Raw genomic sequence first — 144,179 nt, forward strand, 5'->3', positions numbered from 1 at the left:
GATTTGTCTTCTCTCAACTACGTCTTCGCTAAAAGCAAATACATGCCGAAAGGATGACGATTTGATGGTGTAAAGGACATTAAAAGAAATGTGAAAAAGTAATCCGTGGCGTTCCGTTGAAATGCATTTAATTCAATAGTGCTATTAGGCGAGCTCACGAGTAGTACTTGAGGTTACTTTATAAATAATATTTTACAAAGTAATAAAAATGGAAAATAATATTTTGCAAATAAAAATTTTATATATTTTTTTATCCATCATCCGGTTTCCATTAAATTGTCTGTTCTGGAACTACTGAGACTTCAAGCCACCTTTAAAGCTGGCTGTATCTCAATATAAAAAGAATGTGTAAATCTCAAATCATTTAGGTACTTTTGTTCCTGCTGGGGCGCTGTAGTACTGCTCCAGGTTGTGGTTGATGATGAGGGGTGTTGTTTTTCGCCGTTGACTGATGTATCTCCGGTATAAATATCCTTTTAATTTATGATAATGTATAGTTCTTCTGAAATGTGTAAAGGCGGTGTATTTAAATAGCAATTTTAAAATTATGTTTATTGTACAACAGCCGACTTATTTACTACTATGAGTTATACATTTAACCGTACTTCACACGTGTGAAGACCATTTCACAACAATCTTTCAAATACATATTGCTTCTAACTGAAAGGTTGCATCGTTCCCTTCATGAGTATGGTTGAGCAAAGATACGTGAATTAATCATTGATAGTGGTTATATTAAGTTAAATTTCGGATGAATTCCTCAACTGTTAAGAGTGCGGCGTCGAATCTTAACTTCACTTAGCCAATTTAGTTATTACAAAAATTTATTATTTTTTTATACTTGGGAATTGCTCGTGTCGGTGATTTCTGTTCATATTTTTGAAACTTTACGATGTTTGTGCCCAGTACCTTAGAAAAAATTCGTAAATTTGATGCATATCCCAAAACATTAGAGGACTTCCGTATTAAAACTTTCGGTGGTGCTGCAGGTAAGTATTCAGTTTACTTTTATACACATAAGGTTATATTAAAACTCATAGGAGTAACTGTAATTATATAAAATTCTAAATCCTTCAGCTCATATATATATATATATAGCAATTGTGTTTATTGATCTGGCCATTCAGTTCATAATGAGTCATGTGAGACATTGAGTAATTTTATGACATCTCTGATTGCCTTCAGAGATATTTACTCTGATTTTATGGTAGCAAAATGTTTTCCCATAATCTAGGTCTTCAGCCCAAACATGTTAAATGGCTTTGTTTGTCTGGAATGTAGAAACAACTAGAGATATAGATCCTGGTGTAAGATTCTTCTGACATTTGTTTTTGCTGAAAAAAATTTCATGTTAATTTCATGGAGTTTGTACTGCAACACTTGTCACAATTATTTAAAGTTTTCAGTTTTATAGGATATTGTTGCACTGCAACACTTCCTGCTACAGTTATTTCCAGTGTTCTAATTGGAGGCTGATGAAATTAACTCTTTCTTTGTATGGCGGGGGTTAAAAGTTTCTTGCTCATAGATGGAATGCTAGAAAGTTGAGAAACCTATTTATTTTTCAACATAGTCATAGTCCCCCTCCCCCCTCCCCCTTAAGTCAACACACCTGGCATGATCTTCTACTAGCTTTTGTAACTTGCTCAAATAAAATTGAGAAGATTTTGACTCAAACCAGTTGTTGACTGCATTCATCACAGCATTGTCACTATAATAGAAATAAAATATAGTCTGGAGCAAAATCTGGTGAGTATGGTGGATGCTGTAATAGCTTGAATCCACAGTTATGTAGTGTTGCCTGAGTCACAAATGCTTGTGCGGTGCATTGTCTTGATGCAAGATGACTCCTTTGGCCAATTATCTGCACCTCTTGAGTTTCATTTCCTCACGGAACATCTCAGTAAGTTCATTCAATTTCTCACCGAAACATCTCAGTAGGTTCATTCAATTTCTCACCGAAACATCTCAGTAGGTTCATTCAATTTCTCACGGAAACATCTCATTAGGTTAGAATAATACTTGGTATCAATAGTGGCACTTCGTTCCAGGAAATCAACCATGATCACTTCTTCTGTACCCAGAAGACTGATACCATAACTTTCCCAGCCAACTTTTCACTCAAAGCTTTTTAAGAGGGGGAGAAGAGTGGATGCTTCCACCATTTTGATTGTTCTTTTGTTCAGGGTCAAAGTGGTGTATCCATTTTTTGTCTATAGTGATATGCCATCCCCAAAACTGAGCTTCGAAATGTTGCACAATCTCACGACAGCACCTCACTCTTTCCCACTTGTGATCTGCATTCAGTGCTTGAGGGACCCTACTCGAAGAAACCATTTCTAAAACATTCATCACAATGTTATGAGCTTGCTCATGAGAGATGTTGAATGTTGTCTCAATGTGCTTCAATGTTATCCGGTCATGAATGGCATCCACATTTACAGGTGTTGACATGGTAACAGGCCTACCACTGCAGAGTTCATCTTTAGCGGTCTCGTCCTTGCTTAAATTCTGCAATCCAGTTTTTGACCATGACATATGAAGGACAAGATTTCCCTAATGTTAGCTTATGTCTTCATGAATTTATTTTGGTGACATTCCCTTTAAATGACAGTGCTCAATAACTGCATGTTGCTTGATTCTCTGAACTATTGCTATCTTCATTCACCTTTCACATTTCAATTCTCTCTCTGTAAAGGAGAAGGATGCAGTTATAAACCTGTAATTTTCTGTGAACACACAAGAATAATCACAGGACAAATTGGCAATGTTCTTTCACGAAAACCTATGCAATCTATATTGGTCTAAAAACTTTTTACCTCCCCCCCCCTTATGCTTCCTTAGCATGCTGGTGTGTGCTTTGTGCATCTCATGTGAAGTGCTTTTACAGCCTGTGTGGACTTAAGTTAGAGTAATATTTGGTTAGTTTTCAAGTTGTTAAACATTGATTTGTACACACAACGTATCTTGAATGGAGATATTCAGGAAATAATTAACTGAGTCATTGAATTTTCTCTTCAGAATTATTAAAATATGATTATTGTAATTGTAATAATATAATTGATTGTTCAAATCATGTTCCGGCATTTTTTAAAATGGTGATCCTAATAACTTGGTCAGTAATAATGTACTTCTGCCACATGGAAAGGTCTAGGTTTGAATTTTTGAATTCTGAGAAAAAGATGATAGGATTTCCAAGTGGAAACCTGGTTTGTCATAATGACATTGAGAATGCATGTGGTTTGCAGATACCATGCATTTAAATATGTTAGAAATTACTGTTATGTTATATCTAACATGTAGATATAATATATAATGGAATGAAATGATAACATATATTAGATATGTTAGAAATGGGGAGGAGACCTGAAATTGGAGTCTAGGCACCCTATGGGGAAAGGCTTTCTGGCCCATTGAGGCATTTCCTCAAAGCCTGTGCTCTCTTGGCAACTCCCCTTCCCTCCACCAGTGTACATATGGGCTACATGGCCCTCCAGACTATCTGGCATAGCACATGAGTGGAGGAAGGAATGAAATGATAAAAGGAAGTTTAAAGCAGTGATGAGCAACCCCTGCAACTCCCAGGCCCTTTATGTGAGATATTTTTCAAAATATAAAATTTTCAGATGTTAGGGACCCAATTAAATGGAAGAAATCTTAATGAAACCATATAGCCTATATAGTGAAAAGTATAACAAAAAACATAATTTTAAATAGATTTTACTTTAAGTACAGCTTCTACATTTCAACTTTATGGGCTTTCTAGAAGAGAGATTTGCCTTTGTGTGCAGCCTGCATAACCCAGTGAAAATATAATTTGGCCTGCAAGATATCTATTGATATTATAGCCTTGCCAGAAAAAAAAGTTTGTGCACCACAGGTATAAACTATATTAGTTACTGAAAATTATATACTATACCAATAATCTATTTTGATAGCCTTTCTTCACTAAGAAAATTTTGCATATTGGATTGAATTCTTTGATACAGACTGATAATTATAATGGAGTGTGTTGAAGTGGGCCTCTTTGGGAGGTTCAAATCTAGCAGGCTACTACAATTATATATAGAGTCGCTAGCTAAAATGAATGGAAATTGGTTAAAAATGAAATAAACATCTTGCATACACTCAGTTTACCAGTTTAGAAAAGAGTGGGTGACATATAAACATCATAAATAGGTTCATTTTGTAAAAATGCTTTAATATTTTATTATAATTGAATGAATAGAGCTGCTTTAATAGGTAATTTAATAGCACTGCTTCAATATTTTAAACTTCACCATACTTGATCTAACGTATTAATGTATGTATAAACATCAAATGGAAATTCAGATTATTGAGTATGTTTGTTCTAATTTCAGAATTTTTGTACCCTTCTAGTGACAGTCATCAGTGGAGTTATCATGATTGCACTATTTATATCAGAGTTGCAGTATTTTATGTCTACTGAAGTGACAGAGGAATTATTTGTAGATATGTCTCATAGTGAAAAGCTTCGGATTAATGTTGACATTGTTTTTCCGCACATCTCATGTACTTGTAAGTATATTTAATATATATTTTGATAATAAGAAATGTTGATAAGTTTGCATAAAATGTCATCATTTCCAAACAAAAATGAAAGTTAATTGCACATCATAAATATGTGCATTTTGTAAAGCATATAATATAACAGTATTTTTCAAAATGTGGTCTGTGGGTTTGATTGCAGTTTTCATTTACAAAGCCCATAAATCTAGGAGCTTTGTAAATCCTCCTTTGCTTGTAAAGTTAGCATTAGTAGAGGCACATGATGCAAGAAAGCAAGGTTATACAGCATCAGAAAAAAAAAAACCTTCCCATTTCACTGACCCATTCATTCCAAATGTTTGTCTAGTTCTGCCTTGAATTTATTTAAGCTATCAAATTCCACAGATGGAAGTTTGTTCCAGCAATCAACTACCCACTGGCTAAAGGCAAACTTCTGCACATCTGTTCTATAACTGTCTTTCCTCAGTTTGAATCTATGCCCCCTCAAGTTTGTAATCTGAGCAAGAGGAAGAATCCCATCAGCATTGAGCCTGCTCAATCCATTCAAGGCCTTGTACACCTCAATCAGATCTCCTTGCAGGTGCCTAGTCTCCAGAAGCTGCAATTTGCAGAACCTAAGCCTTTCTTCATAAGAGCACCCCTTTGTTCCCTTCACCAGTCTTGTTGCCCTTCTCTGTACTCATTTTAGCAACTCTACATCCTTCTTAAAATGAAGCTTCCAGACCTGTTCGCAGTACTCAAGTTGTGGCCTGACCGTATACAAGGGGATAATCACCTCCTTTTCCCTGCTCGCAAAATTCCTGTATATCATTGACAAGACAACATGACTTACTCTGCCAGCCTGTCTGCTCTGCTCAGAAAACTTCATATCTGACTGCACAATTACCCCCAGGTCTGTTTCATTTTCCACTACCCTGAGTGTAACACCACATAGTTGGTACATTTCTCTGGGGTTACTGCTAACCATATGCAGTACTTTACATTTGTCAATGTTAAACTTCAGTTGCCATTTCTCAGCCCATCTACCCAACTTTTCCAGATCCTGTTGCAGCAGTATACTGTCATTACTGTTATTAATAACCCTGCCAATCATTGTATAATCTGCAAACTTGGACATTAAACTTGATATACTTTCATCAATATCATTGATAAATATACAAAACAGCAATGGGCCCAACACCGAACCCTGAGGAACACCACTAATAACATGTAGAGCAGTGTCCATTGATTACCACTCTGTCTTCTCTCACTCAACCATCCTTTTATCCCTTGTAGCAACTTGCCCTTAATGCCATACTGCTCTAGTTTGTACAGTAGTCTTCCATGTGCAACAGTATCAAAAGCTTAACTGAAATCCAAGTATATGATATCAAAATTATTTTTTGCATCCATTTCCTTTGTGACTACATCATAGTACCCAATCAAATTGGTCAGACAAGACTTCCCCTTGACAAATCCATGCTGTATCTGAATTATTACTGCGGTTTTGTCTAGATAATAATTCTTTAACCAGCGACTCCATTATTTTCCCTGGAACAGAAGTCAAACTAACAGGTCGGTAATTACTCGTATCACCCTTTGTTCCCCCTTTGTGAATTGGAGGTACATTTGCACATTTCCAGTCCGTGGGGACTCCCCCCCCCCTCGAGCCAAAGGATGCTCTCATAATTATGGTTAAGGGGGGTTCCTACTTCCTTTGCCACCTCCTTTAATATAACTGAATAGATCCCATCTACCCCAGGTGCCTTTCTTATGTTTAATTTCAACAATTTCTCATCTACTTTGCTCTCAGTTATTACAAAATCATTTAACTCTCTGTTAGTTTGATAAACATCTGTCCCTCTCCTCCTTGAATAATTCCTTATGTGTGAATGTAGATGCAAAATACTCATTTAGTTCGTCAGCTATCTGAGAATGATCATCTACAATCGAACCATTGATATCAAGTGGACCAATCTGATTCATCCCCTTCCTTTTAGAGTTTATATAAGTAAAGAAGTCTTTGCATTCTTTGCCAAAAAATTTTTCATAATCTGCCTTCACTTGCCTAACCTCCTTTGTGACTTGATTACAGACTAACTTGTATCTTCCATGGGCTTCTGTATCTCCTGACAATTTACGTGCATCCCATGCATTTTTTCTTTTCTGCCAAGAGTCTCATTAGTTCATCTGACATCCATTTCAACCTTCTGATTACCACTCTGTCTTATCCCCCTCAACCACCCCTTTATCCATAGCAGCAATTTGCCTCCACACTGCTCCCATTTGGGCCTAAACCTAGAGCAGTATTTCTTAGTTGGAACAAAAAGCCTAGTAGCTTCCAAGATTACTGCCTCGAATGCTCCCCATTTAGAATTTGCTGTTGGTAACATCTACAGTTGGAGGGACTCCACTAATAACAATAGTCAACGATGAGCAGTGTCCATTGATTACCACTCTCTGTCTTCTCCCCTTCAACCACCCCTTTATCCATAGCAGCAACTTGCCTCCAATGCCACACTGCTCCAATTTGTGCAGCAGTCTTCCATATGCAACAGTATCAAAAGCCTTTCTAAGATCCAAATACAGTATATAATATCAAAGTTATTCCCTGCATCCAGTTCTTTGGTGACTGCATCATAGTGTCCAATCAAATTGGTCAGGCAAGACTTTCCCTTAACAGAAGCATGCTGTGTCCGAGCTATAACTGAAGTCTTGTCTAGATGATCCTGCAGTGTTTCTTTAACCAGAGTCTCCATTAATTTTCCTGGAACAGAAGTTAAACTAACAGGTCTATAATTACTTGTGTCGCCCTTTGATCCTCCTTTGTTAATTGGGGTCACATTTGCACTTCTCCAGTCCATGGGTACCTCCCCTGAGTCCAAAGAAGCTCTCATAATTATTGCTAAAGGTTTGCTTACTTCCTTTGCTACCCCCTTTAATATAACTTAAAGGGGGTAGTTATATGAAAGGCACCATCTTTTTTTCTAAAAGCTTGATTAGCACAGTAATGAAAGAACTGTAAAAAGGTATTCTGTGGTAATGGAGTGTTTTTATCATTTCTGTTATCAGGAGGCAAGCATGCTTTTATTTTCTACATGTGTGCATCAGTTGTTATGCTGAAGGATCTTAATTTTTGAAGGAAAAAAAAAAAAAAGGTTCAACTTCTAAAATTGCCCAGCTTAATTAACCAGTATCAGAAGCATCATTCTCAACTAGAAACTTCACGAAGTGTATCATTTGAAGTATTTTAATGAATAATTGTTTTCCTTTTAACTTTTTATATGATTTGTCCAAAATGATTAAGGTTTATGTGAATAACATTTTGCTTTAACAATTTATTCAAGCTTGGCGAATAGTAAAGAATTGATTTAAGGATTAGAACTTCTCTCTTTTGAAACAAATAATAATACGTAAGGTTTTTGAAGTGAAAACTTGTAAAGATTGTAAATGTAATATGTTTTTTCCTGTTTTTAAATATATTCAGAATTTATTTTTCTACCAGAAGTTGTCTTGTGGTTTTATATCCTTTTGGGACAGAAAGAATTTTGTTGATAAAAACCAAGAATTTTTACGTCTGTGGTGCTAGGAAACCGAGAATTAATAACCGTTTTGGATCTTAGACAGCTGTAAACTGTGGAAATTTTTGTTATTTAAATTTAAGTAAGTGGCAGATTTCACTGCATTTAACTTTGCCAAACAATTCATATTCAGACATTTCTTCATTTCTAATGTTTTATTTTTAAGATTATTTTAGGAGATTAGGTGTTATGTTAACATTTTGTAGGTGGTAAAGTCTTATTTGATATGTTAAAGTCAATTGAATTTACAAACAGTGATAGAGGAGAAAATCCTTGCCACACATCTTGCATAAACCCAGTTATACATACCAGTTAAGAAAAAGAGTAGGCAGCATATACAGACTGCACATCATAAATTGATGCATTTTGGAAACATAACAGAATAGTATTTTTTAAAGTTTGGTCTGCAGGTTGATCATGGTAACCATCCTACTGGCATGGGTTTAAATGAGCGAAAACATTTTTATAACATTCTCAACATTTTGTATGTTATGTTGTATTAAAATTTTTAATGTGTATAAGAGAAAATCATAATGTGTAAGGATGAAATGAAAAGAATGAATTGTTAGGATAGTGAAGCTCTAAATGTTAACAATTGTGTGTTCTTAAGGAAAATACTTGCAAGGATAACCATAATTGTATATAATATTAAATATGGGGAAAAAGTGTCTGGGGTTGGTGTGAAATTGTCTTTTCCTAATGTATTGATATATTTGCACACTCAGAACTCTGCTGAAGGACACTAAGAGTTTTCATAATTTCTGTGGAAAACTATTTTTGGAATCACTGAAAGGGAGATTACTGAACATAGTTCAGACTGCTACTAGCTGTTGAGTGGGAGTGTGGAGCACAACAGATTTTTGGTTTGATACAAATAAAAAAAAAAAATTCAATTTGAGAATTACATACTTAAGTATGTTTAATTGCTTAATGTGCGCCTGAAAAATGAAAGTACCATTTCTTTAAACTTTTAAATAACATGTATCATTTGCCTGAATGATACTTTCTATGATTTGCCTGTACTTTCTAGGTTAAAAAAAAAAAAAAAAATGTCGGATTTTAAAGTTCTAATTTTACTCTTGGTCCCTGAAAGAAAATCAATTTATTATGAGAATTTGTCCAGTGATGTTAGCTAAGGCTATTATTTAGAAGTCAGATGCCAGTGGAGCCAATATTCAAGTTCTGCTTGAGTCACCCATGGCTTGTTCTGAATCTTGGTGAAGTTTGTGACAGTCATTCTTTGCATTCACCTTCATGTTAGTGAGACTGTTAGTAACACTGAGTAATTCTCCATGGCAAGGGCTAAAAATTCTATCAGTGCCAAGTACACAAGGGATGACCACTCATGTGATTAGAAGTTGAGGTGTAGCATCTACACTATAATGACTAAGCCTCTGTAATACTAGACAGTACTAGGAGTCTTGTTGTTATCACTACTCCCATTTTTCTTAATTATACCCCCCCCCCCCATCATACAGTATACTGTAAATTTTAGACTTATGTTGGGAATCATGGCAGAATACAACTTTACTTACATTTCATGAGTGTAGCTTGAAAATGTTTTTTTTTTTTTTTTCAGTCCACTTGCTAGTTAGTCTACTAGATTTAATCTGTTGGTAGCATATTATGAGACATCAAAATTAGATTATTGTATAATATTGCTGCCTCTGCTCTGACAGTTGGGAGTATAGATAGTGCAAGTAGTGTTTGACTATCGTATGATCATGACTTGTGTTGAAAAAGCTCGTCATCCTTGAAATCTCCGACACCTTGTTTTCCATGTTGCTGCATGTTCCAACAGAGGGAGTACAAGAATCAGTTGCACCTCTACTGTTAGTCAATTAGTCTGTGTATCCCTGTAGCTAGCTAGCAGTTTTCCGACTCATCTAATACTGCCTTGATAGCATCAGCAAATTATCCTGCACCATCCCTTCTATTAAAATGTATTCTGTCCCTGTAAAAAGAGTCTGTCCTGTTAATAAGCACAGACCGTGGTGAGAAAAATTCTACCCTTGAGCCTTGCACGGTCTCTTCAAGTCCAAACTGATTGAAAGGGCTTTTATCATGTATTCCCTCTTCTTGTGTAGGCAGAACTGTAGACACTTTAAATTTCAATCAATAACTTGCAACTAACTCAATTTTTTTCTCACCATTGCTATGTACTTGTTAATTAAATCCTCAGAGCTCCTACTATTAATATAATTAGTATCAATGTGTACAACAGTATCACCTTTTGTGCCCTTAAAAGGTGACAGCTATGCACTATCAACTTTAGCCCCTGGAAGACAACCTGGTCTATTCCACCTGTCCTTTTTTGCACAGTATATTTTCCATTTTCCTGATAATCAAATCTATAGTTATTTCCTGTGGGATCAAGGAACTCTGCTGTGGAGGATGTTTTGTTGAGTAATGCTGATGCATGGGCTCAGGCCTTGAGCTGAGTGCTGTTTGATGGTTCCTCTCCTGTAATCCTTCAAGGGCATCAGCCATATTCTTTAAGTCCACATATATATAAACTTATCAGAATGCTGAATTTGTGGTTAACCTCCTCATGCTCTTTGTGATGAACATATACAAAGACATCCCTCATGGCTGTATTGTTCTGTTAAAAGTAGCTTCTCAAAAAGGGAACATAACACACATAATATAGTCTGATTCACAGGAGAACTTCCCTTGAAGTTCTCTTCTGAACCAAAGCATTCCTGTTACCTTGAACCCATTGCTTTGTTGCCCTAGTCTGAGGTGAGTGTGATTTTAGTCTAAATTTAAAAACAATACCGTTTCAAATGTTTTTAACTACAAAATATGAAAATATTCATTGTTTTTAAATATGAAAATAATAACACTACACTGTCCCACTCTTTTGACGGTGACAGTATTAGTAGTAGCAAATATTGCAAGAAAGCAGCTTATAAAGCACCAGCAAAAAAAATTAAAAAATAACCACCTCATCCATCCATCCCTTCCAAGAATTTGTTTAGTTCTTCCTTGAATTTATTCAAGCTGTCTACTTCCATAACAACAGATGGAAATTTGTTCTATAAACATTGTGCTTACTCAATCAATTAAACATCTAATCAGATTTTGCAGGTGCCTAGTCTCCAGATGCTGCAGTTTGCAGAACTGAAACCTTTCTTGGTAAGAGCACCCTTTTGTTCCCTTTACTGATCTCATTGTCCTTCTCTTCATACATTCCAGAATAGCAGATATAGAATCACCTTTATATGTTTTTATAACAATAATATAACAAGGCCTGATGTAGCCGAGTGGTCAGGTCAGCAGAGAGAGAGAGAGAGAGAGAGAGAGAGAGAGAGAGAGAGAGAGAGAGAGAGAGAGAGTGCATAGCACGAGTTCCTTGAGTGGACCGGGATTCAAACCTGTGACTACTAAATACAGTCTGTCCTCGTATAGCACGATAGTTGCGTTCCTAGAAACCCTCGTGCAATGCAAAATCGTGCAATATAAACAACAGGCCCTATGGGAAAAGTAGGGTTAGGTGCCGACCACCCAAAATTGAACACACATTTGGAACCAAAACATTACCAAACACAATAAATAATCGGGTAATTTTAATCGTTATAAAATACTTACGTATTTTATAACGATTAAAATATGTAATAAAAATAATATTATATTATAATAAAGTATTTTTAGTATTTTTTAATACTAAAAAAGTATTTTTTACGGATAAAATACGTATTTTATTCGTAAAAAATTTATTATATTAAATAAAATAGTCGTAATAAAATACTTATGTATTTTATAATAAGTAAATATAAATTATAATACGTAAGTCGTAATAAAATATTGCTAATGCTTTTGCATCTATCGTAAGCAAACTTGCTTTTTGTTTGATTTTCTATCCAAAGAGATGACAGCCGTTCCATCTCTTCCAATTCTTTGTGTCTTAATCTAATGGATTTTAATTACACTTTGAGTTGTTCCCGCTATGAAAGTTGTTTTTATTTTCTCTGCATTCTTTGTAATTCTCTGCGTTGCCTCAATTAGGTCTGTAGCACGTGCAATATCACATGGTCTTTCATTTCGCTCAAAGCGTTTCACAATTTCATATTTTTTCTCTATCGACAGAAGTGGACTGACCATAAGCCTTACGGGGGAAACCACGGTGGGCTGGAGGCTGGTGTGATTTTGGCCATAAACAGTAGTATGAGGCCACTACAAATTTTCCCAGGTACGAATTTTTGACCCAGTCCGCCTCTGTTTATCGATATTGCTTCTTTTTTTTCTCTCTGAATCTGCAGTGTCTTAGCCAGGACGCTTCCTTTTCACACCTTTTAAGTATTTTACTAATTTTTAGGGAATAAAGCACAATTACAAACGAGGTGGCACACTTGATACACAGAAACAAAGCTGCGCGCCTGTAGCAACTGAATAAACAACACCGTAAAGGCCGCGATACACTATTAACACCCCACATTTTACTAAAGCACATTTCTGGGGGTTACTACCATAAAACAATAAAAACAATTTCCAGTTGCGTTTCTGCTAGTGGAATCTGTTATAAACTGGTAGTAAACTACATCTAATTGCATTTGCGATTATATCGATAGCTGGAATTGTGTTGGTTTTTACGTTATTATGGTGAAATGTGTTTTCCCCTTCACTGATATAAAACACATAAATACATTTTCAGAATCTTCTTCGTTCCTATCGTGTTGCGTTTAGTTGGGGTGATTCCGCATTCGACTGCCATTTCTTGTAAACACAAAGGCGAATCGTGTATAAGCGAATTCGGTTCGTGTCATATAAGATAACGTTCCCCTATTTATAAATCGTGTATGATCGAATTCGTGTAATGCAAACACATGTTATACGAGGACCGACTGTACGATAAATATTTGTATTGATGAGTTATTGTAAACTCAACTGACTTGGTTGTCGTGCCGGAGTATAAACAGAAAATTAAATTTAAAATTTAATAATTGATACTATGCTTATATCACTCTGATATTGATGCTATAACAATGGTGGTTATATTTTTGTTATATCTATACAGTACAGTCGCAGCTGACTACAACTTTCATTTCTCAAACAATTTTGAAAACCAAGTAAACAACAAATTAGCTAATTCTATCAGATAAACAAGTAATTAGTGCTTTGTTAAATTATCCAAAAATATAAAAAAAAATCAGTAGTTCAATAAACTCAAATTCGACATTAAGGATAATCTTAAAATAAATTTAATTACAGTTAAAGAATGGGAGACACACTATTAAAAACTTTGGAACAAATGTTCATAGAAATAAGTAATATTCAATTAGAGAAAACATCAATAATACACTCACCAAAGAACACAGAACCATACATGGAATCAATTTCAGAAGAAGAATTTGAATCAGAATTAACAAAAGCCAAAAATAGGAAAAGTCCAAGTATAGATGGAATTAGTATTGAGTTAATTAAATATGGAGGTGAAAAGTTAGAGGACAGTACTGAAATTTCTGAATACGATATGGAGAAAAAAGCAAACTACCATATGAATAGAAAATAGGAGTGGTAATAAATTTTACATAAGAAGGGATCTAAAGAACTTTGTGAAAACTATAGAGGTATTGCACTTCTATATAGTACATACAAAATTTATGCAAATATCTTAAAAAACAAACTTCTAAAGTGTGTGGAAAATGTTTTAATTGAAGAACAATAAAGTTTTCAGAAAGGCCGAAGCTACACCGATCCCATCTTTATTTTACAAAAAATAATTTAAAAGGAGAAAAGAATTTAACAAGCCAACGTTCCTACTGTTTGTTGATTATAAGCAAGCATATGATATAATCCACCGACCAACTTTCTGAGAAATTTTAAAATTTTATGCTGTAAATTCAATTATTATCAGCAATTAAAGTTTTATATGAGGATACAGATGTAATAGTAAATTTAAAATTTTTAAACAGAATTAAAACAACTAGAGGATTATGACAGGGCTTGGGCTCTCTCTCCTTTAATGTTTAATCTATATATCAATAAGGTAACAGAAGACTGGACAAAATTATGCTCTAATGGGATCCCAATTTCAGCACAAACAAAAGTCTCAACTGTACTATGTGCTGATGACCAAGTTATTTCAGTTAAATCTGAGATAGAATTACAAAAAGCAGCTCACAATCTTTTTGAAATTAGTTCATTGTTTGGTATGGAAATATCAATCCAAAAAACCAAAACTATGGCCATGCAAGGAAAGGAATTATTAAGAGCAAAAACAGTAATTAATGGCCATATAATAGAACAAGTAAAAACATTTTAAATACATTGGCAATATGATTTCAGATTTAGGAAATGCAGATATGAAAAGTGAAATAATAAATTTCAACAAAATGAATGGTATTATTAGAAGACATTTTGGTAAATATAGGTCAAGAGATTTATAACTTCATAAAATAATCTCAAAGCCAGCCTTAATGTTTGGCTCCAAAACTTGGATCTTGAAGAAAAAAGATGAAAGAAGGTTGGAGGCACTACAAATGATATTTCTTAGACTGCCTGCAGGGTATTTGCTGAGAGACTATATCCCAGACCATGCCATTAGAGAACATTTTTGGCTGGCATAAGTAATATAGTGGAAGATATTACAAGATATAGAACACAGTGGAGGGAACATGTAATGAGGATGACTGATGACAGACTACCTAAGAGGGCTCTGTTTTACAGGCCACATGGATGGAGGAGTGTCGGAAGACCCAAGAAAAGATGGACAGACCAATTTGAGTCTCAGAATGGACCTTAACGGCCCAATCTCTGCTCATAGAGAAGAAGAAGAATTTTTAAGTAATTAAAAATTGTCCACCTAGCAGATCTCAAAAAGCAGTCTGTTCTCCCCAGGACATTTAGGACATCTAGTTAGCCCTCAGCATTCTTGTTTTTGTTCAAAAGAGCTAATAGTCCTGGGCCTAACCATGATAAACAGACCTTCATGATGCCTCTGCTAAATTTCATTGTTAGGATGATGCAGCAGATGTAGCTTTCTATGGGTATCTGCCATGTCCAGGCACAACCATCAGATTGGTAGACCATGTACTATGACACTTCACTCCAAGCAGAGCTTTCCATTGGTCTGTGGTTCAAGAATGCAGTGCTGACTTGGGCTGCACAACCAAAGTAACCTGTCCTATGCAATGCTGCTGACATGCCTCCCAATCATCTCACTGAGTGTGACGACATTGACCTGTATTCCCAACAGACAATTCTTTGCAGGGCTCTCCTATCACATCAGCTTTAAAGGTTTTCCCCAGGTCATTTTGGGACAGTTTCATTATTAGTCCCCTTCCATTTTCAAATGACATCACCATTCACCAACCTAGTTGTTTTGTTATTTGGATTTTAGGAGCATTAGCAACTAAGGCCATATTGCTCCATGGATATGCAATGGTCATTCCCTGACCTTTCTGCATCCTCCGTATTTGGTGGTCATGGGCTTGAACCCTGGTCTAATCAAGAAGCATGTGCTATGCACTGCTGCTCCTGCTCACCTGGCTATGGAGGCATCTCCAACCTAGTGCCAACCTTCAGTGCCATTGAAATGTCACATGCAAACCAATTGTTTGTGGCACCCTATTATCATTCCACACTAGAAATTATTAGCTATTAGAAATCTATTAGCTCTCTCAATCACAGCACCTTGTATTAACAATAATGCTACTGTCTCCTTGAAGGCCCACAAGCATATTTATAGTCTTCTGACACGTAGTGCTTGGGTAGGATGTGACCAACTATCCACAGAAAGGTGACCTGATATTAATGGTATAGCAGTATGTCTTGCTATGTATATAGCATACCTAAAAAAATTTTGCCACTTCATACCATGCCCCCTCCCCCAATTTTATCTTATCTATATCTGTGCATTATGAATAGCCAGACTAATAAAATAGAATAAACTTACTCATGAAAGGAACTACTCCTAAAATATTCATAATTTATTTCACAAAATATACTGGTCTTAATTATAATCTGAAGTTGATTACTTATTATAATCTTCTAAACACCATTTATTAAAGGAATGGGGATTTTATTTCAATGCAGGCATTCGAATAATTAGATAATATATGCTTCTTTGCATTTTGTTTCTCTACCTTGTCACTCTGTTCCCCTCCAGTGATATATGCCTGGCTTTGTCTCATACTCACTTTAGAAACAATATTCTTCACAAGTCAAACAAAATATAATTTTTTGACTAATATTAATGTATAATAATCTATTATACATTATCAGAACCATTCTTGAATGTATGTTTTTTTCACAGTATTGGCCTCAAGTTTTGGACTATAAAGGTAAATCATATATCATCAGAAAAGTCTCAACTAGGAAAATAAGTTTATTATATTAACCAGAATTTAATGAGTTAATTTATAATGTGAAACTAAATGATTGATGCAAATGGCTTACTGACATTGTAATTGCTTTATTTCTAGGAGAGCCTTAGATAAATTGCTTAGAATATTTTTAAACGTTATCCTTAAAATTTGAGCTTCTCCAGTTCTCGCTTTCTGGCAATGCAATCATCCTTGACTACCTCAATGCTTGTGAATGTTTGTTGGTTATGGAACTGTGTTTCAAACTGTGAAATTCTTTATTTTTCATAATTTACAATTACTACAGTTGCAATTATAAATTCCAAAATATATAATTTAGCCTTTATTTTGTATTCCCAATGCTAGATTTAGGTAGTCTGGGGACCCCTCTGTGATTTCGGGTCTCTAGAGCTCAGTAAATCCAGCCTTGCTCATTCTACTCTGAATTGCCACCCTTTATCTAAACTTGTTTTCCAACAAGCGTGCTAAGCCTGGTCAGACAAAGAAGAAAGCTTATAACAGTTGGTTTAGAGACAAATCTCTATAGGAGACCACTGCACTTATTTCCCATAGATGCAATTTTAGAAGGGATAATTCCATTCCTAGAAACCCATTTCATTAGCTCAAAATTTATTACAAAATTGGAGGAAAACTAAATATAACATCTAATATATGCCTTTAAAAACATTTAACGAAAAACAAATGAATATGAAAATATAAAGCACAAATAATATAAATTCTTAAGCATGGTATTACTTGTGAGGAGAATATTATTAGAGGAAAGCAGAAGGGGAGGGGAAATGGGTCTTCATTTGGTTCATCTGGTTTTTTCATAATCTAATCTTGCAAGAGATTTTGATTTTATTGGCCCAAAAGAGACTAAGGCTATGGTGCTCTTGCAAGAGAAGGGCTAAATGGGAGGAGCTTGGTTGAGATGAAATTGGTTTCAGCTGGAGAGCTTTTCTCAGCGGAGCGGATAAAGTTTCTTAAAATAAGAATCCAGTATAAGTTGAATTGACAATTCTGCCTTCTTTCAAAGAAAATAGGTATCAAGCACAGGCATCATTTATTGTTGAAATGACCTTCAAACTGTGTTTGAAATTGGGAGTGAAAAAAAGACTTACTTCCTGTGCTTATTTTCAGCAACACTGCTGTTTCTTGACAGGAGCACATCCCTCTATTTGGATTGGCTCTTAATTCCAACTGTTCTTATCATAAGCATTACAAATATAGCTTTCTCTGTGTCAAAAAAAAAAAAAAAAACAAATTAGAATTCTCTTTGACTCTTGGTGAAGCTTAATGGATTTTAGCCAATTTGCTGTACTCTGTTATTGTGAATTGGGTTGTGAATAACCTTGTGTTTGGAGTCGGTGTAAAAATGTTTTCCTGCTGCCAGCAGTAACATTTTAATATTAAAAATATCAAATACACACTACTGAAATTTGCCATCCAAGCCATTAGAAAACTGTGCTTGCATGTAATCTCTTTGGTTATAATATCATCCCACTTGATCTGAAAAAAAAAAAAAAAAAAATCTAAATGTATTTTTTTATAGTTCCCCTTTTACCCTAAGTAATATCTTAAAGTAACCAGCAGCTCAGCTTGTAAGAATTACAGTATGAATGTAATGATATAAGTGGTATTTGTTCATTTTGTATGGCATTTACTACAAAAAATAAATATGCGTAATTCACTAAGTTTAAAATTATATGGAAACTGTATATTTTTCAGTTCTTAGTATTGATGCTATGGATGTTTCTGGTGAACAGCATCTCAATGTGGAGCATAATATTTATAAACGCCGACTAGACCTTGAGGGACGACCACTGGAAAAACCAGAGAGAGGAAGTAGGTGGATTTAATATATATGTTGATTTCTTATTTTAGGGAAGACAGGATTTGAATAATCTTATTTTAATATTTATTGATTTATTTATTAATCACACCAAACAGACAAACAGAGATGCATTTTATTTGTTTTGTTTTTTTTTAGGAGCATTAGCAACTAAGGCCATATTGCTCCGGGGATATGGTTGGTCTATTCCCTGACCTTTCCGCATCCTCCATATTTGGTGGACAGAGATGCATATCACCAAAACTGGCAGGGCACACAAGTGATCATTACATAATGATAATGAGGTACATAAAAATCCATTTAAAGTATTCAACTCCTGTGTAATACCCAAAGGCATTTATTAAAAAGAAAATAATAGAATGTGTACTCACTGAAATATTTTAATTTTTGCAACCAATTGAAAGATATAATGGGTCTATTCCTCTCAGAAGGTGTAAAGCTGATCAATGTGTGAAAGCCTTTATGGAGTGAAAATGCAGTGGAGCATAAAAGAATTGATGAGCAGTGGGGCTTTTTTCCTAGTAAAAAAAATCTTGTTTGAAGTCAGATATCTAACAGTAACCAAAATTGTGAAAGCCAGTTTTGACTCTCCTGTGGCAGTGCATATATAGACTGTTTGTTTGTTTGTTTGTTTCTCTTTCTATCAGAGTTATTACTGATAAAGTAGCAGTGACAGTAAATATTTTAAATACAAAATTAATAGTTAGTGATGCTTTCAAGAAATATGGTAATAAGACAAAACTTGTCCATATTACTAAGAAATTGCATAAAAATATATAACTATCATGAAAAGGAAGAATAAACTAAGAGAGAGGCAGCCAGGAAAGCAATGGAATTGGAAGAAATGAAGAACCAGAGTGGAAAATGCATAAAGGATGACTTTTCTTTTTTTTTTTTTTTTTTTAAGGATGAAATTATAGTTCTTGAAATGCAACTGAAAGATGCAATTTAGAAAGCATGTGTATCCAATGTACTTTTTAGATGAGAATAATGAGATTGTTGATGATCATCCTTTATTCATACCAGTGACCATTTCATGTTTTTTTTTTTTTTTTATTCATTTTACTGTATATTTTTGCTTGCATATATAATTTACAGTTTAATGTTTAATTATGTATTGTGATCACTGAGGAAGGCTCCAAGATATAAAACTAAACAAAAATTGTCCGGTTATTCAAAAAGTGATTTCATTTGTGAACATCTTTACAGACATTCACAGATGAAGTTGAACGTCTTTACTTTTTTTTTTTTTAGACAAAGACAAATTTAAATCGAAAAAGGATGGTTGCAGAATAGATGATATGCAGAAATTTGCTTTCAGCCAGAGAGTAACTGAACGTTGAAATAACCTTCCATCTAGTTTTATGAAAATGGACAATTTGAACAAATTTAAAGAAGTGGGTAAAAGGTTTTTTTTTTTGACTGTTGCTACATATGCTTGCATCATTTTACCAGTATTAATACTGAATTGCTGCTTTGTATTGTAATAATTATTTAACGAAGCATTAAAAATTTTGACCATGCTTGATGTCATAATCATCTCCTCTCCTCTTCCCCTTAAATTTTTGTTTGGAAGCATTTGGGTGCTTTGCTTACGAATATGCTCTGATCACTATGCTGCTGTTATTATGGTTTTAGAAACTGCATTTTGGATTTCTCTTTTGATCATAAGTACAGGTACTGAAATATCTCGATATTATTCTTAGCTTTCCTCTTTTTCATAATGTGATGAAAACAAGTTTTGATCAGGTCTGACTGATGTCATGGTCTTCATATCCTTCACTCCTGTTAAAATTTGTCTGGCTAAATTTTCAAAGTACAGTAAAAGTCTAATAGTATAGCATTTAGCGATCCAGAAAATCCAATAATACCTTGAACTTTGAAATAAATGTAGTACTGGTACATTATATTGTTGTTTTAGAATGTCATGTTTGCATTCTGTAATTAATTTTTAGAGTGGAAAAGTTTATTAGAAGGATTTATATCAAGAATTTATCATTATGAGCTAAACTAGTGACATTGAAAATTAGTGATGGAGAACTGGAGAAGTTTCTCATTCCTACAGTTCTTACATGAAGCATTAGATCAACATAATGCATTTCAATTGCATTGCTTATAAACAGCAACTTTCATCTATTTCTATTTGTCCAGAGAAAAAAAAAAAAAAACGAATGAATATTATTCATTTGTGTCAGTATTATACTATATCTTATTGAGCTTTGTTCATATGTTGTTAGTCAGGTTTTTTAACTTGATGAGTGACCCTGAACTTTATCACCTATTTGTATTTTTTGATTGGTGTTGCTTTGATACATTGGTAATAAGTTATCATTTATAATTATTGTAACTTAGAGCATAAAAGTTACATTAATAATATAAAGAAATTTAAACGTTTTTGATTTTTATAGAGTTTAATTATCAGTGCACCATTCAGTTATATCATCCCATGAGTTTGATAAACACACTACTTTGGAAAGCTAAAACAAAATTTTCCAGTGGGACAAAATTATCATTTGCTGATAATCAGTATTCTCATGGCTGTTGGTTCTTTTACTATATATAATATTACAGAGTAAAAAGAACATCTGAAACAAATGAAGGTTATTTCATTGTTAATTTTGTCTCTGTACTTTACAATGTTTTATGTATTTTTCATTATCCTTTTTACATAAGAATGGTTTGATACAATATAAAATGAGTAGTATACAGACACACCAGAAATTTTGGGTTACTTGAAAACTTCATAAGTACCTTTTTAGATAAATGTCCAGTAAGCCAGAAGAACCTTGCAGTGGCTTTGCTGTTCACTGATTTACATATTCGCACTTAACTTTTTGAGGCCCAGTTTTTCAGGTCGTGATGGGTAGCTGCCCACCAGGGCTTAGATGCTCAATCACTGAATCTAATCTTGCTTTATAATTATCAATTATATGCATCCACAGAAACTTTGCTATAACTGTACATTCACTGGCTTGAAGTGCCTTCAGTCAATCATTTTCCTGGTGATTTTATTTTGAGTCCATCAGTCATTTAATTTAGTTCAACACACAATCTTATTTGGTATAAGAGTGTATGACAGATTTGATGCTGCAAGCCAGTTCTGTTAATGAATTTCATGTTCATGGTGATAAATGTTTAAATTACCAAAACAAACCAAATGTTATCTATTGTCAAGAAAATGGTTCTGTGACATTCTTAGCAATAGAAAATGTTGATTTGCAGCTGACATTATTATACTGCTCCAAGATTTGTGTATATGAAGAAATAGCTTTCAGATTTCTTTAGACTTCAGTACATGCTTGCCATAGTTTAAAAAAAAAAAGTTCTTTTTCTGCTGAAATTTCATTTTATAAAATGATGTTGTACTTAATACTAACTCCTCAGTGGTTTAACATTAACTTCTCATTTTGTTTAGTAACATTGAGCAAGTATGGAAAATTTTTACTCAAACATTTATGCTTCCATAAAATATTTGACTTTCCCAGAAGTTCCTTTGTGTGGGGAAAAAAAAAAAAAAAATTTGCTTAAAAGCAGAAATAAAACAGTCTTTTAATAGTAAATATGTACATTGACCTCTTTTGTGAATCTCTTCCCCTGCCTCTTTAAAGGAAGAACATACAATTTTCAGATTTCTCACTTTTGTATATAGATCTAGAGACCTGATTCTGGTAATAACAAAATATGTCCGTGTGATTCTTTAAATTCTAATAACAGACTGGACAAAACCCACCTCAAACAGTGAAGTATATATTTTCAGATAAAGCATAAAATCAAACAGGCTAAACAGTGAATCAAGTATGCAATCTTTCTTCCTGTTTCCAAAATGATTTCAATAGTTTCATACAGCCTTTTGATGTGTAAAGTTCTTAAAACAGTCAAATTTTAGTCAAGCCAGCTATAAGTTAGTGTTTCTTAATGTTAAAATGCTGCCTCCATGTTTTTTATCAATAAAATTCATTTCTGAGCAGTCTACTTACTAAAATGAATTTTATTCTATAAAACTTGAAAACGAAGGAAGAAAATATACACAGAAATTGCTAATTTATGTATTTTACACTAGAAACTATACTACATTGAAATCGGAAAGAACTTAATTCACTATTTACAGTGATATTACAATTCTCCTCTAGGTAGGTTGCTTGATAAGGTTTGCTTGCATAAAATTTGACTGTGCTTTGTTTCTGCATAGCTAAAGTTTGTGTTTATATGAAATTAATAACTTTAATTTTTAATTATTCACTATATGTTTTTAAAAGATATTGCTGGAATACTGTGGGACATAAGATTTAATCAAACAGTGTTAGATTATTTTCTGCTATGTACTTTCCAATTATTCAACTCTTAATGTAGACACCAGCATTCTTTGACCTTTCTCAGGCTGAGGATAGCCTTGGCTCTTTTTTTTTTACTTGCAGATTGTGTAGACCCCAGCAATGACTTTTGGGCCTGTTAATAAAGAACCCATATAAAAAAAAAAAAAAAAAAAAAAAGTTTCATCACATCAAATAGCTTTTTGCACATTTTTTTGACCATTCTTACTAGTCCTGCAGCCATCTAAACATTTCACACTGCAGGAGCTTTATCCCTCTGGATAAAGCTCCTGCAGTGTGATTTTCTGTGGTTTCCACTTATTTCTGTTTGTAAATTTTTCTGTGCAGAATGCAAGCCCAGAATTTCAGCCCAGTTTTATATACATTCTAATGGATTTATCAGAACTTGGTGAAAAAGTATCTTGTACCACCCTTAGGATTTTCATCAAACACAGAAGTGGTGGTTTTTCTGTTGTGATTTAACAACCACAGCTCCTACTGGCTTCAGTTTTTGGTGGTAATCTTTAATAGTTTTAGAATTTAGTGTTGCATTTCTTCCTTGTTCAATTTATAATGCAGCCATGCACAGATATTTCTCACAGATTTTTTTTTTTTTTTTTTTTTTTTCAATAATATCTGCATTGGTGAAAGATGCAAAAAAAGAATTATTTTCATGAACATTGTTTGGTGAATTTATGACTTTCGGAAAGTATTAATTTTCTTTGTTCTTATTTGCAGTGTAAAATGAATGCATTATTGAGCCTGTAAGGCTACTTTAGAATCTAGAAAATACCGTATTTCTTCAATTCTAAGACTCCATCGATTGTAAGATGCACCTTAATTTCAGAAAAAAATGCTTTGATTCTAAGAAAAAAATAAAATAAAACACTAAAATAAAGCTAACAAATATTTTTATTATAATAGAATTCAGTTTACTAACAACAATAGTACTGGTATTTATCAGTAGGTTATTTATCACTTCCTTCTGAATCTTCTCAGGCCGATATCTGAATCAATATCAGAGTCTACTTCACATTCAGGGTGAGATTCTTCTGAGCCATTGTTATCTTCATTATCCCATAATATATAATCTTTTGAGCCATCGAGAGTGTTGGTGATGCAACATTTTTTTAAATGAGTGCTTTACTATTCTTTCTGGGATCAGCTTCCAAGCTGTTGGTACCCGTTCCGCCAATTTTGATGCTGGCGCTTTTTTAATTTTTCCAAAAGGTGTCAGCGGAAGGTTGTCGGTCAACAGCCAGGATTCATATTCCTTTCTCAAGTAATCCTTAAATGGTTTGTTGACTGAAACGTCGAGTGGCTGCAGTTGGCTAGTCATGCCACCAGGAATCACAACCAAGTCATCACGTTTTTGCACCATTTTATTTTTGACACGTTCGGACAAATGTCCACAAAATGCATAAAGTACTAGCATGCTAAATGGGTTATGAAGACTTCCAGGATGTCTATTCCACACAACATTTAGCCAGTCTTCCATAAGCTCTGCCAACATCCATTCATTTTTTTGTGCACGCACAATGACATCTTTGGGAAAAATTGCATTCTTCTGTATGGTTTTTCTATTTAAAATTAAATATGGTGGCAACTTTCAACCATCAGCAGCAGTGATGCATAGCATCACAGTGATATGCTGTTTTTCGTAGCCCGTGCTTATAATCTTGATTTCTTTAGCATCTTTAGCATTGACTGTGTAATTTCGAGGCATATTGAAGAAAACTGGGATTTCATCAGCATTTCCAATTTGACTAAACTCAGTTTCTTTTTTCCCTTAATTTCATCACCTGTCGCTGAAAGTTAATCAGCTTCTGTTGAAAGTCTGCAGGAATTTTTTGACAGATAGATGTTCGGTGTGTTAACGATAATCCACTACGACGCATAAGTCTATAAAAAGCCTTTAAAAATTATTTTCTCTATTCTGAGGGACTTGGCAATTTCTCCGGATTTCAATTGCATGGCTTGTCGAGTGATGGGTAATCCTTTTGCACATGTCTTCATTACAGAACGTATCACAGCTTCCTCGACTTGTGGAAATCTTCCATTCTTAGGCCCTGTAAAACAGTTGGTTGTTGCTTTGCATGAAAATATGGAATTGCGATCATTTTTCCAATGACAAACATTTACTTCACTAATGTCAAAATGCCGCCCCGCAGCTCTATTTCCATGTTATTTTGCATACACAATAATTTTTCGTTTCACTGCAGCTTCATAGTGGAATCTTTTTGACATTTTAATGTGCAGTACGGGATCAAAATTAACGAAATACAGTAACTCCACTTCTTACATACTTTCGAAGATACAAACAAAACATTTTAGTTTTCACTGAGTGAGCTCCACTATAATGAAATAATGGTGGCTTCACATTTCAAAAGCGTGTGAAATCACCCACGCCACTTTATTCTCCAATAGAATTGGAGAATGCGATAACTTAGAGGCAGGGTTTCGACGTAAAAACAAAACGTGTGGGCTGTGCAAAGCGCAGGAAAATTCGAAAAAACTGCGATTCTAAGATGCACCCCGTTTTTAGAGAAGTTTACAGGGGGAAAAAAGTGTGTCTTTGAATCGAAGAAATATTGTAGTTAACTTCTACCTGTGTCTTCAAATAAATACAACTGTAAATTCCCACAGGAAATGTGAGAATACCAACATGCAATAAAGACTTTTTCTGGGTATAAAGCAATTGGAACATGTTTCCATACATCTTTCTTTCTTGGCATAACCATCCTCTACCTTAGAGTACATGAAGAAAGTTCAGCCTTAGAGGTGTAACTGTTAAGGTTTAACTTTATAATAAGAACAAATGAATGAATGGCTTTCTGAGAGTTTCTATGTTAACTGGCTCTCCATTAAAGCAAAATTATGAGTCTCTGAATGATGAAATCAGTGCTAGAGCTATAAAAGTATAATGAATTCAGACTGCAAACTGTGTGTGCACTATCACCAAATGTAAAAGGATTTTGTTGTTTTTAGTCCAAACTTTATATTATACTTAAAAGATAAACAAGGATTTGTGTGGAATAGGTTTAGAAAGTACTGGGAAAGTTTTTTTTTTATCCTGTGCATCTGCAGACAGAACAGATTCATTTTATTAATATTAAATGAAAATAGAAACTGTGTAAATAAAGACAATGTAATAAGTAGTTATGAATATAAAATCTTGTCTATTTGTTGATGTCTTAGGATAATTGGATTGCTTGGAAAATATCCTTCTTTCTTTTCTAGCTTTAGGGGAATCTTCCAAGGAAAATGGAGAGGTAAGTTTATTAACAAAAATAATATTAATTCATAAAATATTTATAAATTTTTCTGTGGGAAGAAAAGAAGTTTCACTGCTGTGTAACTGGTCTCCTAGTATTTGTTGCAAAAATTTTATTAATAGTTCACTAATAAATGAAAACAAAGCAATAGTTCTGACTCATTGTGCTGGTGTTGATTATGCTATAGTTTCAGTATGGGTCCCTGTGTATGTAGTAGTAGTGGCATGCGATGCAAGAAAGCAAGTGTATGAGCTTATGCAGCATCAGCCAAAAAAAAATTTACAGAACAATTCCCTCTAAATGTTTGTCCAGTTCTTCAGATTTATTTAACCTATCAACTTCCACAACAACAGATGGAAGTTTGTTCCAGCAATAAACCACCTGCTGGCTAAAGGCAAATTTCCGCACATCTATTCTACATCTGTCTTTCCTCAATTTGAATTTATGCCCCCTTAGGTTCATAGTCTGAACAAGTGGAAGAATCCCATCAGAATTCAGCATGCTCAACCCATTCAAGGCCTTATACACCTCAATCAGATCACCTTGCAGGTGCCTAGTCTCCAGGCACTGCAGTTTGCAGAACATAAGCTTCTTGGTAAGAGGATCAATTCATTCTCCTTACCAATCTTGTTGCCCTTCCTCTGTACATGCTCAAGCAAATCTACATCCTTCCTAAAATGAGATCTCCAGATCTGTATGCAGTACTCAAGGCATGGTTTGACCATTGCCTTATACAGAGGTACAATCGCCTCCTTTTCCCTGCTAGCAAAATTCCTGTATATCAGGAGTGGCCAACTTAATTTGTGATGCGATCTACTTTTTTCCTTCAAAATGTGCCGCGATCTACCATCTCAAAAATTTTATTGCACAAGGTGCACAAATTGAGGGACGACTGTATATTTAAAATTCGTCATGATCGACCGAAATTAAATCCGCGATCGAATGGTAGATCATGATCAGCTCATTGGCCACCCCTCCTCATGTGTGAATGAGATTCAAAATACTCATTCAGTTTGTTTGCTATCTGAGCAGGATCATCAACAGTCAAACCATCGATATCAAGTGACCAATCAGATTCATTCCCTTCCTTTTAGAGTTTATATAAGTAAAGAAATCCTTGCTGTTTTTCTTTACATAAGTAAAGAACTCTTTGCATCTTTTGCCAAAGATTTCTTGTAATCTGCTTTCACCTGTCTAACCTCCTTTGTGACTTGATTACAGACTAGCCTATATCTGCCATAGGTTTCTGTGTTGCCTGATAATTTATATGCATCCCATGCATATTTCTTCTCTGCCACAAGTCTCATTAGTTCATTTGACAACCATTTTAGGCCTAAACCTTGAACAGTATTTCTTAATAGGTATGAAAGTTTTAGTAGCTTCAACGATTAATTCCTTGAATGCTTCCCACTTAGAATTTGCTGTTGGTAACATCATCAGTTGATCCCACTGTACAGAATTTAAAAACTGTCGGAGACCACTGTACTCACCTTTACGGAAGCAAAAACCCTTTCCTTTACCCCTGATGGTAATTATATATTTAAGTAAATCCCACATCAATACACTGTGATCACTGCCACCTAGTGGTTCCTTTATCTGCAAATTCTTAATACACAAATGATCACTGCTGATAACCAGATCAAGAGTAATATCCTCTTTGGTTGCCTCTCGAACATGCTGCTGCAGGAAACAATCATCCAATAAATCTACAAAAGTCTTACTAGTTTGCAAGTGACCAACCCACAGGTTCCAGTCAATATCTAGGAATTAAAAAAAAAAACCTGCTCCCATTTCACCGATCCATTCGTTCCAAATACCTGTCCAGCTCAGCCTTAAATTTATTTAGGCTGTCAACTTCCACAACAAAAGATGTAAGTCTGATCCACCAATCCAAACTTCCACACATCTATCCTACAACTATCTTTCCTCAATTTTAATTTATGCCCTCTCAGGTGATTATTCTTAGCAAGAGGAAGAATTCCATCAGCATTGAGCATGCTCAAACCATTCAAGCCTTTATACACCCCAATCAGATCAGCTTGCAGGTGCCTAGTCTCCAGACACTGTAAACTTCAAAACGTAAGGCCTGACCTTTGCCTTATACAAGGGGATAATTGCCTCCTTATCCCGGCTAGAAAAGTTCCTGTATATCATTGACAAGACACCATGAGCTACTCTTGCAGATTGTCTGCACTGCTCAGAAAACTTCATATCTGCCTGCACAATTACCCCCAGGTCCTTTTCATTCTCTATCATTGTCAGTGTAGTATCACAGAGTTGATACGTTATGCTGGGGTTACTGATCCACCAATCTAAACTTCCACACATCTATCCTACAACTATCTTTCCTCAATTTTAATTTATGCCCTCTCAGGTGATTATTCTTAGCAAGAGGAAGAATTCCATCAGCATTGAGCATGCTCAAACCATTCAAGCCTTTATACACCCCAATCAGATCAGCTTGCAGGTGCCTAGTCTCCAGACACTGTAAACTTCAAAACGTAAGCCTTTTCTTCCTAAGAGCAACCCTTCGTACCATTCACTAATCTAGTTGCCCTTCTCTGTATTCGTTCCAACACTCCACATCCTTTTTAAAATGAGGCCTCCAGACCTGTATACAGTACTCAAGGTGTGGCCTGACCTTTGCCTTATACAAGGGGATAATTGCCTCCTTATCCCGGCCAGAAAAGTTCCTGTATATCATTGACAAGACACCATGAGCTACTCTTGCAGATTGTCTGCACTGCTCAGAAAACTTCATATCTGCCTGCACAATTACCACCAGGTCCTTTTCATTCTCTATCATTGTCAGTGTAGTATCACAGAGTTGATACGTTATGCTGGGGTTACTGCTTCCCATATGTAGTACTTTACATTTGTCAATGTTAAACTTCATTTGACACCGCTCAGTCCATCTGCTCAACTTTTCTAGATCTTGTTGCAGCAGCATACTGTCATTAGTGACCTTAACAACCCTGCCAACCTTTGTATTGTCTGCAGACTTGGACATTAAGCCTGATATACCATCATCAATATCATCTATAAGTACAGAAAACAATGGATCCAACACTGAACACTGAGGGACTCCACTAATAACAATAGTTCACGAAGAGCAGTGTCCATTGATTACCACTCTGTCTTCTCCCACTCAACCATCCGTTTATCCATAGCAGCAATTTGCCTCCAATGCCACACTACTCCAATTTGTGCAGCAGTCTTCCATGTGCAACCATATAAAAAGCCTTTCTAAGATCCAAATATATGATATCAAAGTTATTCCCTGCATCCAGTCCAATCAAATTGGTCAGACAAGACTTGCCCTTAACAAAACCATACTGTGTCCGAGCTATAACTGAAGTCTTGTCTGTATGATCCTACAGTGCTTCTTTAACCAGCCAGTCCCTCCATTAATTTCCCTGGAACAGAAGTTAAAGTAACAGATCTATAATTACTTGTTGCCCTTTGATCCTCCTTTGTGAATTGGGATCATATTTGCACATCTCCAGTCCATGGGCACATCTCCCCTGAGTCCAAGAAAGATCTCATAATTATGGCTAAGGGTTTGCTTACTTCCTTTGCTGCCCCCTTTAAGATAACTGGATAAAAGGCATCCACCCCGGGTGCCTTTTTTATATTTATCTTCAACAATTTCTCCTCCACTTTACTCTCAGTTATTACAAGATTATCTAGCTTACTGCCAGAGTTGAATACACCTCTAGCATTCCCCTCCCTGAATAATTCCTCATGTGTGAATGTCGATGCAAAATACTCATTTAGTTTATCGTAAGCCTATGTGTAAGCTATTTATCGTAAGCCTATGTGTAAGCTATTTATCGTAAGCTTTTTGTAAGCTATTTATCGTAAGCTATGTGTAAGCTATCGTAAGCTCATTTATCGTAAGCCTATGTGTGCTGGCCAATTTACCAACTTCCAGTCAGCACACGCACGGGGCCACCTCCTCTCAACTGACCGAACCTTGCTAACTCGCGCCTGGACACACTCCAGCTCCGCAGATGAAAGACGGAAAGAGATCACCAGAGTCAAAGTAGACCTTACGAGGTGTGGCTACCCCATCGACGTCCTTGACAGGTGTGATCTAGAAGCACGCGACAACGTGACGACCAACAGCAACGCCAACAGTGACGAGTCATCCACGAGGGCATTCATCCCATACTACCCAAACCTGTCATAGCAGATCGGTAGAATCCTAAGATCGCATGGGATAAAGTGCATCCAACTCCCAGGCAAGAAACTGCGTTCTCTCCTTTCCAACATAAAAACACCTGTCCCCACCCTTCTACAGAGTGGTTTGGTCTATCGCATCTCTTGCTGTGACTGCATGAGCTGCTACTTTGGAGAGACTGGACGTCGACTCGAGAAACGTCTCTCAGAACATAAAAAGGCGATCCGTTTGGCCGATGTAGAACACTCAGCTATCGCCGAGCATGTCTGGACAACCCACCACGACATCGACCCACACCGCAATGTCGTGGTTGTGGACAGGTCCCACCATCACCTGAGGCGTACCTGGTTGGAATCGCTAAATATAAAATGCTCGGACACCGCTTTGAACAGGAACAGTGGTTGTCAAGTTAACCCCATCACAGAGTCAGTAATTCTATCCATAGACAAACGCTGGCCACGTCACCACCATACGTCACAGCCACAAACATCAACAAACAATTAACCACGTGCCTCACGCACCATCCTGGCAGTGCATCTCTATTCCAACTGCCATTCAGTATTTTAATCCGATGAAGGCTGCCACCCAGCCAAAAGCTAATTTATTTATTGTAGTTTATTAATGCTCTGTGTAAAAATAAAATAAATAAAAATAAATTTTCGCATTATGAATCCAGAGCACGTAGGCCTGTTTTATTACTCATTTAGTTTGTTAGCCACCTGAGCAGGATCATCAAGTTAAACCATCAATATCCAGTGGACCAATCTGATTCATCCCTTTCCTTCTAGAGTTTTTAAATAGGTAAAGAACTCTTTCCTGTTTTCCTTTGCAGGCTTTGCCAAGGATTTCTCATAATCTGCCTTTGCCTGCCTAATCTTCTTTGTGACTTGGTTAACAGACCAGCTTATACCTATCATAGGCTTCCATGTCGCTCATTAATTTATATGTATCCCATGCATTTTTCTTTTCTGCCATATGTCTCATTAGTTCATCTGACATCCATTTAGGCCTAAATCCTGAACAATATTTCTTAGTTGGTATCTAAAGCCTATTAGCTTCCAAGATATTCTTTGAATGCCTCCCATTTTGAATTTGCTGTTGGTTACATCATCAGTTGGTCCCACCATATAGAATTTAAGTACTGTCTCAGACCACCGTAGTCGCCTTTACGAAAGCAAAAACCTTTCCCTTTACTCCTGATGGTACTTACCTTTTGCCGACCGGGCTAGCCAGGTGGGTAAAGTGCCTCCCTGGCAACCCAAAGGTCGTGGGTTCGATTCCCGCCTCGGGCTTGGATCAAAGTACTGCAAAAACCTTGGGAGGTGCATTATGGCCACAGAAGCCTATGCGCCAACAACTACCGAAAAAAAAAAAAAACTTACCTCTTTGAGTAAATCCCACTTCAGCATAATGTGATCACTACTACCTAGTGGTTCCTTTATCTGCAGATTCTTAATGTATGAAGAATCACTACTGATAATCAGATCAAGAGTATTACTCCCTCTAGTTGCCTCACAAACATGGTGATGTAGAAAACAATCATCCAATAAATCCACAAAAGCCTTGCTAGTGTGTGAGTGACCAACGCACAAATTCCAGTCAATATCTGGGAAATTAAAATCCCCCATTATAAGACTCTCTGATTTACTCGCCTGCTCTATTTCCCTGTACAATTTTTTTTTTTTTTTTTTTTTTTTTTTTTTTTTAAGTCATCAGAGTCGTTAGTTATATAACACACCCCCACTCTCAATTTTGATCTCCCAGTGCTTAAGTCACGCCAAACTGACTCGACATTATACTGTCCAGCGATGTCCACTGGCTGCACTTCCCTGGATTTTTTTAGTTTCTTAACTAATAGCATAACTCCTCCCCCCTTCCTATCCTGTCTATCCTTCCTGTACACATTGTACCCCCCCAAATTCCAGTTCTGCATTCCTTATATGTGTGACACCATGTCTCTGATATCCCAACAATATCTGCCTTTGATGTTTTTACCAACACCTCAAATTCATCAAATTTATTTTCCAAGCTCCTGGCATTGGTGTATACGCAAGTATACATGTACCTGTTCCTGTTCTTAGCTACCCTAACACAACCCATGTGTTTACTTGTACTGCAATGACTCCCAGCAGTCTCTGAAATACCCTGCATCTTGTTTTCCAGGCTTATGCTCATTCCAATAGAAGCAGTGCAAGAATCACTTTCACCTCTGCCAACGGCTGCTGTTAATCTATTAGTCCATGTATCCCCCCCCCAAGCTAGCAGTTTTCCGACAGAAAAAAATTAAACTTGTTGATCAGACTGATGAAGTTATTTTCAAGGAATCTAGTGAAGATACTATTAAGTCCCATTCTGCTATTAACATTTGTGCACAATCAACTGATTATCCAGATTGCTGGAATCCGGAACAGAAAAATAAATTTTGCATGAAAAATAAATGGTTGATTACACAAAACACGAACTTGGGCCGTTCAGTCTGTAAATATATTGGAACATTGGGAGTTGAAAAGGAAATTGGACTGAGAATTTTAAAAGAATGGATAAATATGCAAACTGCTTCCAATGGGGTAACAAGAAAACAGCAGTTAATGTTTTTAAGGAAAAAAAAATTCAAACATAAAGAAAGTGTATCTCACAAAACTGCATTAGAGCTTACAGAAGAATCGGAAAAGAAGATTTTTTAGAAAATATTTTTTAAGGCAGTATCTCATAATAGTGAAATTATGGAAAAAATATTTTTAACTGCTTATAAAGTAGCTAAAAAAAAAAAAAAAAAAAAAAAATCAAGCATGTTATGACTTTTAAACTGAATGGCATTGAAATGGGTCATATACTTCATTCTAGTAATGCATACATAAATATAATAAACCATATTAATAAAGAAATGAAAAAATAATTTTTAACATTATAGACAGAGACCTAAAAGTTTCTTTGATAATCGATGAAAGCACCATGCTGAGTCAAGCATCAAATTTAATTATTTTTATATGTATTTTATCTCCAAGTAATGAAAATAATGAAGTAATAAGAAATCCTGTGAATCTATTTATCAACTTAATTGAACTCATGATGTCACTGCTAAAACAATTTTCAGTTCTTTGATAGATAATCTTTGATTGTTAAGATTTAGACAAGATTATTTAAGCAAAAATTTTGTTGAATTTACTTGTGATGGTGTGGCAGTAATGCTTGGTTGGAAAAGTTGCATCACTATCGTAGTAAAAACCATGTTTCCATCGATTTTGATTTGCAACTATGCTAATCATCACTTATACTTTTTGTTGCAGATTCAATTGATCTTTTGCACTTTTTAATAGGTTTCAGTCATTTATGGAGAAACTTCACAATATATATCATGCATCACCAAAAAATTCAAGAGAACTCAGTATTTGTGCAAGTCTTCTAGAACAGCATTCCCCAAACTTTTTTAGTCACAGAACACTTTTCATCTCGCAACATATTCATGAAACACAAGTTTGGCGAGAGCTAAAGAACTGTTTCTAATATTTTATTACATATGGTGCACAGTGCATCAGGAGTATCTTTATTTCCAACACATGTAAAGCTGAAATTCAAATAACTGTCATTATACTTTCGTTTTGGTCTTTTATTAGTTGGTTCCTGTTTTTTCATTTTGGATTTCTGGGGAACAAAAGGCTGCGATTGTTCATCTTCACTTTGAAGTGTGACAATATTGTGTTCATTTTCATGAACACAATATTGTCAAAAAAGGTTACCTTCCACATTTGTACCATTGCTAAATGTTTTTGAGATAGTGCCAGTTTTTATGAATGAATGTGAGAGAATTTTTACAGATGAATCTAATTATTTACCTCCAACAAGGTGATCAGTATTGACATCTGCGTCAGCATTATTGTTTATAAGAAAGGCCTCCTCTAAGACTTTAATGCAAGCAAATATGTAAAAACATGGCTTATTTAGCCATGTTTTTATAGTAAAAAAAGATAAATAGTAAAAAGATAAAAAAAAAAAATGATAAATAGTAAAAAGAGAAATTTCAATAAGAAATACGATGGTAACATGCTTTTACTGTGGAAATATTTATAAAACATTCTGAAATAATACCTATTAAATTTTTATCCCGTTTACTACCCTTTTGTAATTTGAAATGTCAAATTAGTGCTTATGATGCCATTATTTAAAAACATCACTGGGAAATGAGAATACATATTTGTGAGAATTGTATTGTGTAAGTGCAATAGTACTGAAGTATCAAATAAAGAAAAAGGTGACTATTGAACACGCTACAACAAAGAAGCTGGAGTGCAGGGCAAGCAACAAAAGTAACAGCAGCCAAAATGAGAATTTTTTTTCTTCAGATCTTAAGAGGGAAAAAAAATTCAAAACTAACTATTTAAGACTTTGTGAATCCCCTCCCCACCCAAATTTGAAAATTTGGTGCATTTTGCACAATGATCTAAAAATTTTCCTGGGGTAGGACTCCCCTCAATTTCCTCTTTCCTAGAGGGACTTTCTCAACAATCCGAAGTTTATATGAGAGCTGTTCAATAAAGAATGATTATAATTTTTCACGAACAATCATACTGCATACTATTTCTGGCTAAGCTGTGGATTTAAGATCAAACCAAGCTGCATAACATAGCAACTGCACAGTTGACTTGGCGCCTCCGTAGCCAGGTGGGAAGGAGCAGCAGTGCTTAGCACACGCTTCTTGATTAGACCGGGGTTCGAGCCCGTCACCACCAAATACGGAGGATGCGGAAAGGTCAGGAAATGACCACCGCATATCCCGGAGCAATATGGCTTTAGTTGCTAATGCTCCTAAAAACCAAATAACAACAGCACAGTTGACTTGGTCACCTGTGTGACCATGGCAATCATCTTCAGCTTCACCTATGTAATAATGGACGTGACAGGTGAAGAACAGTATACTGCTCTCAAATTTTGTTTCCATCTCAAGAAAACGTTAGCTGAAGCATATCATATGAAATGTTTTAAAGAGGTTTATTGCGAATCTGCACTTCCATATAAAGCACAGCACACAGCTGGTTAACTGCTGCTCAAGCAGTTTTTATATATAAAGTAAACTGATTTGGGAGGTGCAATATGGCCTATATAGCCCTTGCACCAGAAAACACCACAACAGCACAGCTGGCTTAGAATGTTTAAAGATTGATGTGACTCGATGACTTGATCACAGAAATCGGTGGTTAGTTCTGGAGCACCACTTCTGTCACCTCAGAAACCATAACCACTGTTTCCGTAATCGTGAGAGAAGATCATTATATAACAGTAAGGTAACTGGCAGAGATGTTGAGAAAATATCAGTAGGAAGTGCACACAGAATTCTCAATGACCATTTGTGCATGCTGGGTTCCCAGACTACTCACACCTGAGGAACAGCAAATATGCATGGTAGTTTGTCAGGAGCTGCAATGGATAGTTACTGAAATTCTTCACAAGATGATAATAGTGGATGAGACATGGCTTCATCATTTCAACCCAGAGAGTAAGCAACAAACCCCTGTTTGGAATTCTACATCATGACCAACACCAAAAAAACAAAAGTTGTGGCTTTTTTTTTTTTTTTCATATTCAAGAAATAGTTTACCAGCATGTCGTGCCACATCATACGACTGTTACAGGACTTTATTAAAGAACTGTACTGCACACCTTGTGAAATCACATTCGTCGCAAACGACCACAATTGCATTCAAGTGGGTAAGATGCTGCATTGCAACAATGTGAGACCTTCTATTACTCGTACTGTTATTGAGTACTTAGCATCAGGGTGCCTTCGTAGCCAGGTGGGCAGGAGCAGCAGTGCGTAGCACACGCTTCTTGATTAGACTGAGGTTTGAGTCCGTGACCACCAAATACAGAGAATGCGGAAAGGTCAGGGAATGACCACCGCATATCCCCAGAGCAATATGGCCTTAGTTGCTAATGCTCCTAAAAACCCAACAACAACAACTTAGCATCAGTGGTTTGCCCAGAAACAAAAGAAAAGTAACAATACAATTATACTGTATCAGATTTATTAACAATGATTAAATTCTGTACAGAATAGAGTATTAATATTTGCCACAAGTAAACAAATTATGATTAAAGAGGCCTGTGCATTCTGGATTCATTATTAATATCGAATTACTGTGGACACAGAGCAAAATGGAGACAGAATAAATTATGACAAGTTTAATAATAGGAAAAATACATACATATATTAGATTAGATACATACGAAAAGCTTTCGGTTGTTTTCGTCAACCTTCCGCAGTCAAACTGACAGTTAAGAGTGGAACAGGAGGGCATATACTGCCAGTTCATGTACATGATTGGCAGTATATGCCCTCATGTTCCACTCTTAACTGTCAGTTTGACTGCTGAAGGTTGACAAAAACAACCGAAAGCTTTTTGTATGTATCTAATCTAATATATATATGTATTTTTCCTATTATTAAACTTGTCATAATTTATTCTGTCTCCGTTTCACTCTGTGTCCACAGTAATTCGATATTAATAAAAACAATAAAATAAAATTGCAAATTAAAAAGTAGATGCCCTCCTCAGGTTAATCAATTTCCTCAAAAGTATACATTTGAATGCCTTTGTGTTGTGTGGTCATCCTGAACCAAGAACCAGGTATAGTTGCTTGTCATAGCACAGCATCATCCCACCTTCTTTGGTACCACTTCTCCATTAACTGTATGTCCTGATGGATTCAACATCCCATGCTCTTCACTAACATCCAGATTTTGTCTGGAAAAAAAAAAAAAAAAAATGAGAGTGCAAGTAATGGAGTTTGATTGACATTTCTGCATCCTATTTTTCATAACTTTCAATCAACTTATCAAGTTTAAATTGCAGGCACCATTTGGTCTAGCACTTTTACCATTGCAGGATTTTTGTGCTGTTAGCATAGTAGACCTATGCACTCTACGTGCCTTGGAACAGGCACTAGGCAGCAGTTGCCCAAGGTGTTGGGTGCTGCCTGGAGACTAAGTGGCCTGGATACAACCTGAATTTTAAGTTTTTTGTTTTTTTTTATCTCTTCCCGGCTGTGGTAATTCCAGTTTGGATATTATAGACAATAAAATTAGATGGATTTAGACTGTCTAGGTGCCACCAAAGACCACATACACACATAATGATGATCTATTGCCCTTGTGTCCCAGAGGCAGAGAAAGCAAGGGGAAATTAGTGAAACCACCTTGCAAACCCCGAAGGAATTCCAACATCTTGAAGTCCACATGGATATTCATTTATACCGGTCATATTTGGTCTTCTCTAATGCATCTATAGGTCTGGAGGCCTCATTTTAAGAAGGATGTAGAGCTGTTGGAACGCGTATAGAGAAGGGCAACAAGATTAGTGAATGGAACAAAGGGTTGCTCTTACGAAGAAAGGCTTAAGTTTTGCAAATTACAGTGTCTGGAGACTAGGCACCTGCGAGGTGATCTGATAGAGGTGTATAAAGCCTTGAATGGTTTGAGCATGCTCAGTGCCGATGGGATTCTTGCTCTTGCTCAGAATAATCACCTGAGAGGGTATAAATTTAAATTGAGGAAAGACAGTTGTAGGATGGATGTGTGGAAGTTTTCCTTTAGCCAGCAGGTGGTGGATTGCTGAACAAACTTCCATCTGTCATTGTAGAAGTTGATAGCTTAAATAGATTCAAGACAAAACTAGACAAACATTTGGAGCAAGTGGATGGGTGAAATTAGAAGGGTGGTTTTTTTTTTTTTTTTTTTGTTGGCTGATGCTATATAAGCTTGTTTTCTTGCATCATGTGCCTTTGCTAATGCATGAGTCAGATTTCCATAGCATTCTTTTATATGAACAGAGTGCACAACAGGAACTTGGGTTATATCCAAGTCCCTCACTAAGTCATCCAACTTTGCTGATTAGGGAAATGTGGCACTTTACTTGAATAGGCTTCTGCTGTAATCTCAATTAATCTGTTCACCAGATTCATCATCTAATTCTGAAGAGTCTTTGGAAGATGGATTGGGAATTGGAGCCTTCATTGTGTGGCAGAGCAATAGAAGATAGTATGTTGGAATACACTGCTTTTTGATGCAGACTTAAACTTCGGTATAGCCACCATAAAAGTAGCACTCATCGCGACGGCTCTCTCCACATTCAAGATATTCCACAAAACCATCCATTTTATGCTGACCTGCAACCACCACAGAAGAAATTAGATGCCCACAACATATTTTGATTACCTCACTCATCAGTGTATCAAAATAGATTTCATATTCAATGCAAAACTTAGTGCCATCAATTTATTATGTTGTGCTTTACCCTGCTTCAGACCTATATAATATCCTGAAGATAACTTGATAATTTTCATCCATCATAAAAACTGCAAAAAAAAAAAAAAAAAATAATAAGCAAACTTTTTTGTTATATAGTATTATACTTGTGGAGCAAATGTATTCAAATAGTAAAAAATTTGACTAATGCAAGGTTTACATGAACTTGTTAATTTGATTAGCTGAAATAAAGGGCTGCATTTTTGCATTACCCTTCAAGGTACAGTTATCCCCCGATTTGTACGGGGGTTACATTCCCGGAAAGCATTGTGCATTCCAAATCCGCGCAATGTGAGATGTAGTTTATATGACATAACGAGGGTTTCATATCTGTACACAAAAAAAAAAAAAAAAAAAAAAACTAAATTTTAAATTCCTCTCCAAATTAGGATCCATATCCAGAGTTTCTTGGCTAAGCTGATTTGCTCGGTCTTAAACTCAGCTAGTCTCTTTGCAGTCAAATTTTTGTATGCATCTTAGATTTTATCATTTTTGTCAGTTTTGTTTTCTTCTTCTTGACATCGCGAAAAAATATCATCCACTGATAACTGTTCTCTATGAGATTCAAGGACTTCTGTGATATCTGATGGTTCCATTTCTTCAAATCTCTCTCTGCTAATCATTTTGCCAATTTTCACAATCTCAACTACCGTACCTCCAGCATTTCAATCATGGCTTCATTAGTGCAGCTTTGTGGCCACAGCTTTTTCCACACTGCATTCATTGTTGAATTCTTAACTTCACCCCACGCGAATTCAATATTTTTTACAGCATCAAGAATGTTATAATTCCACCAATATTCTTGAATTGAAAGACTGCCTATTCCATCAGTAGCTTCTTGCACAATGTGAAAATTGTAAAAAAAATCTACCAATTGTAAAAAAAAAAAGATCTTCTTAGGTAATAAAGTTTAAGGGAAGCTATAACATCTTGATCCATTGGCTAAATTAAAGAACTTGTATTCGCTAGAAGAAAGGTAAATTTCACATTTGGGTGAAGATCAGACAAATGTGCAGGATGACTGGGTGCATTGTTAAGAATGAGCAAGATTTTGAATGCTATGTTCTTCTTCTTCTTCAGGCAATATCTTTTTGTTTTGATGCAAAAGCAATTTGAAAACCAATCCTCAAAGATTTTAGCTGTGATCCAGGCTTTTTTGATGTATAAATTAGAAGCAGTTTACACTTAGTCGCCCTCTGCATTGGCACATAACAAAAGTGTTAACCTATATTTTTCAGCTTTGATACCTGGGGTGGTTTTCTCTTCTTTTGAAATGAATGTTCGGCTTGGCATACACTTCCAAAATAGGCCGGTGTCATCAGCATTAAACACTTAACTTGCTGGATAGTCCTTAGTCGTAATAACATCCTTGAAAATTTTCAGATACAAAGAAGCAGCTTCTGTATCTGCACTGGCTGCTTCTCCTGTTAATTTTAGATTGTGAAGACTGATGTTTTTTAAAATTTTCAAACTAACCGTTACTGGCCTGAAAGATGTCTGTATTGGATGGATTGGCTTCTTCTTGCAAGCGATTAAAAATTTGTAGAGCTTTGGCACGAATAATATCTAAAGTAAGAGGCATTATCTTTTGATTAAGATCTTCTATTCAGAAAGAAAGTAATTTTTCAGTTTTCTCTATTAATGGATTTCTCATTTTTGTAGTGCTTTTTGCAGCCAATGATGTTTCAGATAGCTGAACTTTTAATTTTCTCAGCATTTTCCTTAATTCCTCGAATGTTAGATTCATTTATGCTGTATTTCTTGGCCAATGTCACAACCTTTTTGCTATTTTCTAACTCCTTAATGATTTTTAATTTTTCCTGTGAATTAAAATTTTTTTTAATTGTAGCTTTCTTCATTTTAGGCACTAATTAAATGCACGTTATATAGACAAGAAATATTAAATCAGCCAAAGCAATGCATACCGATTAAAACACTTTACGTTGTGCGAACCAAAAATAAAAAATTCTGTCTGAACAGTTAACCTAGGATAACTGATGAAGGGGGTCCTGGATGAGCAAGTTGTTTCAAAATTAACTGGACAAACACCACCATTTATTGCTATGTTTGGTTATAAGAATCAGTTTTGAACATCTTTGTGGGGCGCCTCCGTGGGCAGGAGCAGCAGTGCGTAGCACAATCTTCTTGGTTAGACCAGGGTTTGAGCCTGTGACCACCAAATACGGAGGATGCAGAAAGGTCAGGGAATGACCACTGCATATTCCTGGAGCAATATGGCCTTAGTTGCTAATGCTTCTAAAAAAAACCCAAACAACAACATGAACACCTTTTGTGGCTTTTTTTCTAAAGCACATTTCTGGAGGTCATGACCATAAAACAATAAAAACAATATGCACTTTCCAGTTTATTGGGCTTTTCTGTTAGTGCATCTAATTATAAACTGGTAGTAAACTCTATCTTACTGCATTTGCAATAATACTGACAGCTAGATCTGTGGGATTTTAAGTTATTATGGTGAAATGTGTTTCTCCTTCAATGAAATCTTCAATCATGTAAAAAAAAAAATTAATTAAATTTTCAAAATCTGCTCTTTATTTCTATTTTTGAAGCTTCATTAAAAAAAAAAAAAAAAAAAATCCCGCAGGTAGCGAAACTCTCCATGCAATATAAAATTTTGGTAGTAAATACCTGACCGCACAATAAAAAAAACCGTGCAAATCGAGGGATGACTGTAATTTAAGGCTTAGTCTTGTGGTCCAAAGTTGACACCTTTTTAATGTCTAGGGATAGCCATGGAAACAAAAACACTTCTGAGAAGTGTCTATAGCATCAAAGGTTGTAACTGATTTTGAAACTGTAGGTCAGTTAAGTGATAAATTTGATAGGCTAAGATCCAGTGAGAGGAAACTAATCACTTAAGAGAAAATTTTGTAGGATGGTTATTACACAACCAACTGATTTTCTTATTGATTATAGCAAGAATATTTCTTGAAGTCATTAAATTAAGAAACTTCATTTACTATTAACAGAGTAGTAAAGAGACTTTTTTATTACTACTTTTTTTTTTTTTGTTTGTTTGTTTGTTCCTTACAAATATTTGGTTTCTGAAACTGAACTGAGAGCTGTGAGCCATAGGAAGAAAAAAATTGTGCATAATTCAGATTTTTTTTTTTTTACCCCCCAGGTAATTACAACCACCTTAGATCCAAATAGATGTGAAAGTTGTTATGGAGCAGAAACAGAACATAAAAAGTAAGCATACTCATTATACACTGGGTTTTATGTATTTTATAGTCTCTGTTTATCATCTGTTTATCTATTTATTAGATTCGATAAATTTAAACTTATGATTACATAAGTTTAAAATTATTTTATTTGCATGAGTTAATATTAAAATGTCAGAATAATGCAAGGAAACAAAGCAAGTTTAGCATCATTCTGTCAAAAAAATGAACAAATAAAAATCAGAAAGCATCCAATTTTATATTATCTTATATAATTCTTACAAATATATTTTTAATCCCTCTTCACATCTATGTAGGTTCCATGTCTACAAGGCTAGATGTTAACTTCTTCCAGTAGTTCATTACTCTGAAGGCAAATTTTCTTACATCAAGTCTACAGGTTTATCTATCCTTAATTTGAATCTGTACCTCACCCCCTTTTTGGCATCATGCTAAAAAGAAAAAATATTCATCTATCATTAAGTTTTATCAACCCTTTTATGACCTTAAAAATCCCAGTCAGCTCCTTGCACAGACGCCTGTTTTCTGAACTTTGCAGTTTAAAACTTATGATATATCAGACAGACTGCTATTTCCATCAGCCATGAATACAACTGGAAGTGGTACATCCATCACATGGCATTTGCATTTCACAAAATGGAGCAGTAATGAACTGGACACAGACCTACATTTTCTGGCTGTGCAGGTATCCGGGCAATGCCAATGCAGGTTTTAACTCAACTAGATATTCACAACATAATTCATTATGTTGTAATACTTGTTTCTTCAAATCGGCGAGTTCAATAATTACATACCATTTGTGGATAGATGGATGAACTCCCACTGTGAATACTTTTTTTTTTTTTTTTTGTTATTATTTTGGAAAAAATAAAGGAATGAAAAAGCTTTTCACTAGGAATAATGTTTAAGATTAAATGAATTAACTACTGAACATTGAAATTCATTTTTTTTTTTTCCAGTTAATGCAAAAATGCTAGACTGAGTTTGCCTGAAATATCCCTTGCTGATAATCTAATAACCAACCACTCTATCAAAATATCAGAGATTTGATCTACTTCTATAAGTACACCAAGTGACTATTTTATTAGGTGTACCTATCCTTTTCATGAAATAGAGCACTCATTCGTAACAGCATCATGTATTCATACCTTGAACACATGATGCTGTTACTGAATGAGTGCTACGTTGGAGCTGAACAAAGTAACGGGATAAGTATAATAGTGAGTATGTCCTCTATAAGGCCTCTGAACTATTACATTCAGAGACCTTATTAAGGACATGCCCACTATTAGGCAGTCATAATGTTTTGACTGGACAGTTGGCTTTGCATTAGCAACACCCTACTTGTGTAGGAATAGATTCGCACATGTGGCAATCATTTTTAGTGTCTGTGAGGAAGAATGGTTTGGGGGTTGATCTTTCCAGCTTTGAATGTGGAATAATCATGGAGGCAGGGTGTGTAAGTACCAATATCTCAACAACAGCCAACATGTTCAAGTGCTCCTGTGGTGAGCATTGTGTATCTCATCTCGTAATGCAGCAGCAATGGAGTACAGTGCACCCAGCTTACCACCCAGTACAACGTAGGAAAAGCAAGGCCAATTTCTACATGAACTATGCACTAGATATTATTTTATATCAGCTACGGCAGTCAACAGCTGTCAAGGGTGCTCAAGCAATACACAGAAACTATGCCTTGCATAAGCATGTCAGTACCAACACTAAATCACTGACATATGGATCTCTGTCACCTGGTCTGATGAATCCTGTTTGAATCCTGGATGCATTGTTGGCATTCAACAAATGGGAAGCAGTTGTGTTATGGTTTGGAGAATGTTTTTGTGACATACCTTGGGTCCTCTGATCACTGTTAATCGACGGCTTGATGGAACTTCTACCTTTCTGTCATCATTTACATTGTACACTCTTTCATGATGACAGTATTGTATCCAGACAACTCTGGCATCTATCAACAGGGCAGTGTGTAATGCCAAAAGGCCCAGTAGGTTACATAACATGACCGTGAATTCTCCATCCTCCTATAGCCATCCAGCTAACCTGACTTCAACCCAATTCAGCATGTTTGAACTTATTGAAAAAAGGATGTTTGATGCTACAACCATCCACCTGGCAATGTGCAGGCATTACTGTGCAACTCACATGTAGTACTACCACAGGACACCCTGCAACATCTTATGGAGTACATGTCATGTGTACATTAACACGTGTACAGGCTGTATTACAGGCAAAAGGTGGCCCACAAGGTATTGGGTAGGCATTTGCTAATGCAAAGCCAATTGCGTGCACACACACACACAGTTGAAATTGTTTAATATGAAACAATGGGGGGGACAGAAATTTTTTCGTGTTAAAAGAAGTAAACAAAAAAAACCTCACCAATGTATTTTGATGTTGTAAAAATCAAGAGTTAAGATAGAAAGTTTAAGCAAGTTAACATTTTATACACTATATAACACTACACAAGGGGCATTTTACAAACACAATTTATTAATACTCAACATGTTCGCTGACTTCATCAGATAAAAAAAAACACATACAATACGTAAAAATTTTTTAAAAAATTTAATTATTTTTTGTAAAAAATCATCTATCTTTTTTTTGCACTGTGTTATTTATTATATGTTAAGGTGTTTGTGCCACTGTTCAACATATGGGATAGAAATAAAGTTATTTTTTGATATTACTATTGTTGGTTGGTGTATTTTTTTTTTTTTTTTTAATTCTATCTTTAGCTTGTACCCTAATTCTGTTTATTGTAGCAAGTTGGTAACCCCTGTTTAAGAATCTGCTGGTTAATATTTGTATTTCTGAGCCCAAAGCAGATTTCTAACTACTGTCTTTCATAACTTTTATTTTTGTGTAATCTTATTTTCATGCCAATTTTTTATATCCTTTGTGTTTTATTCAGAGATTATTGAAGATTTTGAAAGTTACTATTTAATGGCACAGTATCATCCATATATGCCAGCAGTTCTATTTCCATTTGGGCACAATCCCTCACTCTTGCATCGCTCCTAGGTAATAGTACTACCATCATAAAAGTGATCCTACACTTATCATTTCTTTATACAATATTCCTTCTGAAAATGATCTATATATATACAACCTTTTTCTAAGCTGTGGTCTAATTGGAATATTTTGTTAGATATCAGCAACTTAGTGGAAATATCACAGTCTTCTTCTTTCAGTCACAGTTTCCTTAGGAGCTGTTGTGGCCACCAACAAATTCCTCCAGCTGCATTGATCATGTGCTATACGAGTGGCATCACAAAATTTCATATCCAAAAGTTCACTGATTCCATCCTTGCACCTAGTTGCAGGTCTTCCTTTAACAGCAGTTTTTGGAATTGGTTTTGTTGTGGTCTCTGTGGCATCAGATAATGTGGTGGTATGACATTGCCTACCACATGGCCAATTTTGAAAGGAGCTTTAATCATTGGAAGAATCATCATGCATCCCATGAGTTGCTCTTGAAGAGGAAAGGTGACTACAGCAGAGCCTGCTTAGTGCAGAAGGCTGATTACAACTGGTTTTCTCCTGGTTTCCAGAGGTCATCTATGTACATAAATGGATATGTTATTCATTAGATTCACACAGGTAGTTATTATATCTTCAGTCAATGAATTTATTCATAAGGTGACGCTATTATCCCGCTTCTTCCTTCTTCAATCTCTAATTAATGTTCAATATTTCCAATGAATTATGTCGAATATATTTTAAAATAATTTTCTCTCAAACCATAAAGCGTGCACCGTTTCCTTACCATAAACATATTTCAAATTTACACTCCTTTCATATGGCATTAACTGCTGCATAATCTTCTACATTCTTCGAACATGCTAACCGTGAAACTGTTATTTTAATCTTAGAGCCTAAATATTTACCCCAGATATAACATGTGTCTAATGGATCCTCTGTACTTCTTCCCAGTACTACACTTTAAATTTAATAATAATGGCTATGGTGCTTTATAATAATACACAGCCGCGCTGATAAAACCACGAACAAATATCATTCAGATATAATAATGATCCAATTCTTAAAGCTCCAACACTCAGCTTTATCAGTAATTTATGTTCTTTTATTTTTTTCAGTGAAAAAAATAGCAAAATTATCTTATTTTTATTTTCCTAGTTATCTCTGTAACTTCTTGGGTACATTATACAGTTGTGACCCTGTATCCGCTGATTCAGTTACTACTCACGTGTTGAATACAATGCTTCCCTTTATTTTTTACAATGTTGCATATGGTTTGGTCACTAACATTATAACAGTTCTTTAGAGCAGTGCTTCCCAACTTGTGCTCCGCAGAGCCCTTACGGCTCCGCAGCTGCTCCAGGAAAATAAAATAGCTAAAAATTGAATGAAATTAAAGAATTAGAAAACTAGAAATCGCATTCTGAATAAAAATTTGCCAAGTTGAATTTTGTGCATTCTCTAGCAGACGACGTTCAGTCATTTTGCTGCCATTAGCTTCAAAATTATTGTAGTAAGGAAAAACAGCCACGGCGTATCCGGGTGGGCAGGAGCAGCAGCAGTGTGTAGCACACGCTTCTTGATTAGACCGGGGTTTGAGCCCGTGAACACCAAATATGGAGGATGCGGAAAGGTCAGGGAATGACCACCGCATATCCCCGGAGCAAAATGGCCTTGGTTGCTAATGCTCCTAAAAACCAAATAACAACAAAAACAGCCACAGTTTTTGATGCAAACGCCAAAGTGTCTTCTTTCAAAAGGAAACTTATGTATTGGTTGGAGTGCATGGAAAAGGAAGATATTGATTGCTTCCCTCTTACAAAAAGCTTCTTGGATGAAAATAATATCAAGATTCAAGAAAAAATACAGAAAAATATTGAGGTGCATCTCGAAGCATCGAAAGACAGTGAAGACAGGGGGGGTTGCAAGATAATATGTACAATACCCTCCCAATGACTACTTATAATGCTGGTTCTTACAAGTTGCTTATTTACGACTTGCAAAATATCTGTTTATACCTATTCTAGTTAGTACTTGAATTTTATGATTTCTGGTTGTTTTTTTTAATTTGGAGTCTTGAAGTGTCCCGTTTGGTTAATCCAATCCCGGCAAATAGAGAGTCTGCTGTACTTTATTATTACCATATTTAATGTTGGTAATGTCTTACTGTGTGTTTAATTCATCAATTAGACTTTATTACATGTATATATGTACAAGAAAATAACGTTATATATGGGGTCAGCAGGTGTTTGCTTATATCCATGGTTTCAGCCATCCATGGTATGGCTTGGAACATATACCCCACGGATATGAGGGTCTTACTATAATGTTCTTGAATTTCCTGTCTTTTTAAGAAATTCAAAAACATAGAGAAAAGGTTCACTTAAGTTTTTCTAAATTTTTTTTTTTTCCAATTTTCATCTAAAACCATGTTAGCATCAGGATGCCATTTAGCTTTTGAGCAAGGTTTTGATAATTATAGTTGCTGGCATATATAAGAACTTTTTGATTTTTGTTTTAATACTAATATTTTATAAAATCATTTTAACACTTGTTTTATACCTGTAATTTTTGGAACAAATTATCATTTTTAATTTTCTAGTTGGAGATGATCACTTCCATTCTTAAAATCTTCTGGAAACCCTTATATCTTCAGCTAGTTATTTAAGATTATTTTTATAATGATATAGTCAGTTATACAATTTTGGTATTAATGGTTCGATTGTAGTTTATACAATTTCTTAATTTAAAAAAACTGCTTGCAAAGAATGAGACCAGCAGTTTATTTTTAAAATAAATACACTTCCGCAAGTTAAAAATTAGATAGCATGAATCAGAGCTGTAATGCTCAATACGTTCTACGTTGATATTAATATTTGTAAAATAATAAGAGGAGTTCACCTCAATATAGTACGTAGAACACTTCCATATGATACTCTCCAGAAATTAAAACAAAAAAATCTAAAAATTACATTAGAGTAAAAAAATAAACTCTAATGTAATTTTTTCGATTTTTTTTGTTTTAATTTCTGGAGAGTATCATATTGAAGTGTTCTACGTACTATATTGAGGTGTAAACTCCTCTTATTATATTACAAGCAAGTTAAAAATATAGTTCAGAGAGATGTGCACCCATAGCCCATTTTGGTTCATGCCTACACCTTGCCAATGACTCGAATGAGTACAATGAACAATTGTACAGAGAAATAGAGTGGGCTAGTAAATCAGAATGTAATATTATAATGGGGGATTTTAACATCCCAGATATTGACTGGAACTTGTGGGTTGGTCACTCGCACACTAGTAAGACTTTTGTGGATTTATTGGATGATTGTTTTCTGCAGCAGCATGTTCGAGAGGCAACCAGAGAGGCTAATACTCTTGATCTGGTTATCAACAGTGATCATTCGTGTACTAAGAATTTGCAGATAAAGAAACCACTAAGTGGCAGTGATCACGGTGTACTGATGTGGGATTTATTTAAAGATATAATTACCATCAGGGGTAAAGGAAAGGGTTTTTGCTTCTGTAAAGGTGAGTACAGCGGTCTCAGACAGTTTTTAAATTCTGTACAGTGGGATCAACCGACGATGTTACAAACAGTAAATTCTAATTGGGAAGCATTCAAGGAATTAATCATGGAAGCTACTAAACGTTTCACACCTATTAAGAAATATTGTTCAAGGTTTAGGCCTAAATGGTTGTCAAATGAACTAATGAAACTTGTGGCAGAGAAGAAAAATGCATGGCATGCATTTTTCAGGCGACACAGAAACCTATGGCAGATATAAGCTAGTCTGTAATAAAGTCAAAAAGGAGATTAGGCAAGCAAAAGCAGATTACGGAAAATCTTTGGCAAAGGATGCTAAGAAAAACAGCAAGGATTTCTTTACTTATATAAACTCTAAAAGGAAGGGGATGAATCAGATTAGTCCACTTGATATTAATGGTTCGATTGTTGATGATCCTGCTCAAACTGAATGAGTATTTTGCATCTACATTCCCCCATGAGGAGTTATTAATGATAGAAAATGCCAGAAGGTTATCAAATTGTAGCAGGGTGCTTAATGATTTTGTAATAAAAGAGCAAAGTGCAGGAGAAATTGTTGAAGTTAAACATAAAGGTACCTGGGGTGGATGGGATCTATCCAATTATATTAAAGGAGGCGGCAAAGGAAGTAAGCAAACCCTTAGCCATAATTATGAGAGCATCCTTGGACTCAGGGGAGGTCCCCATGGACTGGAGATGTGCAAATGTTTCTCCAATTCACAAAGGGGGATCGAAGGGTGACACGAGTAATTACAGACCAGTTAGTTTAACTTCTGTTGCGGGTAAAATAATGGAGTCACTGGTTAAAGATACATTGCAGGGTCATCTAGACAAGACTGCAGCAATAATTCAGACACAGCATGGGTTTGTTAAGGGATAGTCTTGTCTGACAAATTTGATTGGATATTATGATGTGGTTACAAAGGAATTGGATGCAAAAAAATAATTTTGATATCATATACTTGGATTTCAGGAAAGCTTTCGACACTGTTGCATATGAAAGACTACTGTACAAATTGGAGCAGAATGGTATTAAGGTAAGTTGCTACAATGGATAAAAGGATGGTTGAGTGGGGGAAGACAGAGGGTGGTAATCAATGGGTGCTGCTCTTTGTGGACTAATGTTATTAGTGGAGTCCCACAGGGTTCGGCATTGAGTCCCCTGTTGTTTTGTATATTTATCAATGATATTGATGAAGCTATATCAGGCTTAGTGTCAAAGTTTGCAGATGATACAATGGTTGGCAGGGTTATTAATGACAGTAATGGCAGTGTGCTACTGCAACAGGATCTAGAAAATTTTGGAAGGTGGGCTTGAGAAGTGGCAACTGAATTTTAACATTGACAAATGCAAAGTACTGCATATGGTAGAAGTAACCTCAGACGAACATACCAACTGTGTGGTACTACACTTAGGGTGGTAGAAAATGAAAAAGGCCTAGGAGTAATTATGCAGTCAGAATGAAGTTTTCTGAGCAATGCAGACAGGCTGCCAGAGCAGGTCGTGGGGTTTTGTCAATGATATACAGGAATTTTGTCAGGCCATGCCACTGCATACAGGTCTAGAGGCCTCATTTTAGGAAAGATTTGCTTGAGCGTGTACAGAGAAGGGCAACAAGATTGGTGAGGGGAATGAAGGGATCCTCTTACTAAGAGAGGCTTAAGTTCTGCAAATTGCAGTGGCTGGAGACGGGGCACCTGCGAGGTGATCTGATTGAGGTGTATAAGGCTTTGAATGGGTTGAGCATGCTGAATTTGCCTTTAGCCAGCAGGTGGTTAATTACTGGAACAAACTTCCATCTGTTGTTGTTGTGGAAATTGATAGGATAAATAAATTTAAGGAGGAACTGGACAAACATATAGATGGAATTGGTTTGTAATTTTTTTTTTTTTTTTTTTGGGTGATGCTACATAAGCTCATACACTTGCTTTCATGCCACTACTACTACTCCTACCTTCATCAGTATCATTAATAAACGTTGAAATTAACAGTAGGCTCAGCACTGAATATGAGGGAATGGTTGTGTGAATTTTTTTTCTTGGCTGATGCTACATAAGCTCGTACACTTGCTTTCTTGCATCACATACCACAATTACTATTACTATATTCTTCTTTATGCTTTAAGCAGGCAAATGAAGTTTATTCTAAATCAATTCCTTATACAGTATTTAAATAATTGATTGGTAAGTTGGCATGGCACGTAGTATATTTTTTCTCCCCTTCTTCCTCTTCCTGTAGTAATTTCATCCTGTAGATTGATTTAATTGTATACGGTGTTTCAATAACATGTGGTTGCACTTTCAGGATCAATTTAGGACATGAAAACAATGAAAAAGTTTATATAAACATGTCGAGTCCTGAATGGCTACAGAGTTACGGCTGTTTGAATTTTAAAAAATGGCTATGGAGTTTTCAGTGGTTAAAGATAATAAAAAGCCATAGTTCCATAATTTGACATAAGAACTTTCTTCATTGTTTTTAAGGCTCCAAATCAATCTCAAAAGTATGGCCCACTGTTATGAAAACACCCTGTGTATGTACTGATTGTCGTTTTTTTCTGATTTAGGTGTTGTAATACATGTGATGATGTACAAGAAGCATACAGAATTAGAGGATGGGCTGTACCAAATCCAGAAAACGTTGCCCAGTGTAAAAGAGAAAAGTGGAATGAAAGGTTTAAATCAGTAGACAAGGAAGGTTGTCAAATATTTGGTTACCTTGAAGTGAATAGGGTATAGACTTTTTTCGTTTTCATGAAGTGAAAATTTAGAAATACATTATAAATAAATAACTTTTACACAGTAAGAAATTTCATATTATTATACTTATCATGAATTAGCTTAAATATTTCTTCTACTTTCCAAGGTTTTTTTTTTGACATTTTATATTTTTTGAGCTGTAAAAGGTATGGCAAATAAAAAAAAAAAGATTACTTGTTACTGATATGGTACATCTAGCAGTTTGTAATGAAATGCAGATATACATATAAACTTAGTATTCTCCATGACAGTTGTAAGTACCTTACAGCAAAAAAAATTTTTTTGGAGAGATCTGGGTTCAAATCTGATCAAAGAGAGTGGAGGAATTCCTAAAGGCCTCTGTTGTCAGTTGGAGAGGGAGAGGGAGAGAGAGGGAGCTCCATGAGTATTCCTAGTTTTTAAGCTCTCACAACATGCCTTAGAAACTGTAAGTATACACTTGTAGAGATGTTAACACATGATTAAAAACAATTTTTAAAAAATGACCATTTTATCAAGTGAGCTTGAGCACTGTGACAAAAGTAATCGATGCATGAAAAATTATCAAAATATCGAATAAACAGTGTGGCTTATCTTAAAATTTAAAACATTAAATATGTGTTCTTCACTGAAGTGTAGAAAAGAAGCTATTTAATTTTTATTTTAATTAGAGTGAAAAATGAGAAAAATCTAGGAATTATTTTCTCTCTCCATAAATGCTGCTAGTATAGATTGTTATTCATTAATTATATCCAGGCCCTGACAAATTTCTTCAAGATCTAGGGTGCCACTGCCAAAATTTAATTGCCAGCTGTGGGGCGATTGTATACAAAAAAAAAAAAAATTCTGCAGTTATGCAGTAAACTTTAACCAGTAAGATTCATTCCATACTGTGGTTTATAGTCTAGCACAGTGGTTTTCAACTTTTTTTTAATAATGACACCCCTAAGTAATTTATTTTATTTTGCGGCACCCCTACTCGATCTACTGAATTTTTTGCCTGTTAGATCCGATTCTGTCGGTCTGTAATTAAACCATACAGCTGCTAACCTCATCTGTAAAATATTAGACACCAAGCCAGATTTTTTTTAGTCTCCATAGTGACTGCGTTTGTCAAGCCCTGGTTATGTCTTCCAAGTAATCATAACCTTAATTTTATATTTTAGAGATGTATCGTCATATATATTAACATAAAATTACCAGCTCATCTCTGTAATCCAAAAGACACCTTATTATAATGCATCCACATTATGAGAAGGATGTTTAGATTCAAATTACAGAAACTTTGCTAGCAGGGATAAGGAGTTGATTATTGCTTTCTATAAGGCCATGGTTAGGCCACATCTTGAGTACTGTATACAGGTCTGGAGGCCTCATTTTAGGAAGGATGTAGATTTGCTGGAATGGGCAGCCAGACTGGTGAATGAAACAAAAGGGTGCTCTTACCTAGAAAGTCTTCAGTTTTGCAAATTGCAGCATCTCAAGACTAGGCACCTGCAGGGAGATCTGATTGATGTGTTTAAACTTGAATAGATTGAATAAGCTGAATGTTAATGTTCAAGTTGTATGGATGTTTGCCTTCAGCCAGCGGATGGTTGATTGTTGGAACAGGCTTCACCTGTTGCTGTGGAAGTAGATGGGTTGAGTAAATTCAAGGAAGAATTGTGTAGGGTTTTTTTTTTTTTTTTTTTGTCTGATGCTGTATAAGCTTGCTTTCTTACATCATTTGCCATTACTACTGCTACTACTACTTTAATTTGAATGTCCACTATTTCTTCAAGAAAATCATCAATAAAAATGAAACTGCCATGTTTCTGGAAATGCATTCAAATAAAGAAAATAATATTAAATCAAGAATTAGAAAAGTGTTAAAGCTATAATGTGAAACAGGCAGATTGGTAAGGTTATAGTACTTTCTATTCAAAGGCCTCCGTAGTCGAGTGGTCAGGAGCAGGAGTGCACTAGCACACGCTCTTTGAGTAGACCGAGGTTCAAGCCCCTGACTGCTGAATACGGTCAATCTGCCAACCCGCAATGGACCAGCGTGGCAGATTATGGTCCATTTCCCTCATCATGAATTCTTGAAGAGGCTTCCATCCTGCAGTGGGTTGATAATGGCTGCACTTTACCTTTTTTTTACTTTCTATCATAAAGATATAGTACTTTTTATCACAGAGTAATGTTATCAACAACTATACAAAGCAACAGCAGTAACTCCACATGCAACATGTCAGAGTTCAAGAACAAATTGGAATATTATATAATCACTTCTACTGCAACTGTGGTAAGGCAAAAAAAATAAACCAAAGCACTGATTACAATAAGCAATGTTTTTATGTTTTATTCTATGTATTCATATATGTCTGATTGGTATAGTCAGTCCTCGTATAACTATACATGAGTTATAAATAGGGGAACAATGTCGTATATAACAAACTGAATTCGCTTATGCACGATTTGCCTTTGTGTTTACAAGAAGTGGCAGTCGATTGCGGGGAATCACCCCAACTGAAAGCAATGCAATAGGAACGAAGAGAAGATTCTGAAAATCTATTTGTTTTTTATATGATTTCAGTGAAGGGGAAACGCATTTCGTCATTGTAATGTAAAAACCCACAATTCCGGCTATTGGTATTATCACAAATGCAATTATATCGAGTTTACTACCCGTTTATGACAGATTCCACTAGCAGAAATGCTATTGTATTATGGTAGTGTCCTCGAGAAATGGCTTTGTAAAATGTGAGCTAGTGTGACATGATAGTGTGTTTTTTGCCTTTACAGTGTTGTTTATTCAGTTGCTACATGTGCACAGCTTTGTTTATGTGTATCAAGCATGCCTCCTCATTTTTGTTCTTTTTATATTGTAATTGTGCTTTATTCCCTAAAATGAGTAAAATACTTGAAAAGCTAGGGCATTGTGAGGAATCAAAGATTCCTCATAATGCCTTAGCAGATTTTCAGGTTTTGTGAATTTGAGTGTTTCCATTTCAGGTCATGTGAAGAAAGGTAGCAAAGAATTCTTTGGTTATGTTTGGTTACACTAGAAGGATAGACGAGAATACCAGAAGTATACTAGATTATAACTGGGAGTTAAGTGATTTTGCGATAACTAAGAGAAAAGTGGAGGAAAGCAAAGCCTTTATACAGTGGCTTGTATATCATCGTGAGAATTATATACAAGTTTTGAATTCCCATTTCAGGAGGAATGTAGAACTGTTGGATGAGGTGCATTGAAATGCAGTAACATTAGTTATTAGTATTAGCCATACAGGGTAATAAAGCCACAATCTTTTGCTGCATTGGCAAAAAAATAAATAAAAATAATTAATAATAAAATAGAATAATAAAAAGAATAGAATAAATCAAAAAATGATAAAATCTAATATCTGATACAAAAAACAAAAGATATATAAAAAGTAGATAAGAAAATAGACTAATTATGTTCTTCCTTCCTTACATAGGTAACTATCCTTTTGACCTTTGAATTTCTTTGTCAGTTTTAACTACCTGCAGAGGCTTGTTCCAGTAATCAACAGTTTGCTGGCTAAAAGCAAACTTCTGGAAACCTTTATAAAAGTGAAAATTTTGCCTTCATTCATCTTGCTATGCCCTCTCAAAGCCTCACAGACCTTAATTTGGGTCTCTTCTAAGGTGCATGGTTGTCATGCTCTGTGGCCAACATATTCAAATCCATGTATTTGAATATGTATGGTCGCCCTTTTTCCAAAAAGCCATAGTGTATAGCAACATCCCATCTTCTACTGCTCTTTTGCTACACAATGAAGGCTTGCCAGTTCCCAATATACTTTTCCAGAGAGAATCTTCAGAATTGGATAATTGAATCTGGTAAACAGGATAACTATGATTATACCTCAGAAGCCTGTTCAAATGAAGCACCACATTTCCTTAATCAGCAAGACTTAGATGACTTAGTAGGGGACTTAGGTCCAACCAAATCCAGTACAGCTGCAAATCTCCACATACAGAAAAAAACATGTCCCTTATACACATTTTTCAAATCAAAACAATAGCACAATTCCTGTGCTATTGTTTTGATTTGATTGGTTTTGTTGAAGAAATTGCTATTAGTCACAATCCAGAAGGGTGGCATCGTTTCATAGACAGTTTTTGTTTCACTGTGGATATATACAACCACTGATTTCTGGTGTGTAAAGAAGAGTTTCTTTAGTCTTCTTTAATATTCATATTAAAGAAGACTATAGAAATGTGTGTGTTAGAGAAGATCAAGTATGATCAGTATATATGGGAAGTCTGCAGTGACTTCAAGATGCTGGAGTCCCTTCTGTGTTTGCAAGGTAGTTTCACTAAGTTCCCTCGCTTTTTCTGCCTCCAGGACAGCAGGGGTAGATCATCATTAGACTGCTCTCCCAGAATGGTCTGACAGAACTGAGTTGCAGCCTAGAACATGATGTAGTAAACAATCCTTTTGTTCTGAGAAACAAAGCCTTGCTTCCACTACTCCATATCAAACTGAGACTGGTCAAAAACAACTTGTTAAAGCATTGGATCCTCAGGTGACACCTGAGGATGTACAGTCTACATTTCCAAAATTGTCTGATGCAAAAGTGCAAGGTGATATATTTATTGCTTCACAAGCCAAGTAAAATGCAAGCTTAATGAAAACTAGAAGACTGAAATGATGCTGAGTGAAATGCCTGGCATTTGTATCACCTTATAGTGAACAGCTTTCTTGGTAACATTAATAAAAGTTAAAACTACAAAGAATTGGTTGACAAATTTATCAAAAATTATGGAAATATGGAAGGCAGAATGTCACTCAAACTTAATTTTTTTTTTTTTTTCTGACCAAATGAAAAGTGAAAAGCATGGGGATATACAGTTAGTGGAGAAGAGGTACCAAGGAAGATGGGATGAAACTATGGTGGGTGACTGTAAGCTGATCACACTGACCACAAAAGACACATTCAAATGTAAATTTTGAAAGGTGTTTTTTTTTTTTTTTTATTAGTGAGCTGTTTACTTAAAACAGAGATATTTGATATAGCACTAAATATTTACTTTTATTTCATTTCTGGGCAAACTATTGACTGATACTGTGCAAAAACTCAGGTCATATTTGGAATCAGCATAATTAAATTTTATAGATAAATAGGACCTTTATGAAATTTTGTTACACAGAGTTGTTTAGTAATAATCATGGTAATCATTATTAATCATAGTTTTTTGCATTTTAAACTTACATTAACTGTTTTTTTAATAGGTTGCTGGTAATTTTCATATTGCTCCAGGGAAGACATTTTCTCAACATCATGTACATGGTGAGTTTTTGATTTCTTGAATTTGTATTCATTCAGTATCCTGTAAATTTTATATTTTCTTTAAAATGATGATTATTATTATTATTATAATTTTTTTTTTTCTTTTTTTCCCTTCTGTAGGTAATAGTACCAGTTCATTAGTCAGTTAGCAGAAAGAAAGGTGTATTAATCATCAATTAAAAAAAATTAAATAAAACATTTTGAAGTGATTAAAGAATAAATGATGTTTCACAGAAAATATTGTTTACATCAATCAACAACTGTTAGTAACCAGCCGTAAAGGAGTAAAAGAATGGATTGCTCAAAGAACATACATACTGATATTAGCATTAGTAGAGGTATATGATGCAAGAAAGCAAGCTTAAACAGCATCAATCAAAAAAAAAAAAAAAAAAAAATCCTATCCTCCCCATTTCACCCATCCATTCACTACAAATGTTTGTCTAGTTCTGCTTTGAATTTATTTAAGCTATTAACTTCTACATCAACAGATGGAAGTTTGTTCCAGCAATCAATCACCCGCAGGCTAAAGGCAAATTTCCGCACATCTGTTCTACAACTGTCTTTCCTCAATTTGAATTTGTCTCCTTAGGTGATTAATTTGGGCAAGAGGAAGAATCCCATCAGCATTGAGCTTGCTCAAACCATTGAAGGCCTTATACATCTCAACTGCATTATCTGGTAGGTGCCTAGTCTCCAGACACTGTAATTTGCAAAACTTAACCCTTTCTTCATAAATGCAACCCTTTGTTCCATTCATCAATGTCATTGCCCTTCTTTGTACTTGTTCCAGCAGCAGCTCTACATCCTTCCTAAAATGAGGCCTCCAGACCTGTCTACAGTACTCACTGTGTGGCCTGATCATTGCCTTATACAAGGGGATAATCCCTGTTAGAAAACTTCCTGTATATCATTGGCAAGACACTGTAAGCTACTCATGCAGACTTCTGTACTGCTCAGAAAACTTCATATCTGACTGGAAAATTACCTCCAGGTCTCTTTCATTCTCCACTACCCTGAATGTAGTACCACACAGTTGATATGTTACTCTGGGGTTACTGCTAGTCATATACAGTACTTTGCATTTGTCAATGTTGAACTTCAGATGCCACCTCTCAGCCCATCTGCTCAACTTTTCTTGATCCTGTTGCAGTAGTGTACTGTTATTAGTATCATTAACAACCCTGCCAATCTTCGTATTGTCTACAAACTTGGACAGTAAGCCTGATATACCTTCAACAATGCCATTAATAAATACAGAAAACAACAATGGGCCCAACACTGAACCGTACGGGAATCCACTAATAACATTAGTCCACGAAGAGCAGTGTCCATTGATTACCATTCTCTGTCTTCTCCCGCTCAGCCATCCCTTTATCCATAGCAGCAATTTGCCCTTAATGCCATACTGCTCCATTTTATACAGTAGTCTTCCATATGCAACAGTATCAAAAGCTTTCTTAAAATCCACGTATATGATATCAAAATTATTTTTTGCATCCAGTTCCTTTGTAACCACATCATAATATCCTATCAAATTTGTCAGACAAGACTTTCCCTTAACAAACCCATGCTGTGTCTGAATTATTGCTGCGTCTTGTCTAGATGATCCTGCAATACATCTTTAACCAGTGACTCCATTATTTTACCCAGAACAGAAGTTAAACTAACTGGTCTGTAATTACTTGTGTCACCCTTCGATCCCCCGTTGTGAATTGGGGATACATTTGCACATCTCCAGTCAGTGGGAACCTCCACTGAGTCCAAGGATGCTCTCATAATTATGGCTAAGGGTTTGCTTACTTCCTTTGCTGCATCCTTTAATACAACTGGATAGATCCCATCCACCCCAGGTGCTTTTCTTATGTTTAACGTCAACAATTTCTCCTCCACTTTGCTCTCAATTATTACAAAATAATTAAGCTCCCTGTTAGAGTTTAATAATCTTTTGTCCTCCATTAACAGAATCCCTACAGAATTCCTCCTGTGTGATTGTAGATGAAAATACTCATCCAGTTTATCAGTTATCTGAGCAGGATCATCAAAATTTGAACCATCAATATCAAGTGGACAAATCTAATTCATCCCCTTCCTTCTGGAGTTTACATAAGTAAAGAACTCTTTTTGCATCTTTTGCCAAAGATTTTTCGTAATCTGCCTTTGCCTGCCTAACCTCCTTTGTGACTTGATTTCAGACCAGCTTATATCTACCATAGGCTTCTGTTTCACCTGATATTTTATATGGAGAATAAAAAATATGCACTTCTAATCTATTTTTCTTCTTTACCACGAGTCCATTAGTTCATCTGACACCCATTTAGGTTTAAACCATGAACAATATTTCTTAGTTGGTATGAAAACCCTAGTAGCTTTCAAGATTAATTCTTTTAATGTGCTTCCCATTTAGAATTTGCTGTTGATAACATCAATTGGTCCCACTGTATAGAATTTAAAAAGTGTTTCAGACCACCATAGTCACCTTTATGAAAGCAAAAACCCTTCCCTTTACCTCTGATGGTAGTAATATCTTTAAGTAAATCTCAAATCAGTACACAGTGTATCACTGCCACCCAGTGGTTCCTTTATCTGCAAATTCTTAATGCACGAATAATCACTGCTGTTAACCAGATTCAGAGTATTACTCTCTCTGGCTGCCCCTCGAACATGCTGCTGCAGAAAACAATCGTCCAATAAATCTCAAGTCTTGCTAGTGTGTGAGTGACCAACCACAAGTTCCAGTCAATATCTATGAAGTTAAAATCCCCCATTATTAGACATTATGATTTACTGGCCCACTATTTCTGTATTCAATTGTTCTTTGAGCTCATTAGAGTTGTTAGGCCCTATAACACACTCCCACTCTCATTTTTGCTTTTCCAGTGCTTATGTCACACCAAACTGACTCAACATTGCACTCTCTATCTATGTCAACTGGATGCATTTCCTTAGATTTTAGTTTCTTAACTAACAGCTAATCCCTCCTCTCTCCCTGTCCTCTCTATCCTTTCTGTATACATTGTACTCTTGAAATTCCAATTCTGCACTGCTTATATCTGTGTGACCCCACATCTCGGATAACCCAACAATATCTGCCTTTGATGTCTTGACAAGCACTTCAAAACATCAAATTTATTTACTGAACTCCCAACATTGGTGTACATGCAAGTATACATGCACCTGTTCTTATTCTTAGTTACCCTAACACAGCCCATGTATTTACTTGTTCCACGATGACTCCTAGCAGTCTCTGAAATCCCCTGTACCTTGTTTTCCAGGCTGATGCTCATTCCAATAGAAGCAGTGCAAGAATCACTTTCATCGATTGATGATCCTGCTCAGATAGCAAAAAAACTGAATGAGTATTTTGCATCTACATTCACACATGAGGAATTAAGGTTTGAAAATGGCAGAAGGTTATCAAATTGTAGCAGGATACTTAATGATTTTGTAATAACTGAGAGCAAAGTGGAGGAGAAATTGTTGAAGTTAAACATAAGAAAAGCACCTGGGGTGGATGGGATCTATCCAGTTATATTAAAGGAGATGGCAAAGCAACTAAACAAACCCTTAGCCATAATTATGAGAGCATCCTTGGACTCGGGGGAGGTTCCCACGGACTGGAGATGTGCAAATGTATCCCCAATTCACAAAGGGGGGGGGATCGAAGGGTGACACGAGTAATTACAGACCAGTTAGTTTAACTTCTGTTCCGGGTAAAATAATGGAGTCACTGGTTAAAAATGCATTGCAGGATCATCTAGACAAGGCTGCAGCAATAATTCAGCCACAGCACGGGTTTGTTAAAGGAAAGTCTTGTCTGACCAATTTGATAGGATGTTATAATGTGGTTACAAAGGAACTGGATGCAAAAAATAATTTTGATATCATATATTTGGATTTCAGGAAAGCTTTTGACACTCTTGTGCATGAAAGACTATTGTACAAATTGGAGCAGAATGGTATTAAGGGTAAGTTGCTACAATGGATAAAAGGATGGTTAAGTGGGAGAAGACAGAGGGTGGTAATCAATGGGTACTACTCTTCGTGGAATAATGTTATTAGTGGAGTCCCACAGGGTTCGGTGTTGGGTCCACCGTTGTTTTGTATATTTATCAATGATATTGATGAAGGTATATTAGGCTTAATGTCGAAGTTTGCAGATGATACAAAGGTTGGCAGGGTTGTTAATGGCAGTGTGCTACTGCAACAGGATCTAGATAATTTGGGCAGATGGGCTAAAAAGTAGCAACTGAAGTTTAACCTTGACAAATGCAAAGTATTGCATATCAGTAGAAGTAACCCCAGAGAAAAGTACCAACTGTGTGGTACTACACTTAAGGTGGTAGAAAATGAAAAAGAACTGGGAGTAATTGTGCAGGCAGATATGAAGTTTTCTGAGCAATGCAGACAGGCTGCCAGGGCAGGTCATGGGGTTTTGTGAATGATATATAGGAATTTTGCTAGCAGGGAAAAGGAGGTGATTATCCCTCTGTATAAGGCAATGGTCAGTCCACGCCTTGAGTACTGCGTACAGGTCTGGAGGCCTCAATTTAGGAAGGATGTAGATTTACTTGAGCGTGTACAGAGAAGGGCAACAAGATTGGTGAGGGGAATGAAGGGATCCTCTTACCAAGAGAGGCTTAAGTTCTGCAAATTGCAGTGGCTGGAGACTAGGCACCGGTGCGGTGATCTGATTGAGGTGTATAAGGCCTTGAATGGGTTGAGCATGCTGAATTCTGATGGGATCCTTCCACTTGTTCAGATTACGAATCTAAGAGGGGCATAAATTCAAATTAAGAAAAGGCAGATGTAGAATAGATGTGCAGAAATTTGCCTTTAGCCAGTGGGTAGTTAATTGCTGGAACAAACTTCCATCTGTCGTTGTGGAAGTTGATAGGTTGAATAAATTTAAGGAGGAACTGGACAGGCATTTGGATGGAATGGTGTGTGTTTTTTTTTTTTTCTTTTTTTTTTTTTGGCTGATGCTGCATAAGCTCATACATGCTTTTTTGCATCACATGCCACTACTACTACTATCTCTGCCAGCGGCTACTGTTAATCTATTATCCTGTGTAATCCCCTCCCAAGCTAACAGTTTTCTGACCTACCTATCACTGTCTCGATAGCATAAGCAAATACAAGGGATGATCAAAGAGTTCTGAGAATAGAGTATATAGAATGTACTCATAAATTATTGAATAGGAGGTTATTTTGATGTCTTATAAAATAACTTGGCATATCAATGTCTTATGCAGTTTCTAAAGTTAAATTTTTTATGTTAGTAAGTGGAAGAAAATGAATATTCAGTAAATTGAGCATCATTCAATAATCATATTTTTGACCAAAATGGAGAGAAATGCTAAAGAAATCCATGAAAGAATGATTAGTGTTTGTGGAAGTGTCACACAGTTCTATTACTGTTTCAAGGTGGTCAGCAGACTTCAAAAGAGGATGGGTGTCAGATGAGCATGATCCATGGTCTGTCTGGTCAGCCATCTGAAGCAATCAGTTCTGAAATAGTTGCCATTGTTGAAGGGAAAAAGTATAGAAAAGAGAAGAATTAAAGTGTCTGAACTTGAAAAAGCTTAACATTTCCCATGGAACCATTTTAATGGTAATACATGATCATTTGGGAATGATTCCAAGGTTGTGCAAGATGGGTTCCATGGAATCTTTTTATTCATCACAAACATCACGGGGTGAAGTCACCAAAAGAATTTAAAATTAATTCTTGCTAATTCTGGTAGGGTTTTTATCCTATTTAGTGACTGGTAATGAAATTTGGCTACATTTCTATGATCCTGAATCCAAATTAGAAAGCATGCTGTGGAAGCATAAGGGATATCCAATCCCAAAAATGTTTCAAACCCAACCATCAGTTTGAAAAATGTTGGCTGCAATTTTTTGTGTTAATTGATTACTTGTACCTGAAGCCAGAATAACAGGGGAATATTATGCCAGTCTTATGCCAGAGTTAAAAGCTGCAATTTAGGAAAGTTAGGTCATTGAGTTTTGCTTCTCCATAACAATGCACCCATGAATAAAGCTCAAGGTTGCAACTGCTTAAATTTACAAATGTGGATTTGAACAATTAAACCACTTCTGTGCAGCCCCCAGATCAGTCCCAAGTGAATATTATTTGTTGAGAAAACCTCAAGTCACATCTTAGTATCAATAAAGATTAATTTTCAAAGCAAATAAATACACAGAATGACAACTCTAACTGCTTTGCCTATAGAATCAAAGTGGCAGTTAAAAGATACATGAACCAAAATGCACTCTTCGAACAATATAGTAAACACCATCATCAACAAAAATTATTAGAGACCAATGAGAGAGAAGTACGGAAAAACATCATGAACATCACTCAGGTTGATAGATGATGTACTGATCATAATATGTTTCATCCTAAGTGTTTTTTACTTACAGTGAAGGTAAAGCCATGTTTATACGCAAATGAAATTTTTCAAAAAAATAAAATGAATAATAATTAAATAAGTAAATTTAGTAAATTGTAGACTTCATTGGGCAGCCAGTGTAGGCAACACTATAGTGTGTTTACTTATGGCAGTTAAAAGATACAGAACTACTCATGGAGTTTTTTAAAAAAAAAGTGTTACATTAAATATTGTTTAAATTTAACCTTAATGTAATGAAATTCAGCGAACCAATTCTTTAGTACAATTCAAGAACAAATTTTGCAATTTTGCATCAAATTAATTGGTCAGTTTCATAAAAAAAAAGTATACTTTGGGTCATTCAGATTTTGGATAGCCAGACTTTAGACATTCTACCAGTATTAAATATACTACTGGAATTATCATCAGTAGCAAAGAAGTGTAATTAGCAGAACTACACTGGTGTTTAAAGAAAGTGCATCACCCCTTAAAATTGTAATTGTCGTCCGAATAACAACGTAAGTATACGGCAATATTTCTTGCAGATTGCATCAGATAAGATTGACACGCATAGGTGATGGTGTAATATTGCATCAGCTGTTACCTTCACCTACATAAACACACTCTACAAGAGTTGCAGTCATTCCTTGCTTGTGTCAGGATGGTCAGTTACATGCAGTTGATGCCACAAAGAAAGTGCTATTGTTGCTTTACGTGAGGAAGGATGTTCTTCCCATCATATTGCTTATAGAGTGTCTTGTAATCACTCATCAGTGAGTAGATTTCTTTCAAAACTCAAGAATACTGGTTCTGCTGATAAGAAAAAAGGAACTGGATGCAAAAGAGTCTCTACACCGAAACAGGACCTCGTTTTGAAAGCTTCATTTGAGCTGACAAGAGAATGGGAAGAACATACAGGAGTAGTAGCAAGTGCAGTAACAGTTAGAAGACGTCTCTTCAAAAATGGACTTGTAGCCCGTCGTCCTAAGAAGCCCCTCCTCACATAAAAAATGAAAAACACCCAATTAATTTGGTGTAAGGAGCATGTCAAATGGACCCCCCAAGCAGTGGAAGTCGGTTATTTTCTCGGATGAGTAGAAATTCAACCTGCAGGGCTCTGATGGGAGACAAACTATTTGCCATGGACATGGTGAAGAATACCATCCAGACTGTATGGTGTGTACAGTGAAATTCCCTACCAGCCAAATGATATGGGGGTGCATTTCATATTGCAGAGTAAGTCACCTGTAGTTTATAAAAGGTTCGATAAATGCCAGTGGATATTTGGCTATATAATGGAAGGCAGATTGCTGCCAATCATTAGAGACCATTTAAACCTGCCAAGTAACTGCATCTTTCAGGATGATTTTGCTCCTTGTCATTGGGCAAGAAGTTTAAGTGGGCACTTCTGTAGTTACTTTAGCTTCATTTCTGCATTAGAGGTTTGACAGTAATGTGTTTACATTTTTTACGGGTGAAAAAAATGTTTGGAAGAACGGTTCATTACAACTCTTAGCTGGCCAGGAAACAGCCTGGACTTGAATCCTATACAGAACCATTGGCATCATGTGGAATCTGCAGTTTCCAGAAAGAACTTCAGGAAGCCATAATTCGTGTTTGGAACTATGGACTAATAGTTGATTATCTTCAGAAATTGATCTTGCCTCGACAGTGTGCTGCTGTTATCTGGGCCAGAGGTGGTTCAATTAAATATTAGTTATCACCTGGTGAACTCTTCATTTTGTTTTCCATTTAAAATGATAAACTGAAGCAAACTGAGGGCTTCTGATAACATTTCAACCATAATTGTTGTGTTTACCAAAACTGTTGTATAAAGATAGCAAATGCTCATTTTGGAATATTTTGAGAGCACCTGTCAAATATTACTTATCTTTGCCTTAATTATTAATAAATATCTTTTGTTTATATTTCTATTTGGTTTTTTTTTGTTTTGTTTTTTCTTTGTTAGTTGTTGGCGCATCGGCTTCTGTGGCCATAATGCATCTTCCAAAGTTTTTGCAGCTCTCTGATCCAAGCCCGAGGTGAGATTCGAACCCGCAACCTTTGGATTGCTCGACAGGCACTTTACCCTCTGGGCTAGCCCAGTCGGCATTTATATTTGTGATGCTAGTTGTTAATGTAACATACCATCGCAAAAAAGGGTTAGAAATGTGCAATTCCTAGCTGATGCACTTTCTTTGAACACCAGTGTGTTTAATTTATTCTGTAAAGGAGATGCAGAACAGGAAGGTTTTTAGCAATGTCCATTAGAACTAGTTTGAAATAAAGTTTAATTGGCTAGAAGTTATTATTCAGTAGAGTTACCTGAACAGAATTTAAGCTAGGAAGTTTGGAGATAATTTGTTTGCACATACTGTTCCAGTTGAAGTATCAAAAAAGATGAACGAAGAGTACTGGTTTGAGATAAATGGCATAGCAGGAAATAACATATCTCTACACAGCTATCCTTCAAAAATTTGGAAAGAATGATAAACCTGACTGTAATGCTATTAAAACTTTTCCTAATCCACATACTCTTAATTACAAATACAGTATTCCAGCACAAAGATATCCACAAGTTTCCCTGGAGAGAGAGTATAACAAAGACAAGAAAAGTATAATTGACTATCTCACAGTAAACAACTAATTGAAGATAAACAGTATATAAAGGACTTCAGAATGGAAGTGATCACCTTGTATTGAGAAAATTAAAAATTATAATTAGGACAGCAGTTTTAAAGATTACTGTTACTCATCTGCTGGCGGGTAGTCTATTAACAAATGTATGCTGAACTGTGAGTATTGTGACTAGCCATCAGCTGATGAGAAGCCAGTAAGCTTAAAAACAGCTCTTCTGGTGGTGTATCAGGTTTTTAAATGTATAGAGACTTGCCTTTTCTGCTAATGCCATACCATTTAAAAAAGATATTAGCAGTTTGGGTAGAACTATGAACAATAATATTTGCCTCTAATTCGAATATAAGCCCACGTGAGAGCAGAAAGATCACCCTAATTGAAATCAAATGCAGGTAAAAATGTGATAATTTTTTTTGACAAAAAATTGTTTTCAGAAATGAAAGTGATGTTGGATCACCTTTTCAAAAGTAAAGCAATCATTCTCAAGGAATTTGTTCCACTAGGTAAGACAGTAATAGGGATTACTAGACATACGTTTCAGATTGTTGATTAAAAGAATTCACTGAGCGAGCAAGGCTTCAGAAAAACAGGAGCTGGTTCTTTTGCACAACAGTGCTAGGATGCATCCTTTGCTGCTTATCAAAGTCTCCCCCATTTATCCCCTAGACTACATCTTGTTTCCCCACATCAAATTTACACTAAAAAGACTAATTTGATAGCATAGGGAGATTAAAATAAATATGAAGGAATTAGTGGCAAATCAGTTCAAATGCATTTAAAAAATGTTGCCAGTGAGTTTTCACCAAGTGTGTGGCTGCCCTCTGAAAAATATGAAGTTCTTTAATTTCTTACCTCTGGTTTTCTTTGAATTGACTCGGTCTTGAAACTTAATTGTTAAACCAAGCATTTCTGCACGTTTCTGAAAGATATACCTATCTAGTTCATTAAGTTATTTAACTTTATAATATAATAAAATCTTTTGAAATAAAAATTTAGTGAAACAGATTTTCCAGTTTTTCTTTCATTTAATGAAGAATATGCATTTTGTTATTGCTACATGAGAAAACTAAAGTAAATTAAGTTTATTATATTTCCTAAATGTATATTGGACGTTGAGTACTTTATATCTGTATTTAAAAGATATACAGCAATTAGAAAATTTCATATACTCTGTAGAACTGCAAAAAAAAATTATTTTTATTGCTAAATAAAAATTTATTAAAGATTGATGTAGTTTAGTGTCCTTTTTTTTTCTTGCAGTAGCCGTGAACTATTTTGAGTAGAAAAATATTTGAATTGTTTTATTCACTTCTTAAATATTATGATAATTACTAAAACAATGAATACTTTTTGTTTGACATCTCACTTTTTTCTTCCAGTTCATGATTTGCAACCATTTTCTACAAACCAGGTAATTTCCTGTTACTGACCATAAGAAAACTGAATTTTAATATGAATATTAAATATTTATAATTATATATAAATATATAAAAGTTGTATTTAATTATATATAACTTTTAATTTTAAGAATATTGATTCCTGGTATAACTTACTGTGCAGTAAAACTTTGAAATAGTTTGTCTCATAATATCACAATTTCAGATATACTGTGAGTTGATTCACATTCCCCAACAAAATAAGAAGTACTGTTAAGTACAGTTGAACTTAAAGATTCAGTCCTGGTGAATACCATATAAGAAATATATTAAATATATTTTTCTTCAGGTTACAACAGTGTATGCTAAAACATCAACAAGCATGCTGATCCTTTGATCTTCCAACTTCAGTTAGTTTCACAATGTGCTAACTTAGGAAGCTTGTGTACTGCAGTCATGAATGAATGAACAGTTTTTTTTTTTTTTTTTTTTTTTTTTTGCCCAAATAAGTCTTCTTTTTGTAATCAAATATAAGTGGATTAAAGTCACTGTTAATGTTATTTACAAAAATGACAGTCTAAAAGTAACCATTGTTTGGTCCTTGTTTGAAGTGGTCCAGTGACACTGTTGTGTTAGATTAATTCCTCGTATAAGAATCAGACCTGAGAAAAATTAATTCATCATCATCATCGAAACCTGTTATATCTGGTGTGTCTATAGTTACTGTGATAAGTCCTTTGAGACAGTAAGCCTTCCATTATTATTTTTCTTCATGCCGTTCCATTTCCTGCTAGTTCTTCAGCTGTAACAAGTGCAAGCTTTCTAATGCTTACTCCACCATCAGTCTACCCTTCCACTAGGTCTGCTTAATCTTCATTCTCCCATACTTTTCAATACCCATACTACATTGCTTCCTTCAGTTATCATTAATTAGATATTTTTTACTCTGACATTCTTTGTTATTTCGTCATTTCTAATATGATCTTGCCATTGCTTCCATTTGCCTTTCTTAAAACTAATTTCTGAGGATTCTAACTTTTGATCATTTCCTTTATTTTTTTTCTAACTCTGTTTCATGGGTTAAAAAATATGCTTAAAAACTATTATAAAGAACTAATTTTGTCTTATGGTTGATTTCCCTTTTGCTCCAAATGAATTTTTTTTTTTTAACTGGCTTTCTGTACTCCTGCTTTATTTATCCTATTCATTATTTCAATGTGTAATCTTCCATTTTCATTAAAAGCTGTTCCTAAATCACGCTGTTACCAGAGTGTGATCAAGCCCAGGTGGATGTAGAATCAGTGTGGTGTGAGTTGTCTGGTGACAATGTAAAGTTGATAGTTTGGGTAGGCTACAGGCCTAATGATTGTGGCAAATACAAATATTATAAAAATCTGTTTTGGCAACTTGAATGGGCAAGCAACAGTGAATGCTTCATTATTGATGATTTTAACCTATCCATCATCAATTGCAATTCCTAGTCAAGTATTACACTTTTTGGCATCAGTTTTTTGAACCACCAGACAATTTTTAGTTATTTCAACAGCTTGATTCCCATTAAGGAGCCAAGTATTATTAAAGATTTGATTGTGCAGGAACCACTAGCAGGTAGCAACCACAATGTTATAAAAATGCATAATCTCCTTTGTCTTTCTAAAGAAATTTTGGAAAGACAAAGGAGAAAATTACAATTTCAAGAGGAGAAACTGTTGTGGGTCTTAGGCTCGATTAACTGGGATGGTAATTTCAGCTTGCTGAATACAAATTTTCTGTTTGAAGTGATTACACAAATTATCTTTAAAACTATAAATATTTTTTTCAGTGGTAAAGTATCACAAAAGGATGATGCCAAAATGGGTGACCAGAGAATTGACATATCTTATGCAGCTAAAGAAAGAAGATTATAGCATGATATTACTACATATAAAACTGTAAGCAGATATGTAACAAAATATTATGGATTGGATAAAAAAGCAAAGCTGAATATAAGAAATCAAGAAATCACTGGCAAAAAAGAGAAAACTATGGATAAGCAATTTTTCTCATTTGTTGATGCAAAAAAAAAAAAGCCAATAAATGGGCCTCTCCAGGTCTAAAATGGTGAAATTGGAGACAATCCATCCAGATTTGGAGATGAACAAGTATTTTGCATCCATTTTTACAATTAAAAGCACATTTGAATGAGAGGAGAAACAGAGAAAGACATTTATATTGTGGTCAGATTAATGATATAATGAACTCTGAGGTGCACCTATTAGAAAAATTGTTGAAGCTGAAAGAGTAAGACTCTTGGGATAGATGGGGTACGTACAGTTATATTAACTAATGCATCAAGGGAGTGCATCATATCATTGTGATTGCCACTGTCATCATCACTATGCTCTGGAATGATTCCTTTGGAATGGAGAAGTACAAGTGTTTCTCATTCATAAGGGAAGGGACTAAGTTGGAAAGGAGAAATTATAGATCAGTGATTTGACTTCTTTAGCAGGTAAGATAAAGAAATTATGATTAAGGGTGCAGGACAGAAACATAAAGGATCACAGCATGGATTTGTGAAGATAGATGCCTTGCCTGACGAACCTGATTAATTACTATGATCAAGTCATAAAAATCTAGATGCTGGAAACAATTTTGGTATTGTATATCTAGATTATACCCCATTAGGGACTATTGTATAAACTGAAGTTCATTGGGATTACAAGGACGTTCCTGCCCTTGGAGGTAGCACAGTGGTTATAATCACTGTCTTTTCATACTTTGCAGAAAAGACACTAGTTTGAATACCATTAGTGACATCAGGAATTTTTCTGAGCTTTTTTTCACAACGTGGCTAAGTTAACAGGTCTCAGTGAGATTTGCTTAGTGTTTTTGTCCAGCAGACTGACCAAAGCATACATCCAATTAACAGACAGTATAATGATGCTGCATAGCCTTAGTCTGCCACTTAACCCACATCCCTGTATGAATATCCTCAAGAGGATTGGGGACTGGCTAAGTGAAAGGAAATAAAGGGTGGTAATTAATGGCCATTCTTCAGAGTTGATCAATGTAGTGAGCAAGCATATCTTAGCATGTTTAGTGTTGTAGGACCTTGTATTTGATTTTTCTTCAGTGATGTTGATTAGGAAAAAGGAAATCTGTTAAGAATGACTTAGATCAATTATACATATGATCTGAAAGGTAGCAACCAAAGTTTAATATTGCTAAATGTAAGTTTTGGTATTTGCGGAAAAGAAATCCAGTGGTGACATATAGACTCAAAGACATGGAATTAAAAGTGGTTCAGGACAAGGGAAGATTTAGTATTATGATACAAACAGATATGAAGTTAAGTTTTACTTACAGTGTAAGCAAGCAGCTGGGAAGGCTCTGGGTGTTACTGTCCATACCAGTAGTTCCTTAGTTAGCAGGGAGAATGATTTTATTATTCCTCTTTATAAAACAATGGTGAGACCTCATTGGGAATATTACATTAGAGTCTGTAGGTGACACTTAAAAAAGAAAAAGAAGGATGTACCACTTTTCAAGAGTGTTCAAATAAGTCATTTAGATTGTTTGTGGCCGACCGGGCTAGCCAGTTGGGTAAAGTGCCTGCCTGGCAACCCAAAGGTCGTGGGTTCGAATCCCGCCTCGGGCTTGGATCAAAGTACTGCAAAAAACCTTGGGAGGTGCACTATGGCCACAGAAGCCGATGCGCCAACAACTACCAAAGGGAAAAAAAAGATTGTTTGGGAGTGCTATGGGCTGTTCCTATGAGGAGTGTTTTTGATATGCACTGTACACCTCACTGAACTCCTCAAGAGTGACCTGATAGGGGTATTTAAGGTCTTTTAAATGAATAAGCAGAATGAATGAAGGAGGTATTTTCATTGGCAGGTCTTATGAAGTTCAACTTTGGTTAGTATATTGTTGATCACTGAAATAAGTTGCCTCCCATATCAGTTAAAGTAGTCTGCCAGCATTCAAGGTGGAATTGGATTGTTACTTCTTAGAAGTGGAAAAATTATGATTGATTTAGGGGTTTTTTTTGATAATGTAGAGTTTTTCTTCCTTCAGTAGTTGGATATTTAGTGTACACTACATTTTCATTATACGAGAGAAGCATTTGAAAAGTTAATAGACTGTGCATAAAAGAGTAGTGGTGCAGTGTGTTAAAAGTTTCTGTATTATGTACAACACTTCAAATAGTGACCCAACAGTTTTGCAAAGTTTCAATAATTTTTAATTTTTTAATTACAAGTCCTGAAGTCAACAAAATTGTGTGAATGAGGAAAGATGGACAAAAATCAGCCACTTGTACATTGTGAATGTGCATATCGTCCAATATTTAGTGGGGGGAGAAAGGACTAATGCCAAAGGCAATTCATGAGAATATGGTTACAACGTTGGGAGATGATGCCACTCTTATTTCTTGGTTAAGAAGTGGGCAGTAGAATTTAAACAAGGGAGGGAAAGCTTGGAGAGGACCCATGCTGTGGATGACCTGCAATGTCTATCACTCCAGAAGTTGATAGTGTATATGGTGATGAGTGATCGATGAGTGGACAGTTCAGTACATTGCCAGCATCTTATTTGAATTTGTGTATCAATAATAACAGATTCTTGCTATGAAAAAGGTGTTAGCAGGATGGTCCCAAAGCTGTTGACAGAATCAAAACACACAAACATTTTCAAGTCAAGTAAACATTTAAATTGTTTTCAAGCATATCCAGCAAATTTCCTTGCAAGGTTTGTGACCATGGATGAGAGAGAGAGAGAGAGAGAGAGAGAGAGAGAGAGAGAGAGAGATGGGTCCTTCACTTTCAGCCAGTGACAAAAGAAGAGTCCAAACAGTGGAAACATGACTCTTCTCCCCCCTCCAAAGAAAGCCAAGCAATGTGTTGATTCCTGCTGCAAAAATAATTTTTTCTCTTATGCCTCCAGAAATGCATCCACTGAAGCAGTGACGTCACTATTGGTGGGAAAATGGATGCCAACCAGGTATTTTTTCGAAATAAGTGAAAGTCCGGTTGTGCTAGATTTGGTTAATATGAGGGATGCTCCAAAATTTGAAGGTCACACTCATGCAGTGCAGCCATGGCAATATTAACAAAAACCTCACAAGGTCTGTATAATATGCTCCTCTGAGCCAATGCCATTACCTTGCCAGCAGAAGGAATTGACTTAGCTTTCTTTGGTGGAGGAGGAGAGCTGTTTGGACTGCTCCTTCATCTCTGGCTGAAAGTGATGAACCCACATATCAACCATGGTTACAAACATTGCAAGGAAATTTACTGGATCTGCTTGAAAACAATGCAAATGTTCACTTGACAACCCTAGTTTGTTTTTTTTATCTGTCATCAACTCTGGGACCCATAGTGCCAACACCTTTTTCACAGCAAGAACGTCTGTTATGTGATGCATGTTTGGGATGAGATGCACAAGATGCTGACAATGTACTGAATTGTCACTTGTTGATCACTCATCACCAGTTTATATGCATTGTCAACAACTTCTAGAGCAGTGGACATTGCAGGTCTTTTACAGCATAGGTCATCTTCCAGGCTTCCCCCACTCTCATTTAAATTCTGCTACCCACTTCTTCACCCCGGAATAGCAAGGGCATCCTTCCCCAACATTGTAATGATATACTCATGAACTGCCTTTGACATTATTCCTTCTTTTTTTTTTTTTGCAAACATTGGATGACTGCACAGTGACTGATTTTGTCCAATACCTGTAATTAAAAAAAGAATCAATTGAAAGTTAATTAAACACAATGTGTTACTATTTGAAGTGTTATACATTAAGTACAGAAATTTTTAAAACTGTATCACTACCCTTTCATATTCGGGCCACAAATGTTTCCAACCCCCCCCCCCCCTTGTATTTGTAATTGGGTTACGTGCCTTTTGAATCATCCCATGTAATAACATTAATAATAAATTACAAATGGTACCTTTTATATATGGTGTGCTGCTACTTTTATATTTATATTTTGTTCTGGTTGATTCTAATTCATTTATTTATCTATTTTTCTAGTTTAATGTGTCTCATAGAATTAGACATTTGTCTTTTGGAAGAAACATTCCTGGAAAAACTAATCCTTTAGATGATACTGAGAAACTTTCAGATCAGGGTAAGATTTAATATGGGATTAATATAAATGTAACATATTTTGATAATTTACACAGCTTTGTGAAATATGCTTTATCATTTATATTTATTGATATCACAATGGTGGATCATTTTTGCAAAATTTATATGCTTTCCCCACCACCAAAATTGATTTCTTGCATGTGCAGGGGGTGGCTTTAGCTATTCTTACAAAGGAATCCTGTTTTTTCAATGAGTCAGAGTATTCATAATTCGTGGCTAGATGAAAAATGCCTTATTAAATAGTGTGCAAAAATCAGCATTAAAGCTTTCAGATTGGACATTAAATTTTATTTTATTGAAAAAATAGTAATAAATAATTATAAAATATAATTATAGAATTATAAATAGTAATTAATAATGTTATTAATAGTAATAATATTAATCTCACTCAATTAACTAATATTAATAGCAGTTAAACAGCACAAATTTAAAATTACTGAATTTAGTTATACATAAAATTTTCATTACCATCTAATAATGAGATCATAAAATAATATTTTTAAAATGATTTATATTTGAGATGACCTCACAAAACATCTGGATCCCATTTGTACAAAATGCATCTGCCATTTAATTTTAGATGTGTTTTTATTCCTTTTAAATCACAAACTGTCATAACATAACATTAAACAACTTCATTACTGGAAGTTGTTTAATGGTAGTGTTAATAATCAGCAATAAAAGTGTAATAATTTAATTTTGATGCTGAATTTTTTTTAGTACATTTTGTTTAGTTTGGGTGATGGAAGTGCATTATGCAATATTGTATTGATTGCAGTTTTGTTGAAATGAAAGACACATTTAATTGTAGGTGAAGCTAAAGGAAAAATTCAGCTGCAGTTCCATGGCATTATGAGATAAATAACCTACTCATCAAATTCCTAATCACAAAATATTTCTTAACTGCAGTGGACAATTAAGGGTGTCAAACTCATTATCTCCCAATGGTTCTCACCATTTGGATACTGGAAGACTGTCTTTTTCACACCACAGCAATAAAAGAGAATGACTTGAATAAATCTAAGCCAATCTTTGAAATTTACCATTCAGGGAAATTTTCAGATCAGAGTAAGATTTAATGTGGAATTAACATAAATGTATTGTATATATTTTTTGATAATTTTGAACGTTTTGTGAAATGTGCTTTATCATTTATATTTATTGATATTGCAGTGTTTAGTGATTTATACAGATGTTTGCATGCTTTTGCATAACATAAATTGATTACTTGCATGTATGGAATTATTCTATACCTACTGTATCCCCCTCCCCACAATTTTAAACTTTGTTTAAGACCAAGTTGCACACATAATTTGGGAGTAACGAGAATGGTGGTAGGTTACCTCCTTAACACATTCCCGCTGGGACGTTTATTTAACATGAAGCCTAAGAGACAGACTCAACTTCCATTTCCCAAATGACAACTGTGTTTTTTTTCATAATTTGGTTCATTTAAGTGACAAATAACACAGTATATGCAAGGAAAACGGATTGTCATTTGTTTTTCATGAAAATTTGATAGCAACCCACCGGTGTTTCGCCCCACCCTGTGCCACTAAGATGTCAATGAATGGGATAAGTGCCTGTCAGTCGCCAATGCGCACGCTCGAATTACTTCCTGGTACTGCCACGAGCATTGTTTTCCAATTTGTTTATACTCTGTGAGACTGACAATAGTTATTGCCTCCATATTGACTTCATTTCAAATATGTGCACGTGTGGAGAACATTTTCGTTTATCACTATAATTTAGAGATTGAGGTAAACTCTTTAGATATTTCGAATTTTCGTTTATTGTATTTCTTATTTATAGATACCTATTTCTAAAAAGTTTTGAAATGAACCCCTCCTCTTTTTACGGAAAATGAGTTAAAGACGAATGTTTGATGAATAGAAGTGATAATTCAGATGTACCTCTTTTAAAGAAAAAGGTGCCCAAAAACATGATGAATTCTCCAGGGACATAGAGAACAGAGTTGGACTTGCGGAAAAAAGAGAACCCACAATATTTCTTTAGTGATGAATCCAACGACGGGTCAGAATTAGATGATTTAGACATACATTCCAATTAGAGTGATGGTGATGATAAGATCCAAACCTCAGAAGAATCTGATGACAGTGATGAATATCATGAAATCAGTGATGAAAATAATGACCCAAATTCTCAAGTAATCTCCAATGCATCTAAGTCTGAAAATGTTATTTGGCAAGAGGTAGGAAAAACTAAAATTTCAATTAATGAATGTAATAAAGATGCTGAAATCCATGTTGATTTGAACCAACCTTACCACATATACAAACATTTCTCTAACAATGAAACTGCCAATGGACAAGGGTTCGAGCCTGTCACCACCAAATACGGAGGATGCGGAAAAGGTCTGGGAACGACCCCCGCATATCCCGGAGCAATATGGCCTTAGTTGCTAATGCTCCTAAAAAAAAAAAAGCCAATGGACAAGACCATCTCAACAAAATCAGAATTTTATTAGATAAAGCCAATAGGAATTTTCAAAACATGTTAAAGCCAGGAAAAAAACTTGGTCATTGATGAAAGTTTGATCCCTTGGCATGGAAGGCTAATCTTTTGCCAGTATATCCCTAACAAATCTTATAAATATGGGATAAAATTTTATAAATTATGTTGCCCGAGGGATATACTCATGAAATCTCTATTTATAGCAGAAAGGGTGATTCAGTGGAAGGTAAAGGACATTCTTCCCATGCCATCTCAATGAAACCGATGGCTAATTTGCTCAATGAAGGACTTGTTCTTTATTCTGATAATTTTTACACCAGTTTCCCTCTAGCACAAAAGTTATTAGAAAAGAGAACCTTTCTCTGTGGGACTCTAAGAAACAATCAAAAAGGAATACTAAGGAATATTACAGGGAAAAAAAATTAAACTGGAAGACAATCGCTCTTGAGAATAACAAAGGAGTGAAAATCATGAAATGGATCGATAAAAGACCAGTGATGATGCTAATGACATGCAAAACTCATCAGTGTAAAATTATTGAGACAGGAAAGAACAATAGAAATCAAGAAACCCAATGTTATTATCATCTACAATCAAACAAAGAAGAGTGAATATATCTGACCAAATTGCGTCATATTATAGTAGACTGCATAAAACCGTAAAATGGTATAAAAAAGCTGCAATGGAGATCATCTTTGGTACCATGCTAGTCAATGCATGGGTGGTACAGAGTAAATGGGGCTAATAATTGTCTACCCATCCTTCAATTCAGAGAAAGTATAATCTACAGTTTATTGAATAGCAAGACTACTAAAGTAACAAAGGCACCTGGCAGAATTCATACATTTTTGTAAAATGGAAGGTCAAGCAAGGAAAGTTTGCAAATATTGCAGGGAGTGTTACAAGAAAATTTCTGAAAAAGGAGGAAAGAAAGAAGCAGACCGGAAGGCAAAAAAAGTTAAAACATTTAGTCAAGATTGTGAAAATCAACCCGCTTTGTGTAATCTAGAATGCTTCAACATAATTCACTGTAAACAAAAATAATTATATTTGAAATAAAAACTGTCAACAATTGGTTCCTTTTTCATTCCAACTACTATGATTTTATATACCCCACAAAAACCTCAATAAATAAAAAATATTGATCCTGGGCTGACACTCTGTAGATAAATATATATGAAGGATTGGTGAATCCGATAAAATGCCAAAACTGAATATAAGGCTCATAAGCACAACGAGACACCCGTGGGTCACACAACTGATGATAATTAGCTGCAGCGACCCACCGATGGATCGCTTTGCCCAGTGAACATTAGAGCAGCAATCCACTGGTGGGTCACACCAGCGTGAATGGGTTAAAGCCTTTATAAGAAGATAACCTACCACTAGAACTTTGAACAGATCTCTTACACAATCAGCTGTTGAAACTTAAGTCACAAGAAATGGATTTATGAGTATTCCTAATACATATCCATTAGAATACACATTTTATACAAACTGCTACTTCAGCAGATCTTCTCAATGAGCGAATGGTGTGGAATAATGGGTGAACCATTACATTGGTCCACATTTTCCCATGGGAACATCATCCTTAGTTTCTCAAGATGAGGTTGCCTAAATTGTTAGTAGTTTGGTAGTGCACTTTATAATGGATTGCCAACACACTTTAGTGATGCTGTTAGAGTTTTTGTTACTGAGTATACTTTATAATAAGCAAAGCAGTCTGTCCTTACCCCCCTATTCTTAATTCCATTGGTTTTTCTCAATGGGATCATTTGTAGAACCCTGTTTACATTTAATAGTACAGAAGAACTCAAGATACTTCAGCAGGTCTGTATTGCTATCATTGAGAAAGCTTCAGTCACCTCTACAAAGTGACTACCAAGTCTGACCAAAGCTTGAGTTCAGGCAGATGGATGTTTTGAATGTGCATAATTTAAAGAGCAACTAAATAAAAATCATACCTAGTTCTTTGGTGATTATTTTGTTCTCCCTAATTTATTATCCTCACTTTATTGATTTTGTGTGATTAACTACGTGCAATACTTGAAGTGGCTGTATCTTAATGACAAAAAGTATAGTTCTTAACATTATGCCACATGATTACAACTCCTTGTATATGTAATATTAAACTTCATATTCACAATTGACTAGTACTTTTTTCTAGTACTACACATGCTTCCTAGTTATGCATTTGTTAATATTTAATTTTTTCAGTTCTTCTTCAAACAGGTTATTAAAGATGAATTTGTGTATAGATATTAATATTTTATGCCTCGTATAAATTTTAGTAAATAATTTTTAATTATCTTTGTGAAAATATAAATTTTACTTATGGTATAATACTTTTTTTTAGGAGGAATGATGTTCCAGTATTATGTTAAAATTGTCCCAACAATGTTTGAGCATGCAGATGGAAGTGTATGTCTCTTGACTTTTTATTATACTTCATTTTCTCATTTTATTAGTTATTTTTTTTCTCTAATCTCATTTATTAGTTATTTTTAAGTACCTAATTTTATATAGAAATAGTTTATGTATTTAGCATTGCTTTCATTTTAAACAGTTTATTCAAAGTGAACTGGTGAAACACACATGGCCTTACACAAGACCCCTTTATCAACATAAACAATCTAAAATATATTTATTATGCTAAACTGACAACATAAAACAGCACTAACACCAAGTAAAGAATAGTGGAAGGACCCATTGCATGTCCAGTTATTGCTGTTGCTTCATACAGTTTGTATGGCTGTTGATGTCATTACTCTGTGAAAGTACTGTATCTGTACTGTTACTAATATGACTGCTTTACAGTAGGCATTAACTCTTTTATAATTCTTGATTTTAATATTTTCTTTATTCAGTTTTAATGGTTTGTATGGATTTCCAAAAACATCGATATTATCATTTTTATGATGGCTTTCTCGAAGAAATGTTGGACAATAAAATTAAAGTATTTTATATTACTTGATTTCAATAACATCTGCATCCACTGTATTTTCAAAACACTCTGAAATCTCATTAATTTTTGCTATTTTTTAAGAATGGGTCTTTCTTAATTTCCCTGCCTAAAGAAGTCTTAATTTTTCTGTATAGAGTTGTTAAAGTGAAGTCATCACTGTATGCTCACTAACTAAAAAATTAAAAACCTTTTGCAATTGACTGCAACAGATAATTAAATGTAAAGTATACAAACGAAGCTGTCACATGGTGTGATTGTGATCACAAATTCCTTGGTATCATATACGCGGGGGGGGACAAAATAATGGAAACATGATATGAAAGTTTCTGTAGTGGCCTGTACAACGTATCTGTGAACATGCAGTGATATATTTTTTTTTTTTTTTTTTTTTTTTTGTTTCTTGCAGGTAGTACTGTGAAGGAAAGATGATAAAAGCTGATTATTTAGAGGTGATATAAAAAGGTACATGAAGAAAATTACCACCCTGTCAAAATTCCAAAGAAGTTAAATAAATTTTTAGTGCACATTTAGCAAGAGCATGGCTAAAACTGCCTATTTGTTTAATATATCCAGAGAAATGTATGGAAAGTGATATTGGCATTCACGAGGCAAACTGTGGGAGAAAATCGAAGCTGACTGAAAGAGACTGCCAGATACTGAAAAGAATTTTAGCCCAAAAATGTAAAACTACTGCCTCAAAAATAATTGCAGAACTTACTCAGCAATCCAGTTTTTAGCAAAACAATTTGCTGAGGACTTCATGCAGCTGAAATTTATAGCAGAGCTGCTACTTCCAAGCCACTCATTACTGATAGTAATGCTAGAAAGAAGATGCAATAGTGAAAGGAGCACAAAACTGAACTCTTGATGATTGGAAACATGTTATATTTTCAGATGAATCATTATTCATACTTTTTCCAACGTCAGGGAGAGTTTGTTTGGCGAATGCCGAAGAAAATACATCATCCTGACTGTCTTGTGCCAACTGTCAAACACGGGGGAGGGGGGCCACCAACAGTGGTTTGAACAGCAATATCTTGCTATTCTTTCGATCCTATCATCACCCTGAATGGGCAAATTACTGCCACTTACCCTGATATTCGAGCAGGTTCATCTCATGATGAAAACAGTTTTTCACAAATGATGTCATGTTTCAATATGATAATGCTCCAATACACAGCCAGATGTGTTCAGTCTTGGTTTGAGGAGCATGGAACTGAGGCTAAGCATAAACCATGGCCTTCACAATCATGAGACTTAAACATTGAGCCATTGTGAGCATATTTGGGAGAACAGTGAGATTTCCTCTGTCTTCATCACTCAAATAGCTTGAAATGTTCTTCCCTGTAGAATAAAGATATATTTTAAAAACAAACACCATATTAGTGCATAGCTGTAACTCTTATCACAAGTGTTTCCATTATTTTGTTCATCCCCCTCCCCCTGTAAATACTGTGTTTTTCTTGGCTTATTAATCAATCTGGTCATGGGGAAGACAGGTGATCGTTTTGATTTTCAGAAAGCTGTTATTGTTTGAGCACATTTAACCATCTCTAAACACTTTTAACCATCTCGAAAGTATGGAATAAGTGGAAGAAAAGGATAATGCAGCTCTAAATGGAAGAAATGTGCAGAAAGTCAGTACCCCAAGAACAAGACCACAGGAATTTAAAGCAAACATCAGAATAGAAGGTTCAGTGTGCAGCAGGTGACTAAAATATTCAATTTAGGCAAAGAAAGTCCAATTTCCAACTGAACTGTGGTGGAATTGAAGAATATGGGATTGGTAATCTTGTGCATATACAAAAGCCACTCCTGTAAAAGATCAAAATATTCAACTGTAGTGATATTTGTCAGTGCAAAGACTGGACTGTGAAAAAACTGGACAGTGATCATATGGTCTTACTGGTAGTTCGATTACACATTTTTACACCAATGGTAGGGCAAAAGTATGGCCTGAACCTCATAAAGCCATGTGTCCACATTGATTCTTGTTCTCTACTGAAGCAGGTGGAGGGTGATATCATGGTATGGGGTGTGTTCTGTTGGTATGGACAGAGTCTGCTCGTGCTGTTAGAAGGTCATGTTATCCCCAATGAATATCTTTCTGTTGCATTAGACTAACAACACAACTATTCACCACGAAAAGAACTATCTGAATGTCCAACATCTACCCATGTCACCTAATTCTCCAGATCAAATCTAATTGAGAATGTCAGAATGGGATATATTCAAAGGGCAGTTTGGCATCACAGTTCTCCGCCAGCTGACAGATATCCTGGTGGAAGAATGGTCAAATCTGGAGTTAGACTTAGTATCACCTAGTCATCAGACACATAGGGGAATCAGTATCATGATTGTTGTATAAGCTGTAATTCAGGCAAAAGGTGGCCCTATGAGATATTGAATAAAGGTTTCTAATTTTTTGGCCAGCGAGTGTATCTTGATAATCTTCACTGTTTATTGATTGATCTGATAATTCTTTTCTCAGTGTTAACGTCAATGCATAAACTGTGATAAGGCAAAAAAAGTGATGGCATAAACTAAAGTAGCGATTACAATAAATGTTGTTTTTCTATATACAAAGGGTAGGAAAGTTTTGCAATACAGCTTTGTTTATTTAATTTTTTCAAAGTAATTTCCTCTACATTCAATACACCTCTCCATCCTCCGAAACCAATCTTTAAACCAGTTCTGCCAAGCTTCACTATGGAGTAAAGCACACTCGTTGTCCCAAGCCCGTAGAAAGGCCTCATCACTGGAAAACCGCCTCCCTTTTAGCTTCATTTTCACATGTGGGAACAGTGCAAAGTCGCAGGGAGCAAGGTCTGGACTGTAGGGAGGGTGCTCGAGAAGTTTCAGTCCTGTCGTGGTCAAATATTCGGTGCAGGCTTTGGCGCGGTGAGCTGGAGCATTATCGTGATGGAGGTACCAGGTATCCATTCTTGACTTTGGCCGCAGGTTCTTCATAGATCCAATGACTTTAGGCAGGCATTGTTCAGTATACTACTTAGCTGTGACTGTCTTCTGCGTGTCCAAAACGACACGTTCCACAATTCCACTCGATTTGAAAAATACAGCTATCATTTTCTTCTTTACAGATCGGGATTTTCTGACAATTACGGGTGTGTCGTCATCATCAAAGACCCAAACTTTGTTTTGAGCCTTGGTCGGCAGATCGTAATAGTACAGCCAAGTCTCGTCACGATGTTGTTCACATACCGAGATTGTCCCTTATCAAACTTTTTTAACATCTCCCGGCACCAAGTCACACATCGTGTCATCTGCTCTTCAGTCAGTTGATGCGGCACCCAGAGAGAACAAAGTTCCTTCACGTGCAAATGATCTTGCAGAATCGAACGAATTGCTGGTGCATTTAGGCCCAAAGTATCCTCTATCTGTTGGTAGGTCACTCGCCTGTTTTCGTCAAGCATTTTCCTCACAGCAGTAACGTTTTCCTCCGTAACTGACGTTCGTGGCCTTCCCGGCCTCTCAGAATCCTCCAGAGTGAAATTTCCCCTTTGGAATTCTCTATACCATCTGAATATCATTGTACGATGTGGACAATCATCATCTAGTGCAAGAGTCATTTCTTCTAAGCACTGGTCTATGGTTAAACCACGCACGAAATTATACCACAAAACTGTCCTTATCTCATTTCGTGACCACGATGCCATCGCAAGCACTTTACACTCTCACTACTAATGAATAACTGAGCCCATAGACTTGGCGCGGCGGCTATTATGCACGTATGAACATGTCTCAACATGCAGCAACAAGCAGCTTCCTGTGATTCATTGTTGCGTCATATTGCAAAACTTTCCTAGTACCCTTTGTATTAGCATATGCTTGATTGGGACTTCACAAAAATAACATTACACAGAATGATAACAATATCTGTGATCGCAGTAAGTGGTATAGAATGCTGTTTTAATAAAGCAAATTAAAAAGCATGGGCATCAGTATATGATAGTAATGTTCTATTTTTTGCATTCTATTTTTCTCTTGTTTCTTGAACAAAGGCACAAGAATTGATATAAGCCTGGTGGAGCCAAATTGGTCACTGCAGAAGTACAGTACTTACATATTCTATTTGACTTTGGTTTGATTTCGCGTGAATAAATAAAAGTTAATGATAACATGCTTTATAAGCTTGCTTTCTTGCATCATATGCTGCTACTACTACTAATATTAATAATAATCAATTCCAACAAGTACTGTGATCATTGAAAAGTTCAGCTCTGACATCAGGGTATACAGTGGCGGACAAAACTGCATCACATGTGAATTTTGCAAATGTGTTTTGCGCTGCATTGTGGGTTGCAGAAATGTTCGAAATGCATTTGTCAGATGGAAATCTGACAAATGCATTTCGAATCTCTGTGAATGAAATCCAATAAAACAACTCCACCTGATATACCTAATTGCCATAAATATCTTCCCAAAGGGTGAAATGTATAATTAATGGAAATATGAGAAATCATGCAAATGGCAATCGTGACAACCAAACATAAATTTTATTGCATTTATGTGTACAAACTGAAATGACAAGTTAACATAATAGTATTGTGTACTGTAAATCAGCAAAATAAGTCTTCGATATTTTGTTGTTCTTCCTCGAGCTGCAATTACAATTTTTAATTTTTAATAGGGTTCAAATGTGGATTGTTGCAGGGCCAGTCCAACACTATAATGCCAGCATTTCTGAGGTATGACATTTCTCCCTAAAGGGAGAAAAAAAAGAGGGAAAACATTGGTGTATGTTTTAAGCCTTGTGAGACAAGAAGACAAACTCATCATTAAATCTAAATAGCATAAAACGTACAGTTTTTGCTGTGTGGCAAGGTGCTTAGTCCTGTTGAAAAATGCAGTTTTGGATGTCTGTTGTGATGCCTAATAACGGGTTTTCAGGCACTCCTCCAAGATAGCGGTGTAGGTTTCTGCATTCACAGTTCCATTAATAAACTTAATGTCACACCCTTTGCTTGTTATGCATCCCCAGACCATCTGACTGGTGGGGAACTTTACAGTCTGTGTTATGCAGTCAGGATGGCATGCCTCCGATTTTTGTCTTCTGACATATTGCTTCCCATCTGAGCCATGCAGGTTGAATTTCGATTCATCAGAAAAGATGACAGTGTCCCATTGCTTTTTTGTCCTTGAAACATGCGTCTTAGCCCAAGCAAGTTGCTTCTTCCTCATTTGTTGGGTCAACAAAGGCTTCTTCTTGGGCCAATAGGCATACAGACCACATTCCGAAAGCCATCTTTAGATAGTTCATGCACTTGTTTCAACACCAGAAGCCATCTCAAAGTCCAGTTTTAGATCAGGAGCACTAGCATGATGATTACAAAGGCATAGCTGTTTCAAATATCTATCTTGGGAAGGTGTAGTCACTCTCTTCTCTTCACATCACTGGCTAATGCTCCTAAAAACCAAATAACAAATAAACATCACTGGTTTCACGCTTTAATTTTAGCACCCGAGATGTTGTTGACTTGGTGGCAGCCTATTTTATCGGCAATTTGTGTGGCATGTGTAGAAAGCTCTTCCTGGGACAGAGCAACAGTTACACTTTTTTTTTCTTGGTGTCAACTGAACATATGGAGCCATGCTTACACCTCCACAAAACAGGACACTAATGAGCATATATACCTTTCTGATGCCATATGAGCATATATACCTTTCTGATGCTTTGCATCAGCTGTTTCTATAAATACGGCATTTCTATCACTGTCTGATGCAATGTAATATCTACTAAGAAGGCTAGATCTTGTACCCAATGCTGATCCTTCAGAATTAATACATCCCGACCTTTGTTGACTTGGTGGCAGCCTATTTTATCGGCAATTTGTGTGGCATGTGTAGAAAGCTCTTCCTGGGACAGAGCAACAGTTACACTTTTTTTTTCTTGGTGTCAACTGAACATATGGAGCCATGCTTACACCTCCACAAAACAGGACACTAATGAGCATATATACCTTTCTGATGCCATATGAGCATATATACCTTTCTGATGCTTTGCATCAGCTGTTTCTATAAATACGGCATTTCTATCACTGTCTGATGCAATAGAAGCATTATCTGATGCCATGCCTTTGCTTTGCGACAAAATGACTGTAATCAAACAATATCTTATAAGTTTCATTACAAATGTTACTTTTTTTAAGGTGATGCAGTTTTTTTTTGTCCGTCACTGTAGTTTGATCTATACCAGGAGGTGTCAAATTCATTTGGGCCACTGGCCATTTTCCTTATTAGTGTACCTCATGCAGGATGCACATGACCTACAAAACCTTGCCATTGCTAAGCCTAAAGATGCTCTTTAATTGCTCAGTCATTGCCCGTTGCCGATTGATACTCGCAGCTGAGAATGCACTAATAACTAATTGAAATGAAATAAGTCTGAATAAACAGAGTGAATAATGAAAAGCAAGTTTTATTCCAGATAATACAATATTTCAGAAAGGGAATATACATGAAATTAGGTAATCCAGGCCTTTTTGCCAGACACTTGACTCAGTTTGCTTGCAACCAGTTTTGCGAGATTTGGAGTCAGATTGAGAAGACGCAACCTTCATTATGGAAGAAATATTTGTCAGTTAGCCTTGATCTGGGGGCTGTTTTGTTAGCTTTCATATGCAAAAACAGTTGTTCACATAAATATGTGCTCCCAAAGTAACATAGAATTTGTGTGGCAAACTTTCTTATCTCTGGATATTTTTGCCCTAAATATGAGTAGATTTTTGGGATCCCAACTTCTCGGTATTTCTGTATTAAAATTGAGTTATCCTGTAGATCATTTAGTTCCATTTGTATGGAAATGGGAGCTCTCTCAACATTAAAAGAAAAAGGACACCTGTGAAAAGAGAAAAAACCTTCTTGGTGCTCCTTGAAATCTTTAAAGCACCTATCAAGTTAATCTTTAATCTTTTCTATCCTGTCACAGTATCCCCATAACTTATTTTTTAACTGATTTTTTTAATTGTTTACACATAGAAAAGTAAGTCAGAGTATCCTCTTTTAATTGATTTTGCCACACAATCAACTTTTTTTGAAAACTAGCCAGTGCATCGTGCATGTCTGTTATCAACTGATCTTTCCCTTGTAGTTTGATGTTTAAATCATTTAGATGACCTGTAATATCTACTAAGAAGGCTAGATCTTGTACCCAATGCTGATCCTTCAGAATTAATACATCCCGACCTTTCATTTCTAGGAACAGTATTATTTCTTCCAAAAGTAAATAAAAAAAAAACCTCTTTAGTACGTTGTGGAAGACAACCAACAAACCTCTGTGTAGTGTGGCAGCCCTTCAAATTCACTTTCCAAGTCCTTAAGAAGGAGAGCAAACTGGCAGTGATTCAGTTCTCTGGAGCGATGAAGTTCACAGTTTTCTTGACAGTCTTGAGCACATAGTCCATTTTCAGTATTTTCAAACACAGAACCTGCCGATGAATAGTACAGTGGAAAGATTGCAATTTTTGTTTGAACAGTCCCACCATCGTGAAGGTGCAAGCAGAGGATTTGGCTGTCACAGACCGTCCGGACTTTGCCAAAATTGGCAGTTTTGCTTCTAGTGTTGATACAAATCCTTTGATTTTGACTGTCATTGCTGGAGCACTATTGGTAGTCACAGCCATGAGTCTCTTGAGAGGAAGCTTGTATTTCTCCAGGATGCTCCATATGATGTCACAAATGTCTTCCCCAGACTCATGGATGGGAATCGTTTCCAAAAACTCTTCAGTTACTTTCAAATTGTCATCACAGGCTTGAAGAAACAGTGCAACTTGTGCCATGTGTCTTGAATATCATTACTTTTGTCAAGTGCAATTGAAAAACATTGAAATGTTGCAGATGCTTTCTGCAATTGTTCACACAAGTTGCCTTCTATTTTGGTTATCCTTTCAGCCACTGTGTTTCTTGACAACGAAATTTCTTGGAACACTTTCACATTTCCAGAACAGACATTTTCAGCTGCTTTTATCATGCATTCGTTAACCCCGGAGCCTTCACTGAAAGGTTTGGAAATTTTTCCCAGTAAATAGCTGATTCCATAACTGACTTTCATTACCGATTCACTGCCTGTGTTAATTTTTGTAATTACATTTTGTTGCCTTCAAAGTGAGTTCTTCATATCCTTAGTTTTATTCTCTTAATTTACCCTCGAAGTGGGAAAGTTCTTTGTGAATTGTATCATAGTGTCATTTAATATTGTACTCTTTGGCGACATCACGTCGGAATCGTGTATACAGGGTGTTTCAGTTAAACGTTTCAGAACTTCTAAGAGGGGTAGGGTACATCCTGACAACTCGAAATCATATAGCAATGTGGGGTCGGAAATGCTTTCCTGAAGCGGTGTTGTACACAGAAGCACCATGAAGAAAAGAGACCGTAAGTGAGAAATCGTTTTAATAATACATGAAAAGAAGCAAAAGGTACATGGATTAAAGTAAGTGTTCGAAGTTTCTTCCACGAGCTACAATGCACGCCTCACATCTCCGACGCATTGACATCCGAACATTCTGGAATACTCCAGGCGAATTTCGAATTTCTTCGGCAGCTACTGCGAATTGTCAACAGGGGTGTCATAAACTAGCGATTTCATATGACCCCAGAAATAAAAATCAAGACATGATAGGTCGGGTGACCGAGCACGCCAGCGCACGGGACCACCATGTCCGATCCTCTGTTGACCAAATGTGACATCCAGGTAGTTACGAACATCTCCGCTATAATGGGCAGGGGCTCCATCGTGTTGGAACCACATTGTCTGTTGCGTCGATGCAGAAATCTGTTCATCTCTCAAAAGTTGTGGCAATACTTGCTGCAGAAAGATCAAGTAGATAGGTCCGGTTAGACGACACGGTAACAGATAAGGTCCGATGAGGTGATCTCTCATAATACCGGCCCATACATTGACTGAAAATCGAATCTGTGCTGCACGACGTCGTATTGCATGCGGGTTCTCGACCGCCCAGATATGGTCGTTATGCATGTTGAAAATTCCTTCCCTTGTGAAGGATGCCTCCTCGGAAAACAACACTTCAGCAGGAAAAAGGGGGATTTGTAGCACATTTTGCGAAAGCAATACGAGGTGCATAATCCTCCGGTTGCTGTGTCTGGACACGCTGCACGTGAAACGGATGCATGTCTTGTTCTCGGAGAATCCTCCAGACGCTGCAATGGGAAACCCCGACTGCATTTGCTAGACTTCGTGTACTCGTTCTTGGATTCCCCTGTACATGCTGCAGCACATTGTTCGACGGCTGGAGTCTGTGCTGTTCTTACCCTGTCCCTGTCAGCTCTTTCAAATGAACCTCTCTCAGCTAACCTCTGTTGCAGTCTTGCAAAGAAATTATGACTGGGAATACGCCTCGTCGGATATCGTTCTGCGTACAAACGCTGTGCGGCTGGCCCACTACAATTTGCAGCCCCGTACGCCAAATGCATATCGGCTAACTCTGCGTTCGTGTAATCATCCATCCTACTAACTTGCCGTTCTTGTTCAAGAAATTCGAAATTCGCCTGGAGTATTCCAGAATGTTCGGATGTCCATGCATTGGAGATGTGAGGCGTGCATTGTAGCCCGTGGAAGAAACTTCGAACACTTACTTTAATCCATGTACCTTTTGCTTCTTTTCATGTATTATTAAAACGATTTCTCACTTACGGTCTCTTTTCTTTATGGTGCTTCTGTGTACAACACCGCTTCAGGAAAGCATTTCCGACCCCACATTGCTATATGATTTCGAGTTGTCAGGATGTACCCTACCCCTCTTAGAAGTTCTGAAACGTTTAACTGAAACACCCTGTATAAGAGTCACAACATGAAACTGTTTGCTTACTGACTTTATTAAATAGAAATGGCAACACAAATATTAGCTCATTCGCATTACAATTTAACCAACTCGAACAGTATTAAAGCTGCAGTAAAACTTACTGTCAGCGTGAAATGGTCACTTAAATAGACAATAGAAAATTCTGGAAATTGTGCGATCACAGACAGCAGTGGAAAGTGGTAGAAACACATTTTAGAAACATCATTATTTTCCATTAAGCCAGTCTGACACCCCTGGTCTAGACAAATGCAAGACCCTTGGATTGCATCAAGGACATCCAGTCAGACAAAACTTCCAGCTAAAGACTGGTGAAATGATTGCAGCCATGACAGAGGGAGAGACAAATATCTGGGAATAATGCAGGCCCACTAGCTAGAATACAAGGAGAACAAGGCCTGCCTAGCTGAGAATTACCATCAGAGACAGAGCAGCCTACAAAAATCAAAGCTGAATGGTTAGATTGTGATCACAGCCATAAACACTTATGCAATCCCAGTACTAACGTACTCCTTCGGAACCACAGTTCGACCAACACTGAGCTGGAGGAGATTGAGATTGACCAGGATTATGATGACCAAAAGCCACCAATGTTTATGGCACCATAGTTGGCTATCGAGAGACTGATCATAGCTCAGAAAGAAAGAGGGAGAGGATTGCCTGACCTCTTTGAACAAGAGAAGGTGATTAAGAACCTGTGCAATTACTTCCAGGAAAACAGAGCACCAATCTACCAAGTCAGTCTTTCTTATTGCTCACAAATGGCATGCAACACTCAACCTCAGCAAGGAGACACCACACTGACACAGACAGAAGAAACAAAGACAGAAAGGTGGACGAAGAAGACATTCCATGGCAGACACTATAATGACCTCCATCAAAACTACATAGATAAGATGACTTCCAATACTTAGCTCATGAAAGGCTCTTCTGTGAGACCAAAGGATTCATGCTTGCTATCCAAGACCAGGTAATCAACACTAAGAACTGCAGTTAATACATCACCAAGGACTCTGAAGTCAGATGACACATCTTGAATTTTTGTAATTATTTTTAAAATATTCATGATCCAATAATCTTTTAGTTTCGTTATCACCATACCAAAGCAGCCATATCAGTCACAGGAAAGCACATCTGACTTTTTGGATGGAAAACATCTCTGGTTGGAATGGTGAGCTCATGCACTGCTCAATTTTTTTCTCAACAGAGAGACACATTGCATAAAGTTGTTAAAAGTTAGCTTTCCTCTTATGCCTTTGGTGAAAATTTGAAAATTTCATGGCAAAAATTTGCCATGAAACATAGCCTTAATATGTATAGAGAGAAAACCAGCTTGATAGCAATAATGAGGTGTGAAGTTCTTCATTTTGACTTTGCACATATAAAACAGCTCTGATTGAAAATAAAAAGTTGTGTGCAGGCTAGAAATTTAACAATATACATACCTGCTAATAAAGAGAAATAAATAAATAAATAAATAATAAAAGCTAGATAGCCTCTCATGCCATTGGTAAAATTTTGACACATCACTTTACCATTCCCAGGCGAGCTGTAACTGTAAAACAAATGTGAAATATGGCTATAACACATATGGAAGGCAAACCAACTCTGACAGCAGGAATTTGTGCAAAGTGTTCCAACAGTATACTACCGGAACTCATTAAGGGGAAACAGTTGTGGCTGTTACAACAGCAGGTAAAATTCAATTCCATTTGATAACTTACATTTTTATTGAATGTAGAAATGCCTTCAATAAATAAAAAAGAAGCTTCATTTATTAAAAACTTCAAATAAGCATACCACTCTATATTACATGAAAAAATAGCAAATTTTCATTATAATGACATTTGCCTGTGGTTGGTTTCAGTAGTATTTTTGAAATTGACAAGCTATTCACTAGTTGCTAGACTCAATTCCTACTTCAAATTTCATTGTAAACATATTTCAAATAATCTATACTGAAATGCATATAAAACCCTATATCATAGTCAGAAAATGGTAAAAATTTCAAAATACATTTTGAATTATCCAACATTGAATTAACAAACATATACTATGTTTATATAAAATGATAGCAATTTAAGTTGAGTCAACTTATATTAATCGAAATTATTTCTAAGTGAGCCCAAGCCTTAATGACTGAAGTTGGTCTCCTCACTGGTGGAAACAGTGTCTACAGGACAGATATTGCAGAATGAGTACAATTTTCAGATGGTGTGTTGTACATGATATGGGCTTTATTTTTGTGAATAAGAACAGGAAGTAAGCATGATTGAGAAAAATTATATTACTGTATGGTGAAGAAAATATTTAACAACGATTCAGCAATATTGACATGAAAGAAGTATATATTACCTCAGTAGGACATGACTAAATGTTGCTGCATGAAAAACAATTTTCAATTATACCAATATACAAAACAATAAAGAAGCATTTAGTAGGATTAGAAGTACTGGAAGGTAATGCAAAACAGTCAAAAGTGCCTTCAAATTTTTCAAGCCAAAAAAAAAGCTATAATTAATTACCAACAAGAAATGAATGGTAATTCTGATGGTAATGGGTGGATGAAAAATGGTAACTAGTAATGAAGCACAGGAAAATGGTGATTATGTGATAAGCTGAGATCTGTGGTAAATGTTCTAAGGGAAAATATTCATCACACTTTTTATCATTATGAAAGCTTGGTATTGAAGAGTCTTCAAATGATGTCTTGACATAAAACAATACATTTGCACAAAACAACATAGATTTTGTTTTAAAAAGTTTGTTTTATGTGGCGCCTCCGTAGCCAGGTGGGAAGGAGCAGCAGTGCGTAGCACATGCTTCTTGATTAGACCGGGGTTCGAGCCCGTCACCACCAAATACGGAGGATGCGGAAAGGTCAGGGAATGACCACCGCATATCCTGGCCTAAGTTGCTAATGCTCCTAAAAACCAAATAACAAACAAAACCATTGTTTTATGTGATGTAAAGACTTGGTATATCCTTGACATAAAAGTTTTAAATGAATCCATAACTGAGGTACTTTCAAAACTTCCCAAATCCAGCAGTCGATTTTAAAACACCACCTTTTCTGGCTATGTTTAAGAAAATGAGCGAATCTGACAAGCTACCTGAGAATTGGAAAATTTATTTCCCTGATTAGGCATATTATAAAGCAGACCATGATCATGTATGGTAAAAATTTCACCTTGGAGCCATGAAAGTTTTTACTATGCTTCATGAACACTGAGAAATTTGTTTGGTCATGGGATTGTATATTGCTATTTCTTGAACAAGATTAGCAACTTGTTGATAATAAGCAAATAATTACTTAGAATTTCTGGGTTTCATAATTCATACATGATGAACTGGACCCTGTAAACAATTTGTACATGATGAATTGGATTAGATAACAGGTTACTAAACATGTTTAGTTATTTGTAGATAACTATGTTTGTATAGTTGTTTGAAACAAACTTTTATCTATATGTATTTGCCAATATGCTGCCTAAAAGAAGATTAAATGTAATATTTGATCTATGCATTGGTCTTCCCACACTTTGGATAACTAATTTGATGAATTATTCTAAGTTAGTATTCTAATTCTCTTATGTTATACCATCAGTAAAATCTTTCTGAAGTTAAGAAAATGTTCCATAAATTGTACAAAATATATTTTTTAATTTATTTAAAAATAAAATTTATTTTATTTTTTAATTTAAAATAAATTAAAAATTAAAAATAACTCATGCCATGGGGACAGTAGATTTGAAAACAACCCAGTACCTAAAGGATTAAAATACATTTTTGTCCATTCACACTGTTTTTTAAATTGGATGTCGTTAGGGATGAATAAGGTGAAAGGTTCAACCAAGGCATTATTAACTCTGGGAATGCATGCCAATAAGTGGCACACTGATGGTATGACATTTATTCAAATTTCTTATTTCTGCATTCTTACACTTATCCAAGTGGCACAATTTAATTTTTATAATTGTAATGACCAAAAATAGCAACCTTCTCACAGAGAAGGTTGTCAACCCCATGTATAATGGACGCATGCTATCATGAAGGTGGAATCCAACCATGATTGTTGACTTTTACAAAAAAAGAAGTGGAACTATACATAAGAAAAAAAATTATTTTAATGAATTATCTATGTTAATACTTTTTAGTTTTAATATTTCTATATACTATATGAATGTTTTATTAATGAATAAAAGTTTATTCTTAAATAACATTTATTGTATATATGCCTGTACATCTACTTTTCTTGAATGAAAATAACAGGTAACAAAAAAACTGTACATGCTACAACTTTTTTTCTTGCCATGTTCTTGATCAGCATTGCATTTTTAGCTGAAAGTAGATTATTTTATACTTCTTTCCAGACTCTCCATACTAATCAGTTTGCAGTAACAAGGCATCAGAAACAAGTTACCTCTCAGCTTGGAGAGCAGGGCTTGCCTGGTGTGTTTTTTATATATGAATTGGCACCATTGATGGTGAAGTTTGCAGAGAAAAGAAAGTAAGTTCTAAGTTAAAATGCAGAATAATCTTTTTCTATATTTATTAAAATAAAAGTTGCACATAAACATTATTATCAGTATTTTTGGTTTAACCTTTGCAGCAGTATTGATATGTTTTCCACATATGAGCCTTATGTGATGCATACATACATATATGCATGTGTGTTTTGAAAATAATTTTAAATAATATGACTGTTTGTTACAAATTGTCTTAATCTTCTAGTAGGGACATCTGTTATGTTTTCAAGTAATATTAGACACAGTTTATAATAGATAGCAGCACCAACATAGTTTAGAAAATCTGAGGAGGAGATTACCTTATAGCTTCAGTTGTCCAAGTTGGACTCAAAATTGAATAAAGTGATAAATTAATAGATGCAGACGACATTATTACATAAAAATTAGTTTTTTTTTTTGTTATTGTTGTTGTAATGTTGATCAACCAAGCCAAAATAAAAACAAATTAATATTTAAAAGGATTTATGTTTACTTCTCATTTTTACTCTTTGCAAACTTTTCATTTTCACAGAACTTCAAAATTCCACGAACAAACTTGGTCTGTAAGCAGAACTGGCCACTAGTGGGAAATGGAACTGCCCCAAGCCCACATATTTAGTGAACCCACAGCTGAAAGGGATTAAGAAAGTCATTTTATATAGCTCCGTTGCTACTGATAGATATATATCATGCAGTAATGACCAGGTTTGGGGTTTTTTACTCCATCATGTAAAGGGATCAGTACCTGCATCATGCAATGAACCCTACAAAGAATGCACTATGAATAAGAGATCTTTGCAAAAGCTGAACACCAATGTCTGGTGTTAGGAATGTAAAGAACTGATGCAAGATTTGTGGCAAGTCATGTGGTCTGAGGAGTTCCAATTATGCTTTTCAGCCCCAATGTTTTTTGAATGTGCATATGGAGTAAATTACATGAGGCACTGGAACATTCTCTTATGTACTGACAGTACAAATTCTTGGCAAGGTGTAATATTATTAATCAGATAATCTCATATCATTAATCAAATAATCTCACCCGAGAGTACTGTGAACACTCCAGAGCATCATCAGATCAGGTACATCAAGCAGCATTGTATGTTTATCGCTATGGACTGACAACTTTCAAGATAATGTAACTATGCCTTGCATTCGTTAATGTTAAAACTCATTTGCCACTTTTCACCCCATCTAATTAATTTACCTAGATATTTTGAAGTAACATATCCTTATTAATGTCATTATCCACCCTGCTCATCTTTATATCATCAAAAAACTTACACATCAAATTTTAAATACCATTATTACATTTAATATCATTAATAATTATTAAAGTGGTTAGGAACCCAGCATTGAACCTTGTGGGATCCCTCGTAACATTAGTCCAGAAACAGCATGGTGACTGTTTATAACTGCTGTCTCCTAGCACTCAACCAGTCTCCTTTGTCTATAATAGTAACTTATCCCTAATGGTGTGTTGTGCCAATTTATATGGTCATTCACGTGAAACAGTATTCTCATAGTAAATAATCAGGTTACTTCACTCTTTGAACCATGTTTGAACATGAATAGAAGACAGCTTGTACATTTCTACTCCATAGGGACTTCCCCTGAATGCAGGGATGCTCTTATTATTATTATAGTTTAAGTTAAGAATTAATTAACTTATTAATTTTAGTTGCAACAGTTTCTTTTCCAGCTTCCTTTTAGTTTTCATAAAATCATTTAACTATCGATCAGTATTAGATCTGGTATTCCTATTTCTAAAAACTTCTTCAGGAGTGTATCTTTTTCAATTTTGGCAAATTTGAAAGAGACCATTCACTTCATAAATTGCCTTAATAATGGATGCCTACAGGTTGGATCTGAAGCAAATGACATTAATGCAGTATCATTTATTATATTGACCTATACCTGATTGTAGGAAATAGCTTTAAGGTTTTCCACTTTTAGGATTGAATAAACCATTTAAAATTGCTAAACAAACATAGTCAAGTGCCTAATTTTTAAAATTTGTAGAAAAGTCCTTTTGTTACTGTTCTTCTCTTTGCTGTCTTAGCCAAAGAATTCTCATGTCTTATAATCATGCCTAATCCCTTAGTAATTTTATTGTGGACTTATTTATATTTCCTGTTGGATTCTATATGCTCTAATATTTTATATTCACTGTCTCTAAATTCATCAGTTTATCTGACATCCATTTTAATCTAAACCTTGGACATTATCTGATAGTTAGTATCAAAAGTTTAATAGCTGCTATAATTACTTCCCTGAATAGTTTCCACTTACATTTGTTAACAGCATCAGTTTGTTTGAATTTTTTAAAATGTCTGAGATCATTGTAATCACCTTTGCAAAAACAAAATCCCTTCCATTTCCTTTGGTAATTATTCCTTTGAATAAAACTCACATCAATTTTGCCTTAAATTAAATGACTTAAGTTAATTTATATTTTCCAGATCATTCATGCATTTTATGACCAGTGTGTGTGCAATAGTTGGGGGAGTCTTTACAGGTTAGTGTACAAGATTTATCTTGAATTTGAAAACAGTTTTGTTGAGATTGTTCTGTATATTTTCCTTAAAATATACCATTAAATGGTAACAATAACCATGCTGATATTTAATGGTATGGATCTGTAAATTTTACACATTATTATTCAGTAAAACATGTCTCGAAATTATCTTTTATTTACAAAATATGCAATGTATATGTTATTGTATTAATTGTTATTAGAATTAAAAAGTACTGGCATAAAAAATTAACACTAATGACAAAATTTGGCTGAACTCCAGATTAGGATACCCCTTCCAACATGGCGAGGGCACCTCCCACTCAGTGCTGCGATTGACGGTCAAGATCTGTGACTGGGTGATTATTGCGAAAGCGCTTTCTTTCTCATTGTTTTGTGCTGTCGAGGAGGGGAGTGCTTGCTTAGATAGGGTGTTTGTGTTTATCTCTCCCATCCTGCTGTTTTTGAATCAGAAAATGAGTTCACGATCTAAAAAAAGTGGCAAGTTGGGGGGGGGACACCCTAGGCATATCAACCTAGGAGGACAGTGGGTGGAGTCATAACTTATCAATCACTGCTTTCTCACTGTTTTGCTAGCCGCCATGTTGTTTTACCCAAAATTTTTTTCCCAACATTCTGCATATGACACTTCCTACGATGACAGAATTGCCATAAAAAAATTTGTATTTTTGGTAACAAACTTCAGATCCAGGTGTTTTTACCTGTTGTTACTACTGTAATTCCTTGTGAAGATCTAGCATGAACTTTAAATACCTTCTACTTAAGGTATTGCGCCTCCGTAGCCAGGTGGTAAGGAGCAGCAGTGCGTTGCACACGCTTCTTGATTAGACCGGAGTTCGGGCCCGTCACCACCAAATACGGAGGATGCGGAAAGGTCAGGAAATGACCACCGCATATCCCGGAGCAATATGGCCTTAGTTGCTAATGCTCCTAAAAACCAAATAACAAACAAACTTAAGGTATTGATATGTAAAGTGAGCCAGCACCTTACCTACTGTAATTTTAAAATCATAGAAAATGCACTGACAAAAACAACTTTGAGATCAAATTACTAAGAGATGGAAGGTAGCATTGCCAGAGGAAGGGGATTTTCATTGACTGCTCTATGATGAAATGGGAGGTATTGTTTTGCAAACTATATATAGATTTGCATACACTACCATTCTAGGGTTAATGCAAGTTCTTCAGAATATTCAAATTAAAACTTCTCTATGCATTCTTAGGAAAGAATTTACTGAAAAATATTGATGAAATTAACAGTGTTACAAGGCCATCTTCGGCCCCTTAGTGGTAAATAACGTGAGATGAAATTATACTATGTATAATTAATATACAGTGGATTCTGGTTATTCACCGGTTAATCGAGGCAGCCGTTTATTTGGGGCAAATCTTAAAAAACAGAACCCAATCAAGAAAATAGCCAGGGTTTACTTTGCTTAATTGGGACAACATGCCGTATAATCGGGGCAGGAGACCACAGCACTGGAGATTACCCTACAATTGTCTCTGACCGTACCATGTGGTTCAGTCGAATTTCTGGAGGTCACAAGCATAAAACAATAAAAGCAATTAGCAGTCACCTGTTTATTGGGCTTTTCTGTTATTGCAAATTATCTTAAATGGATAGTAAACTATCTTATTGAATTTTGGATAATACCGACAGCTGGAATTCTGTGGGTTATTATGGTGAAATGTGTTTACACTTCCATGGAATCTTCAATCATAAAAAAAATGAATTTTCAGACTCTTCTCTTCATTCTTATTTTAAAGCTTCGTAACTTGTTACTCGTCCTCACTTGCATGTATCGTGTTACTTGCAATTTGTGTGTGCCATATTTTTTGTTCTTGATTGCTTATCTTTTTACTGTTTTAAATTTTAACCCCCACCCACAAATGTCAGTGAACAGACATGTCAACTAGTTAGTATGTACATATTACAGTACATATTATTCAGATTATCATGTATATTCTTCCGATTTTCACGTATCATTTAATTTTTTTAATTGGTAAGGTAATAAAGGGTAAATTTCTGCTTAATATATCTTGGCTTTTATAGCCTGTGAATAATATTCCTCCTGTTTTTGCTAATTAGAATCGCTGTTTAATAGAATTAAAATTCAGTTCACAAACGTGATCACAATGACCAGCGCTTACTACACATCGTATAGTGAACGGTACTTTACTTTGGTGACTCCACCATAACATGATTTGATTGTACAGTGAACCAATTGTAAAGCGGGGATCACTGTATTTTTACCTTCTTTTACGTGAAACTTCGGATAACTGGGGCAGCCGCTTAATCGGGCCAAAATGCACTAGTCCCGATGCGTCCCGAATAACCGGAATCGACTGCACTTTGTACTATTATAATAATACTTTTTATAATAAAGTATAATCTGTAATTATACTTTGTATAATTATACATAATTAGACTTTGCATAACAGCTTTAAAAAAAGTTTTTTGGTTATTGCAAGCCATGCCATTTTCACATAATGTTCTTTTTTCTTTAAAATATATCTACATAGCTGCCAACTCTTCAGATTAATGAAGGAGAATCTTTTTCTTTTACTTAATTTGACCCCTTCATCTCACTGTCATAATATAATTGGTTTACAAAGAGTCTCCATATTTTTTTTAAAGCATAGTTTTTCTCTGGCATTTCCTTTTTTGAAAACATTAAAATTGTAATTTTTAAAAATTCTACAAATCTCTGCTTATTTTCATTAATGAATTACTGTCAGGTGTGTTACACACTACATTGCAAAATAGAAATGCATGCTAATAGCATTGTTCTCTGTCACATATATGTATCCTTGATCATATATGATAATGTGACTGTTTCCTTATACTTGTGTGCTGCAAAGCTAATTAATGTTTCACCGTAATACTATGAGTAGTAAGGTGCCAAAGAAATAAGACAATTTCTGTGGATGTATTAAGCAAGGTTTTTTGTATATTATAAAATCTGAAAAAGGTATGTGTTTGCATACATACTGTATGTTAATGTAATTTTTCAGTTTTTTTTTAAAGTGATGGAAAATGCAATGTAATTGGACGTTGTGCAGTGCATAAAAAAAATACAAAAATAGATGTACTATTTCATAGTGATGATGTCTTATATGCTAAATACTTATTTTCATCTTTTGCCATAGAACATAATCTTTCTTTGAGTTGTGTTGATTGTGCAGGTGCATTGTACAACAAAAGTATGTTTCCCAATAGTGATAGTCAAAAAATATGGTTGTTGAAGAACAAAAACAACAGGCATTGTTAGTGAAATTGTATGGATAGAGAAGGAAGAGGTGGTGATGGTTCTGAAAATGAGCCATTTTTGATTGCTACAGATGGTAGTGATCAAAGTTTCCAAATTGTACCCGTTGCGGTGACTTTTTGTAATAATAAAAAAATAAATTCTCAAATATATTGGTACAAATGTTTAGGGAAGATAGGTAACATCTAAAGGAATGTGAATCGCATAGGAACCCTTAACTGGAAACATCACCGTAAGTCGGTACATGGCGCTATTCATCAGTTCGGGAGAGGGAAAATTTCTGGTTTACTCATTCAAGCAGTAGTCGCCGCACAAAGAGCATGCATTGATATACGAAGTGTGAGCTGGCAGACATGCACCTAGTGTATGGATTAGCAGAGGGCCCACACGGTGTGCACCCCCATGCAGCACAACATCGCTTCACAATAAATGTGTGGTCAGGTATGGTCAGTGACTGTTTAGTCGGCCCATACCTGTTACCATCCCGCATGAACTCCGCTAAATATCGGATCTTTCTTGAACAAGTTCTACCAGGGATACTTGACTATGTTCCAGCAAATGTGAGATGCAACATTTGGTTTCAACATGACGGGGCACCCGCCCATTATGGAAGGTGTGTTCGTGACCATTTGAACAGGCGTTTTGGGCGTTGATGGATTGGCCGTGGTGGACCCGCTGCCTGGCCCCAACGCTCACCTGATTTATCGAGCCTTGATTTCTTTCTGTGTGGGAGCTCTCAAATCTATCGTGTATGAATCGCCTGTGGAGACGGAAATGGATCTTGTGGTGAGACTTGTCTACGCTGCTGCTACTGTCAAAGAAACTCCAGGTGTATTCGACCGTGTCCGCCAATCCATGCTGCATCAGTGTCACGCATTCATAGCATCTCGTGATGGAACTTTCGAGCATCTGTTGTAACATCATGAAATGCATCCATCTCATACTCCATTGTTAATATTATGTCAAATAAATGTTTGCCACTAATCGTGTATGAATCGCCGTGACGTTTCCGGTTATGGGTTCCTATGTGATTCACATTCTTTTAGATGTTACCTACCTCCCCTAAATGTTTGTACCGATATTTTTGAGACGCCCTGTGTGTGTGTGTGTGTGTGTGTGTGTGTTAACAAAAGCAGTTTGCTCTCAGTGTCAGCATTGGAACATGCTGGGGTGTCTGTCCTTATGGTAACAAGCAAATACATGGGCTGTGTTAGGTTCAATAAGAATGGAAATAGATATATGTAAACAAATGCTAGATGCATAGTATATAAATTTGATGAATTTGAAGTACTGGTTAAGTTATTGAATACAGATATTGGAGAGATAATAGAAATGTTATCACTCAAACATAAGGGAAACAGAATTTGAAAATTGACAAGACATTGGGGTTATGCTCTTGGTTAAGAATCATATGAAATCTATGGCAGTGCATTCAGTTGACATGGGTGGCCAATGCAGTATTTTCCATGTCCTCTCTCTTCTACTTGTTGTGCAGGCCAATGCACTTTCCCCTGTCTGTATTGTACACTTGTATGTTCAAAATTAGATTATGGGTGTTGGGTATTTTCATCTTCCAGGAAGTGCATCCTTCAGTGGCTTGATCCCATTCACTCCAGGCCTTCTGCTTCGCATTGCCGCTGGTGCATTCAGAACATCACCTGTCCAAAGTCTGTATGTTGAAGCAAATGAACCATCTTTGTCACTTTGGTGAAAAAAGTTGTCTACATTATGCCTTTAAGCTGAACTCCCTGCCAGATTCAAAAACAGTTGTCCATGTGGGGTCGACATCCATTTTTGAAACACAGTGGGAAAATCTTTATAACACACATCAGAATGCCAACCATCCATTCGGTATTTGTGTCCAGGTGCTTAACATCATGGTACATAAGATTGTTCGATCACCAAAGCAGCTCCATCCACCCTGGTATGTTCAAACTCCATCATGTGACTTCTCCCTTATGAACTTGAAGTCTGCCACACTGCCTGCTGTCTACCTTCAGCTCTATTCATAACACCGAGCTGAACATTTTGACTTCTTGCCTGTGTAAGAAGTTTTGACAGATGGCTCAAAATCAGAATCATATGTGGAATCTGAGCTGTCTTTTCTAACTATAGCATATCTGAGCAGATTCCTACTGAATGCAGCATATACACCACAGATCTGCATGCTATAGATTATTAGCCTTGGACCACATAACAACCCACCAACATCATTGCATTATTATACATACCAATTCTTGGGGTGCACCCAGGCTCTATCAGCGATGAAATACAACAATCATCCAACCCTATCCTGGGTTCAGTAGATGATATGCTTTCTCTATGAAGATGGATTCGATATCTACTTCTACTCCCCAGCTATGATAATGCAGCCAAATCAGCAGCCCTGACAAAGAATCTTGGCATGTCAGTCCAATATTATTTGCCTGTAGTCTATATGACTATGGCAATTTAGTCTGCAGAGATTGTAAAGAGTTGTTCTTGCTCAGTTCTGCATAGGACATAGTCATTTGACACACTCTTTTCTACTGAGGGCTGATGACCCTCCTATGTGCGAGAAATGTGGCACCATGTTTTAACAATATGTCCAAATTTTAGAAGTGCATGTTTTTTTGCTTTTAACCATCTGACTGAACCTAGTCATTGTCGGTACTTATATAATATGTATATAAATATATGCAACTTTTTGACGTGGTAACCTTTGTGAAGGTTAACAAAATCTCAATTTCCCTGTAAATTTAAATTCTTCCTGGTGAATTATTAACCCTCAACATTTTTGCATTAAAATCAAATCACTACCTCCCAGGCTGTATGGGAGGTTTCCCTTGCCTTCAAGACAGCCACTTCATCTTTATTGGCATTTCATCAGTTAGAGGCTAGGCACATCATCATCAAACAAAGCATCTGACAACCCAGTAATGAGTTAATTCACAAGATAAGCGATGCAAAAACATATTAAACTTATAATTTTGTTATGAGTTAAATAAATGAGCTAATTAATGCTCTAAGCCTGTCAATAAAGTTACAAAATATCAATAGTAGAACTTATGTGAAGTTTTTTAAAGTAGGCAAAAAAAAAAGGCATTGTATTCATTGCGAGGCAACCACCACGAGTTACCCCATGTTGTGTTGCACTTCTGATTAAGTAATACTTCTCTAAAGAGAGAGAAGTATAATGTTACTTATTAATTGGGTTGTCAAATGCTATACTGATAAGGTGCCAATAAGCACTGAAACAGGGACCACATTACATGGCAGCTGGAATTCCCCCTCATTCATCCACTAGCTAGTATCAATACATGGTTCAATTCTGAATTAACAGTCTCGACCTTCATGTATTCCCCTTTACTTCTGCCCTCTGGGACAACCTTCCTTTCAATTATTTCTGAAAATTAAACATACAGACTAGTGGGAGCTCAACCCATTTACGGTACTAGAGTACAGGCAACTCCCATATAACACGGTACTTTTACAACATGGTTTCGCTCTAACATGATTGATAAATTGCAGCAATCGTGCATGACACAGTACTTGTATAATACGGTTTCACTCTAACACAGATAGAGAATTGCAGCAAATAAGCAATTCACATAAGATGGTATTTTTGAGCTTTTGTGCAAAGAAAACCCTGCTATTATTATGTTGGATGTAATTTTTCAACATTTCCATTCTTTTTTGTGAATCCCTGCTGTTGACTCTCTAGTCATTATGCAAAAAAAAAAAAAAAAACTGGGAAATCCCGGCATTGGGGGGGGGGGTGTTCTGTGGTATTGAACTTGTTCTTGTTTGAGACTATAAAAATTGACTTTTAAGGTGTTTGTAAATAAGGTTATTTTAGTTTTTATTTGATCTTTTATAATTTTTTCTGGGCATGTTTGACTAAACTTTGTTCTTAAGAACCATATTGGAATAATTTCTTCGTTGTGAATTAAATTCCAGCCCTAAATTAATTTGGCATAATTTGGGTAACTACTGATTTATTTAAAGAATGGTTTCTAAATTGTTTTGTGCCAGCTGTGGAAAACTATTTAAAGGGAAAATTCTAGATTTCAAAGTTTTATTACTATTGGATAACATGCCAGGCCATCCAAAATGTTGAAGTAACGTTCCTACCACCTAATACAACTTCTTTAATTCAGCCATTAGATCAAGGCATTATATCTACCTTTAAAACTCATTACATCAGAAAATCGTTACAATGGATTTTGGAAAAAAATGATTCTGAATCTGTTGAAGTGATGGAGGCATGGAGACGTTGCTTGGGTTTTATTGGCACATTAGCGACTAAGGCTATAAGGCATGGAGACGTTGCTTGGGTTTTATTAGCACATTAGCGACTAAGGCTATAAGGCATGGAGACATTTTTCAATTGTGGACTGTATCGGAATCATAGCTTTATCGCTCAAAAGAGTAAACCATCAAATGTATGGCCAGAGTCGGTTCATTCATTCAAGAATTACTGGTAGAAAAAGAGGTGCAAAGCAGATTTGGTGGAAATGGCATTGGAGGTAAACCAAATAAATTCAGAGGATGATAGTGCAGTTGAAAATTCTGAAGTTCCAAATTTTACACTAAAAAGCATATGGGAAGGCATAAACATAGCCGAGCAATTAGAATCTTATTTTTTTCAGATCCTTCGACTGAAAGGAACACAAAGCTCAAAAGGGAGCTTCAAAAATGCTCTGACCATGCAATTATTTATTTATTTTAATACGGTTATTTTATACATGCAATTTACAAAGATCTATCAAGCAAAAGCAAACAATCCCAGAATACTGATTTTTTTTAAAGAGAGCAGAAGATACAAGAAATCTAGATGCTGCAGAAGAAAGTTCAGAAAGTGAATATATTCTTCAACAGAGAAAACGTTCTTGTTTGATTGTGCTTAGCAGCAATGAAGAGGAAGAAAATTAAATGAACATACATTATCTGACATATATAAGTATCACAGTTTGTAAGACGTTTGTTCAGTTATTACTATTTTTAATAAAAGTTAAGTTTCCAACAGTTTAAAAAAATGTATTTTTGTTAGCTTTTGGAACGTAACCCCCTTTCTGTACTGATTCTTAGTCCTATATAACACAAAATTTTATAGGATCCTAACTACTGTGTTATATGAGGGTTATCAGTACTAAGGTTCCATTGGCTTTTTGCATTCATGGTCTCCATAAAAATAAATAAATATAAATTTTATTTACTTTTCATGATTTACTGTTATTTTGTTAGCTTTCAAATTGAAGCAGTTTCATTCTCAAATATTTTATTTTACAATGAATAAAGTACAAATAATAATTCTAAAACTGCTGGTTAAGATTTTTTTTTTTTTTTTTTTTTTTAAAAAAGAAGGATTTACTAAATTCACTGCTTATATACATCCCATTTAAATGTAATATTTTCTTATATTTACTTCTTGAAATTTGTAGCAACTGCTGTCTTATTTTAGTTAGTGAATAGTTTAATAAATGATTTTGGGGGTTACTACCCCCAAAATTATTAAATCACCCTTAAATTACTTTCAGTATACATTGATGCATGGTTTTTTTTATTATTTTTAGTTGCTGGAATGATAGATTCAGCCATCTACTATTCCTCCTGGGCCATTCAAAAGAAGATAGAACTAGGAAAAGCAAGCTGATTTAAATGTGCTGCAAAAATAAAAGTTGATTCAATAAAAAATATGGTTCTGGAATGGATGACAAGGTTTTATGTTGTAATAAACACTTGGCAGTGATAAGTAATGAATAATAATGTTTGCAGTCAAAAGTGCTGCTATTTGTTTCTTCATTAATGTTATCTTCAGAATTCTACTTATTCCTGCCATAAATACTGTTACAAGCCTCTTGCGTTGCTCATCTCTGCATGCAGTATCACCCATGGCCACAGTCTAGCTGTTATCATACTAGTGTATGTATCCATCTGTAGAATGGAAGGCATGCTATTTTAATTGTTTATCATGGATTTGGGTGATTACAAGAAATGTGTCACTGTGATAGCACTGCATAAGTTTGGATAGGAGCCTTCAGAGATTTCAAGAACACTCAGAAAGCTCAATATTTATCTATCAATACTATTCATTGGTACGGCAAAACCAGAAAAGTAGCTGACTGCCCCAGATCTTGTTGCCTACACACTGTGAGAACAAAACTTATCAATGGCAAAAAAAAAGTGATATTTCCACGATTCAATTTTGTGTCTCCACTGCTATGATGTGGCCTTAAAATGAAAGCTTATTATTTTAATACTAAATATTTCTTGACTTTGGCAGTTTAAGAAACAGAGTGCTGAAATGAAAAGCCCTCCTTGAATGCTATGCAAAACAAGCACAGAAAAATTCTTTTTCACAAAAGAAAAAAGTGCACTAGTGTTCCTCAATCACAAATGATCTTATTTTTATGATCACAGTTCAGCCACTTCTGATACTTGCATTGCTCTGACAGTAGCTGCAGGGGTTCAGAGGAAGTAGTTGGAAGCAAATATGCCAGACTTTGTCATGCCCTTTAACAATTCAGATCTTAATCCTCTAGTCTTCAGGTCAGTGTCTGAAGACATGGCCTGCAAGAACTCCCCCCCTCCCAAAGTTTCACCAGCCAAAAGTGGTTGCTGATTTTCTGAGGAATTTTTGCATGATTCCATTGATGCCTGGCCTTAATCACCTTAAGGCTTTCAATGTGGAAGAATAATTGTGAGAAAAGTATGGTGGTATGTTGTGAATTTTTATTCCTGTAAATCAGTAAAGTATTTTTTGAAGCATTCTAAGGATCAGTCTAAAGAGCTTTCTAATCTCTGTCTTTTTTTTTTTTTTTTGTAAATGTAACAGTATTTATGGCAATCTTAGGTACAATAAAGGTGAGCTTGCTGCCAATAATGGGGGGGGGGCCTCAAATACATAATTTAATACTTATGGGATTTCTTCTAAGGTTTTTTTTGTGGAGGTTGACATTGATGGTTCACTACTATAAAAATATTTTTTCCTCCTTTTTGAGGTTTCATACTATGTAATTTTTTAAACTGAGAAAAATGCCAAAAATACCACACTTTTAAGAAATTTAAAAAATAAAATAATCCTTTAATTAGAAATCATTTCTTCAGATATATGCTTGAAAGTTTTAAATGTAAATTACTTTCAAAGCAAAAGAAAATACTACACATGCAGAATGCTCCTTATATCATTCCTGCACAGTCGTCATTTTCATCCTGAAACACATTGTATTGTTTGCATACAATTTAGCAATACAAAAAGAACCTGCTTAGTACACAGCAGCAGTACTTAGGTAATATATGGTGGAGAGTTGAAAGAGCTTCCAGGGATAATGAGAGGATCAGTGTGACAAAACATTCCTTCTCACATCAGAGTTTATAGTGCAGTGTAAGCTCATTGCTTGTATGGCTTCCATTCATTGTTATCAGTGAAACTTGGATTTGATTTGTTAGATAAAATTACAAATTTCCATTGCTCTTTAATGGCCACTGTTGCCAGTCACACTACCGTAGTTGAATATGTGCCAACCGGGATAGCCAGGTGGGTAAAGTACCTGCCTGGCAACCCAAAGGTCGCGGGTTCGAATCCCGCCTTGGGCTTGGATCAAAGTACTGCAAAAACCTTGGGAGGTGCATTATGGCCACAGAAGCTGATGCGCCAACAACTACCGAAAAAAAAGGGGAAAAAAAAAAAAGGGGGAAAAAAAGGGAAAAAAAAGTTGAATATGTCTGCTTTTTTGAGCTACAAAATGCCTATAGATGCTTATTGTACAACTTATAATACGACTATATGGATCCATTAACCTCAACTCCTGGCATGTGCAAGAATTGGTTGTTAGGCTACAACCAGTCTTGGCAATTGTATCCAATTATATCTTATTTTTATGATCACAGTTCAGCAATAGTAATGTTAAGATTATTACTATATTGAACACTACCCACTCTTATACGACATGAAATTAATAGTATAGTTTATTAAGCTATTCACCTAAACTACTAAAAGTCCAACATGACCCTCCATGCTTTCCAATGTGGTGACACTTGGGACTTCAGCAACACAAGAATCTTTTCTACAGATAGGTAATACAACAGAAGGAAATTCAAAGAAGCCTTCTTCATAAAAATGTTTGGAGCCTCAGCAATCAATAGAAAAACAGGGAGTCTAATTCAACCTGCAATATTTCCATCTTTTTGATAAGAAAATATAAGAAGAAATGAAAAACCAGGATAAGAAAATAGGCCAGGTGTCCAGAGGAGTAGCCCACATACAGCCCCCCCCTCCAGACCACCAGAACCAACCAGCACACCAACTCTGATGTGCAGAATATGAGAGCAAAGGTCATCCCAGGTTTCCACCACACAAGAAACCAGGATAGAAAACGTTGCACAATTCTATTGGAATTAATCCCTCACCTATAAAGTAACTGCTGGCAGCACCTCCTACCTGTATGTACATTAGGTTTCTGGGAGCATCGGCAAGAGGAGTTTGTTAGCAGGTAAGAATTAGAATTGAATCTCTTTGTAATATCTGGTTTCTATTGTATAACAGTAATTCAAACTTAGAATCATATTTTTGCAAATTGTAATAGTAATTGTAACCATAATATTGGTAATTGTGTTTTTAACATATTCAAATCTGTAACCTTTTATATTTTTTGTTCCCAACAGCATGGTCTGATGATGGGTATCGGTAAGATGCCTGAAATGTCACCTTAATGTATAGTACTTTAGGCAAATAGCTTAATAAACTATATTATTAATTTCACATGGTATAAGAGTGGTATTCAATATAGTAATAATTTTAATGGAAAATAATCACATAACATCCTTCCCTAACCATAATAGTAATGTTATGTCTTACTGTGTAATGCTATTGATATCCCATCCAGCAATGAAAATGTTCATATTTTAATCCAGAGTTGCTACTGAATATTTAAATAATGGAAAAGAAGTTGTCAGTTCTGGTCATAAAAATATATTCATCTGGCTTGTCTTATATGCACTACTGCAAGTTTTTCAAGTCAGTAGAATACTGATTTCATTAACAATGCATGTTGGGCTGAGTACCTTTCATTAACAATTCGTGCATTCTCCAATCAGCATTTGATATACTGAATAAATATTGAAGATAAATTTATTGTAAGTTAGTTAAGCCACATATATAAATAATGCACAATAAAATCCTATTATGATGAACCTGGTATCGATAAACATTCTACCATAATGAAAATATTGTTATTGGACAACTTTCCTTATTACTGGTTCTTTGCAAGTCTTATTTGAACAAAATACTTAGATACTAATGTAATTATTGTTAGATTAGCATTATTCAATCAGTACAATGCTAATTTTACTATAGTTTATAGTAAATCATATCACTAGAAATATCATTTCTAGTGATATAATTTATCTTGGTATGTAAAAATATTGCTTGAGGGGGAAAAAAAAAAAAAAAAAATCTACCATTTTAAGGCATTTAATTTCAGCAGTGCTCCAGAGCATTCTATGTTTCTGGATGATATGTATCAAATGTTAAAGTGATCTGTGTTCTCAATCCTCCAATAAAAATAAATGTTCTTGTTTATACTCTGACACGACCACCAGGTCAGTGCCAGATAATAAATAAATCATCAGTACAAACATTAGTAGTCATGGGCTTGAACCCCAGTCAACTCAAAGAGTGCGTACTATTGCACTCTTGCTCCTGACCACTTGGCTGCATCATAAAACATTTATAAACAAATTTAGGTTATATGTAACATCCAGTAAGTTCAGCAATCATCAGCAACAAAATCAGTCAGTGCTTCAGCCAACAGATAAGGGAATAGTTACAGAATTTAAGTCCTGTTAAAAATTTAAAACAAACTTTAGCCCAAGACACTAAAGAAAATAAAGTTAGGCCAACTTTGAATATTTTAGGAAATTTTACATTTTTCCTACAATCAAGAATAGCACTGAGGCTGGGAATGAAGTTTAGGAATTACGTTAGTTGTGTTCAGCATCACATATGACTTTGTACTTAAATACCAGAACTTCCCAGAGATACTTGAAGAGAAAGGTTAGGATCTCAACTCCAGGCGTGACGGTTAAGGATGAGTGAATTGCCAGCTTATCATTCAAAAAACTTATCAATAAAGACCGGCAGATAGAAGAATAGAAACCTGATAATGCTTTCAAAATTACTGAAGAGATTTCCCACCTATCACTGGATTGAAAACAAGGACTAAGTTGAGGCTTTCGAACATTTAAAGGTTGGCATAGCTCTGTAATGAACCTGAGGCTTCACTTCACAAACTAAAATTTCACCAAGATGTCAAATTCACCTGTGCACTCAAGCAACTTATTGCAATAATTCCAGCAGCAACTTGCTGGCTAAAACTTTCTACAATCCAATCTAAACCTCTTCCCCCTACAACAGAACTAGAATTATAACAAAGAATTTTGCCCTCATTCGTTTTATTTTATCCTCTCAGAGCCTTACAGACTTCAATTAGTTCTCTTCTAAGGTGCCTAGTTACCAAGTTCTGTAGCCCACATTCAAATTCATTGTCCACATGGATGCCATTTTGCTACTCTTACCAAGCTCACCTTACTTGGACCCCTTCAAGAAACTCAGGTCTTAAGGTGCAGTCCTCACACTTGGACATAGTATTCCAAGTGCAGTCTTATATGAGGGGCATTTGAAAAGTTTATGGCCTGAGTATGAAGGGTTTATTTGAGGAGTCTGGCAGGCCTGACATAGCCAAGTGGTCAGGGACGAATGTGCAATAGCATGCACTCTGGGTGGACCGGGATTCAAGCCCGTGACTGTTTAATACAACAAATGTTTGTATTAATGATTTATTGTAAACTCCACTGACCTGGTGGTCGTGCCAGAGTATAAACAAGAACATATTACTTTACAACATAGTTTGCCAATCTTATCAAGCTTGCCTTACTTGGACCTTTTCAAGGAACTTAGGTCTTAAGGTGCAGTCCTCACACTCAGACACAGTATTCCAAGTGCAGTCTTATGAGGGGCATTTTAAAAGTTTGTGGTCTGAGTATGAATGGTTTATTTGAAGTCTGATAGCACATTACAATTTTTGTAGGCAATACAATTTTGCCACTAATGCTGCAACACATTGATTCCAAGTGCAAAGAAAGTTTTGTCTTGGATCTCCAGAAATACATTCACTGCAGCAATGTCAGTTGGTGGAATGGATGCCAGCCAGGTATTTTTTTCAAATTAAGAAACAGGTCAAAGAAGTGTGTGTGATGATAGATACGATGAATGTGGGGGATGGTCTAACATTTCAAAGCCACACTCATGCGGTGTAGCCATGGCAATGACAGACTTGTGAGCATGTGTGTTGCCATGTTAGAACAAAACTCCTTTGCTGAGTTTTCTTTGGTGTTTGTCTTTGATGTTTTCATGCAAACACCTCACAAGATCTGCATAATTTGCTCCTGTGACTGTCTGGCCTTTCTAAAGGTAATCCACTAGCAATACACCATCCCAAATTACCAATTCCATCACCTTGCCAGGAGAAGGTATTGACTTGGCTTTCTTTGGAGGGAAGAAGAGCTGTGTTTCCACTGTTTTGACTACTCTTTTGTCTGTGGCTGAAAGTGATGGACCCACGTCTCATCCATGGTCATAAACCTTACAAGGAAATTTGCTGGATCTACTTTCAAACTGCAAATGTTCACTTGACTTAATCTTGTGCACTTTTGATCTGCTACACTGTACTCACACCATTTTCATAGCAGGAACAACCTCTGTTATTATGTGATACTCCTGTTCAAATGAGATACCCAAGAGAGTATACTGAACTATTACTAATCACCAGAGCATGAGCACTGTCTACAACTTCTGGAGTGATGGACATCGCAGGCTTCTACAGCATAGATCATATTCCTGGCCCTCCCTCGTTTAAGTTCTGCTGCCCAGTTGTGTTAATCATGAAACAGAAAAGGCATCCTCCTCAATCTTTTAACCATATCCTTGTGAATTGCCTTTGGCATTAGTCCCTTTTCCCCCCAAATATTTGATGACAGCATGGTGACTGATTTTGTCCATATTTTCTCATTCACACAACTTTGTTGATTTCAGAACCTGTAATTAAAAAAAAAAAGATGTTATTGAAATTTCATGAAACTTAGTGAGTTGCGATTGAAGTGTTATACATTAAGTGCAGATATTTTTAACACTGTACCACTTTCATACTCAAACTATGAATTTTTAAACCCCCCTTTGTAATTGTTTTGTAATCCCAATTTCCCTTTCCTCTACTGTTTCCAATATAGCCTTACCAAGTGGGCCAGTAAATCAGTATTAGCAGAGAATTATAAATTATAGCACTACTTGCATGTTTTAATAATTTAACTTATCACGTAGATTGTAACGTATGACAGTAATATTCATAGAGCTTTTAGAATTGGTGATTTGGAAAAGATAGCTAGCGTGCGAGTTAGAACCATGTGGGTGGCAATAGATAGTTAAATTTATTATCTGTTATAACTACTTAGATTTTACAAACATATTTTTTTAACTTAATACGTATAACGACTTAGATTTTACAAACGTAACATTGTAACTTAATACATATGACTTAACCTGATAGAAGATACGAAATTCATATAGCATACTTGGTCGGAGATAAAACTTGATACTGAAATATGTATACACTGAATTATGACCACCTACCTAATATTTCGTAGATCCTCCTTTTGCCCTGAGTACAGCAGCTATCCGACATGGCATTGATTCAACAAGATGTCGGAAGCGTTCGGGAGGTATGGCCAACTGAACTGTGTGTAATGCAGTCAGCAATGCAGGTATGAAGGTGATTAGCATATCCAGACGCCTGATATGCCTTTGAATAGGCTTTGAATGGTTTGAGCAAGCTCGATGCTGATGGGATTCTTCCTCTTGCATAGATTAATTGCCTGAGGGTACATAAATTCAAATTGCTGAAAGACAGTTGTAGAATAGATGTGCTGAAATTTGCCTTTAGCTATCGGGTGGTTGATTTCTGGAACAAACTTCCTTTTGTTGTAGAAGTGGACAGCTTAAATAAATTCAAGGCAGAACTAGAAAACATTTGGAGTGAATGGATGGGTGAAATGGGAAGGTTTTATTTATTTTTTTTTTTTGGCTAATGCTGGATAAGCTTGCTTTCTTGCATCATATGCCCCTGCTAATGCTAAAGTGTAAAAGTTAATTTTGGATCTATTTCCAAATGTAAACCCCTGCATTTTGTTGCATTAAAACAGTTGCCACTTCTCTCACTATTACCCTTTCAGCTAGCACAGTGGATACATTCACTGTCTTTTCCACACAAGGTGAAAAATGCCCAAGTTGAAATCCTGTCAAAGTGAGGAATTGCTTTTTTCATTTTCACAAAGTGGCTGAATTAGTCAGACTTGGGTTGAAATGCCCCCCATCTGAAATCTGGGTTTATAATCCAGCAGACACACTAACCATAGAATACATATAACTTATGCAGTATACTGATACTCAGCCTTAGGTGCTTTTGCTCTTCTTCTTCCAGTCACGTTGTTCCCTGTGGAGCTGTTGTGGCCATCAACAAATTCCTCCAACTGCATTGATCATGTGCTATACGAGCGGCATCGAAAAATGTCACGCTCAAAAGTTCATTGATCTCATCCTTCCACCTAGTTGCAGGTCTTCCTTTAACAACAGTTTTTGGAGTTGGTTTTGTTATGGTCTCTGTGGCATCAGATAATGTGGTGGTATGCCCATTGCCTACCACATGGCCGATTTTGAAAGGGGCCGTCTTTAATCATAGGAAGAGTCATCGTGCATCCCACAAGATGCTCTTGAAGAGGAAAGGTGGCTACAATGGAGCCCTGCTTAGTGCAGAAGCTGGTTTTATCCTGGTTTCCAGAGGTCATAGATGACCTCTGGAAACCAAGATTTATATATATATATTGCTCTTAATATAAACTAAACTCTCTCACTATCCCTGAAGCCTATCTAAGTTGTCCTAAAGAAGTGTTGTTTGGCATTGATCAGCTTGATCAAGCTTGATCTTGATATCTGCAAATTTTGATGCATTCTATATCCCCTTGTCAGTGTCAATTTTTTAAGAAAATTGGAAACAGTGTTCTTAGTACCAATCCTTGGGGAATCCAGCTTACATTAGGCCAATATGAAGAGTAACTATAAAGTACAATCCTCATATTCCAGTGTAATACTAATGATTTGCTAAAATTCAAATGTTAAAATTATTTTCTACATCCAGCTCCTAAATAACTCAAAATAGCTAACTGGGTTGGTTAAACAAGGTTTTCCCTTAAAAATAAAAATAATGCTGTTTCCTTCAGAATTTCATTTTCTAAATGGCTGTATTGTACTCCTGATCATTGTCTCCAAAATTTTTCTTACCATTGAAGACTGACCATTCTGTCCTACTTTCTGCTAATTCTTCCTATCCTTATCATTCCAGAATCTGGTTCATGAGAAATGATTTGGTTTAGAATATTATTGACCCTATGCTGATACAAATACAGTAATAATTACCTAGTTTATTTAAAAGTTTTGTTCCTCATAATGAGTTACTCTCTCACTTGCTCCAGTCTGTTTTCTAGTTTCTGTTTTGCCAATATTACCTACAGAAGAAGCTAAAACTGGAGATATAAATAATTTTAGAATAAAGCTAAACGTAATGAAAATGTGGGACTGTCCCACCAAATTTGAGACAGTCATCTTAATATACTTTATGGACACAACAAAGCTATAAACTAGTATTTTGCTTTTTTTGAACAAGTAGTGACTTCTGTCTTTTGTCTTGTATTCATCACTTGCCTTGGCCAAGTGAATAAGAGTGCAACAGCACACATATTTGAGTTGACTCAAATATGTTGATTCAAGTATATGTGACTGCCAAAAATGTAGTCAGTGATTCTATTGTCAAAATGATTGGTTTAAACTCCTCTAATCTACATAGTCAATCATAATAATAATCAATTTTTGAAAAGTGCTTTGCAAAAAATGTTAGCTGAAATTAAATTAAATTCTTTTTGTAAACAATACATGTATTTATTTCCAAATTGCACTTTCCTGGGCAAGTAACATATGTCACAATTATACCACTATATAACTGTGCCTTATAAACAGTAATATAATTTAGAAATAATATAATCTCATGCTGTCATATTTTCTGTTTAAGTACAGTATTCTTCTTGTGGACAATCCAGTAATTGACAGCTGGCCTGTTTTTGATAACAGACTGTTTTGTATGAAAATAAAATACACTAAACATTTACCTAATTAGCAATTAGTGTGACTGGTTAAGTGAAACCTGCATTTAATCTACACTCCTCCTCTATTCTACTCCACTATCACGCAAACTTTTTCAGCTATGGTTCTTTTTGATTCCTAGCTTTTCCAGTGGAACCTGAAACTAAAATATTTGATTTTATTGTTCTTGATTTAAAAAAAAAAAAAATTGATTGCCGTTTAAAATTTGCTGTCATGTTTCAAAGTGGAAGGACTAATTTAAAAAATAACACAAAGATATAAAAACAAAATTGAAAATCTGTGTACACAACCGGCTCAATACATTATCATCAGCTCATATAAAACAAAACAAAAAAAAAAAAACTACCCAACTCTGTCCATCCCCTCTGATAACCTAAAATTTTTCCTTAAATTTATTTAAACCACCCACAATTGGATGGTAGCATGTTGCAACAATTACCCTCTAGCTAAAGGTAAATTTTTTTTTTTTTTTTTTTTTTTACACATCTATCCTAGTCATTCTTTTTCAATTTATTGATATCATCCTTACTTGCTCTGAGAAAGAGTAAAGATGACAGCATTTAGTTTACTCAATGCATAGGCCATGAACACTTCAATCAGATCTCACAAATGCCTTGTTTCCAAGCACTGCAATTTGTAGAACAAAAGCCTTTTTGTGTAAGATTATCCTCCATGTCTTTTACTAATCTGGTTGCTCATTTCTGCACCTATTCCAAGAGATCCATATCCTCCTTAAAAGGCTTACAGACCAGTATGCAGCACTGAAAATGTGGCCTACCAACCATTGCCATTATAAAATGGAATAACCACTTCCTTCTCCTACTGACAAAATTCCTGTATAACATTAACAAAACTCCATGAGCTGTCATAGCAGCCCGTCTGCACTGCTCAGAAAACTTCCCATTAGACTGGTGTGTCTGCTGCACTTGAATCTTGCAAGGCCCCAGGGACCCTCTGGGGGAGTGCAGACCCACAAAAACCATTACACTTCAAGTTGAATGGAGTTTAAAAGATCCCAATTTTAAAGCAATAGTGCAGCATTCTTAACATTTTTTTTTTTTTTTTTTTTTTTTCCTGATTAATAATATGATATAGCAACACTGATATGTTTTATTAATGATTGCAGTAACTTTTATTGATATCATTTTTCCATTTCGTTTCAATTTGGAGCTATATTTTGGAAACTAATAACACAACCATCAAGGGATATTTTCCTTTTAAAATGTACTGCACCAAACAAAATACACATCCAAGATAGGTGCTATTACAATATGATTGACAAAAAACAATTTCTTACCTAATGTATACATACTTTTTTCTTTTGGGCATACTGCACATTATAATGCACCAGACTATTTAGACACAGAATTTTTATTACATTAAGAAAATATAGAAGAAAGTATGTTGGTAAAAAAAATTGGAAAAGCTATTGGCAAAATAATTTTCTAATAGATCAAAAGATATTCAAGACAGCTTGTGCAATATCTTATCATCAACACAAATTTGACTTGTAACAGAATTTCGAAGTTAGACCGAAATGTTCACGAGAATGCAGTATTTATTTAGTATATTGAGCTTACCTTTTGGTAGTAAACAAGTACGTTTTTGACTAATTTGTATTTCAGGAACTGACCTCGTGGGTAGCACTTTGTAAAATTGCTTTCCACACTGGGTGGAAAAGATCTTAGTTTGACTACTTTGATGGGTGCCTCCATAGCCAGGTGGGAAGGAACAGCAGTGTGTAGCACACGCTTCTTGATTAGACTGGGGTTCAAGCCCATCACCACCAAATACAGAGGATGTGGAAAGGTCAGGGAATGACCATCGCATATCCCGGAGCAATATGGCCTTAGTTGCTAATGCTCCTAAAAACCAAATAACAAACAAACTACTTTGATGACATTATGAATTTGTATGGGCCTTTTTCACAACATGGCTGAGTTAGTTCACTCAGGCGAGGGTAGCATGGTTTTTTGTCCAGCAAATAGAAAATAGACGACAAAACACATAATTTACAGATACCATATACAGAGGTTGGCATATACGAGCAATATGACCTTCATTGCTAATGCTCCTAAAACCCTACTATAACAAACAATAGCTTCAGGAACTCAAGAAATCATTTAAAATTGCATAAATAACTGCAAGTAAAAATCTAAGCTGCCCAAACAATTCCTCGTTCATTTCACAAATATACATGGTCTCCGAACAATCTTAATGTCTATTTGCACTTAGTCTGCAAAACCACTTACTTTTTCTGACAGAATCCCAATTTTCGGTTGATTAAACTGCTGCTTGTTTCAGTTGTCCTAATTATCTGCTGTACGATTCCTTTTACTTCGAAGGTACTTGTACAATTTTCTACTCTGATGTTCTCTGTCAGAGACAGTTATTTGGAATCTCCTCTTTTTGAACATCTTTGGCTTCAAAATCTCCCCTGATTCTGTCAAATTCATCTACTACCTCTATCGATCTCCAAATTCAACTAATCACTTGGAATTCTTTGGGTTCATTTCTTTGAAACTTGATTTCTCCAGTCTAACTTTCCTAACAGAGGTAATTTTCCTTGATAATTGTAATGTTCACAACTCTAGCTGGTTTCCATTTTCTAGTCAAACGGACCATGCTGGTCAAGATGCTGAGGCTTTTGCGATTACTAATGACCACATAGATTGTTCATTTACCTACCAGAATACCATATGGCCAACACTCTTTATCTTTTTTTCTCATGAACCTTTCCAAGTACAGAGTCCAGCCGTGTGGTCCTCTAGACACTTTAGATCACTTGGTCTCTTCTCCAGCGGAGCTTTTCTTGTAGCTACTCTCAACCTTGTGTTTGTCATTAAAAGAATGCAAAATGGGACGATACAGAGATTTCTATTTTCCTTGGTTGGATTACTGTTTTAATCTGATGTCAACATTTGCTCAGATCATGTGTGAAATTATTCTTGTGCGGATGAATCCTGTATTCCATACTCCACCTTAAAATCACATCCTTTATTATTTAAACGTTATCTAAATATATAATCTAACAATAAAGGCACTAAGGCTGTTCTAGATAATGTCACATATGGCAACTGGCTGCATTCAAATATTCAGGTTCATTTTCTGATTACAGCAAAGCTCACAACAATTATAAAACAGTTATTAATTAGTCAAAGCTAGATTTTGAACAGGCTAAGAGTAGAGAACTTGCTTCTTGCCCAAATGGTAGTCAAGAATTCTGGTCTTTTACCAAAGGCAACATGGGGGCAATATTTCCCCATCTCTATCCCCACTTCTGTTAAAACCCAATGGTTCATTGCCACCTCAGCTAAAGATAAAGATGAACTGCTTGCATCCTATTTTTTTCTAACTTATATTGAAAATCTTGGTAAACCTTTGCCTACAATTCCCAGGATACCACTTGATGTGTTCTCTGGCTGGTCCACCACCAAAAGGATGTTGATAATTTTAAACCGTGATGCCAAGAAAACACCAGTTCCTGATGTTATTTCTCTACTTGTTCTCAAAACCTGTGCTCTTACTCCTGTTCTGTCTCCTTTTTACACTTTCTTATTCCACCAGTGTTGTTTTCCCTTCTAATTGGAAATTTGCTCATATTAAGCCAGTTTCTAAAAAAGGGTGACAAATTCCATCAATCCAATTATTGCCCCATTGCACTTCAACTCTTTCTAAAGTAATGGAGAAACCATTAATGCCAATTCCTAAATTATCTAGAAATCTTCCATCTAATCAATGATCACCACTATAGATTGCATCACTGTCGATCCATTGGTACATACTGGCTTATATTACCCATTTATGGACAAATTAGTGGAAGTTTGGTGAAACAAGCAGTTGCTCTTGATGCTTCAAAGACTTGATAGTGTTTGTGGCATAAAAGCCTGAATAAGCTTCCACCTTTATGGTTTGCCAACTTTTTTTTTTTTTTGCAACTGGGTATCCAGTTTTCTCTCTGACTGCTCACTACGGTTGGTGGTAGACAGCTGTCTTCTAACTTCTCCACTAATGCTAGTGTTCTCAAGTTTCATTTCTTTCTCCCACTCTTTTCCTCTTGTATATTAAAACTTCTTCAATTGACTGGAAATCCTATCCATAGTTTTGCTAATGATGGCACATTTTCTCAAACTGCATTCTACCTTCCAGTTTGAGAAACCTTGTCCTGAACAGCACGAACTTATTGAATATCCACTACCAATTCCTTAAATGTTGATCTTCAGTTCATCCTCCAATGGGGCAAATATAACTTAGTTAACTTCAATCCGTCTAAAACTCAATCCTGTCTTATCTCTCAAAAAGATTCTTCTGCGGATTACCTTCGACAACACTCATATCTGGACAAAATCACTTATCTCTATTAGGGATTACCCTTCTAATCTCTCTCTCTCTCTCTCTCTCTCTCTCTCTCTCTCTCTCTCTCTCTCTCTCTCGGCTTAATCACATCACAAATATTGCTTCTTCTGCATCTAAAAAAAAAGTTTTATCTTTCACTATTGGTTTTACTTTTATTCTAAACAGCTGTTCACTCTGTACAAAGTGCAAATCTGCCTTACCACTATTGTTTCCACATCTGGGTCAATGCCCCCATAAGCCGACCGGGCTAGCCGGGTGGGTAAAGGGCCTGCCTGGCAACCCAAAGGTCGCGGGTTCGATTCCCGCCTCGGGCTTGGATCAAAGTGCTGCAAAAACCTTGGGAGGTGCATTATGGCCACAGAAGCCTATGCGCCAACAACTACCAAAAAAAAAAAAAAAAAAAAAAATGCCCCCATAAACTTTCTCGGGATTCTTGACTCCATTCAAGAAGGGTATTTAGGTTGATTAATGACCCATCTCTTGGAAAGTCTATCCACTCTGTGTCATAGATGTACTGTTTCTGCTGCATGACTTTTCTACAGATATTTTCATGGGTACTGTTCTTCCGATTTGGCTTCAATATATTTTTCCATCTCTCTACTAGACCATATGGAACCAGTCAATATCCTTTTACTCTCCTACTTCAAACTCAAAGAACTAGCTTTTCTTCCTCATTTATTCCTTCAATTTCTATTTTCTAGAACAGATTCCCATCATATATATTTTCTGAAAATTACAATCTACAGAATTTCAAGTATAATGCCAACAAGTATCTTCTTTCATCATCTCAACCTTTTATCTACAGATGGTACGAAGTACTATAGATTCTAATACCATTTGGGTTTGTCATAATAAAAAATAAAAAAAAAGAAAGAAAAACATGGAGTTTTTGTTTTTTTTAACAAAACTTTTATAATTTTTTTTAGATACAAAAAGTTTTAGGTCCGTATCTAGTTTAGTAAATCAAAAGTAACATTTTTACCAATATTGTTGGCATGTAGAACGGCTGCAGAGAACAACAACTGGTGAAGGGGAACAAAAAGGTGCTTTTACCTAGAAAGGCTTCAGTTCTGCAAATTGCAACATCTCAAGACTAGGCACCTAGCCTTGAGAACTGGTTGAGGTGTTTAAAGAATTGAATGGATTGATTTAGCTGAATGTTAATGGCATTCTTCCACTTGCTGAGGCTACACGCGGGACAATTCAAGTTCGGGAAGGGTGGTTGCAGGATAGATGTGCGGAATTTTGCCTTCAGTGAGCAGGTGATTGTTGGAACAGGCATCCATCTGTTGTGGAAGTGGATGGGTTGAATAAATTCAAGGAAGAACTAGACAAATTCTTGGAGGGTACAGAGGGTGAATTGAGTACGGTTTTTTGACTAATTCTATATAAGTGCTTTCTTGCATCATTTGCCATTACTACTACTGTTTATTGACAATCAACTCTCCAAGTCCACCGTTATTTTCTAATAAAAAATCAAGAGGGCATTGTAATCTCCAAAGTTGTCTTCGGAGCATTCTGTACTTCTTGATGCATAATGACGCATTGTACTCTTCATATCTGAAAGAGGTATTATAGAGGTATATATGTGGTTGTTTTCCATTAAGATTATTACTAAACATCTCTTATACCACGTGAAATTAATATAGTTTATTAAGCTTTTTCAGTAAACTACTATACATTAAGGTAACATTTCAGGTATCTTGCCATTACCCATCACCAGACTACTCTTGGGGAAACAAAAATAGAAAGGGTTACAAATTTGAATAAAATTATGAATATTACAATTAAGATTTGCAAATAAACAATTCTAAGTTTGGATTATTGTTACAATAGAACCAGATATTAAATTAAGCAAATACAAAGAGATTAAATTCTTACCTGTTGACAGACTCCACTTGCCAATGCTCCCAGAAACCTGATGTGCGTAAAGGCAAGAGGTCTGCCACCATTTAATTTATAGGTGAGGGACTAATTCCAAAACCAACAGAATTGTGCCAAGTTTTCTATCCTCGATCTGAGGTTCTTGGGCGCCTCCATAGCCAGGTGAGCAGCAGCGCGTAGCACACACTTCTTGATTAGACTGGGGTTCCCGCCCGTGACCACCAAATACGGAGGATGTGGAAAGGTCAGGGAATGACCACCGCATATCGCCGGAGCAATATGGCCTTAGTTGCTAATGCTCCTAAAAACCAAATAACAGGTTCTTGTGTAGTGGACTCCGGAGGTGACTTTTGATCTCCTACGCTGGACAACGGTTGGTTTGCAAGCTGGTTCTCATGGTCTGGAAGGGCAGTGTTCACCCCAGGAACTATCGAGTGGGTGCACGTCTCGGTGAATTTAACTGACCGCCCAGATAAAATTTAAGCGAGTCTTGTGGTACCGTATGGTACTGCTCACTGATCTCGATCAATATTAATTCGAACATACTATGCGAATGTACTATCGAACATACTATCACACACACAGGGTAACTCAGCAATATACATGTGTATATATATTTTTTTTTTGGCTGGTGCAGCATAAGCATCAGGCTTCCATACACCATGTGGCTAATAATAAAAACTCCATGTACTGCCCTGGCAGTCTGTCTGTATTGCTCAAATAACTATATATAACTGCACACACACGTTTTCCATTACACTAAGTTTACTTCCATCCAGTTGGTACGTTAATCTGGGATTACTGCTACCCATATGCAGTATGTTACATTCCTCAATGTTTAACCTTAATTGCCATTTCTCTGCCCATCTGCCTAGTTTTTCTTCATCCTGTTGCAGTATTATATCGTCATTACTGTCATTAACAACCTCACCAACCTTCGTATCATCTGTAAACTTACGCCTGATACCTTTATCAATGTCATTAATAAATATAGAAACCAACAATGGGCCCAGCACCGAACCCTGGGGAACTCCAGTGATATTAGTTAATAACTATTTTCCCACTGACCCATCCATTTATCATTAGTGGTAACTTGTCAAGATGCCACACTGCTCCAATTTTTACAGCAGTCTATTGTGTGCAACGGTATCAAAAGCTTCCAGAAATTCAAGTATGTGATATCAAAATTTTTTGCATCCGGTTCTTTTGTTACTGCATCATAGTATCTAATCGAACTGATCAGATTAGATCGTCTCTTGACAAACCCAAGCTGACATTCCTGACTAAATGATCTTATTGTTATTGTGGTTGGATTTTAGGGGCATCAGCGACTAGGGCCATATTGCTCCCTGCATACTGTCTGTAAATTGCGTGTTTTTCTGTTCGCTGGACTAAAAACCATGCTACCTTCCTAAGACCAACTAACTCAGCCACGTGAAAAAGACCCATAAAAATTCCTGTCGTCGCCTACGGCACTCGAAATCAGGTCTTTTCCACCAGGAATGGAGACCTATATTACTTCTTAAACCGGTGACTCCATTATTTTTCCTGGAACAAATTAAGCTAAGAAGTCTGTAAATACTCCTATCACTCTTTCATTCCCTTTGTGAATTGGGGATACATTTGCGCATCTGAGTCTACGGAGATGGGCTTCAATATACTGGGCGATAGCTCTCCAAATGAAAACACTCCTTCGACTTGGACATTCGCCTAACGTTGAATTCTAAATGGGAAGCCTTCAGGGATTTAATTTTGGAGGCTACTAGGCTTTTCATTCCAACTAAGAAATACTGTTCAAGTTTTAGGCCTTGAACAGTAAATGGATGTCAGATGAATTAATGAGGCTAGTGGCAGAGAAGAAGAAGAATGTATGGGATGCATATAAAGTATCAGGTGACACAGAAGCCGATGGTAGGTATACTAGTCTAATGAAGTCACAAAGGTTAGGTAGGCGAAGGAAGATTACGAGAAATCTTTGGCAAAGGATGCAAAGAAAAACAGCAAAGAGTTCTTTACCTATGTAAAGTCCAGAACAGGGGTTGGCGAACTTCTTTGACCGTCGACCCCTTCAAGAGTTTCTTGACTTTTTATATCCCCTCTATTTTACTATTATGTAATTATAATAGGACCAGCAAAAAAGACGCTTATGTGAGTTTTTAGATTGTTTATTTTATAGTTACAGTGTTTATTGTATGTATAATAGAGTATATATTATTATATTGGCTTAACGTCAAAGGGATACGTTTTCGTTTTTGACGTCCTTCTTAACATTACATATTTGATAGGAGGGATAAATAATATCTAAAATTTAATTAAATAACAAAATAACAATAATACAATCTTCCTTATATACAGGGTGTTCAAAAATATTGGTACAAACGTTTAGGGGAGGTAGGTAACATCTAAAGGAATGTGAATTGCATAGGAACCCATAACCGGAAACGTCACCGTAAGTCGGTACACGGCGTTGTTCATCTGTTCGGGAGAGGGAAAATTTCTGGTTTACTCATTCAAGCAGTAGTCGCCGCACGAAGAGCATGCATCGATATACGAACTGTGAGCTGGCATCCATGCACCTAGTGTATGGATAAGCAGAGGACCCACACTGTGTGCAGCACAACATCGCTTTGCAATAAACCTGTGGGCAGGTATGGTCGGCGACTGCTTAGTCGGCCCATACCCGTTACCATCCCGCATGAACTCCGCTAAATATCGGATCTTTCAACAAGTTCTACCAGGGTTACTTGACGATATTCCAGCAAATGTGAGATACAACATTTGGTTTCAACATGACGGGCCACCTGCCCATTATGGAAGGTGTGTTCGTGACCATTTGAACATGTTTTTGGGTGTCGATGGATTGGCTGTGGTGGACCCATTGCCTGGCCCCACGCTCACCTGATTTATCGAGCCTTGATTTCTTTCTGTAGGGGCCCTCAAATCTATCGTGTATGAATCGCCTGTGGAGACGGAAATGGATCTCGTGGCGAGACTCGTCTGCGCTGCTGCTACTGTCAAAGAAACTCCAGGTGTGTTCGACCGTGTCTGCCAATCCATGCTGCGTCGGTGTCACGCATTCATCGCGTCTCATGGTGGAACCTTCGAGCATCTGTTGTAACATCATGGAATGCATCCATCTCGTACTCCATTTGTTAATATTATGTCAAATAAATGTTTGCCACTAATTACTGTGTTGTGTCATTTCTGCTTCTTGTGCCTCTGCTACTACTTTCCCGTTAAGGATTCCTATGTGATTCACATTCCTTTATATGTTACCTACCTCCCCTAAACATTTGTACCAATATTTTTGAAACACCCTGTATATGAAAATAAGACTTTTATTAACTTAGTATACAATTTACTATTGTCAATGTGAAGGGTGTGCTTCGTGACTCTTGACAAGGTTAGCAATGTTGGGTTCAAAATTAGTAAGTTTCAGCCTTAAATCGCCACAGAATTCTATATCTAGCTTATTTCTTTGTTTTGTTAAAATGGAATTAACATGGCTGAAACCAGCTTCAACCATGTACGAGCTTGGAAATGCAAGCAAAAAGGGGAGTACCACTTCAGAAAGTTTTGGATATTTTTCTACATTTATATTCGTCCAAAAGTAATTTAAAGTCCTATTTTTAAAAAGCGTCTTAGCTTCAAGGTCAACTGACAATTCCATAAGTTCATCTTGTAAGTTACATTCGATATTTTCAATATCTGCAGAAAATGGCGTGATAATCCAATCTGGAATGGGCATGTTTTCAAAATCTGCAAAGCGCAGTTTAAAATCATCGGTCCAATTTTGAAGATGTTTTGTGTGTATATGTCTAAGTCTTCATCTTTTACTTCCAATTGCCGTAGATTCGAAAAGTACTGAAAATCTTTTCGTAACAGTGATGATTTAAATAAGGCTAATTTAGCTTGGAAGCCTAAAAGAATCGTCCGAGCTTGAATAATCGTGACATCTTTACCTTGTAGACGGGTCTGTACGTCATTAAAATAAGTCCGCCAAGTAGAAAATATGATTCTTATTTCTCTTCGGTTCATCACTCAAAAACAAATTAACATCTGTAAGAAACTCTAGGGTTGAGTCGAACAACTCAAATCTTTGAAGACTTGCACCTCTAGACAACCATCTTACTTCAGTATGCAAGAGTAATTGGTTTGATACTTCATTTTTTCACAAAGTTTAGCAAACAATCGCGATTTAAGAGGATGAGCTCTAATTTGATTAATAGATTTAATACACACTCTTAGAGTATCATGCAGTTCGTCACTGAGAGTTTTTGCCACCACATGGTTTCGGTGCTACACACAGTATACACTGAACTTTTTCTTTCAGAAAGGCAGCGTAATCTCGATAACGGCCCACCATTGCAGGTGCTCCATCTATGGCTACTGCTGTTATATTAATAAATGGAATATCATACTTATTTAAATATTCCTCCAATCACTGAAAAATTGTCAACCCCTTTCAAGACATTTTGCAAATAAAAATTCGTCAATAATTTGATGTTTGATTTTACTATAATATCTTACATAAGCCATAAGAATAGAACTATCGAATGTAGATTCATCAAGTTGGATGGAGAACTATTTTTGAGTTCTAATACTACAGTTTTTTTTCTACATCTTCAGCCATTTCACCAATACGCCTTTTCACGGTATTCGCACTCAATGGTAAGCATTTTAAAACGGGGCCAGAATATTTTTTCGTTATGGTTTCAATTACTTCTTTGATTGCAGGTATAACAATGTCATATGCAATTGTATATGGTTTCCTTTTTTTTTTTTTGCTATATTAAAAGAAATATTGTAGGAGGCCGTTAATCCTTAATCCTTGTTTATTGTCAGTTTTGGCAGGTGCTTTCATAAATGATTTTATAGTTGGTCGATGTATGTATTTCTCTTTCAGTTCTTTAAAAAAAGTCAAGATCTTTATCTTTCTTATCGGGATGGAGTCTTTGAAGATAATCTTTCATTTTTCCATCGTTACTAAAAGTTTTTTTTACAAAGAAGACATCGGCCTCGTTTGTTAATGAAGCAATAAACCCAAGTTTCAAATATTCTAACGAATATTGTCTGCATTTATTTTTAGAATCTGAAGCTGCCATTGTAGTTACTGAGGTTGTAACAAAATAATTAAAATTGAAGTCAGTAAGCAAAAGTAATAAGTTTAAATAATATACCTACTCACGTGTTTCTATAGGATGTACAAAACTACCAGCCCTGCTCAACTCTAAACATAGAGAAGTTTAATTCGTGAATGAATAACGATTGAATTATAATATGTATGTATGTTGATGAATTTCAGAACATTAACGCTCACTTGTATGTCGATGCGCAAATATGAGACTGGGATCGAATATGTGTAAGTACTGTATAAGTAAATAAGCAACCGCTCACGTATTGCAATCTCGCTCCCGCCGCGCCGGCCGGGCGGGAACCACCGACATCCGTTTATCGGTAAATACGTCATTTTGGCCTACATGATTGGCCTCCGTTACTATTTTCATGACCTTGCTCCATCGTACAGGTCCTATTCATGTCACTGTTCCCACGATTCACTCTTAATTGCGTTGTCATTCAGGATGAAGATAATCCAAGTTAACCGAATTAAATATTACCCATACAATGATGTCTTATATTTTTCTATCGACCCCTAACAATGTTATATCGACCCCTGGGGGTCGATATCGACCACTTTGGCGACCACTTCTCTAGAAGGAAAGGGATGAATCAGATTGGACCACTTAACATAGCTGAGTTAACTATTGATGATCATGCTCAGGTAGCTGATAACCTGAATGAGTATTTTGCATCTACATCCACACATGAAAAGTAATTCAATGAGGGGAGTGTCAGAAGTTTATCAAACGCTAACAGGTAGCTAAGTGATTTTGTAATAACTGAGAGCAAAGTGGAGGAGAAATTGTTGAAGTTAAACATAAGGAAGGCACCTGGGATGGACGGTATCTATTCAGTAATATTAAAGGAGGCAGCAAAGGAAGTAACCAAACCCTTAGCCATAATTATTAGAGCTTCCTTGGACTCAGGGAAGGTCCCCATGAACTGGAGGTGTGCAAATATATCACCAATTCACAAAGGGGGATCTAAGAGTGACAAGAGTAATTACAGACCAGTTAGTTTAACTTCTGTTCCGAGGAAAACAATGGAGTCATTGGTTAAAGATGCTTTGCAGGATCATCTAGACAAGACTGCAATTATAGTTCAGACACAGCACGGGCTTGTTAAGGAGAAGTCTTGTCTGACCAATTTGTTTGGATACTATGATGTGTTCACAAAGGAACTGAATGTCAAAAATAATTTTGATATCATTGGATTTCAGGAAAGCTTTTGATACTGTTGCACATGGAAGACTGCTGTACAAATTGGAGAGGTATGGCATTAAGGTTAAGTTGCTACAATGGATAAAGGGATGGTTGAGTGGGTGACGACAGAGAGTGGTAATCAATGTACACTGCTCTTCGTGTACAAATGTTGTTGGTGTAGTTCTCCAGGGTTCGGTGTGGGGCCCAATGTTGTTCTGTATATTTATTAATGTTATTGATGAAGGTAGATCAGGTTTAATGTCCAAGTTTGCAGATGATACAAAGTTTAGCAGGTTGTTAACGACAGTAAAGACAGTATGCTACTCCAACTGGATCTAGATAATTTGGGAAAATGGGCTGAGAAGTGGCAACTGCAGTTTGACAAATGCAAAGTACTGCATATGGGTACCGATAACCGAAGAGAAACGTACCAACTCTGTGGTACTACACTCAGGGAAGTGGAAAGTGAGAAAGACCTGGGAGTAATTGTGCAGTCAAATATGAAGTTCGCTGAGCAGTGCAGACCAGCTGCCAGGGCAGGTCATGGAGTCTTGTCAATGATATATATAAGAATTTTGCTAGCAGGGACAGGGAAGTGATTATCCCGTTAAACAAGGCACTGGTCAGGCAAACACCTAGAGTACTATGTACAGGTCTGGAGGCCTCATTTTAGGAAGGATGTAAAGTTGCTAGAACGAGTACAAATGGGTGCTCTTATCAAGAAAGGCTTAAGTTCTGCAAATGGCAGCACTTGGAGAGTACGCACCTGCGAGATGATCTGATTGAGGTGTATAAGGCCTTGAATGCGTTGAGCAAGCTGAATGCTGATGGGATTCTTCCTCTTGCTCAGACTAGGAACCTGAGGGGGCACAGTTTCAAATTGAGGAGAGACAGTCGTAGAATAGATGTGCGGAAATTTGCCTTTAGCCAGCGGGTAGTTGATTGACGGAATTATGTGTCCAGCATTGCATAATGCACACGGCGATGGCATACTGTCACTGACTCGGGCATAGTTGTAGTAGTAGTAATGGAGGCTTGTGATGCAAGAAAGCAAGAGTATAAGTTTATGTAGCATCAGCCAAAAAAAAAAAAAAAAAAACACAATTTCATCCATCCATTCGCTCCACATGATTGTCTGCTTTTGGCTTGAATTTAAACTGTCCACTTCTACAACGACAGATGGAAGTTTGTTCTAGAAATCAACCACCAAATTTGGCAAATTTTCGCACATCTATCTTTCCTCAGTTTGATTTTATGTTCTCTCAGACGATTAATCTTGGCAAGAGGAAGAATCCCATCACCATTGAGCTTGCTCAAACCATTCAAGGCCTTATACACCTCAATTAGATCACCCCACAGGTGCCTACTCTCCAGACACTGTAATTTGCAAAACTTAAGCCTTTCTTCGTAAGAGCAATCCTTTGTTCCATTCGTTAATCTTGTTGCCCTTTACTCATTCCAGCAGCTCTACATATTTCCAAAAATGAGGCCTCCAGACTTGTATACAGTACTTAAGGTGTGGCCTGACCATTGGCTTATACAAGTGGACAGTCACCTCCTAATCCCTGCTAGAAATATTCTTATGTATCATTGACAAGACACCATGAGCTACTGTTGCATACTGTCTACACTAAGCGCCCCCGAAACCAGGTGGGCAGGAGCAGCAGTGCGTAGCACACGCTTCTTGATTAGACCGGGGTTCAAGCCCGTGACCACCAATACGGAGGATGCGGAAAGGTCAGGGAATGACCCCCGCATATCCACAGAGCAATATGGCCTTAGTTGCTAATGCTCCTAAAAACCAAATAACAATAACAATAACAACCGTCTACACTGCTCAAAAAACTTCATATCTGACTGCACAATTACCCCCAGGTCCTTTTCATTCTCTACCACCCTGAGTGTAGTACCACACAGTTGACACATTACTCTGGGGTTACTGTTACCTATATGCAATACTTTACATTTGTTAATGTTAAACTTCAGTTGCCACCTCTCGGCCCATCTGCTCAACTTTTCTATATCCAGTTGTAGCAGCATACTGTCATTACTATCATTAACAACCCTGCCAACCTTTGTGTCATCTGCAAACTTCGACATTGAGCCTGATATACTTTCATCAATATCATTAATAAATATAAAAAACAACAATGTGCCCAACACCGAACCGTGGGGGAACTCAACTAATAACATTAGTCCACAAAGTGCAGCGTCTATTGATTACCACTCTGTCTTCTCCCACTCAACCACTCTTTTAACCATTGTAACAACTTACCCTTAATACCATCTCCTCCAATTTGTACAGTAGTCTTTCATGCGCAACAGTATCAAACACTTTCCTGAAATCCAAGTACTGTATATGATATCAAAATATTTTTTTGCAACTAGTTCTTTGTAACCACATCATAGTATCCAATCAAATTGGTCAGACAAGACTTCTCCTTAACAAGCCCGTGCTGTGTCTGAACTATAACTGCAGTCTTGTCTAGATGATCCTGCAATGCATCTTTAAACAATGACCATTATTTTCCCGGAGCAGAAATTAAACTAACTGGTCTGTAATTATTCTTGTCACCCTTAGATCCCCCTTTGTGAATTGGGGATACATTTGCACATCTACAGTCTGTGGGGACTTTCCCCTGAGTCCAAGGATGCTCTCATAATTATGGATAAGGGTTTGCTTAATATAATATAACTGGATAGATCCCATTCACCCCAGGTGACTGTCTTTTGTTTAACTTCAACAATTTCTCTTCCAATTTGTTCTCAGTTATTACAAGATCATTAAGCACCCTGTACAGCTGGATAAACTTCTGGCATTTCCGTCCCTTAATAACTGCTGATTCCCTGACTAAAGCCCACACGAAAATTCCGCATAGAAAAATCCGCACTGTCATTCTCACTATGCTCACATAGAAAAATACTCACACTGAAGAATACTCACATTATTTTTAGTTTACAAAAAACAAATTACAGTAGAACCCGGATAAGAAATTCCTGCATAAGACGTTTTCCCCTGTAGTAGGTTTGATTTTTTAAGACCCAATTTCACCCTTCTATGTTGTAATGTATTATTTTTCCGTTTAAGAAGTTTCCCGGGTAAAACGTTTTCCCCCATAAAAAGTTCGTGATAAAGAATACGCAGTGTATTATTATAATGACGTTTTCCCACTTAATACGTTTTTAAATATAGAAATAATTTATTTTTAATATTAAAAAATATTAAACAATACAAACATTTGATAAACGAACAAGTTAGTACCAAGCATAATTTTAGTTCATAGTAAACTACTGAAGTCGGTGAAATGGCATCGTTTTTGATATACGTGTATCTCATATGTGAATATCTTCATGAGTTGCCCTGATATTGCACTAACTCCAATAAGCAACGCTTCGCCAATGGAGAAGACTAATGTTACTTATTCTCGGCGGATACCCCCCCCCCGGGTTGTGGTATAAGTAACATTAGTCTTCTCCATTGGCGAAGCGTTGCTTATTGGAGGTAGTGCAATATCAGGGCAACTCGTTGTGAAGGCATTCACAATATATAACAGAAACGGTGCCATTTCATCTACTTCCGTGGTTTACTAAGAAATAAAATGAAGCCAAACACTAACCTGTTAGATTGGTGAATTTTCCATAGTCTCAGGTTTTCAGCGCTAAAACCTTTTTAGTATAAACATTTTGACATAATGGAAGTGACATATTGCAATTGTTTTTATCGATATCCATAATAAGCGTTAAGTTCTGATGGTTGTGAACAGTTCTGAATTACTTAGTGGATTGTAACCTTTTAAGGTATGTTGAAACTCCAAAAGAGCTCATTCTTCCAACCTCGTAATGAGTTTAATGAACAGAATGTTAAGCAATTAGAAATCCTCAGTTTAAATATGTTTCCCATATGCAGAGTAAAATATTTATAAATTCTGAAATAGTACTTAAAAATCATCTTTAACTTGTATGTGCATCTTTTCATTTTTATTTGTTTAGTTAATATTTCATACCCTTAGGTCATTTTCCTTTCTAAGAAGTTCTAAACTTCCAGTCCCTTGGAAAACTTCGTATCCGGGTTCTACTGTATTTCATATTTCAAAACGCAAATTACAGTATATATTTTATTTCTAGTTCTATACGATGTATTTTAATAAACTTTTGATTTTAATATAAAATAGAATATTTGGATGTAAATGTTTGTAAAGGAAATTACAGGAAATAACATGCCCTGGTTTTATTGCAACTAAATCCTTTTATTTTATTTATAAAAATAAATTATTTCTTCCCCATCTTACAAAGTGAACAGGCAACACTCTTTAGTTTTTTATCAACAAACAACTAATTAAGGCATATTTCAATGATTTATTTAGTTGTCAAGAATTTCAATAGAATTTTCATTACTGTAAGTTAGCAATCAGTGCAAGTATTTCAGTTTGTCTTCTACCTGCTCATATTCCTGCACAAAAGTGGCAACCAATTCATGCAGTGCATCATATCTTGTCTTTTTCACCTCTAGACGGACTTGCCTGTGCATTAGCCAGTGTCAGTCTGTGGCAAGTCAGGTCCCTCTTCAGTTCATCAAACAAAAACCACAAGCTGGAATTAAGTTCATTGTGAAATCCCTCACAGCAATTTTTAGTTTTAGGCGACCGTTCAAGAGCTGCATCATGATGATTCCATATTCTTATTGGAAGCTGGGGATCTCTACCCGATCTGGTCACCATCTGAGCAGGATCATCAACAGTCGAACCATCGATATCAAGTGGACTAATCTGATTCATTCCCTTCCTTTTAGAGTTTATACAAGTAAAGAAGCCCTTGCTGTTTTTCATAGGAACCTTCGCCAAAGATTTCTCGTAATCTGCCTTCGCTTGCCTAAACTTCTTTGACTTTATTACAGACTCGCTTATATCTGCCATAGGCTTGTGTCACCTGATAATTTATATGTATCCCATGCACTTTTATTCTCTGCCACGAGTCTCATTAGTTAAACTGACATCCATTTAGGCCTAAACCTTGAACAGTATTTCTTAATCGGTATGAAAAGCCTAGTTGCTCCACGATTAGTTCCTTGAATGCTTCCCAATTAGAATTTGCTGTTGTTGACATCATCAGTTGGTCCCACTGTACAGAATTTAAAAACTGTCTGAGACCACTCTAGTCAAAACATTATGACCACCTACGTAATATGATGTTGGTCCTCCACGTGCAGCCAAAACAGCTCGTACCTGGCGAGGCATGGACGCTACAAGATTTCTAAATGTGTCTTGTGGTATCTGGTACCAACACGTAACCACAGATCCTTTAACTCCTGTAAGGTCCGTTGTCAAGACGCCGCAAATCGGAGTTGCTGTTCCAACACAAACCACAGATCTGGAGAATTTGAAGGCCAGGGCAATACCTGAAAGTCTTCCTCATTTCCACGAACCGGTCTCGAACAATCCGGGCGGTGTGGCATGGCGCATTATCCTGCTGAAAGACGGCACCGCCAGAGGGGAAGACCGTTGCCACGAAAGGGTGTACCTTGTCAGCAATGATGCTTAGGTGTGTGTGTTGTCTGAGTGGAGCCCGGAGTTTCCCGCATTAGCTGCTTCATCTCTTCTTGTTTATAGGATTTCTTTCTTCTTTCTAACCGGCAACTTAGCGAGTGGGGGCAGAGACACGAGTTATCCGCCCCAACTTCCCACCCCTGCCACGAGGAGGCGTGCCAGGTTCTACTGTCATCTGGCTGTGTCCCTGAAAGATTCAGGGGCTCTCAATTTATAGGAAAGTAAGGAAGAGTGATAGAAAGGGGGGGGGGGGAATCCAAGAGAGTAGGACTGCTCTACTGATGAGAGTTTTAGTAAGGATAAAATATCTCTCACTCAGGGTAGTGAGAGAAGAAAGTTTGTTGTCTTCAGTCAGGGTCAAGGTTGGTAGTTATTTGTCAAATCCAGTTGTCCTCTCTCCTAATGGCCTCTCTTCTGTTAAAGGCCTTAGTCGCGAAGGTGTTGAATTCCTTGAAATTGTCCTCGCTTTTTTTGTGAGCTTTGCCTTGTCAATTGGTGGCTCAGTGTTCAGTGTGTTGAGAGCCAAACGGTACCAGGGGCTTCTCCCATCACTGAGAGTTTACATTGTCGTGTGATACAGTACACTGTAAATGCCAGAGATTTAAAAGTGTATGGATATTGTACAGTACAGTACAGTGTAGTGTTGTGTACTGTTCTTCATCTGGTCATTTAGCCGCTGAGCCCCTAATGGGTGTGGAGTCTACTAAGGAGGAGAACTTCTGCCTTAGATCCTGGCAACACTGACAATCGTTGAGTATATGGTCAGCAGTTTCAGGCTTGCCGCAGTGACATTGTGGTGTCTCTGTTAGGCCCAGTTGGTATAGTTTGGAGTTTATACTACCATGTCCCGCCATTAGGAAGGAGGCATATAGGCTTGGCACTAGTCATAAATGTTCCTTCTTGATTAACTCTTGCACGTTCGGGATGTAGTCTTGTTGTTGCTCCCTTTTACGTTGTTGTCCAGGCGTTTTGCCATTTCTCCCTCATCACATTCCTTATTCTTGCTATTTCCGTTTTCTTTTTCAGCCTGCAGGTCAACAGTGATGTCATCAATGGTCATGGGTTTATTCTATACTTCACTTATTCTATACTTCAGGAATTGTATCTCTAGATTTGCTGGCATTTTCCCTAGTAGAGCTTGTAACGGCATTGTTGAAGTTGTTCGGCATGCCCTTGACATGGTTAAGGGGGCCAATCTTTGTGCCTGTTCCAGATGTTTGGTTATTATCACCTATTTGCTATATATGCACCCGCTCCGTAAGGAAGAATAGAAAGGAAAACACAGTTATAATATAACCTAAGAATGTGGGTTTTTAGGCCCCCATTCTCTTCTGGTTATTTGCTTGAGGGCCATCATGAAGGTCTTAGTATTCTCTTTTAAGTATTCCGTGTGTGGGAGGAAGATGAGTGTTTCATCCACCATGACGCCTAGGTATCTAGTTGTTTGATATTTAGGTAAAAAAAAAAAAAAAAAAAACTATTATATTTAGACCATCCAAATAATTAAATTCATATGCCATGCTGTGTTTTATGTTTGTTAATTGCGTGTGTTCTATGGTCTATTTGTCTGTTTGCTCGACGAAAAACCTCAGTTTATGGGGGGAAAATCTTGCTATCTATGCCTGAAACCGACTAATTCAGCCACGGAGTGAAAAAAAAAGCCGATTAAAGTTGATGTTTAGGTAGATGGTAGACGTCAGAGTGCCCGGCACATGGATGACTGTACCCAGGGTATCCCAGCAGAACATCGCCCAAAGCATGACACCGCCACCACCCACTTGTTTTCGTCCCACGGTGCATCCAGGCACCATCTTCCCCAGGTAAACGACGCACACGTACCCGACCGTCCACATGGAACAACAGGAACCGTTATTCATCGGACCAGACGACCTTCTTCCAATCACTCAAGGTCCAGTTTCGATGCTCGCGTGCCCAATGTAGGCGTTGTCGCCTGTGAACCCTGGTTAGCATGGGCACTCGGAGCGGCCTGCGGCCACGCAGCCCCATTTTCAGCAGGGTTCGATGTACTGTGTGTTGGGACACATTACTCCCGTCACCAGCATTCCAATTACCGGCAAGTTGCGTCCCCCTTCTGTTGCCACGTACCATCCGGGAGAACCTTTGCTTACCTCGAGCATCGATGAGCCAGGGTCGTCCAAAACCTCGCCGGCACTTCGTGGTTTTTACCTCCTCGGACCACTTTCGGTAGGTACTAACCACGGCTGATCGTGAGCATCCCTCCAGCCGTGCCATTTCCCATATGCTCTGACTGAGTCGTCTGGCCATTACCATTTGGCCTTTGTCAAATTCGCTTAAGTCTGCTGCCTTTCCCATCTGAAGAACAAGAGTAACACTGATTAACGGAGCTCGGTATCAGGTGTTTTTTATACCATGTCCCGACACGCACATGCGCCATAGTTCACCTGCAACAAAGCGTATGACACAACTTGGAAATTTGGCATCTTAAAAGATCTGCATAACCTTGGTCTTAGGGGGGCAACTCCCAATTTTTATTACAAACTTTTTAGCCAATCGATCTTTCCAAGTTCGCGTGGGATCCTCACTCTTTCCTTCCTTCAGCCAAGAGGAGGGAGTACCACAAGGATCAGTATTAAGTGTCACGCTTTTCGCCATCAAAATAAATTCAATCACAGAACAACTTCCTCCAAATGTAAACAGTGCCCTCTATGTTGATGACTTTAGCATTTTTTGTCAGTCATGCAACATGAGGGTTATTGAAAGACAACTGCAGAAAGCCAATGATAATCTGAATTCCTGGGCACTTGCTAATGGCTTCAGGTTCTCGCCGGAGAAGACCGTTTGCGTACACTTTTGTCGTAAGCGTAATCTTCATCCTGAACCCGAATTAAGGCTCGGACAAAATGCTATTCCAGTAGCAGCGAACATAAAATTCTTGGGACTCATATTTGAAAAAAAAAACTCACCTTTTTGGATCATATTCGTCAACTCCGCACAAAGTGCACACGTGGGCTTAATATTCTCCGCTCGCTCTCTTCTACATCTTGGGGAGCAGACCGATGTACCCTTCTTCGGCTTTACCGTGCACTTGTGCGATCCAAACTAGATTATGGGTCCCAGATATATTCCTCAGCCAGAGACAGTGTCCTGCGATGGCTGGACCCCGTCCATCATCAGGCCCTACGTATTGCTACTGGAGCATATCGCACATCTCCTGTCCAGAGCTTATACGTCGAAGCAAACGAACCACCGCTATCGCTTCGACGTAAGCGATAGCGACGTAAGCGACGTCTTTCAAGTACGCTTTAAAACTGAAATCCCTGCCAGACCATCCTACGTGGCCATTCGTTTTTGAGCCACGATGGGAAAATTTATACAATACCCGTAAGACTGCCAATCGTCCTTTTGGTATTCGTCTCCAAGAGCTACTCAAAGAACTTAATATCAAGGTAGACAAAGTTGCCCAAACACCAAAGCAACCCTTTCCACCCTGGCATGCTCATGTCCCGGCATGTGACTTGTCCCTTAGAAATTGGGGAAAGTCGGACACTCCATCATCGGTCTACCTGCAGCTTTATTCAGCACACCTAGCTGAACATTCTGACTTCGCGCCAGTTTACACAGACGGCTCGAAGTCGGAATCATATGTGGGATCTGCTGCTGTCTTTACAGACAGCACTACATCGGAGCAGATTCCCTCTGAATGCAGTATATTTACTGCAGAGCTGCATGCTATAGAGTTAACCTTGGATCACATTAGTGAATGCCAATACCAACGGTTCATTTTATATTCCGATTCTCTCAGTGTGTTACAGGCTTTAATATCTGTGAGGTATAATCCTCATCCAGTTCTGTAGTATTCAGCAGAAGATTCACTTCCTCCTTGAACGTGAATATGATATCCGCTTCTGCTGGATTCCCAGCCACATTGGGATTAGGGAAAATGATTTGGCTGACGCCGCAGCCAAATCAGCAATTCCCAATAATAACCACTGCCTGTCAGTCCCCTATACAGACTACAGGCTAATAATACACTAAAAGATATATTCCCAATGGCAGGACTTGTGGAATAGACAGACTGGGAATAAACTATATTGTATAAAGCCTGTAATTGAACCGTGGCAGTCTAGTCTGCGCAGGAATCGTAAGGAGGAAGTTGTTCTTGCCCGGACCCGCATAGGACACAGTCATTTAACTCATTCGTTTTTGCTGAGGGCTGATGACCCTCCTATGTGTGTGCCCTGTGGCACAATTTTAACTATCAGACACATTTTAATTGATTGTCCAGATTTTAGTAATATCCGTTTTACTGCTTTTAATCATCTGACTGAGCCGTATACACTCAGCCAGATTTTATCCGACAATGACAATGTGTCTGCTATTTTTAGATTTTTAAAATCAATAAATATTTTTGCTCGTTTATAAAACTTACATATTTCTTATACATCTTGACATAGTGACCTAACTAATTAGGTCACTGAAAGTTTACATTTTTTTTTATAAATAACATGGTCTTGGCGCATTATAGCCTTAGTAGCTAATGCGCCAATAAAATCAAAACAAACAAACAAACAAACAAACATCACCTGCAACATAGTTCACCATGTCCCGACTCGCACATGCGCCATAGTTCACTTGTTTCTATTTGCATAACTACTCGCTGGTCATAACGTTTTGGCTCATCGGTGCATCTGTGAAGTGCTGGTCAAGACATCAAAGGCAGATATCAGATATTGTTGGGATATTAGACATGGCGTCTTGGTCAGCACTTCAAATTCATAAAATTTATTTACTATACTTCTAGCATTGGTGTACATGCAAGTATACATGCACCCATTCTTACTCTTATATATATACAGATTATATACAAAAACTTACAGAGAAGATATATATACATTTTATATACATTAGCATTCTCATTATACATATATAAAAAAAAAAAATATATATATATATATACTGTATTATATACGAACACGTGTGTGTGTGTGTGTTTACCTGTATCAAGGGTGGCTCCTAGGCCTTAGCCCATCTCCACCTTGCACGTCTGTGTTGGTGCAGAAACTCTGCAAAGCGTTTTATCGCTTGTGTACGTCCACCTTGCCACCAGGGAGCAGCCAACACCTAAGCAGCCGCTGCCTGCCCCCAGGCACAAGCAGCCTGCCTGGGTCTACTATTACCTTTAGTGCCTTGGGCACAAATCCCGCACCCACCGGAGATAGTGCAATACCGGTGGGTGCCAGCAATCCCGTCTCCAGGTTGCCCAAACCTGGAAACCAGCAAAAAAAAAAAAAAAAAAATCCAAGCCTCAGCAGATACAAGCCAGTTTGGAAACTCCAATAAACTTAGTGAAGTAAATATTTACATTTGTACAAAAGATAATAGAATTTTAACTCTAAATCCTAGCAATACAATTCAATTTACAATCTTACAAATCATCCTATTTATATTTAATGGAATCCAAACATATATATTAACTTCTCAGCTATCAGATTTATATTCGATTTTGGATTTGAGTTCTTAGTTGAAGTCTTTTCTTAAAGACCGATTCTGCAAAGGTCTGGAAAGTCTCAAAGTTTGTTTTGTTCTCAACTAGTATTTTCACATTGTCCTCAGCTAGACCTAGAACCTGATTAAGTAGCAATACTCGATGGTCTGTATATTGCGGACAAAACAGTAAGACATGGATCCAGTCTTCCATTTGACCACAGGTGCAAAAAGGATCCGGCTCCAAACCTCTGTCGAATAGTTTGGCCCTCAGAGATCCATGGCCTGTTAATAAATACGTCGTAAACATGCTTGGTGCAAACCACCAAACAGAAGGTTGAGTAGAAGCAAACTCAACATTTTCAATATACTTCTTTGTGACTTCGCCGTGAACAGACTCATTCCATCTACTTTGCCAAATACTAACCATTTCACTCCATAATCTTTTCCGTTCTGTCTTTAAGTTACTAACTGGGTCGGTTGTAATTCCCATAATAGATACCTGCAGTCCTTTCTTATGTTTATAAATCATGCCACGGTATAAGATAAATAAATCTAAAGGCAGTTCTCCTCCAAGGATTTGGAGGGCATTGTTTGATACTGTACGAGGGGCATTGTTTAGTGCCAGAAGCATTGTTCTTTGAATTGATAGTAGCTTATTTTTAATTTTCACCTTTTTCACCTTAGTCTTAGTTAGTCTTTCACCTTTTTCACCTTAGTCTTATTCTTACTCTTAGTTACCCTAACACCGCCCATGTATTTATTTGTTTCATGATGACTCCCACCAGTCCCTGATCCTCCAGCACCCCGCCCTCCAGGCCGCTGCTCATTCTGTTAGCAGTGCAAGAATCCCTTTCACCTCTGCCTGCGGCTATTATTAACCTTTTAGTCTATGAATCCTCCCCAAGCTACCAGTTTTCCGACCCACCTAACGCTGCCTCGATAGCATCAGCAAAACTCTTGCATCCCTCCTATTTAAGTGTATCCTATCCCTGTAGAAGCAGTCTCTCCTGTTAACAAGCATATCTGTTCTACAACATCAACTTTCGCCCTTGGCAGACATACCATGGTCCTATTCCACCTATCCTTTTTACACAATATATTACCCGTCTCCCTGACAATAGAGTCACCCACAATAACTAACTCCTTTGGGACCAGTGCTTTCTGCCCAGTAGATTGCGGCTGTTTTGCCTGATGCACAAGAGTGAGCTCTGGCGTTGAGTTGGGCAGATGAGAGCTTGATGGGACCCCCATTTTAATACCTTCAATGGCATCTACCCGACTATTCAAACTCATAAGCACCCATCAGAACACTCTCTGCACCTAGCACACACACACAAAGACATCCTCCTTGGTTAGATCATGTCCTGTCCAGGAAGTTCTGCAAATATATTCACAAGATGCACATTTTTTTTTTAGATTGTGATGCATTGGAGAATCGCCTCCCTCGGTTCTTCCCCAAGTCACAGCACTCCTGCTACTTTGTGCCCGTTGCTTTGCTGGTCTAGTCTGCGGCATGATATTGAAATTAACAATTAAAATTAATAAGATTAATAAATTTAATTATTTAATTATCGATAATACACTATCTAATAGATTCCTAAATGCAGTGATACGTATTACGCTATCTACAGTAGTTTTACTACATGCTTTGTATATAATATAAATTCACGAAGTATTTAAGTAGAATACCACGAATGAAATTTATATGCAGCGTACTATTAGACGTATTTATTTTCGATTTTATTATTAAATTGGTTTTATTATATTATAATAGATAATTCACAAAGAATTTATATTAGCAAATTCGACCAAATTCGCCGACGGGGCTAGCTAGGTAAAGTGCCTGCCTGGCAACCCAAAGGTCGCGAGTTCGAATCCCGCCTCGGGCTTGGATCAAAGTACTGCAAAAACCTTGGGAGGTGCACTATGGCAACAGAAGCCGATGCGCCAACAACTACCAAGAAAAAAAAAAAAAAAAATCGACCAAATTCAAGGTTATGGATAGACATTAACACTAAAAACCTTAATTTAATATCCAAAAGAAATATGATATAAAATTATAGTAAACTCGTCAAGGCAGGAGAACTAGAGTCCAGGCGATGTGATTAAAGCTCGATGGAGATTGAGAAGGCTAGTACGGTTTTTGGCAGATACTGCTCAAACTATGTTTATTTTTTTCCTAGCATTCGGATTTGCCTTATATGGATTAAGAAGTTAAGTTTTTTTTAACCTAGTATTAAGTTTAGTTAAGTTGTTTCATCTAGTATTAAGTTTAGTTAATTTTTTTTTTTTTATCTAGCATATGGTCTACAGTATTATAGGACATGGACCTGAAAATATAACTGTGTCTGGATGCGAAGTATGTTTTTTGCAGAAATGTATGGCTATTGTCTATTCTTTTGATAGAGGTGATATCCATTGTATTTTGTCTGTACAGTGAGTGACATGATATGGATAGGTCGTCTGCAAAAAGGTACGTTTGCACTGAATTCGGAATGCCATTAGTTAGTTAGTTGATTAAGTTTGAAAGTAAAAAGACTGGCACCAGTGGTGCGGTATACCTTCCTGGGGCTAATGGAATTTTGGGGGGCCATCTAAAGAAAAAACTAATAAAGAACATTTTCAATTTCATTTTATTGTGACATCAAAATCAGTAAAACCATTTTTGAAAAAAAAAACAAAAACATTTGATCGGGCCCTAGACAGATGTCTTTTTTGCCTATAGGATAACGCGCCACTGGGTGGAACTTAGTATCGATCCCTGTGTATAATTCTGATAATTCCAAACACTTTTGTGTTTGAGGTTATCAACTACTTATAACGAAATGTATAAAAATTACTTTAGATGGAAAGTTGGAGTAGAGTAGTACAGCAACTACCGTGAGCAGCTTGTGAATCATTTCTGTTTCTTCTATATTAGGTTTTTTTTTTTTTTTAATTGTAAGATTGACTTAGGAAGTAAGGTAGGTTTCTTGCACGCAGATGCCAGCAGGGTTGTATTTGTCTTTGAAATAGTAAATATCATTGGTATTGTTTCAGAAGCCTCTACGGTTCCATTGAATAAAATGCGTCGTTAATTCTTCTTGCGGTAGAATATTGAATCAATTGTTTGACTCAATTTTCTGTTTTTGACTTTTTTTTTTTTTTGCTAGTATTCTGTTTTGTTTTTGTTTTAGCACGTTCCTTGATCTGAATTCATATAAATTTCTATGTCTCAGGGATTGGGTTTTCTTGCTCAAATTGATTATTAATTATTCAACAGTTGTTACTGAGTTGGTTATTTTTGTTTTGAATTTTATGACCCCCCCCCCCCCCACTGTTACTAGCTTCCTCGGCGTTGATGATTCATGGGTTGTTTTGGTATCGATAGAACAGAACGTGTATTGGCAGAGATAGAGATGTCGGCTGAGATAGAAAATACTGTCTGTTGCGACAGTCTGAAGAGATGCAACTTGGAAATAACACGTGTAATACGACTTTTATCTACTTTACATTTCTGATTTTTTTTTCTCGATCTTCTAATATTTGCAAGATTTACGAACAAGTTTTACTCGTAGAGTATGCTGCTTGTTTGTTTGTTTGTTATTTGGTTTTTAGGAGCATTAGCAACTAAGGCCATATTGCTCCGAGATATGCGGTGGTCATTCCCTGACCTTTCCGCATCCTCCGTATTTGGTGGTGACGGGCTCGAACCCCGGTCTAATCAAGAAGCGTGTGCTACGCACTGCTGCTCCTTCCCACCTGGCTACGGAGGCGCCTACAGTATGCTGCAAGATTTCTATTATTTATATTGTTCATATTATTATTTATATTGGACATTCTATTTAATTACGCTCTGTGGTCCTGCATCTTGAGCGCACTGATATTCCACAGCGTACTTCTTTGGGAGTGACCGTATTTTTGGCATTTGTAGCATCTTAGTGGATTAGGAAGGTATGGACTTATTCGACAGATTAAATATAAGCGTTCATTCAGTTGGAGTTGGGCTGTTAAAAGAAAGGATAATGCTTTGTGTGGATACTAGAATATCTTTAATTATCAGAATGCGTTTAGCTTGAGTTAATAGATGATCATCTTGAACAAGTTGTTCGGATGCCATTCATGAGGTCCCATTCATTAATGACACCTTTGGAGATACTTAGCTTCGAGTGTGGTATAACTTGTTCATTTCACGAAGGACGAGGATTACAAAAATGTGGCACGTTTCTGTATTTGTGTTTCAACCAAGAGATCCCCCGTATCTTCTTACCATTTTTGGTGAGCCTGCAGTTCTCATAATAGAGAGAGATTGTACTTAATGACTCGTTGTGAATTTATGAAATATCAATAAAATAGGATACGTTTTGACTAGCCTGCCTCTACTTTGTCTCTTTGACCGATAAGTGAGAGGTCATTATTGTAATCTGGATGCATTTCTTTGAATGCTGGACTCAGCTTTTTTAGTCTATGCAGTCTGTGCGGTAGCACGGTATTATAATCACGATCCTCCCTACACCGGGTGGAAGGGATGGGCACGAGACTTTTTTTTCACTCCGTACAAATGGGCATATGTTAGTTTTTGGTTGGCCCTAATATGTCAGGGTTTTTTTTTTTTTTTTTTTTAAACCTATGGAAAACATTCAAAGTTCATGTTTTTCCTTTAGCCCTGGGTTCAGAACTTTTACCCCGAGTTTTGGCCTCGTTTTATAACGAGGCAGTAATTGCAAGCTTGCTAAGCCTAACGATAAGTAATCGAAAAAAAATAAGGATGTACTTAACTGTGGACGGACGTCTGATACCAACGGGTACTGCACTTTGCTAGTTATCATTTACAAATACCATTTTGTGGATAAAACTGCTTATTCGACTGAAATAAATAAAAATCACACTATAAAACAAATCCATTACCAATTAATCACGGCCCTTCCGAAGCGCCCTCCCCACATATATTGATATCTTGATCAACACAAAAAAAAAAAAAAAAAATTCGATACGACCTATAGTTTTTGCGTTCTTTATTTTTTAAAGAGGGAAAGCCATTTATAACTGCCGTATAAACATTTTTAAAATTTTTTAAAGAAAAATTTTAGATTTTATCTTATAGAATTAGTAGGCTTCGTTCTGTCTGTTGTTTTTGTATACTGAAAGCAAAGTGGAAGAGAAATTGTTGAAGTTAAACATAAGAAAAGCACCTGGGGTGGATAGGATCTATCCAGTTATTAAAGGAGGCGGCAAAGCAACTAAGCAAACCCTTTGCCATAATTATGAGAGCGTCCTTGGACTCAGGGGAGGTTCCTACGGATTGGAGATGTGCAAATGTATCCCCAATTCACAAAGAGGGATCGAAGGGTGACACGAGTAATTACAGACCAGTTAGTTTAACTTCTGTTCCGGGTAAAATAATGGTGTCGCTGGTTAAAGATGCATTGCAGGATCATCTAGACAAGACTGCAGCAATAATTCAGACACAGCATGGGTTTGTTAAGGGAAAGTCTTGTCTGACAAATTTGATAGGATATTATGATGTGGTTACAAAGGAACTGGATGCAAAAAATAATTTTGATATCATATATTTGGATTTCAGGAAAGCTTTTGACACTGTTGCGCATGGAAGACTATTGTACAAATTGGAGCAGAATGGTATTAAGGGTAAGTTGCTACAATGGATAAAAAGATGGTTAAGTGGGAGAAGACAGAGGGTGGTAATCAATGGGTGCTGCTCTTCGTGGACTAATGTTATTAGTGGAGTCCCACAGGGTTCGGTGTTAGGTCCACTGTTGTTTTGTATATTTATCAATGATATTGATGAAGGTATATCATGCTTAATGTCGAAGTTTGCAGATGACAGATGATACAAAGGTTAGCAGGGTTGTTAATGACAATAATGGCAGTGTGCTACTGCAACAGGATCTAAATAATTTGGGCAAATGGGCTAAGACGTGGCAACTGAAGTTTAACCTTGACAAACACAAAGTACTGCATATGGAGAAATATGCAGTACTTTGTGCATTTGTGTGTTTTAACCTTGACAAACACAAAGTACTGCATATGCCCAGAGAAACGTATCAACTGCGTGGTACTACACTTAAGGTGGTAGAAAATGAAAAAGACCTGGGAGTAATTGTGCAGGCAGATATGAAGTTTTCTGAGCAATGCAGACAGACTGCCAGGGCAGGTCATGGGGTTTTGTCAATGATATATAGGAATTTTGTTAGATGGGAAAAGGAGGTGATTATCCCTCTGTATAAGGCAATGGTCAGGCCACGCCTTGAGTACTGCGTACAGGTCTGGAGGCCTCATTTTAGGAAGGATGTAGATTTACTTGAACGTGTACAGAGAAGGGCAACAAGATTGGTGAGTGGAATGAAGGGATCCTCTTACCAAGAGAGGCTTAAGTTCTGCAAATTGCAGTGGCTGGAGACTAGGCACCTGCGCGGTGATCTGATTGAGGTATATAAGGCCTTGAATGGGTTGAGCACGCTGAATTCTGATGGGATCCTTCCACTTGTTCAGATTACGAACCTAAGGGGGCATAAATTCAAATTAAGAAAAGACAGATGTAGAATAGATGTGCGGAAATTTGCCTTTAGTCAGCGGGTGGCTAATTGCTGGAAAAAACTTCCATCTGTCGTTGTGGAAGTTGATAGATTCAATAAATTTAAGAGGAACTGGACAGGCATTTGGAGGCAATGGTGTGATTTTTTTTTTTTTTTTTTTTGGCTGATGCTGCATAAGCTCATACACTTGCTTTCTTTCATCACATGCCACTACTACTTCTGCTGCTTCTGCTTCATCCAAATCCAGATTCATAAAGGTTTCTTTATTCTTGCTTGCCATAAGCATGAGAGAATCCAAATGATTCTCAAAGATAAAACTCATGCACAGAGGCAGTTTTTATTATTATTATTATTATTAGCCATATGGTGCAAAAAAAAAAAAAAATTCTGAATTACCCTGAGAGAGAGAGAGAGAGAGAGAGAGAGAAGTAGAAGGGAATCACTAAGAAAGAGAAGAATGATGATATGCAGCTGAGGACCCTGGGTGTGCCAAGCCCATATTCACTTCATGTGAGCCCCTGGTTTTTTTTTTTTTTTTTTTTTATGAATTCGGCGTAGAAAAGT

The 144,179-nt window shown here is 36.4% G+C and overlaps 1 protein-coding gene across 3 annotated transcripts; it reads left to right on the plus strand.

Annotated features, from left to right (window-relative positions):
• The first annotated feature begins 352 nt into the window (after positions 1-352).
• Positions 353-103,926, plus strand: LOC150083606 (endoplasmic reticulum-Golgi intermediate compartment protein 3-like). Of its 3 annotated transcripts, none has more exons than XM_090377378.1 (13): positions 353-462; positions 4,381-4,539; positions 18,128-18,244; positions 25,802-25,833; positions 41,464-41,531; positions 50,639-50,804; positions 56,056-56,113; positions 66,528-66,559; positions 72,549-72,645; positions 77,497-77,561; positions 92,318-92,454; positions 94,912-94,967; positions 103,813-103,926. In XM_090377378.1, the coding sequence occupies exons 2-13, from the start codon at positions 4,404-4,406 to the stop codon at positions 103,890-103,892; spliced, it is 1,044 nt and encodes a 347-aa protein (XP_090233504.1). In that variant the 5' UTR covers positions 353-462; positions 4,381-4,403; the 3' UTR covers positions 103,893-103,926. The 3 variants fall into 3 exon arrangements, with proteins under 3 accessions (XP_090233504.1, XP_090233503.1, XP_090233505.1); XM_090377377.1 differs by having other exon boundaries at positions 399-989; XM_090377379.1 differs by lacking the exon at positions 353-462 and adding an exon at positions 899-989 and having other exon boundaries at positions 4,362-4,539.
• Positions 103,927-144,179: the final 40,253 nt, after the last annotated feature.

This window comes from Mastigoproctus giganteus, chromosome 7 (genome assembly GCF_048544385.1).
Source record: "Mastigoproctus giganteus isolate SK-2022 chromosome 7, ASM4854438v1, whole genome shotgun sequence".
Classification (NCBI taxonomy): domain Eukaryota; kingdom Metazoa; phylum Arthropoda; class Arachnida; order Uropygi; family Thelyphonidae; genus Mastigoproctus; species Mastigoproctus giganteus.

What these genes read in the sequence shown, in the direction of transcription:
- LOC150083606 (XM_090377377.1), top strand. Translation starts at nt 893, where the DNA reads ATGTTTGTGCCCAGTACCTTAGAAAAAATTCGTAAATTTGATGCATAT. An exon ending in TTCTCAACATCATGTACATG is followed by an intron (nt 56,114 to 66,527) that starts GTGAGTTTTTGA and finishes TTTTTCTTCCAG; the next exon opens with TTCATGATTTGCAACCATTT. An exon ending in TTGAGCATGCAGATGGAAGT is followed by an intron (nt 77,562 to 92,317) that starts GTATGTCTCTTG and finishes ACTTCTTTCCAG; the next exon opens with ACTCTCCATACTAATCAGTT.